At 38.1% G+C, this 118112-nt stretch overlaps 1 protein-coding gene across 2 annotated transcripts; it reads left to right on the top strand.

The window, feature by feature from the left end:
* Positions 1-52772: 52772 nt before the first annotated feature.
* On the top strand, positions 52773-117644 carry ASXL1 (ASXL transcriptional regulator 1). 2 transcript variants are annotated; one of them, XM_036750346.1, is made up of 12 exons: positions 52773-53146; positions 58124-58206; positions 69249-69357; positions 105595-105715; positions 105836-105891; positions 106475-106568; positions 107438-107590; positions 109523-109686; positions 109776-109872; positions 110640-110745; positions 111190-111823; positions 112444-117644. In XM_036750346.1, exons 1-12 carry the CDS (start codon positions 53090-53092, stop codon positions 115402-115404), a joined length of 4635 nt encoding a protein of 1544 aa, XP_036606241.1. In that variant the 5' UTR covers positions 52773-53089; the 3' UTR covers positions 115405-117644. The 2 variants fall into 2 exon arrangements, with proteins under 2 accessions (XP_036606241.1, XP_036606240.1); XM_036750345.1 differs by having other exon boundaries at positions 105794-105891; positions 112444-117643.
* The last annotated feature ends 468 nt before the right edge of the window (positions 117645-118112 follow it).

Raw genomic sequence — 118112 nt, 5'->3', positions numbered from 1 at the left:
CATTCTTCCACTCTTCAGTTCTTTCTTAGGCTGTCACCCTGAACTGGCTTCACACTCTCTACTTTTCCCTATTTTGACCCTTGGAGAACCAGTTCAACTCTATGCCATTCTCTACACTCAGGTCCCCTGCTCCTTTATCCCATCACCAGTCATGCCTTGCCCAATCCCAATTTTGGATTATTCCCATCATCTGTTGCTCTGCTGAATAGAGTTGGGGAAACTCATAAAACCATGCTGCCTGCATCCACTACAAATGATGTTACTCAAACTCAACTGGGCCTTCATTGTAGTAAGGCAATCCTTTTGTACCTCCCTAATAATTCACTATCCAATTCACCACCACTGCTTTTCCATACTTTTTTTTTTTACTACATTTTATCAAAAAATTTAGGTCGTTTATCAAGAACTGCCTCTTCTCTCTTCTTCCTCATCTCACATCACTAAGATGTCTTCTGACACTATCTCCTCATTTACCTCTGTCTCCAGGTAGTCCTGCTTGCCAAGACAAACCCTTCTACGTGCACCTTTGATCCCATTCCATCTCTTCTCTAGCAGATTTATCCTCTTCATTGTCTACTAGCTGCTTCCCTGTTACCTAAACACATGCACACACCCCATGTATCCCTCATCCTTAAAAACCTCTCACTTGATCCAACCATCCCATTAGCTATTATATCTCTTCCCTGAATAAAAGGATGTTTCAGACATTTTCAAACTCACATGCCCCAAACAAAGCTTATTATCTTTCGGCTCAAACCCTCCCCTCTTCTGAACTTCTATTTTTTTAATTTTTTTTTTATTTTTAGTTTTAGTTTACAACACACGGTTCTATGTAATTTTGAGATCCAGATTTTCTCCCCTCCCTCCCCAAGATGGCATGGAATCTCATATAACTACTATGTATAACTCTCTTCTGAACTTCTAATACTGTTAAGGGTACCACCATCCTCATCACCCAAGCTCAGAATGTAGGTGTCCTCCTTGACCCCATCCATCCCATATATCCAATCTTTTGCCAAATCTTAATATTGCAATAGCTTACTGGTTGGTCTCCCTGTCTTAAAGTCTTCCCCACTCTAGGCCATCCTCCAGCTGCCAAAATGATTTTCCCAAAGCACAGATCTCATCATGTAATTACCTTACTCAGTGGACTACATTGGCTCCCTAGTATCTCTAGGATCAAATACAAAACCTCTGTTTGGCTTTTAAAATCCTTCACAACCTGGTCCCCTCCTTTCTACTCTTATATTTTCCTCCCTGCTTTGGAGTCCTCAGTTCAGTGAAAATGGCGTTTATGCTGTTCCTTGTATATGACAGTCTGTCTTTTGATTCCATGAGTCTTCCCTGGCTGTCCTTGCCTGGAATGCTTTCCTTCCTTGCCTTTACCTCCTCCCTTCTCTGGCCTCCTTCAAGAAAAGACCAGCTCGAATCTTATCTTCTGCAAGAAGTCTTCTGCCCACCCCTTCCATCTTTCCCACCCAGTTCCTTCCCAATGAAGTTTTCTCCAATTTACACTGTAAATATCTTGTATGTACATAATTGTTTCTTGTTTCCCCTTTAGGATGTCAACTTCTTGTAGGCATGAGCTGTATTTTTTCCTTTCTTGGCTCCCCAGCCCTTACCACAATGCATGATACATCGTAAGCATATCATAAATGCTTGTTGACTAACTTTCAAAGTTATCTAGTCCAACATCCTCATTTTACATATGAGGAAACTGAGGCCCAGCAAGACTAGCCCAATTCAAAAAAAGTAGTAATTGCAGAGCCACGATTTGTACCCAGATCTCTTCCCTCCAAATTCCATCCTTTCCATTGGGCTGCCTCCCTGCTTATACTCATAATGAACCCAGGTTTTAGAATATAGAACTTAAAAATACTTTAGAATGTATAACTTAAAGATATTTTAAGTTCTAAGAGATCACTTAAGTCTAATTCTCTTGTTTTACAGATGAAGAAAGTGAGGCCCAGAAAGGTTCAGAGATATGCCCTCTGCTATGTTTGGTAAATAGTAGGGCCAGGATATGAACATATGAACCTGCATTCTGACATCAAGTTTAATGCTCTCCCCAGTGTACCAAGTACTGTACCTGTAGTTCCTTTACGGTACCCACCAACCCCCACTCTCCTCACCAAAACAAGCCAACCATAGAAACTACATGTGATTCATTTAAAGAAAATAGCTTAGGCTTCTGTATGTCACTAGAAATGATTACATTGTAGAATCGAGTTGGATCTAGGGAAGAATGTATTTTAGGGATGTCGTTTTAAAAAGTGCCTGCAGTCCTCTCCTCCCCTCACTAGAGGGAAGCAGGTGAAATTGTTAGTAGGAAGGGTTATAGTACAGATCAGTTACAATCAGGACAATGAATAGCAAAATAAAGAACAATTACTTCTATGTTTCAGAGGACTCATCGTAAAAAATTTCCCCTCTATGTTCCACCTCAGTACATGCTACAGTTTTAACTTTGTCTCTGATTTCAGAAAGGTCTCAGATACCTGCCCCGCTCCCCACAAAGGATATAAACAATAGGCTTCAGTTTAAATCACTACTAGTTTGGATTAGCTCAGAACTCATGTGTTTAAAATCAGGATTTGCATTTCAAAGTGTGAATCAAGGTGTCATATACAATTCTGAATGTCAAAAGTAATTAAACATCTAACCTAGGCAGTGCTAAGAATATAGAAGCAGCTTGGAAGAGAAAGTAACACAAAGATAAATTGGTGAAAGTAGAATCATGGAATCTTAATTTTTTTTTCAAATATTTCAGAGTCATGAAAGTTAGACCTAGAAGGAACCTTAGAGATCATCAAATCTAATCCTGTCACTTCTCAGTGGGAGAAACAGATTCAAAGAGGTAAACATGTCTACAAACACTTTTTTTTATTGTTCAGTTGTATCCAACTCTCTTTGACCCCATTTGGGGTTTTCTTGGTAAAAATACTGGAATGGTTTTGCCATTTCCTTCTCCAGCTCATTTGACAGCTGAGGAAACCGAGGCAAACAAGGTTAAACGACTTGCCCAGGGTCCTATAGCTAGTAAGTGTCTAAGGCTGGGTCTGATGTCAGGTCTTCCTTATTCCAGGCTGGTGCTCTATCCATCGCACTACCTAGCAGCCCCTACCTGCCTCCAGCTGCAGATACCTTAGATTCCCACCCCCATCCTGCCTTTTAACAATTGATTTTTATTGATCTCTTTTGTTTTTTCATGTTTCATGTTTTACAGTAGAAAATAGTATCCTTCTCCATATAACCTATCCCAGGGAGATATAAGAAAAAAGTTGAGCAAAACTAATCAACCTTTTATAAAAGTCTGATATTACATGCAGTATTCCACACCCATGCAGAGGTGAGAAGATGCACTCTCACTTTTTTCTCCCCCATTGCCGGGTATTCCTTCCTTCATCTCCATCTCCTGGCTTCCCTGGCTTTCTTCAAATACTGGCTAAAATCCCATCTTTTAGAAGAAGCCTTTCCTGATCCTCCTTAAGGCTAGTACCTTTCCTCAATTAGTTGTCCCTAATTTATCCTGTATATATGTTGTTTGTATATAGTTTGCATGTTGTTTCCTCCCTCCTCCCTATTAGACTGTGAGCTCCTTGAAATAGGGGACTTTTTTGCGGGGGCTAGGGGGAGCTTTTCTTTATATTTCTTATCTAGTTTTTAGCACGCTGCCTGGCGCTTAGGTGATTGTTGTTGACTTCTTTGTGGCCAAGTTTGATCATTATAATTTCACAACATTTCAGTATGGATTGCATTTTTCCATTTACTTTGTTGTAGTCATTGTATATATGTAATTTTGTTTGTTTTTGCTTCACTTTTCAACATCTTTCTATGCTTCTCTGGTTGCCTGGAGAAAATCATCGGTATTGTATGTCGGTTTCATCATGGCATGCTTGCACAGGTTCTCAATAATGGCCAGTTCTCTCACTCTTTCCCGGTCACCAATGGAATGAAGCAGAACTGTGTTGCTTGCTCTCATGCTGTTTAGTGTGATGTTTTCAGTGATGTTATCAGATATCTTCAACAAGAACAAAAACAGCATTGAGGTCAGCTACTACACTGATGATAAATTATTTAACTTGAAAAGGCTACAAGCCAAGACCCAAGCAGAGGGAGAATTGGTGTGTGAATTTTTGTTTGCAAATGATTGTGCACCCAATGAAGCCTCTGAGGCTAAGATGCAACAGAGTATGGCTCGATTCTCTGCCGCCTGTGATACTTTTGGCCTGACAACACCAAGAAAACAGAGGTTATCCACCAGCTAGCAATATACTATCCATATATGGAATCATTGGTTACAGCAAATGGAGAAACTTTGAATGCTGTGGATAATTCATTTACCTTGGTGCAGTATACTTTCCAGGGATGTACACATAGATGCTGAGATTGATGTATGCGTTGCCAGAGTTAGCTCAGTGTTTGGAATGCTCCAAAGGAAAGTATAGGAGAGAAGAGGTATTAGAGTACCTACTACAATTGAAGGTCTACAGAGCCATTGTGCCAACTGTGTTGTATGCCTGTGAAACCTAGACAGTATATCGGTACTGGCCTTGCTAGGAAGCTAAATTGCTTCCATTTGAATTGTCTTGGGAAGATTCTGAAGATCACCTGGCAGGATAAAGTACCGGACACTGAGGTCTTTTCTCAAGCTGAACTGCCAAACATTCAAACTCTACTGTAGAGAGGGCAATTTCTAATGGCTGGCCATGTTGTATGAATGCTAAATAAATGCTTGCCTAAAAGACTATTTTATGGAGAATTCCCACCAAGCAAGTGCTCACACAGAGGTCCGAAGAAACAATACAAGGACACTCTCAAAGTCTCTCTGAAGAACTTTGGGATCGATTGTGAGACATGGGAGGCACTGGCATAGGACTGCCCAACACAGCAATGCACACATCAAAGAAGACGTGGTGCTCTTTGAGCAAAGTACAATTGTAGTGGCTCAAAAGAAACATGAGATACATAAATTTAGAGACATCTCCATTCTAAATATTCATATGGATATTTGTGTCCAAACTATGGTAGAGCCTTTCAAACTCATATTGGTCTGATCAGCCACAGTTGGTCACCCTGTCCTTTGACCCCAACATAGTGATGTCATATTGGTCCTCTTCCGGAATGAAGGACAACAACCAACCAACCAACCAATATCTATCATATTGTAGTAATTTCTTTTAAAATAGCTTTTTATTGATATCTTCGGTTTTTACATCATCTAGATTTTCCCTATATTCTCTGCCTGCTTCCTTCCAGAAAGCCACGTCTTATAGAAAGAAAAAATTTTTAAATGTTATTTATCTTCAGTTTTCAACATTCACTTTTTTAAAATAAGATTTTGAATTCCAAATTTTCTCCCCTCCCCAAGATGGCATGCAATCTAATATAGGCTATGCATGTACAATCATATTAAACTATTTCCACATTAGTCATGTTGTGAAAGAAGAATCAGAACAAAAGGGAAAAATCATGAGAAAGAGAAAAAAAGAGAGAAAATAGTATGCTTTGATCTGCATTCAGATTCCATAGTTCTTTCTCTAGATGTGGATAGCAGTTTCCAACATGAGTCTTTTGGAATTGTCTTGCTGAGAAGAGCTAAGTCAATCAAAGTTGGACATTGCATTATGTTGCTGTTACTATGAACAGTGTTCTCCTGGTTCTGCTCACTTCACTCAGCCATCAGTTCATGTAAATCTTTCCAGGTTTTTCTGAAATCTGCCTGCTCATCATTTCTTATGGAACAATAGCATTCCATTACATTCATATACCACAACTTGTTCAGCCATTCCCCAGCTGATGGGCATCTCCTCAATTTCCAATTCTTGGCCACCACAGAAAGAGCTGTTACAAATATTTTTGTATGTGGGGTCCTTGAAATTTTTTTTTTTAAAAAGAAAAAGAGGAAGAGAAAAAACTCAGGAAAACCAATCAACACATTGGGAAAATCTGAAAAATATATGCAGTGTTTCATACCTGTGGATCTCTCTCTGATCTGCACCTCTGTAGAGAAGGCAGGGAGGAGGTGTCTTCTTATGTCTTTCCTTTGCAGTTAAGCTTGTTCTTTATTATTTCTCAATATGGTTTTGATTGCTTCATGGTATTTATTCTTTCCATTTGCATTGATGTAATTATTGTGCATATTATTTCCCTACCTCTGCTTACTTCACTTTAAATAATTTTGTCTTTCCATGTCTATTTGTATTCATTATGTTCATCATTTCTTATAACAGTAATATTCTATACATTTACATACTTCACAATTTGCTTAACCATTTCCCTAGTCAATGGCCATCTACTTTGCTTACAATTCTTTATTAGCACAGAAAGTGCTGTTGAAAACCTTTCTTTTTAGTCATTGACCTTTTAGGGGTATATGCTCAGAAGTGCAATCCTTGGGATCAAAAGTTATAACTATTTTAGTCACTACCTTGGCATAATTCCAAAAGGCTTTCCAGAATGGCTGGGCCAACTCACAGCTTCACCAGGAATTCATCAGTGTGTCTTTCTTTCTACAACCCCTCTAACATTGACTATTTCCATCTTTTGTAATTTTTCATAATTTATTGGGTGTGGGGTGAAGGCTCAGGACTATTTTGATTTGCATTTCCCTTAAAACTGTGATTTGAGGCATTTTTTCTTGTGCTTCTAATGAATTCTTGTGAAATGTTTGTTGGTGTCTCTTCTTTGATGGCTAAGTGGATGGAGCGCTGGCTTGGAGTAAGGAAGACCTGGGTTCATATTCAGTCTTAGAGACTTACTGTGTAACCTTGGGAAAATCTTTTAACCTCTCTTTGCCTAGGAGGCAGCTAGATGGCTCAATGAATAGAATGGTGGGCCTGGAGTCAGGAAAGCCTGAGTTCAAATCCAGTCTCAGACACTTACTAGCTGAGTGACCCTGGGCAAGTCACTTAACCTCTGTTTGCCTTAATCCAGTGGAGAAGGAAATGGCAAACAATTCCAGTATCTTTGCCCCATGAACAGTATGGTCCATGGACTCACAGGGAGTCAAACACAATTGCACAACTCCTTTGACCACTTATCTATTTCTATGTTGTCTTTTTTTTCCCCCGAATGTAAAGGAAATGCTCTGACAACATATTTTAAACCTCAGTCTATCCATTTTAAATTTGGGTATCAACTGTAAAATGAAGGAGTAGGAAGAGGTGATCACTTAAGGTCCCTTTCTACTCTAAATTCTAGCATGGTATATTGAAGACAGACTTGGAATTTGTAGTGGGAGGATCTTCTTTTGAACCCTAGATTTACTAACTGAATGACTTAGGGCAAATCACTTACCTACTCTGGACTTCTGATTCCTTATTTGTAAAATGGAAAAGTTGAACTAAACCAGAGGTGTCAAACTGAAATAAAAATGGGGTCCACTAAGCTGTTCATAAGGAAAACCACATGTTTATATTAATATATCAATACACTAACATCAGATAGGAACTACATTTTAATCTGGTTCAGCTGCCCTGTGGAGTGTTGTGGGCCATGTGTCTGACATTTCTTGACTAGAGGATCCTAAAGTTCTTTCCAACTCAAGATCTTCTGATACTATGACTTTGGCAGGTTTTCTTAAATTTCTAAAAAATATTATCTCCCATTTACATAGTACTTTGCAGTTATATATGATCTCATTTGGTTGTAACGTGCCTTGAGGTAGGCGAAGTATACTTTAGCACTTAACCTCTCAGCCTCAGACTTGTTATCTGTAAAATGGGGGTAAACACTTGCACTATCCACCTCATAGGGTAGTTGTGAGGAAAGTGTTTTATGAATCTAAAATTGTTATTTATGCAGACATAGGTGTGTGCTGGAGAGCCAACTGTTAAATTTTCAGTGTGAGCATTTACATCTCAGAAATTATAACATGCTGCAAACTAGGCTGTGAGTTATTTTGTCAATTGTCTAGACTTTAGGAAGTGATGGAGAAAATCTTAATGATGCAGATTAAACTTAAAAGTGTTTACATTTTTTTTTTACAGAGAACTGATTGTTAAACATTTATCAGGATATCCTATATAGATATGTTATTATTGTTCTTATGGCGTAACTTGCCCAAGGTTACACAGCTAATGAGTGGCAGAACCAACTCTCTAAAGAAAGGTCTTCTGACTCTAGTCTAGAATAAAAAGTCTACACACTTTACTGGGTGTCCAGAGGAACCCAGAAATAGCTGTTTCTATCACTCTTGTTTTAGGAATATAATCATACCAGATGGGTATACAACAAAAATATACCAAAATGGGCATTGAAAAAGGTTTCTCACCTATTGATTCTGCCCATGTTATAAAAAAGTTGCAACCCTATTTACACTCTAGCTTTTAAGCTAGACTTGCTTGTGACTGCCTCTGTACCAGATAAAAGAAAGCAATTTCAGTAGGTGCTAATTTCATCAGATTCTGTTCACACTCACACTTCCTGAGCTGCACTTGCAAATTCCATCATGCAATTTATGTCTGCCAAAGGCATTGCTAATGGTGACTGTATTTTAAAACCAAAAACAGGGATAAGAATACAGGCTTTGTAAAGGATTTTTCAGATTTGTGAATTTATTCCTATTAAAAGTATTATAAATATCAAAAATTATATTTTCATATTTATCGATTATAGATGAAAAAGATTTTGATGAAAAGATAATCACATGAAAGGAAATTCAAAGTTTGGCAAAAATATCAGTCATCATAGTATTTGTGTTGTAATTTTTGCCATTCATCTACCACTGAAACTTATTATATTATTCCAGCTTGTGGTAATTTGAAGAATTCAATTCAGCAAACATTTATTAAAAGCCTACTATGGGTTAGGCATTGTGCTAGGGAAACAAAGACAAAAAAAAAGTTCCCATCCTCGAGGAGCTTACACTCTATGGGACTAAAACACTAGAAAAAGGCAATACAAAAGTATATATAAAGTAAACTGGTCTTAAGGGGTGCGGTGGGAGGGAACACTGACAACTAGAGGTATTAAGAAATGACTCATGTAGGAGGCAGTGCTTGAGCTTCGTCATGATGACAGCTAGGGACTCCCAAGAGGCAGAGTGAGGAGGGAGAGCATTCTTAACATAGGAAACACCCTGTGCAAAGTAACAGAAGTGGGAGATGGAACATGTTTACAAGGAACAGCTAGCAAGCAAGCCAATTTGGTTGGAATGTAGTGTGAGCAGCAACAATGTGAAATCATTTTGGAAAGGTAGGTTGGGGCCAGATTGTTAAGAGCTTTAAATACCAGAGGAATTACTATTTTATCCTAGAGGCAATAGGGAAACATTGAAACTTCTTGAGCAGGGGAGTAAAGTAGTCAGGCTTGTGCTGTAGGAGTATTAACTTTGAAACTGGAGTATGATCTGGAGAGGGAAGAGACTGGAAGAAGGACCACTCAGGATGCTATTGCAATTCCTCAGACAAAAGATGAGGAGGGCCTGAACTTAACATGGTGGTCATATGAGTAGAGAGAAGGAGATAAATGGGAAATATGTTGTATAAAAAGAATCTACTAGACTTGGTGAATTTTTTTATATGTGGTCATAAGATTGCAGAAGACACTTCAGAGGCCATCTGGCCCAATCCAAGCATTTTACAAATGAGGAAATTCAGGCTCATGGCGGTTAAATGACTTTTCTAAGGTCATGCAAGTCGTGTCAGAAATAAGATTTGAAACCTGGCTCTCTGATGCCAGGGGCTAGCACTCTTTCTGTTGTGGTATTCCAACTGGATATGGGGTGGTTTTGGTGAGGGAGAGTGAGACGTCCAAAAAGAATTCAAGGTTCTGAACCTGGGTGGCTAGAAAATTGATGATCCCATCGACAAAAATTGGGAAGTCAGAAAAAGGGATTGGACTCAGAGGAAAGGTAATGACTTCCATTTTGGACAAGCTAGGTTTGAGTGCCTTGAGTCACAAAGGTGGAGCTGTGCAGGCAGTTTGCAACTAGAACTTAAGAGAGAGAAATGGGGATAAGATATGTAAATTTGGGGGTCATCTGCTTAGAGATAACTGAACCTAGGGGGAGTGGATTACAGCTCCTTATCTGTGATCCTATGATGAAATAAGAGAAAGTGTGTAGAGACAAAAGAAATGGGCTCAGGACTAAAGCCTTGGGGGGACCCCTATAGTTTGAGGGAAAGTTGGATGATGAACTAACAAAAGCAATTTAGGTATAGTCAGACAGATAGGAGGGGAACCAGGAAAGAACACTGTTAAGAAAACCCAGGGAACAGAAGACTATCCAGGGTGAGGGAATGATCAACAGTCTGATAGTGGCAAGTAATTTGAGGGTAAAAGCAATATAAAGTTAAACTTGTTAATTATAGGCTCAAAAAGATGAAAGATCTAGAACAGGGGTAGGGAATCTGCAACCTCAAGGCCACATATAGCCCTCTAGGTCCTCAAGTGCAGTCCTTTGATAGAATCCAAACTTCACAGAACAAGTCCTCTTAATAAAGGCATTTGTTCTGTAAAACTCAGTCAAAGGGCTATACCCAAGGACCTAGAAGGCCACAGGTTCCCCCACCCAAATAATGGGAATAAGAGAGGAATAGTAATTCTAGACCTCAAATTGTACTATACAGCAATAGACAGCCATCAAGACTGTTTGGTACTGGTTTAAAAAACAAAAAAAGTAGATCAGGCTAGATAAGAATCACAAACAAATGATCTAGATAACTTAGTTTTTAAACTAAAGAAAATAAATTACTTTGTGAAGAACTTATTTGACAAAAATTGCTAGGACAACTGGAGAGCAGTTTGGCAGAAATTAAGTTTAGACTAACATTTATACCATACACTACAATGAATTCAAAAGGGATATGTGATCTGAATATTAAAGGCCATACCATAAAAAAACAACAACAGGAGGTTCAGAATAGGCATATTTCATGGCTACTGTGTGAATTTTGAACTACGGGATATAGGCAAATCACAAAACATTTTAAGATTTTAAAGATCAATTTGATCATATAAACTTGAGATGATTTTTCACAAATAAAATTAGTGCAATTATAATAAGGGAAATAGTTCACTTCCCTTTGTATTAAATATGTTGCTAAGGGTATGATATCCAAGATATATAGAGAGCTAACACAAATATATAAAAACAAGAGCCATTCCCCAATACATAAGTGATCAAAGGACATAAAGAAACATTTTTTTAAAAAGAACTGCAAGCCATATGAAAGAATGTTCTGAATTATTAACAATAAGATAAATATAAATGAAAACTCCTCTGAGGTTTCACTTTATATCCAACAAATTAGTAAAGATGACAAAAGGTGGGGATAGTCAGTGTTGGAGGGGTTGTAGAAAGAAGGGCACACTAATGCATTGCTGGTAGAGCTGCAAATTAGCCCAATCATTCTGGAAATTTGTAATTAAGAAGGTGACTAAAATGTCCATAATCTTTGAACCCAATATTCTACTCTAGGCATATAACTCAAGGAGGTCAAAGACAGAAAGAATGGATCCACATACACCAAAATATTTATAGCAACATTTTTCATAGTAGAAAAATGGAAACAAGGTAAATGTCTATGCCTAGAAATGGTTAAATAAGTAATGGTATGTGAATGTAAAGGAATGTTACTACACTATAAGAAACAATGGATATAGATCATGGCAAGACTTATTTAATATGGACTGATAAAAAATTAAGTAAGCAGGCTCACCAGACTTCCATTTAAGATGGCAATGTGAAAGATCTTCAAATTGAGGAGCCCAGGTCTCCCACATAAACCTCAGGAGATATTTTTAAAGTGCCCCAAACAGAGCAACGATAATGAAAACCAAAGGGACCCAGGAGTAAGTGCCTCCAACTAGACTACAACTGCACAATATGATGGCCAGAAGCCAGCAGAATCCAGGAGAGGGCTTGAATCAAGAAAACCAATGCAAACTTTCGTAAACAATCTTGAAGCCAGATGGGAGATTTACAAGCCAGAGAAAGCTCTATAAATCAGGAGCACCTATAGCTAGATCCCTGCCCTAACCTGTTATGACAGAAGTGGGGAACAGAGCCAGCCTGTTATAGGTCCTGTCATAGGTCCCTTCACAGGGAGATGACCCAACCAAGTATTCCCTGGAGCACTGGGAGGCACAGCAGATGACAGGACCAATTCAGTGCTAGGGGATATCTGGAAGCCTTGTAGGATGTCTAACAGCAGTCTATTTCTGACATCCAACTGGGCCTTTCAGAGCCATGACAGGGGACAGAACTAACATCCTAGTGGGAACTGTGCAAGGAGGAGACAGAAACTGGCTGAAGCTAGAACTCATGATGGATCACCAAAAGATTAAGAAGCTAGAAATTGAGGTGGGGGAGAGGTGGTGTGGGCAGGTCTAGTACCAGCCACCCCATCCAGAATAGCAGGCTAGTAGCAACCAGAAACAGAGAGAACAGGACTAAAATGAGCCTATCCAAGAGTGTCAGAAGTGACTGACCTGAGCACAAAGTCCTAATTTAAAACTGGGAATGTGAGCAAACAGACAAAAACACCAAACACAATGAAGACTTACTGTGGGTTAAGAGAAGGCTAAGAAATAAGTCCATAAGAAGAGAGTAACTCCATAACAAGTAGAGCCTCACAGAAAAAAAAAATGGCTTGGCTATAAGGATTACAAGAGTGACTGCAAGAAATAAAGCTAGGGATTTAAAAAAAAATCAGTGAAATTTGAGTCCTAGAGCAAAAATTGAAAGAAAAATAAATAGCTTAGAGGAGGCAGAGCCAAGATGGAAGAGTAAAGGCAGGGATTCACCTAAACTCTCCCCCAAACCCTTCCAAATACCGTTTAAAATGACTAAATAAATTCTACAGCAGCAGAACCCACAAAAAGGCAGAGTGAAACAAATTCCCAGCCCAAGACAGTCAGGAAAAGTCTGTCACACCTGGGTGAGAGTGGAGTGCCATCCAGTGTAGGCAATCTCAGCACAGCCCTGGCCACAGCAAACCAGGAGCAGGCCTTAGGACTGACTGAATCAGCAGTGGCAATGGCTGGAGCTCTTAGCCCACAGATGGTAAGGGGATCAAACAACTGGTCAGAAGGAGATTACAGGGGTCTTTTTGCTAGCACTGAGATAGGACTGTTGCTTTACCTATATTTGGATCCAGGTCATAGTCCTATGTGGCAGTCCCAGGGCTAAGAGGAGCACTAGCATAGCAGAGCTTACAGAAGCAGTGGAGGGGGGACCCTCTTCACAGTTCCAGGGCAGAAAAGAGTGCTTGTGGTTACTCACAGACCAGAGTACAGATCAAGAGAGTAGCAAACATCTCTCCTTAGAGCATAACACCTTGGAAGAACTGAAAAGTTACAGGTCCCTAAAAATATATCTGAAAATAACTGCACAAAACCCCTGAAGCTTGGGATAGTGTACCCTTCACTCTGCAAGAAGAGCCCTACTTTAGCAAAGAGTTAAAAGTGAAGTAATAAGCTGGGAAAATTAGGAAACAATGAAAAAAAACCTGTGATTATGGAAACTTACTATGGTGACAAGGAAAATCAAAAACACATTCAGAAGAAGACAACAAAGTCAAAGTTCCTACATCCAAAGTCTCCAAGAAAAATAGAAATTGGTCTCAGGTGATGGAAAAACTCAAAGAGGATTTTGAAAATCAAGAGAGGTAGAGGAAAAATTGGGAAGAGAAGTGAGAATGATGCATGAAAATCATGAAAAAGGAGTCAACAGCTTGGTAAAGGAGACACAAAAAATACTAAAGAAAATAACACCTTAAAAAACAGACTAGGCCAAAAGATACAAAGAAGTCCAAAAAGCCACTGAAGAGAAGAATGCCTTAAAAAGCAAAACTGGCCAAATGGAAAAGGAGGTCCAAAAGCTCACTGAAGAAAATAATTCCTTAAAAATTAGAATAGAGCAAATGGAAGCTAATGACTTTATGAGAAATCAAGAAAAAACAAAAAAAACCAAAAGAATGAAACAATAGAAGACAATGTGAAATATCTCACTGGAAAAACTGGCCTGGAAAATAGATCCAGGAGAGAGAATTTAAAAATGATTGGACTACCTGAAAGCCATGATCAAAAAATAGCCATCTTTTAAGAAATTATCAAGGAAAACTGCCTTGATATTCTAGAATCAGAGGGTAAAATAGAAATTGAAAGAATCCACCAATCACCTCCTGAAAGAAATCCCAAAATGAAAACCGCCAGGAATATTATAGCCAAATTCCAGAGCTCCCAAGTCAAGGAGAAAATATTGCAAGCAGCCAGAAAGAAACAATTTAAGTATCATGGAGCCACAGTCAGAGTAACACAAGATTTAGCAGCTCCCACCTTAAAGAATCAGAGCTTGGAATATGATATTCTGGAGGGCAAAGGAACTAGAATTACAATCAAGAGTCTCCTACAGAGCGAAACTGAATATAATCCTTCAGAGGAAAAAATGGACATTCAATGAGATACAGGACTTTTGAACATTTTTTTTCAAGCATTCTTGATGAAAAGGTCAGAGCTGAAGAGAAAATTTGACTTTCGAATACAACACTCAAGAGAAGTATAAAAAGGTAAACAAGAAAGGGAAATCATAAGGGACTTAATGTTAAACTGTTTACATTTCTACATGGGAAGATGATATTTGTGACTCATAAAACCTTTCTCATTCTGAGGGTAGTTAGAAGGAGTATGTGTACACACACACACACACACACACACACACACACACACACACACACGAAAAAACGGCACAGGTATGAGTTGAATATAAAGGGATGATATCTAAAAAATAAAATTAAGAAATGAGAGAAGAATGTACTGGGAGAAAGAAGGGAGATGGGGTAAACTATCTCACATAAAAGAGGCAAGAAAAAGCTTTTACAGTGGAGAGAAAGAGGTGGGAGGTAAGCGGGGAGTGAGTGAACCTTACTTTCATCAGAACTGGCTCAAAGAAGGAATAACATACACACTCAATTGTGTATAGAAATCTATCTTACTCTACAGGAAAGTAAGAGGAGAAGGAGATATGAGAAGGGGTGGTGGTGATAGAAGGGGAGCCAGATTGGAAGAGGGGGTAGTCAGAAGCAAACACTCTTGAGGAGGGACAAGGTGAAAGGAAAGAATAGAATAAATGGGGGAGATAGGATGGAGGGAAATACAGTTAGAAATTGTAACTGTGAAAAAAAAATTTTGAAGCAAGTTTCTCTGATAAAGGCCTCATTTCTCAAACATATAGAGAGCTGAGTCAAATTTATATAAATAAGAGCCATTCCCCAACTGATAAATGATCAAAAGATATGATCAGTTTTCAGATGAAGTGATTAAGGCTATCTTTAGCCATATGAAAAATAGTCTAACTTACTGTTGATTAGAGAAATCCAAATTAAAACAATTTTGAGGTACTACCTCATACCTATTAGATTGGCTAATAGGACAGAAAATGCAAATAACAAATGTTAGGGGGGATGTGGGAAAAATGAGACATTAATGCATTCTTGGTGGAGTTGTGAACTGATTTAACCATTCCGTAGAGCAATTTGAAACTATAACCAAAGGGCTATAAAACCATACATATCCCAAAAGAGATAAAAAACAAAAAAAAAGGAAAAGGACCTATATGTACAATAATATTTATAACAGCTCTTTTCTGGGGGCAAAAATTAGAAGTTGAGGGGATGCTGGACAAGTTGTGGTAAGTAATCATGATGGAATATTACTGTACTATAAGAAATGATGGGCAACTGTGTACAAAGTAACAGCAGTATTGTAAGATGATAAGCTGTGAATGACTTGGCTATTCTCAGCAATACAATGATCCAAGACAACTCTGAAGGATGCAAGATGAAAACTTACATTTATCCCAGAGAAAGAACTGATGGTGTCTGAATACAGATAGAAGTATACTTTTTTAGCTTTATTTTTCTTGAGTTTTTTTTCCTATGTTTTCTTTCACAACATGAGTATTATGGATATGTTTTGCATGACCATAGATGTATAACCTTTATGAAATTTCTTGCCTTCTCAATGGGGGTAGAGGTGGGAAGGGAGGAAGGGAGAGAATTTGGAACTCAGTTTTAAAAATGAATGTTAAAATTGTTTTTACATGTAACTGGGGAAAAGATAAATACTAAATAAACAAAAAACAGATAGATAGATAGATGGATGGATATTTTAGAACCAGAAGGTAGAAAACCTTAGCCAAGTAGGAAAGTCACTGAAAAACAGAATGAACCAAACAATTCAGTGGTTTCATGAGAAAGCAAGAACTGTTAGAACATAGTCAAAAGATTGAAAAACAAAAGAAAATGGAAGGTACCTACTATTGAAAAAAACTGAACTGGAAAAAGATCACGAGAGAATTTAAGAATCATTACTCTCTGAAAACCATGACTCAAGACTATACAGCAACTATTACTAAGAAGAGAAAATCCTGGAATACAATATTCTAAAAGGCAAAAGATAAAGATAAAGGCTTATAACCAAGAATAACATTCTGCAAAATTTAGTATAATCCCACAGGGCAAAGCATGGCTTTTTAATACAACAAAGGACTTTCAAAGTATCCCTGATGAAACGACTGATGCTGATTACAAAATGAAATGCAAACACAAGTGTCAAGGGAAACGTAGGAGGGTAAATATATTTGAGCAACTGGAAGAGACTAATGATGATGAAGTGCCTCCATTCTAATGGGAAAAAAAGAGAAAAGTATCCTTTTAGAATACTAATCCTTAAGCGAAGCACAGGGTCTGAGTGTGGTTTTGTTGTTGTTATAAGAGAATAAAGAAAATGGAAGGCAAATGTGATAAGGAATATATGAGAAAAAAAAAGGGAAGAACTTACTATTTTGCATAAATGGAGTACGTGAGAAGAGTATATATAAACATGGAGGAAGGAATGGAAGGAGCAGGCATCTCATGAACCTTACTCTGAGCTGGACAGAGGACAGGGTTATATATAGTCTATAATTTAGAAATACAATAAACTCAAGAAGAATACAGGAAGGGAAACAGGAGACTAGGGTATAAGGGAGAGTAGAGTCAGGAAGGGAATAGTCACAAGCAAACAAACTTCAATTTTGGGGGGTAGATCATAAATTATTAAAGGAGAGAAAGAAAGTGTAAGAATCAGAGATTAGTGCCTGGGCTTAGTGAAGAGATATGTTCAATTATAGTAGCGATGAAATTCATTCTCATTTTCACCCCTTTCTTTGTAAAGGAGATGGAGTGGAGGAAAAAGAGAGAAGAAAGTATAAGAGGTTATGATGGAGGAAAATACACAATTCCCACTTATAATAGTGGATGGAAATGCGATTAATCTATACAATGGAGGAGGATATCCAAATGTATTAGAAACCAGAATCCAACAATATGTTGTTTACAAGAAAAATACTTGAAACATAGAGTGACACAGAGTTAAAATGAGATGGCTCTCAGGGATGAAGGCAAGAGATGTAGGGGATGTGAAAGAAAAAAGATATCAATAAAAATTTATTTACATATATGTGTAATTATATATACGTGTGTATGTTTATTTTATATATGTGTATACACACATTTTTATTTAGGTAAACATTTATTAAATAACTACAATGGGAAGAATATGGCACTAGGAAGGCACAAAAAATTTTATACATAGTTTACATAAAAAATGATTCCTGAATAGAGTTTTCAACCTAGCATACTTCCTAATCCTTCTTATTTTCTTGTTTTTATCTTATCTTTTTTTTTTTGGAGGGGGGAAGGCAGGGCAGTTGGGGTTAAGTGACTTGCCTAAGGTCACACAGCTAGTAAATATGTCAAGTATCTGAGGCTGGATTTGAACTCAGGTCCTCCTGACTCCAGGGCTGGTGCTCTACTCACTGTGCCACCTAGCTGCCCCTCTTATTTTCTTAACCATTTAAAAAAATAGCTTTTGCTTTTTATTTCAGTCATTTCTTGATATACCTTGTCATTAAACCCTTCCTTGCAGCAAAGAACACAAATAAAACCAATTGAAAATACAACCACTTCTCACAGAATATGCAACATTATATACCTGTAGTCTCAAGCCAATTTTTTGAAGTCTAATAATTAACCATTACCTCACCTGATTTTTTTATTTTAAAAATATCTATTTTAAACATTCTTTTATTTTTAAATTTTGAATTCCAAATTCTCTCTCCCTCCCACCCCTTCCCCACCCACTGAGAAGGCAGGCAAAATGATATTAATTAATTATACATGTGAAATCATGCAAAACATATTTCCATATTAGCCATATCACAAAAAAAGGCAAAAAAAAGTGAAAAAATTATACTTCAATTTGCACTCAGGAGTTCATCAGTTTTCTCTCTGGAAGTGGATAGCATTTTTTTTTTTATCATGAGTCTTCCTCATTTATCCTTTCTCCTTTCACCCTGTCCCTCATCAAAAGTGTTTTGCTTCTGACCACTGCCTCCCCAAATCTGCTTTCCCTTCTATCAATTCCCTTTTCTTAACCCTCTCCCTTCCTGCTTCCCCATGGGTAAGATAGATTCCTATACCCAACTGTTTGCATATATTATTCCCTCTTTGAGCCAATTCCAATGAAAGTAAGGTTGAAGAAATGCCCACCACACCCCCTCCCTGATCTTCTCCTCCATTGTAAAAGGTCTTTTGTGTCTCTGAGATAAATTATTCTATTCTACCTCTACCTTCCTTTGGCTCTCAGGGTAATCTTCTTTCTCAACCTTTCATTTTTTTTTTATACCATCCCATCAAAGTCACTTTATACCCACACCCTCTGTCTATGTAGACTTCTTTTAACTGCCCTACTAGCAATACAATTTTAAGACTTACAAATATCATCTTCCTGTGTAGGGATGTAAACAATTTAGCCTTACTGAATCCCTTATGTTTTCTCCTTCCTTTATACATTTTTATGCTTTTCTTGAGTCTTGCATCTGAAAATCAAGGTTTTTTTTGTTTTGTTTTGGTTTTTTTTTTGTTAAGTTCTGTTCTTTTCATCAGGAATGCTTAAAAGTCCTCTATTTTATTTAATAACTATTTTTCCCCCTGAAGGAATATCTCAGTTTCACTGTGTAGGTGATTCTTGGTTGTAATCCTAGCTCCTTTGCCTTCTGGAATATCATATTCCATATTCTCTGATCCTTTAATGTAGAAGGTGCTAAAACCTGTGAATTATTTCTTTATAGCTGCTTACAATAGTTTCCCTTAACCTGAGAGTTCTGGAATTTGGCTATAATGTTTCTTGGAGTTTTCATTTTGGGATCTCTTTCAGGAGGTGATTGGTGGATTCTTTCAATTTCTATTTCACACTCTGGCTCTAAGATATCAGGACAGTTTTTCTTGATTAATTTCTTGAACTATGATGTCCAGGTCCTTTTTTTGATCATGGCTTTCAGGAAGCCCAATAATTCTTAAATTATCATTTCTGGATTTACTTTCCAAGTCAGTTGTTTTTCTAATGAATTATTTTCTATCTATTTTTTCATTCTTTTGATTTTGTTTGATTCTTGATGTCTCATAGAGTCTTTAGCTTCCATTTGTCTAATTCTAACTTTTAAAGTGTTATTTTCTTTAGTTAGCTTTTTTTTTTTACCTCCTTTACCATTTGGCCAATCCTACTTTTAAAAAGTTTTCTTCAGTAAATTTTTGTACATATTTTTCCCATTTTTTGTGCTTCATCAAAAACTATTGTCTCTCTTTTGTGATTGTCTTACATCACTCTCATTTATTTTCCTAATTTTTCTTCTATCTCACTTATTTGATTTTTAAAAACCCTTTTTGTGTTCTTCCAGGAATTCTTTTTGGGCCTGAGACCAATTCACATTTATTTTTTGAGGCTTTGCCTATAGGAATTTTGACATTGTTGTCCTCTTCTAAGTTTGTGTTTTGATCCTCCCTGTCACCATAATAACTTTCTATGGTCTAGTTCTCTCTCTCTCTCTCTTTGGTTTTTGCTCATTTTTTCCAGCCTATTTTTGTTATTTTTAAAGTTAAGCTCTGCTCTTGGGAAAGAGGGGCCGCTGTCCTAAACTTCTCCTGCTAGTGGCTGCAGGCCCTGACTGCTTGTCTGGTGCTGTGCAGGTGCTGTAGGAGTCTGACCATTCTCCTGGAGCTGCACTGGGGCCTGAGGGGGGCCTAGCCATTTGCCTTGTGCTGTGCTGCGTGTGGTCTTTGGTGGGTTTGGTGTTGCATCAGGGCTGCAGGGTGTGTGTGACCTGACTGCTCACCTGGTACTGTGCTGGGGCCTACTGGGGGCCTGGTGATGCGGGCAGAGGGCCTGGGGTCTCTGGTTGCTCCCCTGCTGCTACATGGGGCTGTAGGTGCCTCAGTCACCAACCTGTACTGGGGCTCAGGGTCGCCTGCTGGGTTGTTGGGGCACAGCCTGTTGCTGGCTTGCCTGGACACTGCCTGCCCTGGACTGCCCTTCATGAGTCTTTGGAATTGTATGGATCATTGTCTTGATCAGAGTAGCTAAGTCTTTCACAGTTGATCATCATTACAATATTGTTGTTAATGTGGACAAAGATCTTTCAGTTCTTCTCACTTCACTTTGCATAACTTCATATAATTCTTGTCATATTTTTTTCCTGAAACCATCCCCCTCTTCATTTCTTATAGCACAATAGTACTCCATCACAATTATATGATGCAACTTGTTCATCCATTCCTCAATTGATGAGTATCCCCTTGATGTCTAATTCTTTACTACCTCAAAAAGAGCTTCTATAAATATTTTTATACATATAGGTTCTTTACATTTTCCTTTGATCTCTTTGGGGGTACAGACCTAGTAGTGGTATTGTTAGGTCAAGGGGCATGCACAATTTTATAGTTGGGCATAGTTCCAAATTGTTCTCCAGAATGTTTGGGCCAGTTCACAACTCCACCAACAATTTATTTTTGTCCCCTTATTCCCTCCAGCATTTATCATTTCTGATAGGTGTGAGGTGGTACCTCAAAGTAATTTCAATTTGCATTTTTCTAATCACTGGTGATTTTAGTGCATTTTTTCAAATGGCCATAAAGTTTTGATTTCTTCTTTTGAAAAATGCCTGGTCATCTCCTTTGACCGTCTATCAATTGGGGAATGGCTTTTATTTTTGAGAAATAAGCTCTTTATCAGAGAAACTTGGCCGTGAAAATTTTTGATACCTTTTAGTGAAATGTATTTTTCCTGATTCTTTCAGTTAGGTCTATTTTTGCTTTTCCTTTGTTTGAGATCATGATTACTACCCCTATCTATTTTTAATTCAACTGAAGCACAATAGATTCTGCTTTAGCCCTTTATTTTAACTGTGTCTTCGTTTCAAATGTGTCTCCTGTAAACAACATATTGTTGGATTCTGGTTTCTAATCTATTCTGCTATCCACTTCTGTTTTATGGGTGATTACTGTGTACTTTGCTACATTCTACTTTCCTCTATTTATCCTTCTCCACCTTTTGAAAAATTCTGTCCCTTCTGAAAAGTCTATTTTGCTTCTGGCCTCTGCCTCCCCTAATCTGCCTTCCCATTTCTCTTATCTCCTTCCCCTCTTATTGCCCTATTGCATTTAATGGATTTCTATACCTAAGTATGTATTTATATATACATATATGTGTGCACATATAAATATATGTGAATATACATGTGATATACATATATATACACACACATATGTATACATATACACACATATACACAAGCTGCTAAATCTGTCACCTTGACTGTCACTTCATGGTGATTTGATGGTTTCTCTCTGGAAGCTTTCAGTATTTTCTCTTTCATCTGGGAGAAATATGAGACCTTATGAAATTGCATCTCTTTTTCCATTTGGCCAATTCTACTATTTAAAATGTTATTTTCTTAAGTATTTTGTGCCTCTTTCACCAAGCTGTTAATTTTCTTTACGTAGTTTTCTTGAATTGCTCTCATTTCTTTTCCTGGTGTTCTCCTACTACTCCTATTTGATTTTTAAAATAATTTTTCTTGCTTTTGCTCTTCTAGGAATTCTTTCTGGGCTTATGTCCAATCTGCATTTTTCTTTGAGGCTTTGCTTATAGCTGTTTTCACATCGTTGACTTCGTCTAAATTTGTGTCTTGATCTTCCTTGTCACCATAGTAGCATTTAATAGGTTATTTTGTTGTTGTTTGCTCACTTTTCCAGCCTATTTCTTGAGTTTAACTTTATGTTAAAGTTGGGCTCTGTTCACTTAGGACACTGTCATCACTCGGGCATTGTCCCAAGCTTCAGGCTCTTTTAACCCTGCTATTTTTTAAAAAAATTAAGATTTTTTTTTTTAATATTTAGTTTACAACACTCAGTTCTGCATGTTTTTCAGTTCCAGATTTTCTTCCCCTCCCTCCCCTCCCCCTCCCCCCAAGACAGCATGGAATCTGATATATTCTAGATATACCTTCACATTAAACTTATTTACACAATAGTCAAGTTGTGAAGAAGAATTATGACCTATGGAATGAATCATGAGAAAGAAGAAACAAAACCAAAAACAGAGAAAAAAAGAGAGAGCAAATAGTTTGCCTCAATCTGCATTCAGACTCCATAGTTCTTTCTCTGGATCTAGATAGCTCTTTCCATCATGAGTCCTTTGGAGTTATCTTTGAACCTTGTATTGCTGAAAAGAGTCAAGTCTATCAAGGTTAGTCATCACAGAATCAATATATTTGTGGTTGTGTACAATGTTCTCCTGGTTCTCCTCCTCTCACTCAGCATCGTATCATGTAGGTCTTTCCAGGTTATTATGAAGTCTGTATCTTCCCCATTTCTTATAGCATAATAGTATTCCATTACAGTCATATACCACAACTTGTTTAGCCACTCCCCAATTGATGGGCATCCCCTTGATCTCCAATTCTTTGCTACCACAAAATGAGCTGCTATAAATATTTTTGTACATACAGGTCCCTTTCCCACTTGTGTGATCTCTTTGGGATACAGCCCTACAAGTGGTATTGCTGGGTCAAACGGTATGAACATTTTTATAGCCCTTTGGGCATAGCTCCAAATCGCTCTCCAGAATGGCTGGATCAGTTCACAACTCCACCAACAATGCAACAGTGTTCCAATTTTCCCACATCCTCTCCAGCATTTATCATTTTCCTGTTTTGTCATGTTAGCCAATCTGACAGGAGAGATGTGGTACCTAAGAGTTGTTTTGATTTGCATTTCTCTAATTAATAGTGATTTAGAGCATTTTTTCATATGCCTATAGATATCTTTAATTTCTTCCTCTGAAAACTGCCTGTTCATATCCTTTGACCATTTCTCAATTGGGGAATGATTTGTATTCCTATAAATTTGGCTCAATTCCCTGTATATTTTAGAGATGAGGCCTTCATCAGAGACATTGGTGGTAAAGATTTTATCCCAATTTTCTGTTCCCTCCTAGCATTGGCTTTTTAATTTAACATAACCAAAATTGTTCATTTTGTATTTTGTAATGCTCTCTATCTTTTGTTGTGTCATGAATTCTTTGCTTTCTCATAAATCTGATAGGTAAACTATTCCTTGCTCTCCCAAACTGCTTATAGTATCAGCCTTTATTTCTAAATCATGAACCCATTTTGACTTTATTTTGGTATGTGGTGTAAGATATTGGTCTACACCCAGTTTCTGTCCTACCATTTTCCAATTTTCCTAGCAGTTTTTGTAAAATAGTGAATTCTTAGCCCAGAAGCTGGATTCTTTGGGTTTATCAAAGAGTAGATTGCTATGGTCGTTGACTACTGCATCTTGTGTACCTAACCTATTCCACTCATCCAACACTCTGTTTCTTAGCCAGTACCATGTAGTTTTGATGACTGCTGCTTTATAGTACAGTTTAATATCTGGTATGGCTAGGCCACCTTCCCTAGCATTTCTTTCCATTAATTCCCTAGATATTCTGGACCTCTTATTCTTCCAGATGAATTTTGTTATTATCTTATCCAGCTCTGTAATTTTTTGGTAGTTCAATTGGTATGGCACTGAATAAGTAAATTAATTTGTCATTAAATTGTCATTTTATTATATTAGCTCAGTCTAACCACGAGCAACTGATGTTTTTCCATTTATTTAGATCTGACTTTGTGTGAAAAGTGTTTTGTAATTATGTTCACATAGGCCCTGGGTTTATCTTGGCAGGTAGACTCCCAAATATTTCATAGTGTCTACAGTAACTTTAAATGGAATTTCTTTTTCTATATCTTGCTGTTGGGCTTTGTTAGTAATATACAGGAATACCGAGAATTTATGTGAGTTTATTTCATATCCTGCAACTTTGCTAAAGTTGTTTATTATTTCAAGTAGTTTTTTACTTGATTCTTTCAGTAAATCATCATATTGCCTGCAAAAAAATGATAATTTAGTTTCTTCTTTGCCTAATTCCTTCAATTTCTTTTTTTTCTCTTATTGCTACAGCTAACATTTCTAGTACCAAATTGAATAGGGGTGATAATGGACAACTTTGTTTCACCCTTCGTCTTATTGGGAATGCATCTAGCTTGCTGTTGCTTTTAGGTAGATGCCATTTATAATTTTAAGGAAGGCTCCATTTATTCCTATGTTTTCTAGTGTTTTTAATAGGAATGGGTGTTGTATTTTGTCAAAGGCTTTTTCTGCATCTATTGAGATGATCATATGGTTTCTGCTAGTTTTGTTGTTGACACAATCAATTATGCTAATAGTTCTCCTAATATTGTATCAGACTTGCATTTCTGGAATAAACCCTATCTGGTTGTAGTATTATTCTCATGATAAGTTGCTGCAATCTTTTTGCTAATATTTTATTTAAAATTTTTGCATCAATATTCATTAGAGCACCCTGCTATTTTCTTTCTTTTTTTAAAGCAGTTTTAAATTTTATTTTACCAGAACACAAACACAAAATAGAGAAAAGAAACAAAAACATATCATAAACTTAAATATAAAGAAAGAAAAAAAAAGCATGTCATGTGCATAGCAGAACATAGGAGAGGATTCAAAATATGTAACAATAAATTTTCATTTCAAGAAAGCCTGTATAATAAATAATACACTTTGTGTTGAGAATTGTCCATCTTTTCTTTGCTTCCTTGTGTTTTCTTCTGTTCTCTGTTGTGCACTTTTTACCTTTTTCTTTTTTTTCCCTTCTCCCGCCCTCCCAGAAGGCTACAATATTTAGATATTTCTTGATATATACATACACATACAGATATATAATACACTTGTATATATACATGCATATATAGACATATACTTTCCCAAACATAATCTTCTCCTGATCTTTGTTTTTTATGTTTGTACATATCTTTTGTTTCCTATCCTTCCTGCCTTCTCTACTTTACTTCTACCCACTACGTCGCCTTCCTGTTATTTGCCTACCCCCCTCTTCCACCAACCACCCTGCCCTCCTATTACTTGCCTTCTCCCCTCTAAGGATCCCTCCCCTATCCCCCCATTAATATAAACTCCCTTTACCTATTCCCTCATTCTCCCCTCTAAAAATAACTCCCTTGTCCTAATCCCTCCCTTGTCCTCTCCCCCCTCACTATGCCCCTATCATTTTATTTCCTCTAAATTTAGAAGACTTTTATACTCTTCTAAATATATATGTATTGTTCCCTCTTAAACCCATTCCCAATGAAAGTAGGTTACCAGAACTACCAGCCCTCCAGCATCTAAATCCTCTGTATCCTTTCTTCTTCTTGCAACTCTTTTGCATAAAATAGTTACTGTTTTTAGTTGTTTCTAAATGATTTTACTTTTTAAATTCATATCATAGTCAGGTTTATCCCTGTCTTTCTTATGAGATCGACAACTATTAATGAGAATTTGAGACATACATTTTATGTTATATAAAAGGTAAGCAGTCTGTTCTTATGAATCCCTTATAGTCAGTCTTTGATGTGTATCTTATGTTTGTCTAGTTCTCGTATGTCGAATCTTCTATTAGGTTGAGGATTTTTTTTAACAAAGTCTTGAAAGTCTGAGGGTTTGTCAAATGTCCATTTTTTTTTCATTCAAGATAACACTAAAATTTGAAGGGTATGATATTTTCGGCCAGAGCCCCAGGTCTTTTGCTCTTCAATATATTGTGTTCCAAGACCTGTGGTCCTTTAATGTCTCTGCTGCTAGGTCTTGTGTAATTCTAATTGTGACACCATCATATTTAAATTGTTTTAATCTTGATGCTTTTAATATTTTATCCTTGAGCTGGGGGTTCCGGAATTTGACTGATATTCCTATGAGTTTTCCTCTTAGGATCTCTTTTAAGTGGTGTGTGATGGATTTTTTCTATTTCTACTTCCCTGCCTTGTTCTAATGCTTCAGGACAATTCTCTTTAATTATTTCTTGTATCAAGATTCTTTTTCTGATCATGACTTTCAGTTACTCCGATTATTTTTATATTTCCTCTTCTTGATCTATTCTCCAAATCTGTTGTTTTTCTTATAAGATGTTTTACTGTCTCTTCTACTTTTTCATTATTCATATTTTGTTTATTTCTTGATCTCTTAAATTTCACTGGTTTCACTTTGCCCAATTCTAATTTCAAGGTGTCATTTTCCCCCTTGAGATTCTGGATCTCCTTTTCTAATTGGTTGACTTTCCTTTCATAACCTTCTTGTTTTCCTTGGATTATTTTTATTTTTTTTTGTTTTTCCTCCATCTCTGCCATTTGATTTTTAAAGTCTTTTTTAAGATCTTCTATAAATTCTTTTTGGGCAAGTGACCATTTCACGTTGCTCTTTGGGGGTTTCTTTACTTCAATATCCTCCTTTGAAGATCAACCCCGGTCATCTCTATTCCTGTAATAGGTTTCCATGGTTGGATTCTTTCTCCTTTGCCTGCGTATTTTTTGTTTTGTAGTAATAACTTGATTTTTGTAATCACCTCTAGCCCTGTGGTATGGGAACTGGTGCCTCTTGCCCCAGATCTTTAGTTCTCTCCTCTAGCCTGGAACCAAAGCCAAAACTCCAACCTTCTGTAAGTGCCCACCGCTTAGAGGCTTTCTACCCCACTGCTTCTGCACTCACCTGGCGTGTGCTGGTTCCTCCTCGCCCCCACCACTCCTCGCAACACAGCTGAGTCTGGTGCTCCTTGTCAGCAGAGGTTCCTGCAGTACAACTCCCCTATCGGGTGAAAAGTTCCAGTGGCTGGGGGTGAGGCAGCCTCTCAGACCAACTAACCCCGGGGCTTGCCGCTAGTTGTTTAAGCAGCTTCCTGGCTTGTTGTTAAAATGGGACCTAGCCCAGAGGTGTTTAATCCTTGCGGGGACCAAACCTAGTCCTGGGGTTTTTCTTCAGATCTTCTCAAATTGTCTGAGGAAAACCCTGGTTGTACCCCTATTTTTCTTTGTCTCCACCCACACTTTGTTTGTCCTAACATGCTATTTTAACTCTTTTGTGGGGGAAAATCTTGAAAGCTTGGAATTTTCTATCCTATTCCACCATCTTCCCAGCATCCTCTCCCCCACCCTGCTATTTTCATGGCTAGTTCTGGGGGTTTGTCAGTTTTTGTTGCTTTCAAAGTGGTGTGATCTGGGGAGATGTGTGATTACTGCTCTTCTGGTGCTGTGGCCCTTACCCAGGAAGAGCCCCTGTTCCCTTATAGCTACAAGCACTAGCATTCTCTCCACTCTAGAACTGTGACCCAGAAATGCATACATGAAATGTAGTTGCCAAATGGCTTCTGGTCCTGTGTCCAGTGGTAGCACAGGGATCCTCTGTGATTTCTTTCTGATTCATTTCCCAATCCCCTTACCATTGCTGGTATGAAACAGACCATGACAAACTAATCCTGAAGCTGTTGCTGCTGCTATCACAGTCACCTCCAAGTTCCACAGCTGGTGCTGTTTCCATGTGTGCTCCAGGCCAACCCCAAGCCCAGTGCAACACAGATCTCTCCTTCTGACCTCCTAAGTTGTCTTCGGTTGGAGAGATGTCTAACACCAACTTTTTGTTGGCTGTGCTCCTCCAGAATTTGATTTGAGGCATTATTTTAAAGTTGTTTGAAAGGAAATGCTGGGAGAGATGGGATACAATGCTTCCTCTATTGTGCCACCTTGGCTCCCCATAATGACATTTCTAATCCCTCAAAGTTGTTAAATAACGAAAATTACTGATCTTTGCCATCACAATAATGCTCATACCACATACCGTATTTCCCCATGTATAAGACGCTCCCATGTATAACACACACCTTAATTTTGGGGCCTGAAATTTGAAAAAAAAATGTATTACATAAAGTTATTGAACTCAAGTTTTATTCATCTGCTCATAGCTTTCAGGCATCTTTTGGGCAAGTCCGGTGCGTGTATGCATTCTTAGTCCATTCTGTTTCATGAACCTGAAGCACCAATTGTGTCTTCCCCTGAAATCAGTAACTTCTTTTTCATCAGCAATTCTTCTTGCCTCATGCTGAACCATCTCTGTGGTAACAGGAATTCCAATTGCCCTTTGTTCTTCAATCCATATCTTCAATTCCCTCTCTAAATCAGGCCATTTTGCTGACTTGCCTCTCATGGCCTTCTTCTGCCATGGTGTTTTCGGTAGGGTTTCTTCTTCCCGTAGCCAGTCTTGGATTATTTTCTCAGTTGGAGGAGGACCAAACTTATGTTCAGCAGCATGATTTCCATTCACTCTTGCAAACTGGATCACTTTTAACTTGAATTCAGCACTGTACGAAAATCCTTTCTGAGCCACTGTATCAACAATCCAGCTAGCAGCTGCTGTGAGGGTGTACAGCCAACAACAACCAGCTTACAGAATGCTGCAAGCCCAGGTCCTTTTCATCTGCTTTACTAAGGAAAGCAACATTAAGGGGTTAACAATCTTACTTTAATCCAGCATACAAATATAATTTACTTAGTTCAGGGGAAAAAACCAGCACCCTGAATTACAGACCAAATGCAATTTGTAGTTATCAACATCTGGGTCTTCAGCCAGGGAGCTCATTACATCGGCTGGCCCAGAGTCACATGCCACTCCTGTTGTGGCTCAGAGCTCCCAGAGAGAATGCTAACCTCTGGGCTTATGTATCCTGTTCAGGGCCCCAAGGGCCCCAACCTCACCCAGGCTGGGTGTGGAGAAGTTCCCCACCCCCAATATCACATCAGATACAAATCAATGGCTCCCAATTGTCTCAGGGCTGAGAAATGCAAAAACATCCCACTTTATCTGCCACATTCAAACAAAGGCCAGAATCATTAAAGGTCAACAGCAAAAAGTCCCACCTTAATTACTATTACAACATTGTTGTTACATGGCCATATATTCCAAGAAGTTTGACAAAAAGAAGGATCTATTACACTAAAATATTTATAACAACACTTTTCATGGTTCCAAAGAATTGGAAATAAAATGGATGCTCATCAATTGGCAAGTGGCTAAACAAATTGCAGTAAATGAATATAATGGAATATTCCTTTGTTGTAAGAAAATGATCAATATGATGAATACAGAAAAAAAACAGGGAAAGATTTACATGAACTTAAGCAAGTTAAGTAAACAAGGGAAGGAAAATTATATAAACAATGACATCACTAAATTGAAAAGACCCATCACAAAAGAACTGAAACTGAATATTGTGAAATTGCAAAGAGCAAGCCCCAAAGAAGAGATATGAGATGACACCTCCATCCCACTCCTTTGTAGAGGTGAGGTTCCCTTGGATGAGGAACATTGCATATAACATCAGATTTTTTTTTATGTTGACTAGCTGCTAACTTATTTTTCTCTTTTCCCTCTTAAAAATTGTTATAAGGGATGGCTCTTTAGGAGGGAGTAAGGAGAAGGGCATAAGGGATAAATCTAGGTGATGTATAACTAAAAGAGCAATAAAAATCCATTATTAATAGAAGAACAGATCATGACTCCCTATGAAGCAACTGGAGGCTCAGGGGACAGAGCACTGGTTATGGAGTTGGGAAGACCTCAGTTTAAATCCAGCCTCAAATACTTCCTAGCTGTGCGACCCTGGGCAAGTCACTTAACCTCTGATTGCCTGACAGAATGGATCCACTGGAGAAGGAAATGTCTTTGCCAAGAAAACCCCAAATGGGTTCATGAAGGGTTGAACATGACTGAAATGACTGAATGAGAACAAAAAATAACCCTCATATTCTTTATTGCTAGAACAGTGATTCCTTCAGGTTAGATTTTGGTGAGGAATTCACTCTGCTGAGGCAGGTCAGCACCTACTCTTTCAACACTTTTAGTATAAGAGACGTAAGGGGATCCTGAGATTAAGTGACTTGCCCCAGGTCAGCCAGAATGTGTTAGAGGTGGGATTTGAACCTCAGTTTTTCTGACTCTGAGATTAGCTCTTTGTCCACTACATCAGGGCTATCCAACCTTAGGTTTTAATTGAAACAATAGACAACATATTTTAATCTGCCATTTTAGTGAGAGTTCTGTGGTAGCTAGGCTTAACTTACTAAAGCATTTATGTAAATTTCTATGCTTGTAGGCTAGCCGCATAAATTGCACTGCCACCTCGGGCTACATTTTGGACAGCCCTGTACTGTATCATGTTGCCTTTAAGCTTTCTGATATTCATATTCATTTTTTCACACAGGTAAGTTATATTCCATTATATTCATGTACTACAATTCAGAGAGCCATTCCCCAACTGAATGATATCTTGTTTCCAGTTGTTTTTTTCTTCCTACTATAAATACTTCAGTGTATGGGAACTTTTTATCTTTGACTTTTCTGGGTGACATACTTGGGATCTCTGGGTCAAAGGGTATGGATATTTTAGTTACTTTCTTAGCATAAATCCAAATTGTTTTTTCAGAGTGGCTGGAACAATTCATTGCTCTACCAACAGTTCATTCATGTGCCTATTTTTCCATGGCCTTTCCAAAATGCAAATAGTCAATCTTTTGTCATCTTTGCCAATTTTAGGGAAGTGAGATAATAGAGTTTTTTGATTTGCATTTCTTTCATTATTTGCATTAGTGATTCAGAACAATCTTTCATATAGTTTGCAATTCTTTTAAGAACTGTTTGTTCCCATCATCTGACCACATATCCATCAGGACATATTTCACCTGGATTTTAGCAAAGCACTTGACAAATTTTCTCATATTACAGTCATGGACAAAATGGAGTTATATTGTCTATATGATGGTACAATTAGGTGGAGCTACAACTGGTTGAATGGCTGTACCCAAAAGGTAATTATAAATAATCTGGTAACAATTCCAAAGGTCTTTAGTGGAGTGCCTAGGGAATCTGTGCTTGACTCTGTACTTCTGAACATTTTTGCCTGTAACTTGGATAAAGGCATCAAGAAAACACTCATCAAACTGTAGATGAAACAGTATTAGTGGGGTCAGCTGACATGTTGGATGATAGACCAGGGATAAAAAGCACTTCAGCCAATTAGAATGTTGGGCTGAATCCAATAGGATAAAGTGAAATAAGAATAAATACAAGGTTTTATACTTGCTCCAATATGCCAATGGCTCTGTGACATTATTAAGAGGGGCATTCCTTCCAGAGATGTAGCTCATATGCCATCTGTGACTTTCCATCCTTGGCAATTTTTGTCCATCTGCTCCTACATATCCACTACAGAAAGTCCCCCTAGTATGTGCAGGAATTTCCTTGAAATCCTTTCACATCAAAGGATATCACTGGAGTATGCTATGTTAAGGTCACCTCTCACTTTTGTTAAGCAACAGCATCACCTTTTGTTTACTAGTCAACTATCTCCCTGGTAATACCCTTTACGTTGCTTCTCTGATGTAATTTTCTTGTTTGTTATGTGTTGCAGTTTGCTTGTGCCCACTTATGCCTCTCTCTTGCTTTTTGGATAAAACTGTACTTCAATTCCTTGGAGATTCTGGTCTGTACAATAGATATTCTTGATTTTTTTTAAAAAATTATATTTTATTAATTTCATTAAATATTTCCCCATTACATGTAAAAAATTTAATTCATCTAAAAAATTTTTAAATACCAAATTCTCTCCCTTCCTCCTGCTCGAGAAAGCAAGCAATTTGCTATCAATTGTACATGTGAAGTCATGCAAAACATTTCCACATTTGCCATGTTGCAAAAGAAAACAGACCAATAAGACTCTAGGAAAAATAAAGTTTAAAAAAGTATACACCAATCTGAATTCAGAGCTCGTAAGTTCTTTCTTTGGATATGGATAGTATTTTTCATCATGGGGCCTTTGGAATTGTCTTGGATCACTGTCCTTGATCAGAGTAGATAAGCCACAGATGATCATCCTTACATATTGCTATTACTGTGTATAATGTTTTCCTAGTTCTACTCACTTCGCTTAGCATTGGTCTTTCTAGGTTTTTTTGAAAGCATTCTGCTCATCATTTCTTATAGCACAATAGTATTCTATTATAATCATATACCACAATTTGTTTAGCCATTCCCCAGTTGATGAATATCCCCTCAATTTACAATTCTTTGCCATCACAAAAAGAGCGGCTATAAATATTTTTGTACAAATACATCTTTTTTCCTTTTTCTCTCTCTCTTTGGAATAACAGACCTAGTAGTGGTATTGCTGGGTCAAAGGCAGTACAGACTACAGTTTTATAGCCTTTTGGGCATAGTGCCAAATTGCTCTCCAGGATGGTTGGATCAGTTTACAACCCCACAAATAGTGCATTAGTGTCTCTAGTTTTTCACATCCCCTCCAGCATTTGTCATTTTCCTATTGTGTCACTTTAGCCAGTCTGATAGGTATGAAGTGGCATCTCGGAGTTGTTTTAATTTGGATTTTGCTCCACGTGACTATTCATAACTTTGATTTCTTTTTCTGAAAACTGCCTCTTCATATTCTTTGACCATTTATCAACTGGGGTATAGCTCTTATTTTTATAAATTTGGCTCAGTTCACCATATATTTGAGAAATGAGGCCTTTATCAGAGAAACGTGCTGTGATAATGTATTCCCAGTTTCCTGTTTTCCTTCTAATTTTGGCTGCATTAATTTTGTTTGTGCAAAAGCTTTTTAATTTCATGTAATAAAAAGTATTCATTTTATTTCCCATGATCCCTTTTATCTCTTGTTTGGTTATAGACTCTTTCTTTATCCATAGATCTGACAGGTACATTTTCCCATGCTCCCTTAATTTACTTATATTATCCTTTATGTCTAAATCATTTATCCATTTTGACCTTATCTTGGTATATGGTGTGACATGTTGGTCTATGCCTAGTTTCTGCTAAACTGCTTTCCAATTTTCCCAGGCATTTTTTGTCAAATTGTGAGTTCTTACCCCAAAAGCTTGGATCTTTGGGTTTATCAAACAGTAGATTACTATGGTCATTCACTACTGCGGACCTAATCTATTCCACCGATCCACCACTCTATATCTTAGCCAGTATCAGATTATTTTGATGATCACCACTTCGTAATACAGTTCAAAATCTGGCAGTGCTAAGCCACCTTTATTCACCATTTTTTTCATTGATTCCCTTAATATTCTTGACCTTTTGTTCTTTTAGATGAATTTCAGTATTATTTTTTTCTAGTTCTATAAAATAATTCTTTGGATGTTTGAGAATAGATATTCCTTAAGTTTAAAGAAAGCTTGGTGACTGACCCAACTAAGCAAAGTCATCCCAAAGGCATTTAGGCATAAAACTAGAAAAAAGATAATAAAAACACTTCTACATGGGCTCTACTTTCCTAATAAGAAATTCTGACATTCTATCAGACCATAACTTCCTATTCCACATCTCCCTATCCCTCCCATACCTGTTCAGCTACCCTCATGGAGACTTCCATTCCCTCCATTTCTTATTATCTTCTAAGGCCATTATCCCTGCTCTGACCTTATTCTCCTCTCTAACCTCAACCCAACTGGTAGTGTCTTCAATTCTATACTCCTCTGCTCTTGAATCCCTTGGCCTATTACCACGCCTCTATTGCCAAACCTTAGCCCTAGATTACTTCCACCATTCACATTCTCTGACACTATTCTCAATTTGCTGAATGAAACTAAAGGAAATGCTATAACCATGCTGATTTCTAAATCATTCAAAATTAATGTTAATCCAGTCTCTCAATTGTATCATCACAAGGCAGTCCATTTATTCCTGATTTCCTATATCATTCCCCTTAGAAATTATTTCAAACTTCCTTTTCTCTCCTGAAGCCCCCCAAACCATCCTCTAAGCCGAGTTTGCCTCTTTACAGAAAAAATTGAAGCTATTTGATGGTAGCTCCTTCTCATTCCATTTTCTTCATCTCAAAACTCCTTGGCAATATTCCTCACTCATTCCTTTTCCCCAGTCTCTGGCCCTTTTTTGCCAAAGCCAATTCTTCTAATATGTGCCCTTGATCCTCCCCCTCCCGTCTTCTCCAGTAGATTTCACCTTCAATCACTGGCCCCTCTCTCACATCTTCAACCTCTATTAAATAGTTCCTTCCCTGTTGCCTTCAAACGTGCTCCAGACTCCCAACCTAAAAAACAATCCCACCCTACCACCTTTAATAGAGTATATCATCCCCTCAAGCTATTATACATCTCACCTCCTTTTTTCATCCAAATGCCTTGAAAAAACTTTCTATACTTGATGCCTCTTCTTCCTCTCCTCTCCCTCCTTAACTCTACAATCAGGCTTTTGACCTTATTATTCAAATGCAACTGCTCTAAGTTACTAATGATCTTTTAGTTGACAAATGTGTTTCATTCCTTCTGAACCTATCTGCTGTATTTCACACTGACCACTCTCCAGGATACTCTTTCCTCTCTGGGTTTTTGCGAAACTATACTCTCCTGGTTTACCTCCCTTTCTGAATACTCCTTCTCAGCCTCAGTGACTACTTCATTATCGACATCATGCCCACTGTGTTTCCCAAGCTTCTGTCCTGGGCTACTTCTTCCTTTACTCTCATACTCTCTTTTTTAACTTCATCAGCTCCATTAGATTTCGTCTATTATCTTTAAGCAGCTGACTCCCAGATCTATATATCTAGCCCCAAGTCTCTCCTATTAGCTTTTGTCTCATATTACCAATTGCCTACAGAATATTTCAAACTGGACGTCTCAGAGACATCTTCAATGTAACATATCTAAAACTGAACTCATTGTTCACACACCCCCTACCATCCCATTCTCTCCTCTTCTAAACTTCCCTATTTTTGTCAAAAATACTACCATCCTTTCAGGTTCTCTGGTTCATAATGTCTACATTAGCTTCAACTCCTAATTCTCCATCATTCTATATATCCAATTAATTGCCAAATCTTGCTTTTTCTACCTTCACATCTTGCATCTGACCTATTCTCTTAATTTATGCAGCTATCACCTTAGTTCAGGCCTTCCTTGCCTCTGTCCTTGATTGTTGCAACAGTCTCCTTATCGGTCTCCCCTGCTGGAATCTCTGCCCTTATCCAACCTGTTCTACACATTACTGAAAAAGTAATTTTCCATATTATAGATCTGATTGTGTGACTCTCCTATTCAATCAACCAGTGGCTTCCTATTACCTCCAGGATAAAATATAAACTCCTTTGTTTAACTTTTTAAGTCCTATACAACATAGCACCAACCTACCTTTCCAGTTTTATTGTATATTATCACTCCTCTTGTACTCTGCCAGATCTGTTTTCATTCTATTCCCCACTCATGATATTCCATCTCTTTTCACTGTGCCTTTTCCCTGTCCATCAGCCATGTCTTGGAATGCATTCCCTTCTTACCCTGCTTCATACAGTCCCTCTTTTCCTTTAAGATTCAGCTCAAGCACCATTTAAAAATTAAAAAAAAATTTTTTTCAGTTATCAAATCTTTCCATTCACTTCTCCCTCCCCCCAAAACAGAATCTTGTAACAAATATACATAGTCAAATAAAAATAATTCCTACATTGGGCATGTCCAATTGTCCAATATTATTTTTGTTTTATATGCGTGTATGGGTGTGTATACATACACACATATGAGACAAGGCCAATGTAGGAATTACATTTGTCCATGCATACATACATACGTGTGTGTATTTCAGTTTGCATACTGAATCCATCGGGAGTGGATAGCATGTTTCATCATCGGCCCTCTCAAATCATTCTTGGTCATTGTGTTGATCAGATTTCTTACGTCTTTCAAAGTTGTTTGTACAGTCATTGTTCTCATATAAATTGTTCTCCTTGCTTTGTTTGCTTCACTCTGTATCAGTTCGCACAAGTCTTCCCAGGTTTCCTTGAAACCATCCTTTTCATTATTTCTGACAGCATAATAGTATTTCATTACATTCATATATTTGTTCAGTTATTCCTTAATCGATGGGTATCTCCTTAGTTTCCGGTTCTTTGCCACTACAAAAAAAGCTGCTATCAATATTTTTGTGATTAACTCCTTTTCCTCTTTCTTTGATTTCTTTGAGGGTACAGGTCTAATAGTGGTATCAAGAGGTCAAATGATATATATGGCTTAGTAGCTTTTTGGGTATAGTTCCAAATTGCTTTCTGGAATGGCTGTCCCAATTTACAGCTCCACCAACAGAGTATAAGCCCTTTTACAATTTCCTTTTTTGTTAACTTTGCCAATCTGATGGGTGTGAAGTGGAACCTCAGAGATCCTTTGATTTGCAATTCTCTATCATTGATAGGGAACATTTTTTTCATATGGCTATTGATAGTTTAGATTTCATCCTCTGAAAGCTGCCTATTCATATACTTTGACCTTTTGGGTTACCATTCCCTTGTGATTCTCCTCTTACCTATCAGAAAACATCTCTTTTGCTGGATCCTCATATAGGTGTCTTCCAGGGATCTGTCCTGGACCTTCTTCTTCCCTCTATACTACTTCACTTGTGGATCTCCTCACCTCCCATGTTTTTAATTATCATCTCTATGCTACTGATTCTCAAATTTATCCTGCTCCAACCTTTCTGCTGACCTCCATCTCACATCTCTAAATGCCTTTCAGGCATTTTTCACTGGATGCTCAGTAGACATCTTAAATTCAACATGTCTAAAACTGAACTCATAATCTTTCCCCCAAGTGAAGCCCACTTCCTAGCTTCCCTCTTACTGTAGAGGGCACCACCAGCCTCTTAATCTTCTAGATTTTATTCTCAACTCCTCACTATCTTTCACCTCACCCCCCATCCAATCTCTTGTCAAGGCCTGTCAATTTCACCTTTGCAACATTCTCTCAAATATGATTCCTTTTCTCCTGATACTGTTGCCACCCTGGTGCAGGCCCTTATCACCTCATGCTTGGATAATTGTAATAGCCCTCTGTGGGTCTGATTGCCACAAGCCTCTCCCCACTCCAGATCATCCTCCATTTGGCCACCAAAGTGATTTTCCTTAAAACACCAGTCTGATCATTTTATCTCCATACTTCATAAACTCCAGTGGCTCTCCATTTTCTTCACGATAAAATATAAAACCCTCTGTTTTGCATTCCCACAGAGCCCTGCTTCATAACCCAGGGACAGATTTTCAAGAATCTGAAAGAGAGGATGGGGGAGACCAAAGTTGTGAGGGGAAAAAATCTTGGATCTTCATCATTGCCCCTCAAAAAAAGGTGATCAAGAAACTATCAAAACTACTGACTTATATACTTACTTTCCCATCTAAACATTTTTTTTTAAAATGAGAATAATCTACGTAAGTATCAAGGACTGTCTTTTCCTTTGTAAGATGATTAAGCTGACCTAGATTAGTGGTTCACAATGTTTTTTTGTTCTTTGCACCCCTTGCAACAATAAAATGTGTTATGAACATTCAGGGTAATTTAAAATACTACTCATAATATTCTTTCAGATTTATTCATTAAGTGTTTAAAATAGCTGCAATCTTTTTAAATCTTTAAAGTAACTTTTGCCAAAAAAGCTCCAAGTCAAATTAAAATTTACACTATATTATTATAAAATACAAAAATATATTACATGTCATATTTTATATGATGTAATATATCATATAATATTACGCACACTATGTCTGTAAAATATAATTTAAAATATTTTATATAAAAATATAAAACTTTTGTCAAAAAACCTCCAAAATAAAAATATACAGTATATAATTATATAAAATTTGATCTTATCAATAGTTAAAAACTCTAAATATAAAGTTATAAAATACTAATTATAAAATAATTATGACATTTTTATGGAAGACATTTCATAAGAATTAAAAGAAGCAACCCAACAATAATTCATGTTAATTATTTTCTGCAAGATGCGATATTACATTTATTTTTACAAATTCTGTTGAAGAAAATAACAGTTTAATGAAACAAGCTACAACATAGAAGATATTTAATATAATACAATAATCATAGATAAACTTGATTTTGACACTGGACTTTTTTTTTCACATGAACATAGGTTTGCAATGTTTGGCTCAATACCAGATAAACACAGTCTTAAATATGGCTCTGCATCAAATTTGTTTCTGTATTTTGACTTAAAACAAGAATAAAGTGAAAATACTTAATCACATAAATATGTGGTAGAAAATTGTAGCATAATTTTGTAAGATCTCTTGCTGAGAGATGGAAGTTCATTTTTTATATTTAGCCACTTAACCAATGTACAAAAGTGAATACCCAGTTACAGTATAAAATACTTATTCCATTCTTGGCTAATGACAAAACTGTATTAAGTTATATATGTATTTAGTTCAGCTGTACATATTGCTCTATTTTAAAATAATGTTTATATATAAATTAACATTTGTAAGGAAAGAAACTCTTCATTTGTGTTGAGATGACAAGTAAAATCATGGGAGCTGATGAGATCACCATAGACAGAGAAGGCCCAAGACAGAGCTTTGGGGGACCCCAATGGTTAGCGGGTGGGATGTGAATGAAGATATAGCAAGAATGGTCAGACAGGTAAGAGAAGAACCAGGAAAGAGCAACATCATTAAAATCTAGAGAGAAGCATATTAAGGAGAAGAGGGTGATCGACAGTATCAAAAGCTGCACGAGAAGTCAATAAGGATGAGGACTGAGAAAAGGACATTAGATTTGGCAATTAAATTATTAGTAACTTTTGGAGATAGCAGTCTTGATTGAATGACGAGGTTGGAAGCTAGACTGAAAAGAGTTAAGAGAGTGGCAGGAAAAGAAATGGAGGCATTTTTATAGTTGGCCTCCTCAAAGAGTTTAGCAATAAATGAGAAGAAAGGAAGCAGATGATCAATGGATCAAGTGAGGGTTTTCTGAGGATGGGAGAGAATAGGTTTGTAGGCAGTAGGGAAGTAGACGGTTAAGTGGGAGTGATTAAAGAACAATGAAGGTTCAAATGATAAGAGCTGGTGGTCTGCTGTAAAGACAGGATGTAATGGTACCACTAGTGTATGTAAAGTGGTTAGCCTTGGCAAGAAGAAAACTCATCTCTTCATGTGAAATAGTAGTAAAAGAGGAGACAGTGGTAGAAGGCATCTGAATAGTGTGAAATGAAGAATAGGGAAGAAGAGGGAGTTTTCAGTGAATGGCCTTTTTTCAGTTAAATATGAGGCAAGGTTCTCAGCTGAGGGGGCAAGAGAGGGGAAGTTATAGGTTTGAGGAGGGATAGAAAGATTTGGAAAAGCTTCGGTGGTTAAGTGAGACAGTAAATCAATTAGGGAGGTTTGAAAGGACTGCCTTTCAAAGAAGACCCAGCTAAGTTTATATAACTTAAGCGTATAGTAGACCCAGTGAGCAAGGTTTCATGGTTATCTCCAGTTTCATTCAGAAGCACATGAGTAAGAATGAAGGTAGTGAATGGTGGGAATAATCCAAAGCTGGGATTTGCAAGAGCACTATCTTTGGCAGCACAGGTGCAAGGGAATCAAGAGGATAGTACAGTTGAACTGGTTCACCAGGGGAAGAGAATGTAGCCAGTGCATGGGGTGATAGCTTGGGAAAGATCTGTGGGATGTAGGGATTAGAGGGCTTGGTAATGATGAACAGGATTTGAAGTTGCAAGGCAGAGGAAGAGGTGGAAATGACAACCAATTATGCTTAGATAAAGGAATTTCAGAGTTCCTGAACATGGATGTTGGAACATTTGTGGGTGATGGCAAGGTCAAGAGTACGACCATCTCTGCATATACTTGTGGTGGGGTGGAGGAGTAACTCATGGGAAACAAATAAATTGAAGAACTTGGATTCAGTCACGTCTGACTCTGTGACATTTGGGGTTTTCGTGACAAAGATACTGGAGTGGTTTGCTATTTCCTTCACCAGCTCATTTTACAGATGAGGAACCTGAAACAAACAAGGTTAAGTGACTTGCCAAAGATCACATAGCTAATAAGTGTCTGAGGCTGGATTTGAACTCAGGTCTTCCTGACTCCAGGTCCTGTGCTCTATGTACTGCACCACTTGGCTGCATATAGTATATGAAGGAATATCAATATGTATGTTGAAATCCTCTTGTATGAAATAAAGAGTAGTGAGGAAAGATAGCCCAGGAGCCAGACACTGAAATCATTGAAGATGGAAGGACAGCGTCCCAGAGATCTGTAGACAATAGCTACCGGAACTCTGAATGGGTAATAAATATGGATTGAATGAATCTCAAATGAGGAAAGATTACTGGGTAATGGCAGGAGAAGGAGAGTGTGGCAGTGGCAATGCAAAGGTGTTCCAACTCCCTAACCACAACCAGTATATTCCATGATATTTATATCCCAGTTTATCCAGCCAATCTCTAGTTTACCGGCACCTTCTTAGTTTTCAGCTTTTTGTTACCATAAAGAGAGCATGAAACAATAATACTTAAAAAGCACCTAATTATCAGGGCTCTTAAAAGGATTAAATGAGATAATGTATTAAAGTGCTATATGAATATAAATTATTATTAGTGTATATATAATGATTCTTCAATGTCATCTACAACAAACATTTATTTGGTATCTACTATGCATGTTAAGTAGAGGCGTTAGAAAGACGGATAAAACATTATCTGTGCCCTCAAGGAGCTTATATTTTAATTGGTAAGATAGGACATAGACATAAAAAGATAACTGTGTGCAAGGTATCCTATACTAAGGAACTTGCATTTACACAGCACTTTAAGGTTTGCAAAATACCTTGCAATTACCTCATTTGATCCTTATAACCCTGGGAGAAAGGTGGTATTATTATCCCTACTTTACAGACAAGAACTTAGGCAGACAGAAATTAAGTGACTTGCCCAGGGTCATAAAGCTAGTTAAGTGTCTAAGGCTGGATTTCAGTGAAGGCCTTCTTGGCTCCAGGTCCAGCACTCTATCCATTGTGTCACATAAATAAATGACTAAAGAAATCAGGTACAGCAAAGGAGGGGAAAGCTTCATGGAGAAAGTGGGATTTGTACTGGATCCTGAAGGGAAGAAATTTCAAGAGTTCTTAACCTGAGGTCTGTGAACTTAAAAATTAGTGTGATAACTGTACTTCAATATAATTGTTTTCCTTTTTAATTTTATGTATTTTATTTTATGCATTTAAAAATACTATTCTGAGTAGGGGTGCACAGGTTTTGCCAGCATGTCAATGGCATCCATGACACAAAAAAGGCTAAGGACCCCTGACTCTATCTACTGTGCCATCTAGCACCCCAGCCCCCCGCCCCCAGTCAAACTACCAAGGGATTATATTATGGAGCTAGAAAAAATAATGAAAGAATTTATCTGAAGGAACACAAGGTCAAGATTTCAAGAGGAATAATGAAAAAAAAGTGGAAAGGAAGGGAGCCTAAGGGTACAAGGAAAACTGTTTGGTGTTCATTAAAAAATAGAGAGGATAATTATTGGTACAGACTATGTGAACAACATAAAGATTCAAACATAATAACAGGTTTGAAAATTTTTTTAAAAAATTATTAGCTGTGTGACCTTGGGTAAGTCATTTAACCGTAATTGCCCTGCCTTCCGCCCTCCAAAAAATATTATTTTTTCCCAATTACATGTAAAGACAATTTTTAATATTTGTTTTTAAAATTTTGAGTTCCAAATTCTCTCCCTTTCTCCCCTGACCCTGCTCATTGAGAAGGCAAGCAATCTGATACAGGTTTTACATGTGTAGTCATGCAAAACATATTTCCATATTAATTATAGCATAGTTTTGTTTTTTTTTGGACATAACACAATTCCACAAATTCAACACAATTCCAAAGGGCTCATGATCAAAAATGCTATCCACCTCCAGAGGGAGAACTGATGAACTCTGAGTGCAGATTGAAGCATACTTTTTAACTTTACTTTTCTTGCCTTTTTAAAAAACACCTGACTAATATGGAAATATATTTTGCATGACTTCACATGTATTATGGGTATCATACCGGTTATCTTCTCAATGGGTATGGAAGGGGCTGGAGGGAGGGAGGGAATTTGAAACTTAAAATTTTTAAAAATGAATACTAACATTAATTTTTTTAAAAGAAAAATGAAATATATTTTATCAATAGGCATATGAAAAAATACTCCAAATATCTGATAACAAAAAATGCAAATCAAAATAACTCCAAGGTTTCATTTTGCACTTATCAGATTGGGAAAAATGACCAAAAAAAGGAAAACGAAAATTTTTGGAAAAGCTGTGGGAAAACAGGTACGTAAACACACTATTGAGCTATACTGAATTGGTCCAGCTATTCTGGAAAGCAATTTGAAACTATAGACCAAAAAAATCACTAAACTGTTCATTCCCTAAGCCTATACCCAAAGAGATCACAGAAAGAGGGAAAGGACATAAAAATATTTATAGTAGTTGGTTTTTTTTAGTGGCAAGGAACTGGAAACTTAAAAAGATATCCATCAATTGGAGAGTGGCTGAACAAATTATGATATGTGAATGTAATGGAATATTATAGTATTGTCAGAAATAACTAAGTAGACAGTTTCAGAGAAATGTGGGAAGACGTGAACTTATGCAAAGTGAAATGAGAATGATGAGAGACCAGTTTATACACCAATATTGCAAAGATAAACAACTTTGGAAGAATTCTGATTAATGACCAAATATGATTCCAAAGGACCAGTGACTGAAATGCTGTGCAACTTCTAATAAGAGAGATAAAGAACTCAAACTGCAGAAAGAAGCATACAGTTTTTAACATGGCCAGTTGAGGGGGGAGGGAATTTGTTTTGTATGACTATGAATATCTGATAAGGTTTTACTTTACTTCAATTTTGTACGTGTATGCAAAAATTCAGAAGAAAGGAAAGCAAAAGATGAGGTTACCAAAATAAAAACACAGGTCACTGAAGCATTTTTCAAATCTGTAGGAGAGAACAAAAAGGTCAGTAGGAACAACAGACAAACAGGACAGCTTTGAAAATAACACATTAAATTTATTATATACTTGAAGAGCAAGATGTTCATAATACAGATTCATATTTTCACATACGTTCCTCTTTTTCTGTTAGTAAAATTCAGAATAAAAAAAATACAGATACAATATGGAGAATTATTGTCTAGGCAGAATTAGAGGGGTAAAGAACCAGTAAGTAACAGCAGTTCACAATCTGAATATACTATTATTTAAAAATAAAATCATTGACATGATTTTGTGCTACAACATGAACTAGAGAAGAGCAGCAGAATAATCTTTCTAATAACCGCCCCCCCCAGCACTATGGCAGGCCTTTATTATTATGTCCAGTTTTTATCTAAATCCAATTAATACATACCATTTACCAACAAATGACTAACACTGTTATAGGCTCTGGATTTTATGACAGATATAGAGAAACTTGAGAGTGTAAGAAATGGGAGGAGGAGTTTTGTTTCCACGGAACTAAAGGTGTGCTTCCCTGCCCTCCCCCACCCCAGCTTTAGCAGAGACCAGGCCTCAAGGTCGGTCAGGTGAGAGGTCAGAGGCTTGTACCCATGTGCATACTTTTTGAGAAGGCAGTCTGGGGAATTAGAGAGGCCAAACCCACTTGAACCTGTTCTAGCTTATCTAGGGTCTGGTCTTGGTCAAGAATCCAGGCCTACTGATTTGCATCATTTGCATATGTTAAAGAGGGAAAGTAGGGGAAGTAAAAGAATATAGTTTAATACAAGGAAAATCTAATTAACTTCACTTTTGCTTCTGTATCCTTATTATCCTATTTATATAAACTATATAACCTAGGAAAACTATGTAAAAAAACAAAGATTGTAAACTAACCATGACTCTAGCAGGAGTGGAGGGAATGGTTACCCCTGCTCCTGCAGCTGTATCAGTGTGAGTACTACACCAGCTCTCCCGGGGAGCTTAATAAAATGCCTTCCTCTGCCCACTCTGGTCCTGAGTTCTTTGGGTGTGAACGGGCAAATCACATGGCTTTTCCTAAGGTCAAGTGAAGGGAAGCAACAGGCAGCGGAAGCTCACCAGGCTTACTCCTGGATCTTGTCTTGGGGTGTCCTGTGATCCCCACTGTGGGATTAAGAGGGCTACCACTCTGGATTCCCTTGGGGAACCCTGTGGTCTGCACGGCCTTCTTAAGGGGACATCACATGGGACTTCTGGCCCTGTCTCGGGAGCCTTGTGATCTTACTGTCATCCTAAGGGGCCATCACTTGGGTCTTCCTTAGGGTCTGACCCCTAGGAGGCCCTGTGATCCCCACAGATTAAGGGATGGCTACCACCTGGTCTTCCTCTGGGAGTCCTGTGGTCTGTACAGCCTTCCCTAGGGATTATCACAGGGTTCTTCTTCAGGACTTTGACCCTGCCTAGGAAGTCCAGTGATCCCCAAAACCACGTTTCTCACAAGAGGGTCCAAAAGTATACAACAAAAATGATTAAAGCGATGGAAAATTGGCCCAATGAAGAAAGGTTAAAGTCATAAAGATCACTTGGGGTAGAGGCCAAAATACAACTGAAAGACGTTTCTGTCTCTACTAAGTGGAAATTAATAAAAATTAGAGTGCAATTTAAGTTAGAGATGAGGAAAAGAGACCTAACTTTAAGTATGATTAAATACTGAAATAAACTACAATAAGGTCAAGAAATTTATCCTGTAGAATTTTAAGACAGATAGTCTTACTCTACTTTGATGTTTTAGGTGAAATTCTGACTGGATCATGACATCCTTCGCAGCTTTTGAATTCCTTAACAGCCTAGGCAAATCTCAAGCACTATTCTAAGGAATGGAGGCATTTTGGGATAGAAGGAATAGTGGAATAAGTGTCAGATTCACAGTTAAAGAATATTGACTTTTGTGACCATGGGCAAGTCACTTAACTCCCCTGGGCTTCTTTTCTCCTCTTCTATACAATAAGGGTGTTGAAATAAATAATCTTTAAGGTCCCTTCTAGCTCTAAATCTTATGATCCTAAAGATAAGTAATTAAAGGTTGTCTTAAGTTGTGTAATTCTAGAGTACTATGGTATTTTTTCCCTCTTTCTTTTTTTTAATTATTTTTAAAATTACATTTTATTTGTGCAATTATCAAGCATTTTTTTTTCTTCTTCCAAATTTCGCCTCCCTGAAAAAAAAAAAGAAAAAAGCAAGACCCTTGTAATAAATAAACATAGCCAAGTGAAATAAATTTCCATGTTGGTTATGTCCAAAAATGAGTGTCTCATTCTGTATATTGAGTTCTCCACCTTTATCAGGTGGTAGGTGGCATTTTTCATCATTGGTCCTCTGAAAACATGGTTGATTATTGTATTGATCAGGTTCTCAAGTCTTTCAGAATTGTTACTTTTTACTATATTAATGTTGTAATAGAAAATTTTCTCCTGGTTCTGCTCACTTCAGTCTGCATTAGTTTATAAAAATTTTCCCATGTTTCTCTGAAACTGTTTCATTTTTTACAGCATGATAGTATTCCATTATATTTACGAAACATAATTTGTTTAGCCAATCCCAACTAATGAGCACTCCCTTAGTTTCTAGTTCTTAGCCATTATTTAAAAAAGCTACTAAAAATATTTTTGTAAGTGTGTTGGCAACCAAAAATGGGCTCCTTAGCACTTAGTCAACAAGTGCCCTTGACTAGTTTGGCTTTTTCCCCTGAACTGAATGCTGTTTGTATGTTGGACTGGAGTAAGCTTGTCGGCCCCTTCACCTTGCTTCCCTTGCTTAAGCTGATGGAAAGAACCTGTGCTTTCCTGGTCAACCCCTTCACCTTGCTTAAGCAGATTGAAAGAACCTGTGCTTTCCCCGGCGTACCTTACACCCCCGCAGAAGCTGGATGGTTAAAAGCAGCTCCCGTTGGAGCCAGAAGCTGTTACAGCCGCAGCCACAGCCGCAGCCACAGCCACAGCCGCAGCCGCAGCCGCAGCCGCAGCCACAGCCACAGCCACAGCCACAGCCGCAGCCGCAGCCACAGCCACAGCCGAAGCAGGAGCTGCCAGTAGCAGAGCTGACCTACGGGAGGAAGCTGAACAAAGACTTCAGGCCAGTGGGTAATCTTTTTACCATAGAGGGGGAAGCATGATTTTGCTTTATGCAATCATGCTTCTCTGTAGCCTCCTGGTTACTCTTTCCAGGCGTACTTATTGGGCCTGGAAGCTTTTGATCAATATATCAAAATGGGGTTGCTGGTTCATGGGTTGGTTACTGTGGAGCCTAAATATATGTTTTGATTCTTCTGCCTTCTAATTTGAGAGTTTCTTATATCCGGCGGTTCCGAACCTTTCAGACATGTTTATGATCCTCTTTGAGATTATAAACTCTGCCCTCCTAATACATTTGGCGATGAGGATGGGATCGCTAGGTATAAGATCTCTATTTAGAAGCAGAACAATTTCAGAGGAAGAGATGAATATCCCAGGATGGGAGGATCCATTTTATTCCTCCCTAGCAAAAGAATTGGCTAAAAAAGCTGGACCCTGTGAAAACTGGGAACCAAGGCTACGGAGAGGAGATCCTAGGGATTTGGAAAAGTGTTTACAAGAAGTTGGGATTCAGTCAGGGGCATCACTATCTAGGCAAAGCTGGATAGTGTTATCAGCCTACCGGCTAGTATATGAAAGATTGAGATTAAGTGAAAGACATGGGGGCACTCCTACCCCACAGCAAGAAGGGGAATCTCAGATAGCAGGAGACCAAACTGACTCAAATGAGAACTTTTCTATTAATGTGGCTAGGAGCAACAGGAGACCAAATAAGCCAAAAGTGCATTCCAACCCAGCCCAGAAAGAGCCTGACTGCCTGCTTCATCCTAGCCATGGTGGCAGAGGAAGTGAGTGGGGGGAAAATGAGACAATGTTAGGGGCTGAGGCACAAAACACTACTGGGGTTCAGGATGTCCCTCACACAGAGAATAGGAGATGGTTAAATGATCAGACAAGGGCTCGACCCATACAAAGGAGGAAGACAGAAACCCGAGGTGAAGATTCAGTTACAAGGGAAATTCAGGAAGATTTCTCACCGCAAGAGGTCACAGATATTTTGAGTAGATTCAGCCAAAGAATAGGAGAACCATTAATATCTTGGATGGTAAGACTCAGTGATCAAGGGGCCAGTGGAATATCAGTAGATAGGACGGACTGTATGAGATTCATAGGTATCAGCCATGATCCTCTAGTTCAACAAGCTTTTAGGGAATATCATCAGCAAGGAGATGGTGATAGCAGGACTACTCTGTTGGCGTTAGCCGCTGTGGGATGCAATAAGAGATATGCTACTGATTCTATGTGGCCCACTGAGCACAGACCCTGGTATTCACTTAGAGATTGTATCATGAGACTAAAGGAGGAGGTGATGAAGACTGCCATTATGATAGGAACCACAGACAAATATTACAATGATCCAATGGGACTGCCTCATAGGAATTTAATAATTAGGACAGCTCCCCCTGCTTATAAACAACTAATTTTGAATTTATTACTTGGAGAAGTAGGGAGCCGTCTTACAACAGTGATAAATAAGATTTTACAGTTACATGACTTAGGTGACTGGGGAAGGGATAGATCTCCTCGAGAGAGAAGGGTGAATAACCAGCAAACTTGGCGCCAAAGGAGAGTAACAAGGAAAGAAATGTTTACTGCTCTATTGAGAGCAGGGGTAGGTTTTGAAATGATAGATGGCATTCCAACCAATGAATTATACAGAATGTATAGAGATAAAGGACTTGATAACAGGAGAGATAGGGAAATAAGAACTGCTCCTGCAAATGCTACAGATGTTGAACCTTCAAGCCCAAGTGAATCACATGAAAGGGAATACTAGGGAACAGGCCGAGCCCCAGTCCAAATTAAGGAAATACACAGACTGGATTGCAGACCTCACATTAACTTGACCATATATTGGAAAAATGGGTCAAGTACGGTAACTGAGGCATTAATAGATACTGGGGCCGAGGCCACCCTTATTTATGGAAATCCAGACAAGTTCAGCCATGGAACTCCTATTACCATTACAGGACTAGGAGGGACTGAAATATCAGCCAGGCAAGTTAAATTAATGATGAAAATTGGACAGTTGCCCAAGAAAGAATATAGTATGGTTATTGTGCCTATTCCCGAATACATCATTGGAATAGACATATTGAAGGGTATGACCTTAAATTTACCCGAAGGGAAATACCAATTTGCTGTGAGGAAAATGGGCATTAATGCAGTCTTAGTGGGGAAAATCAAGATGGATCCAATCACTTTGCCCGAACCTTCTAAAATAATTACTTTGAGGCAATATCGTGTGCCAGGTGGGCAAGATGAAATTGCCAACACAGTAAGCAAAAAAACTTTTCCTCTTTTTCGATCTCTTTGGTATACACAATGGCAGTTTAAGTATTTGTAAAGGGATTCCAAATCTATGCTTCAGAACATGAAGTTGGGTAGCACTTTGTAAAAATGTATGCCATTGATTTTGACTAGACATGCAGCCTTGGATCATTCAGATTCCAAAAGATTCTCTGCACAACATGGTTAGTCTGTGAGCATCTGGAATTCTGGAATTCCAGGATAGATGAAGCTATAAGAAACATACAATGGAAAGTAAATGATCTTTAGGACAGCTAGAGCCAAAAATGAGATACTGGATCTGAAGTACATGGTATCATTAGGCTCTAGAAATGCTTTCTGGGAAATTTTGCTTACCATTGTACTTTTTGTACTTCTGTAGCCATGTTTCATAGGGGGTTCAGGGTGGCTTGACTTTACCTTAAATTCCACTACGTACATCAAGTAGTACTGAGGTTCCACTGTGGTTCCTTTTCACTTTAAACTCCTATGATTCTCTAACACTCTTGAAAACTGAATTAACTTAAGGGTTTCATTTAGTTGAAAAACTAGTTTAGTCAGTCAGTAAACCAGCATTTATTAAGTGGCTACTATGTGCCAGGAACTATGCTAAGCACTGGGGGTATACAAAGAGAAATAAAAGACAGTAACTGCCCTCAAGGAGCGCATAGTCTAATGGGGAGACATACACAAACAACTATATACCAGTAAGACAGATCCAGGATAAACTGAGGGTCGTCTCAGTAGGAAGACACTAAGTTTGAGGAGGAAGACTGGGAAAGGCTTCTCGAAGAAGGTAGGACTTTAGCTGAGACTTAAACAAAGCCAGGGAATCCAGGAGGCAGGGATGAGGAGGGATAGCATTCCAAGACTGGGGAGCAATTAATGAAAACACTTGGGAGTTGGAAGATGGAGCATCTTATGCAAGGAAAAGCAAGGAGGCAAGTGTCACTGGATTGTAGTTTTATAAGGGAGTAAGGCTATGAAGACTGGCAAAGTAGGAAGCAGCTAAGTTATGAAGGGCTTTAAAAGCTAGAGAGGACTTTATATTTAATCTTGGAGGTGACAGGGAGCGACTGTAGTTTACTGAATGGGGATGTGTGTGATATAATCAGATCCTATACTTCAGGAAGATCAATTTAACAGCTAGGTTTAAGCATAATTCTTCATTCCTCTGGTGTCCAAATCATGCTGTGTTTGGGACTAGAGCTCTTGAAGTCTATGTCTGGAATACAACCTCTGGCAGGTTCTATGAAATCGTAAAGACTTCGAGTCTAGATAGTCAGATATCTGAGGTCATCGTGGCCCAAGCTGGAAGAGGTTCATCACTATGGGTGATGAATTTTTAGTTCACAGAATCTCAAATGGTAGGATGGTCATCTACATCTACTGTAACAGTGGTAATCCTCATGGATGGAAGGAGTACTGCCAATGACAAGGTTCACTGATTCCTGAAGTAGTGAAGTAAACTGTACCTGTTTCACCCTGTACTAGACTCTAAGCTCTATGGTCTTTGTTTAACCATTGTTGTATCCCCTATACATTTTGTAATGGCTTAGACTTTTATGCACCCCCCCCCCATCTCAGTGAAGAATGCTGACTCTTCATTCTTTAAACAAAAGAATCTATGCTAAGGCCAAGGGCTTTGTAGATAGAAAGAACTCGATAAACACCAGAGGAATGAATGTTTCCATACTTAAAAGATTTGGGATACTGGCACTGGATTAGACACAATGAACCTTCGTGAACCCTGATGATGACACTTACTTCCTGTATAAACGGGCAAGTTAAGTGACCTTTCTAGACAACCTCTAAGTTTTGTTTTAGCTCTGAATCTAAGGTCTTCAGCTTCTGTGATGAGGATCACACTCCCTTATATGAAATAGTAGTTTCATAAATTACTACTGGCAAAAATTTATCACTTTGTGCTCAACCTTTTGGTAAAGAATCTCACCAAGTGAATGGATATATTTTATATTTTTATTTTACATTTTTACACTTTTATATCTTTTATTTTTATATCATCTTTATTGCCCAACGTATCTATCCCCTATCCATCTCTCAGAACAAAGAATAAAAAAAAAAAGAAAAACAGCACTTCATAAACAGCCAACATACCAAAGAAGTTTGACAGTATATAGAATGTTTCATACATAGGAATCTCTAGCTATGCAAAGAAGGGAAGGAGATGCGTTTTCCCCTCTGTTATGTAGCATCCAGTTTGGTTTCTTTGTTCTTTCCATTTACATTGTTATCATTTTATGTATGCATGTATGTATACACACATATATACATACCTATGTAGATAGATAGTTTTCCTGGTTGTGCTTACTTCCCTCAACATTGGCCCATATAAGATGTTTCTCTGAATTCTTCATATTCATTGTTTCTTATGGTACAGTATATTATATTCCATTATATTTACACATCACAATTTGTTCAGCTATCCTCTAATCAATACTTTATATTTTAAGTACAATTTACCCTCTGTACCTAAAATGTGTTTCAAAGAAATGAAATGAATCATTCCTGTATGAAGTAGCAGGGGGGTAGCTGCTACTTAACCATTTTAAAGATTAACTGAAACAGAGTATCTAACTGATTTGTCTGAGTTTATAATCAGCAACATATTTTAAAACTTTATTTTACATTGTAACAACTAACCCAGTCAGAATTTCTCCTGTTCTTAGGGAGTGTGAAGGATACAAAGAAATACATTGTATTACATGTTGAATTTCCCATTTTATTACATGTAGAACTTTCCAGTTCAGTTGAGGGATTTTGTTTACTGAAAATTCAAATCTTCTGTTTACACCCCTAGTAGCTGAGTTGTAAGAAGCTGAAGGAGAATACTGTAACTTCAGTGTATGGGGCTCAGTGGCTGGTTTCCCCTAGGCAAAGACTCCCATGTTGCTAATACCAATGGACCCGACTATGTGGTTTCTCACTTAGTAAGGCCATTTTAAATGCAACTGTAAGTTTTTTTTGTTTCTTAAAGAACTGGCCTAGACTCAAGTCAAATGTATCTTCAGGGCCAGCTCCATGAAGGTTGCCTGTCAGTCACACAATAATTACTGCATCTGTATGATAATTTGATAATTTTTCCCCGTTACTGTGCAACTGTGAGTCAATTAGGGAGAGAGACTTTTGGGTTCAGAGGTAACACTCTATCTGAAAGGTTGTAGGAGGGTTGCACCCTGGCCACAGTGGGAGCCTGGTACTACTACTTCTGGAAGAGGGCACTGAACATAGGCCAAGCCCCCCAAAGCTGTCTGTGTTTATCCATAAATGCAAAGACTCATTGAAGGCCAGAGTTTTAAGTGTCTTTAGAAATTGATTATCAAAGCTGAGGCCTTAGATGCATCCAATCCTTCATTCTACATACAGGGAAACTGAGGCCTAAGGAGAGGACAGGGCATTATCAGCGCCCTTCACATTATCTGCCCATAAATGGTGCCTAACAACGTCTGGCGAATTGAAAACAAGTTTTCCAGTCCACTTTCCGACCTCCTGGGAAGGTGGTTGGGTTGGGGGCCTGGCACCAGGAAAGCTGTCTCTCTTATCCTAGCTCCTACAGCCCCTCTCCATGCTGGGGGCCTGGGCGGCCCTCCATTCAGGTGAAAGTTATGGAAGGCCCTGCAGCAGCTAGTTGGGGGAAGCGGGAGAGATGGCGCACCGAGGAGGAGGGCACTTCGGCGCCCCTTCCCAGCATTGCCCTCCCAGCATCCCTCAGACCCAACCCACCCCATAATCTAGCTCCCCAATCTCGCGAGACTCGGCTCAGCTTCTTCCCCAGGTTTACCAACCCGCCCCCAGCCCCATCCTTTACTACCGGGGTTAGACTGGGGCGGAAAGAGTCTGAGCCATCATGATTGCTGGGGAATGTAGTCCAAGCCACTTAAGATCCGCATGCCCTTCCGGAGCGGGAATGCCCGCTAAGCGGCCACGGACTACAACTCCCAGCGGCTCTTGAGGTTTGTTTTTGTTCAAAAAAAAAAAAACCCACCCACCCCCCAATTCCTTGCAGAGCCACACATATACATAACAGACACATAGACACACACATACATACACACGCATACACACACGCTCGCGCGCTCTCTCGCACGCACACCCACCCACCCACCCACCAGGCCGACGGGAAAGCCGTTTTCCCATTCCTCTCTCACTTTCCCTCACTTGCCCCCAACAGTGGCGGTTCTGCAAGGAGGCCCAAGGCCTTAGCTGGGGAAAGCGGTGCGCGGCGGCGGCGGCGGCGGCGGCGGGGCGGGGCGGACGCCAAAGCCGTGACCTCTGACCCCGTTGTTATGTGGGGCCGCCGCATTCCTTAGTGATCGCGGGGCCGCTGCCGCCGCTGTGGTAACGGGCGCATCCGGGGCGCGTGTAACGGCCGCCTCCGCCTCCTCTGCCACCACTACCTCCACCCGAACTCTTCCTTCATCCTCTCACGTCCCCTGCCCTAGGCTCGGGCCTCGCGCCGCCGCCACGCGCCCCCAGCCGCCGGCCTCAGTCCGGACGCCGCCTGGCCCCTCGTGCCCCGTGCCCACCCGGTCCGCGAGGAGGCCCCGCGTGCCACCGCCCCCGCCGAGGAAGAGGAGGAGGAGGAGGAGGATGAAGGACAAACAGAAGAGGAAGAAGGAGCGCACGTGGGCTGAGGCCGCCCGTTTGGTAAGGAGGGGGAAGGGAGGGGGCTCCCGATGGGTGTCGGGGTGAGGGGGGGCTGGTCTTGCTTTCCTGTCTACCCCACACATAGGAGGGCCGGGATGGGGGGGGGCTCCCACTGCGAGGAAGCGAAGGAGGAGGGGGAGGGGCGGGGCTGCCCCTCCCCCCCATAACGGAACGCGCCCCACCCCTCCCCCTTCTCGTTCTTGCTCGGCGCGGGGGGATGGGGGGGCGGCCTCTTTCGCTGACGGGAACTTCTCTCCCCTTCCCCCACCTTCGTGAGCGGACCCCTCCTCCTGCTAACAGACGAGGGTGGGGGGAAGCGGGAAGGTGGTGGGAAATGTTTAGGCGTACTCACCCCAGTTCCCCTCCCAAAATTTCTTAGTGTGAGTGAATTGTAAGGTTTCCTTCCCCTCCCCTTTTCGTCTTAGGCAGTGTTGGAATTAACAGATTTTCAAGGTTTCCCCACCACCACCACCCCCTTTGAGGGAGGGTGGTGGTTAGGGGAGCATAGTCTCCATTCCCGTGAAAAGACCAGCCCATGTGTAGTAAGCTTGGGTGGTGGGAAAGATCTTAGTTTTAAGAAGGCAGATGGAACTCAGCTGGTTATGGAAAAAGTCGTCCCCAGCTTAACCGGGTGGATGACGGCAAGATTTTAGTTATGAGACTCCCTCCTTGAAGCTTCCCTTGATTCTCACCCGAGCCCCTCCTACCGCCTTCCTCCCACTGAATGTAATCTCTCCCTCCTCAAATCTCTTTGCACTTTGTGCCTTTTCTATGCAGTTATGTTCCATTTTGTTTTGTAGTTATTTGTGTAAATGCTTTCTTCCTTGCTAGATTGTAAAAGTATTATTATTCTGCGTATTCTTCGATAGCTAGCTCTGTACTCTTCAAAAGGTATTTAACATACGTAAGTTTGTTTATTTGAATTGAAATAGTGTAATGAAACCAAGAGGTATTTGGGTAAAAAAAATATAGAACAGAGGTAGACACTTGGGAAAGTTTGGTGGCCAGTTTTATTCCGTATATATGTCCACTTCTGAATATCTTTATTCTTGTACTCAAGTGGCTTGACAGACCAAAGAAGTGTTTCCCTTCAAGAAATCATTTAATTTAGGATTTAGCAAAGTAGAAAGTTTTATTTCAGAATCCCGAATTTCCTATTGAATGTTGTAGGGTTTTTTTTTTGTTGTTGTTGTTCAGTGTTCAGTGCAAATTCAAGGTCTTCAGAGCAAAGCTAATGAAGTACATGGTGGAAAACTTGTAAGATTGTACTGGTTGCAGTAGTAACAGGTGGTTACTCTCAGAGAAATCTCTCATCACAGAGCTGTTTCAGAAGGCAAGTCAAAATTCATATGTCACACTTGTCTATTTCCACACTGTAGAGTGCTTATGAAGAGGTATAATTTACTTTTAATGATAAATGAATGAATCTCTCTACCTTTTAATCTTACATTTTATTATTAAGTGAGGTTTATGCCTCAGAGGTGTTGTATAAAAGGCAGGTAATTGATATGGGTGGAGCTGAGCTTTACGTATGGGTTTAGGAGACATTTTTCTTTCTTACTTTCCTGGGTTCTTCATTGGGCTCCTTGATTATTGATTTACAGGAAATTGAATATTTGGTCTGTAGAAATATTCACTAGCATTTCGAGGTCAATTCGTTAGGGGGCATTTGTCGGCTAAGGACTGGAGTGCCAATTGTTAGTAGCTTTATATTGCTGTTAGTTTTGTTTTGGTTTGGCATTGGAGTTTGAGATTGAGTATTTCTAAATGTGAGAAGTAGAAAGACCTTATATAGTCTAGTCCATCCACCCTTCATTTTATGCAAGAGAACTCTGAGCCCTACAGAAGTCGAGTGACTTTCCCAAGGCCATTCAGCTAGGTTAGTGTCAGAGACAGGAAACCTTGGTTTCCTGATTCCCTGTTTAGTGTTCTTTTTTCTTGAGACCACGCTTTGGCATCATGAAGTTTTTCTCTGATAAAAAATTGATATTTGTGCCTGTTTGTTAGGTCCTCCTGGATAATTCAGACTTTCTCTATGTTTTAAAATTTCTTCACTTGGGAAAAGGCTTGGATCTGAGAAAGGAGTGGGTAGGAGAGTTTACGATAAGCATTTCCAAAATCCCCCTCCTTGAAGTAGATAGAGTTTTAGGTTTTCACCTGAATACTTTTCTGATGTTCTTGTTATGCATTGCTACAGGTGTTTAAGACTTAAATCACTGTAGCCACCCTAGAGGGATTGATTTGCTTTTATATTTTAATATTAAAGCTTCCCTGAAACAGTGTTGATTGTATTTTAACCAAAATTCTAAAACCGGATTGTTGGTTTTCTTTGGTTCCCTTTGCTTCCTAATTGATTTTAGGACTTGAGGATTGACATTTTTAGGTTTTTTGGGGTACTTGAATTTGCTTTGATCTGATCTTTTAACTTCACTGTCGTTCTGTTTCTGGTTTGTCATTGGCTCAACCTCATGCCAGATTATCTACTTAAAGACCAAGTAGGCCTTTACTATAGTTTTTCTTCTAGAGCATTCCTTTCAGTCTGATCTTAAATCCAAGAAAAATCGACTCTTTTTTGGAAACCTCAAGTTGTCCATATACAGATGTGTTGTAGGGTATAATTTTGTGGTTTTTATGTGTCTTGTGTTTTTAAATTTTCCATCCCTTTTCGATTTTTTTGAGGGGGGAGGGAACATGGACAGAAGAATTACTTTACATAGAAGACAGATACTAAAGGACATTGCAGCTGCTGACCATTGAGGACTTGCTAAGAGCTTTTTTTTTTTGTTAATGTTATATTAAATGAATATATAGTCCTGAAGGAGGGATAAGACTAGTCTGACAAATTTGATTTGAAAGGAGATAGATTAATAAGGCACTGGATTAGTTTTCTTGATCGAAGTTCTAAGACCCTTTTAGCCTATCTTAAATTGAAATGTTTGACATCAAATTAGATGTTGTATCTAAGTCGTCCCACATTATCCCTAATCCTGCTCAGGTAAGTCCAGTATTGGTAATCCTGAAGAGAAAACATTTCTTTTTTGGTGGTGGAAGGAATAGATGGGAGCTGGGATTCGTGTAGTGTTGGCCATAGGTTATTGTATGCTTTTAGAGGAAAGACTGTTCTAGCACAGGTCTTTGGGTGTGTAAGCTCTAAAAGAAAGGAAGGATATTCCTGATTAACTCAGTTGTTGCTTATGCTTATGTTGCTGAGAAGTAAAAGTTTTTCATTCAAATATTGTATACCTTTTCTAGTTGTCAAAATTAGATGTGGCTAGGGAGTGAGGTAGGGGTACATGAAGTTGTTAGCTTTGGTGCTCTCTTTCTTTTTTTTTTTGAAAGGCAAATGCTTTCCAAATTAGTGAATCTTTACCTGGATTTGAGAAACTCTTCATTACATGTGCTTTCACTTTGATTCATGATTTGTACATGGACTCTACTTTCTTCTTGATGTAGAAGAGATAAATTTTGAATACTTAATTACTAAAATTAAAAGCACACCATAGAAAAGCAAGGTGAAACTAGAAACAGAAATAATACTGTAGAATTTATATATTTTTCATAAAAGTGTGTACTTTGTATTTTTTGAAGTAACTTCCTTTCCAAGTTTTCCTTTCCAGTGACTTTGGTTCCCAGGCTTACATTTTATGTAATCAGAAAGTAAATTTTTCAGAAGTCTTTTAGAAAGTCAGCTTATAAAATTTTCACTTAATTAGTTGGATAGTTCTAGTTCTATATTGTGGGGGGGGGGCAGCGTGGGGAAATGGGCCTGGGTTTAAGTCTTAGCTCTACCATTTACAAATTGTTCAGCCCAGGGCAAGTCATTTAATATTACTGTACCCCACTTTTCCCATTTGTAAAATAGGTAATGAATCCTTTTTTGAGGGGGGTGGTTCATTTTAATGGTTTAGGCTTTGAGAACCCAATATCACTTCTATGACATGATAAAGCATTGGGATAGAGATTGGAGAGGCTCATCATCAGGTTGGGTTCAGTTGGTTTTAAAGACCAACTTCTGTACTGTAAGTGGATTGTGATTTGTCTGTGTCAGCAGAAGCGATATCTGGACTGATGAAATTACAGTCCCTTGAAATACTTCTGTAATATTTTAATGTCTAATTTACTCAGCCTTTGATTCCTTTTCCTTACCTCTTCCTTTTCCCTCTCCTCCCAGTTTCTTAAAGTCTTGATCCTCTGCTAATGGAACTGTTTTGCATGCTGTTTGTGATTTTTGCCAAATGAATGAATATAGGGTGTTGTGGTTGTATCCCTCAAAAGGTCAAAGAGCTATAGGGGTTGTAAGTATCTGCCTTTGTCTTTTTTTTCCTTTAGGTGAGCAATATTGCTAATATTACTCAACCTCTTGAAGTGAGATAGCAGCTGTAGCTCACTAAGTGACTCAGTTATAGATGATTCTGACATAAAAGGGACATTCAGTTAGTTTTATCTTTTTTTTGGCACTATTCACACTGAATTGTAGCATCATATTGCTAAATTGTAAAAAAAAAAAAAAAAGCACTGTTACAGCTAAAATCAGAATTTCACAACACTGGCAAAAGGCACTGTTTAAAATGTGGGTCCTAACCAAACTTCCTGGGGAAAGAAAGCCCTACATTTTTCTGTCTTATAATTTAAGTAGTGTAACAGAATGTAATCTTACGGTTTAGCCACACTTAACATCTTCATTTTATACTAAATAGTAACCAGGGTTACAAAGGCCTTAATGTTGCATAAAAGGCATGTTAAGAAAGATGGTGGCATTCTCACTTAGGGTTGAGAGTCTGAAATTTAGCTAATTGCAGCTATTTCCAATACTAGATGTACATTTTTTGCCTGTAGTTTGCCCTACCTAACCTCATTTTGAATGTGGAAATATGTTGTGATTAGCAGTTCTGAGAGTTGAATCATAACTCACAATATAGATTCCTGGATGTAAGTGGAAATTGTACACTGAAATGTGGATATTTTGTATTTTTTTAGGTATTAGAAAACTACTCTGATGCTCCAATGACCCCAAAACAGATTCTGCAGGTCATCGAAGCTGAGGGACTAAAGGAAATGAGGTTTGTATTGACTTTATGCCCTAAACAAGGAACATACCTCTTTTTGTGGGGAGTTTTGAGTTTGATTGAAATGAGAGTGTGTGTGTGTGTGTATATATATATACATATACATAGACAGCTAGGTGGTACAGTAGATAGCCTGGAGTCAGGAAGAACTGGCCTCAGACATTAGCTTTGTGACCCTGTGTGAGTCACTTAACCCTATTTGTCTCATTTTTCTTATCCATAAAGTGAACTGCAGAAGGAAATGGCAAACCATTCCACTATCTTTGCTAAGAAATCCCCAAAAGGGATCACAGAGTTGGACACGACTGAAAATCACTAAATAACAAATACATATGTGTATATATTCATGTGTCTGGGTGGTGGAGTATGAAAGTATTTCCTTTTCTTTTTTAATTGGGAAAGGGAGTTTGAATATCACACTTCCATTAAGAGATGGCAGTGTTCTGGGGTTTTTGTTTTTGTTTTGTTTTTTTAAACCTGAATTTCAAGCAGCTATAGTTTGGGACTTGGACATTTATGTGGAGTCAGATTGCATCTTGTCTTATATTTCTGTTTGCCTCTTGTCATCAAACATGTTGTTTGGCTGTACTGTAGTACTCTGTAGTGTTTTGCTCTTTATACTTCTAAAGTTCTTTAGGGTGAAAGAAGAGTTCTTTTCAGTGCATATTACCTTTGGCATTTTTTATCTATTCTAGTAGTGACAGATAACATCTATAAACTGCTATATAGTTCTGATAGATATAGATAATAGTATCTCATTTGATTTTCATATTTTATCTTCAACAGTTATCCTTGATGGTATAGGCAAAGTAACTGTTATTTCCATTTTATAGATGAGGAAGTTGAGACTGAAGTGATGTGTCCCAGGCTAATATGTGGAAAAACAGGGACTCTATCATAGGTCTTCTGTCTACAAATCAATTGTTTTTTTAAATTTTTTTTTATTTTTTGCAGGTGGGGAGGATGGGCACTTGGGGTTAAGTAACTTGCCCAAGGTCACACAGTAAGTGTGTCAAGTGTCTGAGGCTGTATTTGAACTCAGGACCTCCTGACTCCAGGGCCAGTGCCCTACTCACTACGCCATCTAGCTGTCCCCATTGTTTTTTTTTTTTTTTTTTTACTAGACCATATTGCCAGTAGCAATTCACATACGATAACTATTTTAGGGTGCTTTTTGATCATTTACCCTATTTTTTTTTGTATTTTCCAAAAGAACTGAATTAGAAGCAAAAAGCATTGTGAGGATGGAAAAATCAGTGACTGTCCTTAATTCTCCTGTATTTTTTATCTTTTTTTTCTAAATGAAATATAGCCTTTTCATGAATCTTAGAATTAAAAACTTGGGATATATTTTGAAAAAGTTTCCAGCTATATTTCTGGCTGTCTTGGCTGAAGACATTGAGACCTTCTAGAGGTGGAAACATTAAGATATTGTTCTGTACATTGGCTGGATCTTATTTAGATGATTGCCATTTACTGTTTGGTGTTGTAATTATGCTTCATTCTTATTTTTATGACCTATTTCTCGTCATGCTGCTGTCTACATTCTCGTTGAACCACTATGCCTATAGCAGGCAAATTAATCCCTTTGGGAAAGATGAAATTCAGAATGTTAACTTGTTTCTGCTCCTTGTTCTTGTAGGAATTATGAAACAGTCATGATGGTTTGTGATTAGTGAGCAGCTTTGTAATTTATAGACAGAGGTATAGTGTGTAGGAGTCACATTGTTCAGAGAGGGACTTTGCCAGCATGCAGTGCTCCCTTGTAGCAGAACTGTTATAACACCCACTCATTACTCCAGATTCTGAACAAGGTTTCTTTTAGGGATTTAACTTGGCTAGAGATTCATAGCATCCAGTATAACCAAAGCAGAGTAAGTAATAGATTTAGTCACTTAGAGATTTTAAGAATCAAAGTTTATTTTGACATACTGATTAAGTCAGGCCCTTTTGCTCTGAAGGATGCTAAGTGGTTATGTTCCAGGTTTATTCTTGGGGTAGAGAAGGGTTAGGAAATACTTGAACTTAAAATCGTAGAATCTTAAAATTACAGAATTTTAGAGCTGCAAGAGACTTTAGAGATTACATAGTTCATGTGATCTCCACACATATTTTACAAAGTAAGAAACAGGTGAAATGATTTGCCAAAGATTGCATGATAGTAGGTCCAGGACTAGAGTTTTAGTATCTTGACTCAAAGGACAGTACTCTTTCCACTATACCATATTTCAGTGGGAAACTGCAAGGGTAAGGGTAAGTGGCAAACCTATAGTACACTTAGATTTAAGTATGCATCAGGCAGTGTTTTTGACAGTTGTCCGTTTTCAGTAAATAGAGATTTCTCCCATAGTGTTAACATTGTCGAGTGGCCTGCTGTGGACAAGAGAAATTGAACTGCTGGTGGTTTAACATTTGAACATTACCAGTGTGCTAAATTTATTTAACTACTTCCGTTTTTGACATTCTAGCTAAATTTACTTGTCCTAATTGCTTCCAGGTATATATAGATTAAAAAAAATACAAAATCATAATAGAGAAAAAAAATTGGGAGGAATTCTGACACTTTATACATATTAGAAAATGTTTCATTATTGTGTTAATTGAGAAAAGTAACATAATTTCCTCCTGGTAAATGCCCTCTTTTTTTTTTCCTTTCCCAAAGCACAGAGTCTTTTTTATTTTTTCAGTTCTCAATTCTTTCCCCCACTCATCCTGCCCTGTCCTTGATTCCCCACCTATCAAGAAGGCAAGAAAGGCAAAATCCATTACAAATAAGTATGGTCATGCAAAACAAATTTCCTCATTAGGCTTGTGGGGGAAAAAAGGCTAGGAAGAAGAAAATATGCTTCCGTTGCCCCCCAAGCCTGAATCCAAAGGTTCTTTAGAGATAGAGAACATGTTTCATCTTAAGTCCTTTGGAATTGTGGTGGGTCATTGTGTTGATCAGAATTATTGAGTTTCAGTGTTTATCATCCTTACAATATTGCTTTTACTGTGTAGATTGTTCTGGTTCTTCATTTTGCATCAATACATACAAATCTTCTGAGATTTTTCTGAAACCATCTCCATCATTTCTTAGAGCACAGTAGTGTTCTATTATATTCATATACATAACTTGGTTAGCTGTTCCCCTATTGATAGGCATCCCTCAGTTTCCAATTCTTTGCCACAACAAAAAGAGGTGCTATAAATATTTTTGTATATATGAGCCCTCTTCTTCTTTCTTGGATCTATTTGAAATGTAGACCTAGTAATGGAATTGCTGTATTAAAGGATATGTATGGATTAGAACCTTTTTGATAATAGTTTCAAATTGCTTTCTAGAATGATTGGACTAGTTCACAGCTTCACCAACAATGTATTAGAGAACCTGTTTTCCCAGGCCATTCTGGTTACACACCCCTACTGGCATTAGTAATTTTCTTTTGTTTTCATCTTAGACAATCTGGTGGGTGTGAGGTGTGGTATCTCAGAGTTGTTTAATTTGTATTTCTCTAATTAGTAGTGATTTAGAACATTTTTTCATATGGTTATTGATACCTTTGATTTCTTCCTCTGAAAACTGCCTGTTTATATCCTTTAACCACTTATCATTCATGGCTCTTATTCTTGGTAAATTTGACTCAGTTCTCTGTATATTTTAGAAATGAGACCTTTATCAGAGAAATTTGCTTCGAAGATTCTGCTTCTCCCCCCATTTCGTGTTTCTTTTCTAATTTTAGTTGCATTGGTTTTGTTTGTGCAAAAACTTGGTAAGTTTTGTGTAATCAAAATTATCTATTTTCCCTCTTGTAAACTTCTCTAGTTTGGTTGTTTGGTCACGAACATTTCTCCTTTCCATAATAGTTCTGACTGGTAATTTCTTCCCAGTGCTACTAATTTGCTTATGACATTATCCTTTATGTCTAAATCATATACCCATTTTGAACTTATTTTAGTATATGGGGTGATGGTATACAGAAATGCTAATGATTTGTGTGGATTTATTTTATATTCTGCAGCTTTTCTGAAGTTGTTAGTTGTTTCTGTTTTTTATTTGACTCTAGGGTTCTCTGAGTTTGCAGTTGTCATCTGCAAAGAGTGATAGAGTTTTGTTTCCTCATTGCCTGTGCTTATTCCATCCAGTGCCTTTTTTTGGGGGGGGGGGGTCTTATTGCAATAGCAAGGATTTATAGTACAATATTGAATAGTAATGGTGATAATGGACATCCTTGCTTCACCCCAATCTTATAAAGCTTCTAGCTTATCCCTTGGTTTTAAATAGATACTACTTACCATTTTAAGGGAAGTTCCATTTATTCCTGTGCTTCTAATGTTTTAAACAGGAATGGGTGTTGTATTTTGTCAAAAGCTTTTTGTGCATCTGTTGAAATAATCATTATTTTTGTTGCTTATAGATTAGCTAACATTGGACCAACCTTATATTCCTTTTATAAATTCATCCTTGTCATAGTGTATAATTTTGTGATATATTAGTGTAGCATCCTTGCTAGTATTTTATCTAAATTTTTTTGCATCAGTACTATTTAGGGAAATTTGTCTGTAGTTTTCTTTCTTTGTTTTGACTTTGCCTGGTTTAGTTATCAAGACTGTATTTGTGTCAGAAGGAATTTGGTTGGACTCCGTTTTCATCTGTTTTTTCAATTTATTTAATATTGGAATTAATTGTTTAAATGTTTGGTAGAATTTACTTGTAAATGCATCTGGTTCTGGAGTTTTTTCTTAGGGAGCTCATTTATGGCTTGCTCAATTTCTTTTCTGTGCTACGATTATTTAAATATTCTATTTCCTGTTCTGTTGATCTGGAAAATTAATGTTTTTGTTAATATTCATTTCATTTCAATGTCAGTTTTATTGGTATATAGTTGGATGAGAAAGCTAATGCTTTCCTCTTCGTTGGTTGTGAATTCATTTTTTTCATTTTTGATACAGGTAATTTGGTTTTCTTCTTTTTCTTAATCAGTTTAGCCAATGGTTTATCCATTTCATTGGGTTTTTTGTTTTCTTTTTCTTTTTTTTTTTTTTAAACAGCTTCTGGATTTATTGATTGGTTCAGTGGTTTTTTTACTTACAGTTTTGTTCATCTCTCCTTTGATTTTCAGGATTTCTATTTTGTTGTTTACTTGAAGGTTTTAATTTGTTTTTCTAGTTCATGTCCAATTTTTTTTTTTTGAGGGGGGAAGGCAGGGCAATTGGGATTAAGTGACTTGCCCAAGGTCACACAGCTAGTGTGTCAAGTGTCTGAGGCCGAATTTGAATTCAGGTCCTCCTGACTCCAGGGCCAGTGCTCTACTTGCTGCGCCACCTAGCTGTCGTGTCGTGCCCCTCCCCTGCCCCTGCCCAATTTCTTGATTTGTTCTTTCTCTTTTTTATTTGTGTGAACATTTAGAGATAAATGTTCCTCTAATTATTGCATTGGCTGCATCCCACAAATTTTGGCATGTTGTCTCATTGCTGTCATTATCTTTAATGAAATTACTGATTTTTCCTATGGTCTGTTCTTGGGGATTAAATTATTTGCTTTTCCAATTGATTTTTATTCTGTCCTTCAAAGGCCCTTTTTTAAATGTAATTTTAATTGCATTATTGTCAGAAAAAGATGAATTTCATTTTTTGCATTTGTTTGTGAGGTTTTTAATGCCCCAGTAATTTGTCACTTTTTATGAAGTGCCTACTCATGCACACTCATGAGTAGGTATACTCTTTTTTTCCTCCTATTCATTATTTTCCAGTCTATCCTATCCAACTTTTCTAAAATTCTATTTCTCTCCTTAATTTCTTTCTTGGTTTGATTTATCTAGGTCTGAGAGAGGTAAATCAAAGTCCCCCACTAATATTGCATCTCTAGTCTTGCATCTCCAGTTGCTATTAAAACATTTCAAACTGAGTGTCCAGTAGACATCTTAAACTCATTGTGTCTAAACATAACTCATTTTTCCCTATAAACCTTCATTCCCTGCCTCTTTAAGGGCAGGGACTGTCTTTTGCTTTTTTTTTTTTTTAATCCTTAGCACTTAGCGTAGTACGTGGTACATAGTATGTGCTTAATAAATGCTTATTGATTGAATATAGTTTTAATATCTTTCATCCTTTAACTCATTTAGATTTTTTTTTTTAAGAATTTGGATGCTATTCCATTTGCTGCATATATGTTTGGTATTGATATAATTCATTGTTTATTATACCTTTTGGTAAAATGTAGTTTTTTTTGTTTACTTCTTTTAATTAGGTCTATTTTTGCTTTTGTATTTTCTGAGATTATGATTGCTACCCCTGCTTTTTTTTTTTTTTAAACCTCATTTGAAGTATATACTAAATTCTATACCAATGCCTTATTTTACCTCTCTGTAACTTTCTGTTTCAAATATTTTCCTTATAAACAACATATTATTAGAGTCTGGTTTCTAGTCCATTCTGCTATCTTTTGTTTCATTGGTGAGTTCACCCCATTCACATTCACATTTATGATTGCTAACTGTGTATTCTCTTTCGTATATTTATATTTATATTCGTGTTCTCTTACATTTATTCTGTCTCATTTTTTTAAGCTTGTCCCCTCCTCAAGACTCTGTTTTGCTTATGACCCCTGCCTGCCTTAATTTACCCTCTCTCTTTTGTTGCCTCTTTCTCCCTCTCCCCCACTCCTTTTCTTTTAATCCCTTTCCCTCCTACTTCCCTGATGGGTAAGATGAATATCATTACTTAAATTTGTCTGTATGTTTATTCTTTCCTCCTTGCACCAACTCAAGTGTTGCCCACTCCCCCCACTCATCCATTCATTGTATAAAGTCTTCCTCGTGCACCCCATTTATATGAGGTAGTTTTCCCTAATCTTTGTCTCCCTTCTGTCCTCTTTCTGACCCTTCCATTCTTCTTTTGAGATCATTCAAACATAATAGAATCACACCTGACTAATTAGACTCTCTAAGAGCCCTACTGATAAAAAATTTTCAGTCCATTTTTTCACTCTGTAGGTGTATACTTAGTTTTGCTGGATAGGTTATACTTGGTTGTAATACTAGATTCTCTGCATTCCATAACACCATATTCCAAGTCTTCTGTTCCTTTTTAGTGGTGGCTGCTAAATCTTGTGTAATCCTAACTTTGGCTCTTTAATGCTTGAATTTTTCTTTTTGTCTGCTTGCAGTTTTTTGTTGGTTGTTTTTTTTCTTAGGAGCTGTGGATTTTGGCTACAGTATTCCTGAGAGTTTCATTTTGGGATTTCTTTCAGGAGGTGATTGGTGATATCTTTAAATTTCTACTCTACCCTTGGGTTCTAAGATAATATGGTCAATTCCTTTTTTTTTTTTTTTTTTGGTCAATTCCTTTTTAATTTCTTGAAACATAATGTCTAAGCTCTTCTTTTGATCAGTTAAGTGATTCTAAATTATCTCTCCTTGATCTGTTTTCTGGGTCATTTGAGATATTTCACATTTTTCTATTTTTTCAATCTTTTAACTTATTTTATTCTTGATGTCTGATAGCATCATTGGCTTCCCTTTGGGATTTTTAAGGAGTTTTTTTTCAGTAATGTTAATTCTTTTTTTCATTGCTTTCTTGCATAGTTCTTATTTCTTTTCCTATTTTATTCCTCTATTGCTTTTGATTTTTTTTTTTGCCTTTTTTATGACTTTATTTAGCTCTTCTAAGAATTTTAAGAGCTAGAGATTAGATTGCCAACATTTGCTGGATTATGGAGAAAGCAGGGGAGTTCCAGAAAAAAACATCTACTTCTGCTTCTTTGACTATACTCAAGCCTTTGTGTGGATCACAACAAAATGTGGCAAGTCCTCAAAGAAATGGGAATAACCGATTATCTTTCTTTTCTCCTGAGGAACCTGTATATGGGCCAAGAAGCAATAGTTAGAACCAAACATGGAACAGTTGATTGGTTTAAGATTGGTAGAGGAATATGATAAGGCTATATATCATCACTTTATTTAATCTTTATGCAGAGTACATCATGGGAAATGCCAGGCTGGATGAATCAAAAGCCAGAATTAAGGTTGCTGGGAGAAATATCAACAATCTCACATATGCCAGCAATACCACTCTGCTGACAGAAAGTTAAGAGGAATTAAGTTTCTTGCTGAGGATAAAAGAGGGTAAAAGCTGGCTTGAAGCTTAACATAAAAAACAACAACTAAGATCTTGTAACTAGTCCCATCATTTTCTGGCAAATAGAGGAAGAAGAAATGGAAGCAATGTCAGATTTTAATGTTCTTGGACTTAAAGATCACTGCAGATTGCGCCTGCACCCATGAAATTAAGACAGTTGCTTCTTGGAAGGAAAGGTATGGCACATCTGGACAACATACTAAAAAGCAGAGGCATCACATTTCTTATAAAGGTTTGTATAGTCAAATCTGTAGTTTTTCCAGTAGCTATGTATGGCTATGAGCGTTGGACTATAAGGAAAGCTGAGTACCACAGAATCGACACTTTCAAATTGTGGTGCTGGAGAAGACTTAAGAGTTCCTTGGACAATAAGGAGGTCAAATCAGTCAGTGCTTAGAGAAGTTAATTCAGACTATTCATTGGAAGGTTCGATACTGAAGCTGAAGCTTAAATATTTTGGCCACATAATGAAAAGATGGGACTACTCATTGGAAAAGACCCTGATGTTGGGAAAGACTGAAGGTAAAAGCAAAGAGGGATGGCAGAGGATGAGATGAATAGATAGTATCATGAAAACAACAAACATGAACTTGGATAGGCTTTGAGAGAGAGTGGAAGATAGAAGGGCCTGGTGTGCTATGGGGTTCACAAAGAGTTGGATACAACTGAACGACCAAACAAGAACAAGAATTCTCATTGGAATTGTGTCTAATTTGCATTTTTCTTTGAGGCTTTAATTGTAGATGTTTTCAAGTCATTGCCTTCTGTGTTTCTGTCTTGAGCTTCGCTGTTACCATTACTATGGTAACTCTTTATGGTTGTGCTCTTTTTTTGTTTGCTTATTTGAACTATATTTTAGTATTTTTTTTTCTCTCCTCATTTCTGGGAATGATGTCCGACTGAGCATTTTGTCTTTTATGTCCTGCTGTTTTCTTAGCTCAGTCAGTGGTATGATCCAGGGAGAGGTCTGTTTATTGCCTTCCTATTCTTCTCTCTATAAGTTCCTGACCCAGGTTTGGGTCTGTGGGCTTTTGTCTGGATGAGTTTCAGTATACTGTTGCTGGACTTCGCTATTAGCCCATTGGGAGGTTATGCAAGTTCAGAGGGACTGAACTACTGGCTCCCCTTTGGTTTTGATCTCCTGGCCTGATTATTCCACTGCAGTCTTATATGCAGGACTAAAGGAAAAACCGAATCCCTCCCTTGGCTCTTAGGTTCCAAACCACACAGCTAAATTTTTGGAGCTTGTTCTTTACTTTGTATGTGGCTCAGGCCCTTCTTGTTTGCGAATCTCTTCTCTGCCCTAGAGCTGCGACCTGGAACTGGGTAATAAGTGACAAAGCTACCAGCTGGCGCCTGTTCTTACTCCCAGCTTGGTTCAGTGGTTCTCTGGTGCTTCCTGCTTTGATGTTCAGTCTCAGTTTCCTGTGTGCTAGGCTGCTCCTCATCACTGTTGCCATAGCTGTGATCCGGGACAGCCCTCATGCCAATGTCTGAAGACTTTTCTATCTATCTTCTCAAGCTGCCTTGGGCGGGAAAATGATGCATGGTGACTTTTTCTTGGCTTTCTTGATCATAATTCAGTCTGGCGTGTTTTCTAGGTTGTTATGGAGGATGTATGCTGTGTGAGCTGGGTAAAAATGTTGACTTGGCTATCTTGACTGCTCTTATAAATGACTCTTTTGCCCAATTTGAAGTGAAAGTATGATAATTTTAGAAGATAGAGCTTAACCTATCTTGTGAGTTTCTAATTCAAATTTAAAAGCTTATTCTAAACTTGGTGATCCTCAACAAAAAGAAATAGAAAAAATGCACAAACAAAAATTTAAAAGATCATGCACAAAACTGAAAGCCCATTTTTAGAGCTTGTTTTTTAAAAAGTATGTTAACTTTAACGAAATTATAAGAAAAATGGCCTTTGAGCTTCCATGTATTTTTCTGTTTATATTTTTTAGATTTTGTTGCTTTAAAAAATGTTATTCCTCATATATATTCTCATTCTATTGTCTTCACCTTTAAATCAGATTATTTTAGAAATATTTTGAGAAAAACAAACTTTTCAAATGAAAGTTGATGCTTTAGGTAGCTCTTTTTAGAAAATTTTGTGGATTTTTAATTTGTGGACCAAAACAAAAGTAAACATTGTAAAATGGAAATTCATGTTTTCATATTGAATTCTCTTTTTAACGTTGTACTGTGTACATGGAAATGTTTTTTTTTTTTTTTTTTGGTGTCTTTTTGTATTCAAGTTCAAAGTGAATGAAAAAAAAAAAAGGAAGAAAAAATAAATTTGTGGAGCTGGTTTTTAGAATTACCTTAGTTTTTGATTGAACTTGAAATCGTTATGACTTTGTGGATACCCGATTTTTATTGTCTAATGGTAGTAAACATAAAAGAACTGGAAGGGATCTCATACCATCCATTCTAGTGCCTTCACTTGACAGCTGAGGAAACTTAGTCCTAGGGAGGTTAAGTGGCATGACCATTACCACACAGTTTTCAAATATGAGATTTGAATACAAGTCTTCTAATACCAGAGTGAGTACTCTTTTTTTTCTGTACTAAACAGCAATACTGAGTTCTAGCCTTAGCTCTTCTGCTTGCTACTCGTATGATCTCAAATGAATCACTTAACCTGTCAGACCTCAGTTTCCTTACATGTAAACCTATGATAGTTTTAATTGATTACATGGCATAAATGTTTCTCCAGGTAACATTTGTCAGTACATTCAGAAATACAATCCATTATACTGTCTTCATTTGATCCTGCTAAATTTTTCTGGCAGGGGAACAATTGTTGTGAGATTCTTCTATGTCTTGCTTTTGGCCTCTCTGACTTGATAATGTGTTAGAGAGACTTACCTTAGTGAATAAGATGTGTATGGATTATATTAGCTTTTCATTTTTGTCTGTTGCAGTGGGACATCTCCCTTGGCTTGCCTCAATGCTATGCTTCATTCCAATTCTCGAGGTGGTGAGGGACTCTTTTACAAACTTCCTGGACGAATAAGCCTTTTCACACTCAAGGTAAGTACTTAATTACCTCTGGTCCTTGTGAATAGGTTGTAGAATTTAATTATGTCACTCAGTGTAAGCAGACTGCTCCACAGACTTCTATGTAAAGCAATTTTTATATAATGCAAATTTAACCACCCACCTCATTTAGCCTATATAACAAAAGCATACACAAAATAATACCTTTATGCAAGTCATAAAATTTGCTAAAGTAGGCATTAAATATTGTACCATGATAATAGACAGAATTATGAAATGAAAGGTAAAATTAATGATGAAATAGGCACAGTACTGTACAGTAAAGTCAACATAGGTGTATAGTATGTTGCCCCTTCCCCACCTACTGTGCCTAGCCTTTGTCACTAGTGGTTGGCTGCATAACTTTTTTTATGAAATTGTTGAGAGAGCTTTTTCCCCCATATATCTGACAATAGCAGGTAATATTACACTCATCTAGCCTTTGAACTTTTAAAAATTTTGGAATATTTGGATCTATCTTTTCAGCACAAGAAAAAAATTCACTCAAGTGATGAAATGATGCCACCTGTTTTGTTGTGAATCTTTTTGGTTCAACCTCGCTTCCAAAGCTTCCCTTTCTTCTTCTTCAGTCTTTGCAGCTAGCAGCTCAATCAGATCCTCATTCAGAATCCTCATTTGGATTTCTTTCAGAATTCTTCATGAAAGTTAAATTTGCGTAATGAGAATTTTACATAAAGTATGAACTGCCTATACTATTTCCAATGCATTTATCTGTATTTATGGTTGCCTATAGAAATGTCAACTCGATAAGGGCTGAAGTAATGAAGAATAAATACTTCCATGAAGTAAAAGCCTTCATTGTGGAAAAGAATGATTAACACTAGCTCTTTCAAATATATGAAGCTTAAACATGGTTTTAGGAATTTGTAAGGAGTATACAAGTTTATGTACTTATTTACTGATCGATACTAGTAATCCAAATTAGCTTTGTGGTCTCATTTAAGTCACTTGATCTCTCTGGGTCTCCATTTACTCATTTGGAGGACTAGATGATTTCTTAGGTCCCATCCAAGTTGTACCAATTTGATTATGTATCAAAAACAGAACTTTGTTCATACACACAAATGGTTACACTTGATAAACATTGCAGATGGCCCCAGTTGATTAATATGATCATCATCTTTCTAAACTACTTCACTTTTGTGATATTTGAGCAGTTGGCATATAGATAGAGTTGAAGACAAAGAATAAGAAAAATCAAGTTTCGCATTCCACCTTAGGCACTTTGTAGCACATATGCCTCTGGACCGGTCACTTAATGTCTCAGCTTCTTTATCTGTAAAATGGGGATAATAGATAATATCAGCACCTACTTCAAAAGATTTTGGTCAGTATTCAAGGACATAGTGTGCAGAAAGCTTTTGCAAACCTTAAAGTATTGCGTGAATTTTAGTTATTATTATTATTATTTTTATTACACGAAAGATGAAAATATATAAATACTGTTGTTACTAGGCTTTCTCCCTGCCCAGGCCATACAAGCTACAGGCTCAGAGTGGAGGCCATGGGTGAACGCAGTGACCCTCTTCTGATCACGATTCCTATCATACCAGAAGATATATAATAAATATGACACTCTACCTTGACAGAAATCTGAAGTTTGCTTGTGGGAGTAGGTGTCAAAAGGATTTCAGCGTATGAGTTATTATGAAATGCTTCAATTTTTTTGAGTTCTCTAGCTTTTCTCATGAAGAAATCTTGCAGAAGTTGTGTGATGCTTAAAATGTTACCTGTTATGTCAATGATGTTGGAAAAAATTTGAGCTTTGTAACAGAACTGACTTTGCTTTGCATCAGTTCATGCAAGTGTTTCTAGGTTTTTCTATATCTGCTCCATTCATCATTTTTTATATCATAATAATACTCCATTACATTCTCATATCTTATCTTTAAAACTTATTTTTATGAATTAATAAACATGGACAGTTCTATATACAAAGAACAACAGAAAAGGATTGTACAGCATATAATATTGTGAATTCTGTTACATACCACTTACTTTTTAAAAGTATAAGATATTGTATGGCAGTTGTAATGCTGCCCTGCTTTATATCCCTTCTACTCTCTTCTTTCATTTATTCATTTTTCCTGTATAACTTGACTTTTTTTTATATTTATTAGTATTTTATTTTTTCCCAATTACATGTCAAGACAGTATTTAGCATTTACTTTTTACAAGCTTTACAATTCTAAATTTTTTTCCCTCCCTTCCCTCCTCTCTTCTGAAAATGGTAGGCAAATTAGATATGGGTTATACATACGCTATCATGTAAAACGTATTTCCGTATTAGTCACAGTTGTGAAAGAAGAAAAAGATCAAAAGGAAAAAACCACGAAAAAGAATAAAGTGAAAAAATATGCTTCAATCTGCATTCAGAATCCATCAGTTCTTTATCTGGATGTGGATAGAATTTTCTTTCATGAATCTTTTGTATTTGTCATGGATCATTGTATTGCTGAATAAAGCTGAGTCATTCATAGTTGATCGTCACACAGTGTTGTTGATACTGTGTACAACGTTTTTCTGGTTCTGTTTATTTCACTTTACATCAGTTCATACAAGTGTTTCCAAGTTTTTCCCGAAATCTGCCTGTTCATCATTTCTTACTGCACAGTAGTATTCCATTGCATTTGTATACCACAGTTTGTTCATTCATTCCCCAATTGATGGTCATCCCCTCAATTTCCAGTTTTTTTGCTGCTATAAATATTTTTACACATGTAGGTTCTTTCCCTTTTTTTGATTACCTCTTTGGGATACAGATCTGTGGTATTGCTGGATCAAAGAGTATGCACAGTTTGGTTACCCTTTAGGGATAGTTCCAAATTGCTCTCCATCTTCTCTTCGTTTTAAAACTAGATGTTCTCTTTTTTTTTTTTTTTTTTTGGAAGTGGGGGAAGGCAGGGCAATTGGGGTTTAATGACTTGCCCAAGGTCACACAGCTAGTAAGTGTGTCAAATATCTTGAGGTCAGATTTGAACTTGGGTCCTCTTGACTCCAGGACTCACTGCGCCACCTAGCTGCCCCTAGATGTTCTTTCCTTTCATTTTTAGCATTATTTTCACTACTCCCATACTTCTTTTCCTTCCCTGGAAAAAGCTCTCTTCTGTAAAAGATAAGAACAGCCAAGCAAAACAAATCCACACATTGGTTCTCAAAAAATGTGTGTCTCTGGTCTATAACCTCTATAAGGAATTGGGAAGCATGATTTGTTTTCAGCCCTCTAGAACCAATTACATTGATCACAATTCATAATTTAATTCTTTTACAGTTTTACATTTGGTAGTCATTTTATAAATTGTTTTTCTGGTTCTGTTCACCAGTTCATGTAAATCTTTCTAAGTTTCTCTGACTCTTATCAGGTTCTGGTCCTAGTCCCACCTACTTATTAGATGTGTGAATAATTATGGCAAAGTCACTCATAAGTTTCATTTGTAAAATTGAGGTGAACCCTACCCTACTTACCTTAAAAGGCTGTTATGAGGATTTTTCATCATTTTTTTGTGGTTCAGTAATATTCTATGACATTCGTATACCATAATTTGTCCAGCCATTTTCCTGTTGATGAGTATCCACTTTGTTTCTGATTCTTTGCTACAACAAACAATGTTGCTACAAATTTTTTGTACGTATGGATTGTATCCCTCTTCCTTTGGTGTCTTGGGGGATGATATATGCCTATTAGTGGTTTTTCTGGGTCAAAGAGTATATATATTTTTGTGATTTCTTGCGGATTGTTTTCCGGTATGGGTTAGACCCATTCACCCACCACCCCACGTATACATCATGTGTACTTGTCCTTCCACATTCCATGTAACAATTGTCATTTCCCTTTTTGGTCTTTGCCAACATAACGGAAATGAGATGGAACCTTAGAGTTTTAATTTGCATTTTTCTTATTAGTAATTTATAGCATTTCAACGTGGTTGTTAATAGCTTGGATTTCTTCATTTGAAGATTGCCTATTCAGGTCCTTTGACCCTTTATCTCTTGGTAATGGCTCTTGTTCTTATATAGTTCACTGAATCAGTAAACATTCAAGATCTTACTATGTGCCAAGCACTGTACTAAGTGCTGGGGATATAAAGAAAGGTAAAAGATAGTTCTCCCTCTTAACTACCTAACAGTCTAATGATCTAGTTGTAGATATAGTTGTGTCAGTTCCCTCCATGTCTTGAATTTTGGATTACTTTTATCAGAGAAATTTGCTGTAAAAAAATTTTCCTCAACCATTTCTTTTCTAATTCTAATCACATTAGTACAAACCTTTCTGAAATCAGTTTTGTCCATTTTATCTTAATGATAATTTCTTTCCCTAAGGTAGTCAAGAACCATAGTTCTGTGCATAATTGCGAAACATCCTCTATTAAATAAGACATTTTATCATAATTGATTCATTTAGATGTTATTGTAGTGTGAGATACTGGTTTAATTCTCATTTGTTCCAGATTGCTTTCCCAATTAATATTCTTCTGTCCTTTGGTTTTTAGTAGACCAGATCTGTGGTGTATTGGTTGAAGGACAACAACTACCTTTCATTAAGTACCTGTTGTGTGTAGAGTACTCAGATTAATGCTAAGGATATACAAAATGTTGCCTTTAAGGATTTTAGGCTTCAGTTTGGGAAGTGGGGTTAGGAATGGAATAAAACATCTAAAAAAAATAGCTACAGTACACAATAATAAATCTATTGGGGGGGTACAAATAATCTTTTTGAAGTCAGGAGAGGGGAAGTTTATAACCACTAATAGAAAGTAAGGATCAGGAAAAGCAAGGTGTTGTCAATGGTTACATTAATAATAACAATATTGTTTTTTCTGGCTACTTAGAACTTCACATTTTCAAAGTGTCTTCACATCTATTATCTCATTTAATCTTAATGCTAGTTTTTTTTTTTTCCAGGTAGGAAAAGTAGTGTTTATCTTAGTTTTGTGGTTCAAACTGCTAAGTGAAATGACTTTGCCAGTCACATCTATTAAGTGGTGGGGCTCAGTTTAGAATCCTGATCTTTTAGCTCTTAATATCTACTGCTCTACTACCCTACCTTCTAGTGTTGCATAATCTGTGGTCTTATTTTGACGTTTATTGGCTTATAGTTGGAATGACAATGTTTATGAGACAGCTGGGGAGCAGCTGACCAGGCCTGGAACCAGGAATACCTGAGTTCAAATACAGCTTCAGATACTTAATAACTGTGTTGGGATAATAATAATAATAATAATACCTCTCAGGGTTTTTGTTAGTATCAAATCAAATAATATTTGTAAAAGCACTTAGCACAGTGCCTGGCACATATGTTTAAGTTTTCTTGGTTACTTTGATGACAAGTAAATCTCCCTTCTTAAAAGTTAGTCCATTGTGAGGCCTCTGAGTAGTCTGATCTGTAACCTGACATGTAATTTTTATTATGAATATACAAAAAAATATAGATGTGGCTTATAAACAAGTGATCCCTGAGGGGAGTGGGCTGCCCATTCCCCATAAATCAAAAGGGGGAATTGAGGGAATTAGGATAGCAAGTGGTTAATTGTCGGAATTGAGTGAACTATACTGACTCCATCTTGTGACTCAATTCTGGAACTAGCTTAGTTCCCTTTTTAATTGTGGGAACTGGGGGAAAACCTTATTACATTGTTTGAACCTATTCCTGCATGACTGGGAAGCTGGACCACCTCTACTGCTGCTTAGAGACCCTTAACTAAAGACCTAGGTTATGATGCCCAGAAATCAGCTCAGATCCAAAGACTGATGCAAAGAGTTTTCTCACACTTGTACATCTCAAGCAGCCATAAGTCTTAGTCTGAAAACTGGCCCAGTAGGGATCAATCAGTTATTGTTTCCATGTTCCTTTGATTATTTACAGACCGTTGGGAGGAGTAGGACATCTCTTTTTCTGAATTCAGGGAATTGTACTTGTTTGCTTTCTTCTTCCTAACTTGGAAAGTCCCTAATCTTTCCTCCAATTAGAAATCAGATTACCAAATGTATCTTGGTTGTTTCCTTTTAATTAGTTGGTCTTAACTTGATTAATTGTTTTTAATGTATTAAAGTCTGTTTCCCGCTGTATTCAGGGTCCAGGCTTAGGCTAAGGAGGGCTGGTCCTGCTTTTTTGGGCATTTGGCATGCATTGCTTAATAAATTGATATACTCAGAAGATTGAACCTTTGTTTCTTCAGTCATTTCATCTTTTACCTGCCACAGTAGTATATAAATGCTTATTCCTTTCCCTAATCTAACATCACATCTACTTCTATCTCATAACTATGATTAAGATCAGTAGCTCTTTTCCGTTAAAAGTTGTGTCTTAATTCAGATTTGAATGGTACATTAAAACCTCACTGTCTCCTTAAACATACGCAATGATTTATTCTGTTATTGATGGGAGATGGATATGACAGAACACAGTTAACTTTGATGTAATTGGCCATGCCATCATGGTGTAACTTGTAGGGTCTTTGTAATTGGGCAACTAAGCCTGGCTAGTTTTTGTCAAAGTCCAGGCCAACTGATGATGTCAGATACTGTTCCAAAATTTGTCTGTAGAATAGAACATTAAATTTCACCTGTGTTGTAGTAAGATCAGATATGCTTTTACAAGTATAGCCTATCTGAATTAAATTCATTTGTTTTCAGACAAGTAGTCTGAAATAGTATGTCATATATCTTGACTGAAATCCTATAGTATTTGCCTTAGATTTCTCATCTTTTCACTGTGATATGGTAGTGGTAGCCTGTTTAAAATCCTGTGGCATTTTCACAGTGTTTCATGTGCTGAGGGAAAGTCTATACAGATGGCTTGGCAGTCCCTTACCTCCCTATTTGGAAATTTCTGTTGTGCTATTGAGTTCAGAGTTTTCTGCCTTCTTAGTACCTGATGGTCGCTTATTTCCAAGTTGGAATTGTCTAATTATGTCAGGTTCTGTAGACACTTAAGACTGTTGACAAATACAGACTTGTCAGAAATGCAGTGATATTGCTGAAGTTTTCAGTAAGCTCCCTGGGATTCATTCTGAATAATGGGGGTGGGGTTCTTGTGGTGGTATGCTGGTCATGTGTGATTCTGTGAAATCTTCACTCCCTCGTTTTATATCATCTTTCACAACCATAGATCATTGAACCTTAGGATCCATTATTTGGTTAGAGCATGTTACCTTATCTGTATACTGTGGTATCAGCTTCTTTCGTTGTTTCTGTTGTTTGTACTAGCAGTTGTTTTAAGGTCTGGACTGCATTTTATGCTTGTACACAAGAAATTTAAAAAAAAAATTATCAGAACTGCTTCCATAAAGCTAATCCTGATGATAGCAGCTAACTATGCCCAGTGTTAGCTGGAAGGCAGAAGGTATTATAGATGATTCATGTTGGTATTTATAAGTATGATTCCTGTAAGCTGTAATGGATTAGCATGGTATGGTATAAAGAGAATCAAATTAGGAGTTGGAAGTCCTGGGTTCTAGTCCACAATCTACTGCTTGCTATTTGCATGATTAGAGCAAGTATTTTCTAAAACTCACTGTCTTGCTAAAATGAGGAGATTGGACTGGAAGATCTCTAAGCTCTCATCTAGTTCTAAAATTCTATCTTTATCTTGGTGACTTTATTGGTATGTATTCTCTAGGAACTTGATATTGAACTGTAACAACTTTATCATAGATTGGCTATGTCACAAGCGAAAGTGTAAACTTTATTAGTTAATGTTATCTATCTAAAGTGGTGACATAACATTACCTCCAAGATTTTTTCAATTAATTAGACTTAGTTACTTTATAGAATAGAAAAACACAGTATAGAATAAAAATGAAATGTTAGAGTTGGAAGGGACCCTAGAATTCTGAATGTTAGAGCTGGAGGGTACATTAGAATTGATTTAGTCTAGCACTCTTATAGTACAGATAAGGTCCAGAGAGGAGAAATCTAGTTTTTTGTGACTTAGTTCTTTTGTCTATACCTCTCTTAATAATCTCACCAGAAGTACTGAAGACTACAACTGAAGTATACCTCCCTTAGCACCACAGTTTGCAAATAAATGTGAGAAATAAAACAGAAAAAGAGAGGGAGGAGATAATTACTATTGCCTTTCTAATCCCAATAATAATATTCATGGTGCATCTCCACACCTGCAGCACTTTCTAAGCTATTTATATTGCCACAAAATATTAAAATGGAAGAAGAGAAGGAGGAATGAAGTATAGAATTGCAACTAGTAAGATTGGAACCTACATCATATGAAAAGTCACTGTCAATTAAAGAAGGAATGTGGTAGAAAGAGGGTTGAGGCCTGGCTCTGCTATATACAGGCTTTGTAACAACTAGCATGTTAACTTCATCTTGCAGAGCACCTCAGTTTATTCATGTATGAAGTAGTGATGATATTTGTATTATCTTATAGGGGGGTTGGGTAGGTGGAACTGGACAAAGGAGATAGGATATAAGCTATTAGGTAAATAATTAAAAGTTATTTTATTATCTAAGGTAATACCAGAAGTCATGTGGATGTGTTTTTTTTTTTTCAAAGATCATTCAAATCTTAAATTTAGCTAATTTCCACCCTGTTCTTTTACATTAATTTTTTGTGGGGAGGGGCAGAGGAGAAATTGCATACTCTTTTTTTTCCTGTCCTCTTTCCCCTCCCTGTCATCTTAAAAAAAAACAACCTGAAAAACCTTTTCTCTTATTTGTAGTAATTTGCCATAAAACTGCTAACACTAGAAAAAACATCCTCTCACTCCTGCCTCCTAAACCCGTAATGTCCTTTCTCTTATTTACTAAAGCAAGAAGAACTAAGCCATTAGAAACTATTTTAAAATGTAAGGTTCTTTTTAGTTACTAACCAGTGTTTTCCCTCTGCTGAGAGAACTGAACATCGTGGTTGCTTTTCAGAATGGGAATTTCTATTTGGGTATAAAGTGGTAATATTGCACTTTAATCCAATATTTGACACAGTATATCTTTTATGGTCTGCTATAACAGCTAATAATTAGTCTAATTTTTTTATATGTAGTAGGAAGACCATCTTTTTCTGATTTATCTTTATTTTTTGTGCTATTATATCACAGTATTAACATTTTCCATTTCTGTAGTTCCTAAAGTGCTTTCCTCACAACACCCTGTCTGGGTGGAGGGTAATGTGACGTTTATAAAGTGCCGCAATATAGTGGGAAGTGTTAATTTTGGGTTTAAGAAAGACCTGGATTAGAATCCAACTTCTGACACTTATGTGACCTTACACAAGTCACTTAACCTCTGATCTCAGTTTGTTCATCTGTCTGGAGATAATAGTACTTGTGTTGCCACCAGAATTCTTGGCACTTTCAAATGGTTCAGCATCAGGAACTGATATCATTTTATCAGTGGAATTGATATTGAAGATGCATTTAACATCTACTTTGCTGCCCAAGGACCAGGGGACTTTTTCAAATTTTATTTGTAGCTAAAACCTTCATACATTGCTGTTTCTCTCATTGTAATGTGAGCTCCTTGACGGCAGGGACTGTCTTACTTTTCTGTTGGTATCCTCTTAATACATTGTTTTGCACATAGTAGGTACTTAATGCTTTTTTTAAAAACAAATTTTTATTAACTTTTGTTTTATATCACATTTCCTAGTGCATCTCGCTCCCTTTTCTGAGAGAGTTTATAACAAAAGATAAGAAAGGGGGGGGGAGAAAAAGCAGCTCAAAAAAATTATTTTTCAACACATTAAAAAGTCTGCAAAGAAGAGAGAGAAAGGTATCTTTTTATATTTCTTCTTTGGGGCCAAGTTTAGTCATTATGATTTTGTAGCATTTAATTCTAATTTTTTGTTGTTGTTGTTTCTGCCTACATTGTTGTAGTCATTATGTATATTCCTGGATCTGTGTTTACTTCACTTTGCATTTAGTTCATATGGCTTTCCATGCTTTTCTGTATTAATCACTAATCTATTTCTTATTTTTAAGTTTATTGATCTCTTGTGGTTTTGCACCACCTAAATTTCCTTGTATCTTTTTCCCTTTCTTCTCTAATTTTTTTTGAGGTGTGATACTGACTGTCCTTTAATACAGTAACCCCTCAGGGCTCCCAGTACTAATTGGCAAGGAAGCTTTAACCTGCTTCATTTTTCCAACCTAGGTCACTTCTCTCCTTAGCTAGCCAGGTGACTTTCTTCTTCAAGACTCATTATATTGTTGATAGACTGATCCGCTTTGACTGTACTGTAGCTTAGAACCTGCAAACTCAAGTGATCCACAAGCCACACTCTTGCCAGTATCAGGGATTACATTTGTGTGTTAACCATAAAAAATATTTTTTAGAAGAAACAAAAAGCAAAATTAATCATTAATCTGACTATATGCAGTGTTCCACATTCATGGACCCCTTGCTTCTGAGGCAGGATTTGGGTCTTCTCAGGTAATTTCCCTTGAGCTTATAATAATGATAATAGGATAATGGTCAGATGATGTGTTTGTCCTTTGTTCTGGAAAAGGACCATGACATCAGGGAACGATATGACTTGCAGACTTGATAAAATGGGTAAAAAGTTGCTACCTCTCTCTTTTTTTTTTTTTTTTTTTTTTTTGCAGTGGCAGTAGGAGAGTATAGTAAATGGCTATAGTTTTTCACACTCATGATCATTAGGTGATTTAAGCCCGGGGAGGGGAGAGGGGGGAGGCGGGGCAGGGTGATTTGCATCCCTTTCAGGAACTGTGCTTGCAGGAATTTGACATTTTAGTTAGGGTTAGCTATTGTGAAGAATTGGATTTGGCTTCTCTTCCTGAATGCCTGTATTTGGGAGACAGAGCTTTTGTGGTGACTTTTCTCTGAGAAAAATTGTCTCCAGTTGATTAAATCTTAGAGGCACTAACAAATGGAGATTTGTGATCTAAAGTTTGAAAGAGATTTTTGGGTAGTGAAATGTCTTAATTTCATGTTCAGCATTCTGAGAGTGGCATAAACTCTCCCCAGATCCTGGAGGAAAGGAATGAGAACTAAAAAAGTAGTATGTATTTTCTATCTAGTAGAATCCCACCTCTTAGGAGTTAACACACTTTGAAATGTGCACCTGGAATTAAGGAGTTCCAGCTAATACTTTTGTCTAAGTATTTATTCTGTTGGGAGACTACATAAATTCCTGCCAGTTTTTGTTAATTGTGTTAAGCTGTTTACAGTAGAAAAGGATGTAGAAAGGGAATTTGTTTTAACCCTCTATGGAAGCATTCTGATCAGTTTCACTTGCATGGGGCTATATTGGCTTAATGTAGTGTGAGGGAGTTGGTGGAACGATAAGGTAGAGAAAAACTCAGAAACCTCAAAGTTTTTAATATTACTTGATCGGCAAAAAGAAGTATTTAATAGTATAGTGAAACCTGATTGCTTTGAAGTTCAGTGAAAATGTGTGTTTGATTGAACTGGGGTAGCATTTTCTGGTAATTTTATTCAAGATGAATAGGATGATCAGTCAGCTGGAGGAATAGCTGTTGTGTTTGAATTTTGAAAAGAATATTATCTGCTTAATGAGGTTTAACTATATTCCTATTTATAAATATATATATATATATATAATATATATATATATAACATAAAGTGATAACAAAATAGTAATCCTTTTTCTCCTGGAAGTGCCAATGAAATGAGGGTGGGTGGGAGGAGTGGGAAATGAGGTTTGGGGCTAAGTGAATCAGTTTGTAAACATTTATTAAGTCCATAGAACATTGGGCCAGAAGTCAGGAAGACTCATCTTCTTGAGTTAAAATCTGGCTTGATTATTAAGTAATAGCTGTGTGACCCTGGGCAAGTCACTTAGCCCTGTTTGTCTCAGTTTCCTCATCTGTAAAATGAGCTGGAGAAGGAAATGGCAAAACCACTGCAGCGTCTTTGCCAAGAAAACTCTAGATGGGATCACAAAGAGTTGGACATGGCTAAAAACAACTGACATACAACAGAAATGTTCCAGGCACTGTGCTAAGTCCTAGAGATGAAAAGAAAGGCCAAGGATAGGTCAGAGGATGTGAACAAGCATTTTTCTTTCTTTTTTTTTTAATTTAAATTTATTTATTTAACATATTTGGTTTTCAGCATTGATTTTCACAACAGTTTGAATTACAAATTTTCTCCCCATTTCTACCCTCCCCCCCACTCCAAGATGGCTTATATTCTGGTTGCCCTGTTCCCCAGTCAGCCCTCCCCTCTATCACCCCCCTCCCCTCTCATCTCCTTTTCCCTTCCTTTCTTGTAGGGCAAGATAAATTTCTATGCCCCATTGCCTGTGTATCTTATTTTTTAGTTGCATGCAAAAACTTTTTTTTGTTTTTGAACATCTGATTTTAAAACTTTGAGTTCCAAATTCTCTCCCCTCTTCCCTTCCCACCCACCCTCCCTAAGAAGTCGAGCAATTCAACCTAGGCCACACATGTATCATTATGTATAACCCTTCCACAACACTCATGTTGTGAAAGGCTAACTACATTTTGCTCCTTCCCAACCCATCCCGCTTTATTGAATTTTCTCCCTTGACCCTGTCCCCTTTCCAAAGTGTTTGTTTTGATTACTTCCACCCCCATCTGCCCTCCCCTCCATCATCCCCCCCCCTTTTATTTTTTTTTATCTTCCTCCCTCTTCTTTCCTGTGGGGTAAGATACCCAACTGAGTATGTATGGTATTCCCCCTCAGGCTAAATCTGATGAGAGCCAGGTTCACTCATTCCCCCCTCACCTGCCCTCTCCCCTCCTCCCACAGAACTGCTTCCTCTTGTCACCTTTATGTGAGATAATCTACCCCATTCTATCTCTCCCTATCTCCCTCTCTCAGTATGTTGCTCTCTCATCCCTTAATTTCATTTTATTTCTTTTAGATATCTTCCCTTCATCTTCAACTCACCCTGTGTCTGCTCTCTCCCTTTTACATATATATATATATATATATACACATACATATATATATATAAACACACACACATATATATACACACATACATACACATACATACATATACACATAGACAAGCATTTTTCTGACAAAGAAATCAAAGCTATCCATAGTCATATGAAAAAATGCTCTAAATTACTATTGATTAGAGAAATGCAAATTAAAATAACTATTAGACTGTTATCAGATTGGCTAATATGACAAAAAAGGAAAATATGTTGGAAAAAATGTTGGAGATATGGGAAAACTGGGAAACTAATGTACTCTTGGTGGAGTTGTGAAGTGATCCAACCATTCTGGAGAACAGTTTGGAACTATGCCCAAAGGGCTATAAAACTGTGTATACCCCTTTGATTCAGCAATACCACTGCTAGGTCTATATCCCAAAGACATTTAAAAAGTGGGGGGCACCTATTTGTACAAGAATATTTATAGCAGCTCTTTTTGTGGTGGCTAAGAATTGTAAATTGGAGGGATGCTCATCAATTGGGGAATGGCTGAATAAGCTGTGGTAGATATATAATTGTGATGCAATATTATTGTGCTATGAGAAATGACAAGCAGGGTAATTTTGGAAAAACTTGGAAAGACTTACATGAACTGATGCAAAGTGAAATGAGCAGAACCAGCAGAACATGTAATTGGTGGTGGTGGGGGGGATAAAATATATTTTTTTAAAAGGCAGAAGATAGTCCTTGACTCTCAAGGAACTCGTATTCTAATAAGGAAAAGATAGCACTTAAAATAAAAAAGTGGGAGGGGTGGGCAAAGAAAGAGCAAACCAGTGCAAGGACCCTGAGTTGCCACTGGGAGAGAAATGAAGAGATGAGGGTCCTTCCTTAAATGGAGGTTACTGGAGAAGCTCTCCCCTGTCCACCCTTTGCCTCCTCCAGTGCTGAGTTAGATGAGTGTCAAGAGCTGATAGAAACTTGAAGGAAGATGGGTTTCTGGAAACAGTGATGAAATCCAGAAGAGCGGCCAGGTGGGAATAGCTTTCCTTTATATTGTGCTTAATGGTTTACAAAATGATGTTCTCGTAACCCTGGGGGAGAATAATTTGTGCAAGTATTTCAGTTTTTCCGATGAGGAAACAGTTTCAGAAAGGATGTTATTGACCCACAGTCGGAGAACTAGAAGGTGTCTAAGTCAAGAACCCGGGACTTCTGACTCTTTTGTAGTGGAGGGATTAAAAAAAAAAGTGTTTACTATCTAGCTAACATGTTGGTTATAAGAGTTATATGTCAATTACCTTCCTAAAAAGACAAGTTAGAGTAGTGATAGGATACAAGATCTCATTCAAGAGCTGGAGTCCAGTCCAGCTTCCATCACTTACTGTTTCTGTGATTATAAGCAATACACTCTCTCTGACCTCAGTTTGCTTTACTGTGAAATAGAGATGTGAATGTATATGTCCTAACTTACAGGGCTGGGAGGATAAAATGAGATGATGAAAAAGAACTTTGTGACTATGAAGTACTGAATATAAGCCATTGATTGTATGGTTGGTGTGATGTGTTTGATTGACAACTGTTTATCAAGTTTGGGTGGTGGGATCATTTAGGGCTGAAGTATCAGACCCCCTACCCTGCTGAGTGCTTAGGAAGCCAAATTAAAGTGTAATTGAAATATCTAACAAAGTAAAAATACAATAAGACATATATAATGTTAATATGTGTTTTTTTCCTAAGTCAATATGCAGCCAGCAGGGATCCTTACATATGTTTTAGTTTGAGTTTAACACTTTTCATTTTGAGTATATGCTCTGGCAGCTTCATAATGTACTTTCACATTCCCAGTATTTTTAGGAATAAGACTGTGGGTCTCCTAATAGGTTTTCCTACTAGATGTTATATTAACAAGGGATGAATATTAGAATGGTAGATCTGTTAGAAGAATTTCAGCAATACTAAGGCTTAGTTGAGCTGTTCTGACACAAGAATTTTAAGGACAGCATAGTATCAGAGGAAAAGGATAGATGGATGATTATGATGACAAAAAAAAAGTCAGAACTGTTTCATCTCTTCTGTTTTCTGTGCCAAGAACGCTCTTGTATTTGGCTTTTTTCTCACTTAAAGAAAAGTTATTGATAAACATAAAGACTGAAACCAAAAAGTACATGTACTCAAAACAAGTTAAGCCAGATGACACTAAATAAGAGTGTGGAATGATACAATTTTGTAGTTTACCAAATTGGAAAACTCTTTTCTCTAAGAAGACAGAACTTAAAATTTCCATGGTGTTGAATCTGAATGTTCTACAACATTTTCATTTGTGTGTATACTTTTGCACCTGCTTCTTCACTCTAAATCATTCAGGGTTTTCATGTTTCTTTGAATTATTTAAATTGTTCTTCCCAACAAGAATGGTTTTTGGACTGGAAAAGATGGGGGAAAAGATAGTGGGATTTGAATGCTCAGGGACGTGGTAAGAGCTTACAACTTCCTTTGAGTTCAGGCCACCTGGCATAGATGAACTTACTGAAGCTTACTAAAAAAAGTGGCAGATTGGATTGTTGACCTACTGTCAGTAATCTTGGAAAGATTGTGGACAACGGGGGAATGGCTATAGTAGTAAAGAAGGGCAAATATTCTAATTTTATTTTTTTTTTAAATTATTGGTATATTTTGTTTTGCTAGTACTTTGATTTCCGTTTATGTCTTTCTCCTGTCTCTCCCCCTACTAAGAGAGCAATTCCCTGTAACAAGAATAAAAAGAAGGAGGGTACGAAACAGCTTAGCTAAACTAATCAGCACATCCTCCTTGTTTGACAGTATGTGCATGGCTTTGCATCCATCTCTGCAGAAGTAGAGGTACATTTTCTCCTTTCTTCTTTGGTACTAAGCTTGGTCGTTAAAATTACTCAGTGCTCAGTTTTGTTGTTCTATTTACATCATTTTTGTCATTGTGTATATTGTTTTATTGGTTCTGCTTATTTTCTTTTGCATCATTTCATGTAAATTTCCCCATGCTTCTACCTGTATTTTCATTTGTCACTTACTATATAACTCAGTAATATTTTATTGCAGTCATGTACCAAAGTTTTTTTTAACCATTTCCATATTGATAGGCATCTACTTCTTTCCAGTTTGAGTGAATGAATGAGCAGTAGTATCTGCCAAGCACTGTGCTGAGCTCTGTGTGTATAGATAGAGAAAAATGAGACAATCTATTCTCAAGGCAGATGGAAAGGGCTGGACATCCAGTGGTTGGTGGTTCTACATCTCACCAGAAAGCTTGAAGCTGATGACTTCCAGCATATCCAAGTGGCAGAAACACAGTGAGTTGTTAGGGAAAGGAAATGTCTGCTGTCAGTCTTTCCTGTCCATCTTTAAGAGGGTGGGGGACTGTAAGAGCAACCAGACTGGCATATTCAGGATGACTGCTAACACAGGTTCTTAGATCTGCTTTACTAGGAAAGATAGCTGTTTCAGGGGTCAACAGTCTTCTTTAATTACATAAAATACAAACAGAGGAAGTACAGAGAAGAGAAATAAAGACCAACAGACAGGGCTCCACTGCCTGAATTAAAACAATATTGCCTTTATGTACTTTACATTCACCACTGGATTGAGAGAGCCTTTATCTCAGCAGTTGGGGAGCTCTGAACATATGGCTACTCAGAGTCTTGACCAGGGAATCAATCACAAGATCCTTCCTTGTAAGCAGCCCCCCAAAGCAAAAGCTCACCTCTCAGAATATATACTCTTTCAGCTAATAGGCTCAGACCCAGAAGGCATCACAACCCTCCTAACTCAGTGCCTAATTAGCAAAAAGTGTATGAGCCTTCCTACAAGGAAGTAAACTTCCCTTAATGGCCTCTACATGAGGCTTATCAATGGACGGGAAAGATCTTGTTCCCCATTAACCTTACAGGAACCTAGGGACAGGGTCATTTTGCTACTACAAAAAGTGCTACTATAAATAATTTTTTAAAAAGAAGACTGGGGTGGTGCAGTGAGTAGAGCACTGGCCCTGGAGTCATGAGGATCTGAGTTCAAATTTGGCCTCAGACACTTGACACACTTACTAGCTATGTGACCTTGGGCAAGTCATTTAACCCCAATTGCCCTGTGTTCCTCCCCCCCCCCTTGCAAAAGAAAAAAGTTAAAAAAAAAAAAAAGAAGAAGACTGTGGACTCAAAGTTATAATCAGTAAGGTTTTCAGTCTGGGTAAAAGTTCCAGGAGATAAGTTCTCTCAGTGCAGACCCAGTTCCTTTTTTGTATCCCCAGTACTTAGCCTGGTGCCTGGCACATAATAGGCAAGTAAATGCTTGTTGAATGAAAGAAAGAAAGAACGTCTAATTAGGTAAGGCAAATGGGGATCACAAAACCATTTCATCATGACTTCATTCCAGACAAATCTATTTTCCTTTTTTTTTTTTTTTTTTGGACAGGCTTATCATTAGACTGGCAGATAAGTGTCAATGTCAGTTTGGGCACAGCTCTCTAGTGTAGTCCCCTAGGGATCTGTGCTAGGCTCTGTTCTTTTTAACATGTTTATTAGTGTTTTGAATAAAGGAATAGACGGCTTGCCAAGTTTGTTGATAACACAAATCAAGCAGGGTAATGAACAACATGCTAGATGATAGTATAAAATTCCCAAAAGATCTGAATGGGCTTAAACATTGGACTGAATCAAATAAAATGACATCTAATAACATAGACATAAAGTTTTACCCTTGATTTAAAAAAAATCAACAGAAGTATAAGATAAAGGAGATGTTGGTATGATAATCGTTCGTATGAAAATTATCTGGGTGGTATGAGCATTGGATAGTGTAGTAGACTATCTGTATATTAGAATCAGGGCTGCTTTTTTTTTTTAATTCTTTTTTCTTTTCTTTCTCATGTTACATTCAGTTTTATTGCCAGTTCCAAATTCCATCCTTCCCCCTCTACCCAATGAGCAAGCAAGAAAAACAAAACCCATTACAAATAAGTATACATGTGCAAAATAGATTCCTCCATTAGTTGTGTACAAAAAAGAAACATCCAGGAGAGAAAGAGAAGGAAATCTGTTTCATTCTGCTTCTTGAGTTCATCCATTCTCTTCTTGGAGGTGGAGCGCTTATCTCATCATGAGTCCTTTGAAGTTGTGGCTGATCATTGTATTGATCAGTTGCTATATCTTTAAGTTGATTATTTTTACAATATTGGTGCTGCCATATAAAACTGTTCTCCTGCTTTTGTTCTCTCTGCTTTCTCTCAGTTCATACAGGTGGTCTCAAATTTTTATGAAACCATCCATTTCATTATTTCCTCCAACATAATAGTGTTCCATCACAATCATATACCAAAACTTGTTTAGCCATTCCCTAATTCATGAACATTCCCTTCACTTTCCAATTCTTTGCTACTGCAAAAAGAGCTACTATAAATATTTTTTGTACATATGGGTCCTTTTTCTCTTTCTTTGATCTCTTTGAGGGTATAGACTTAGTAGCAATATCACTGGGTCAAAGGATATGCATGATTTAAAAGCTTCTTGATGATAACTATAAATTGTTTTCTAGAATGGTTGTACCAGTTTACAGCTCTACTAACAGTACATTAGTGAACCTGTTTTCCCACACTCCCACTGATATTTGTCATTTTTCTTTTTTGTCATCTTAGCAAATTTGATGGGTATGAGGTGGTACCTCAGAGTTGTTTTCATTTGAATTTCTCTAATTATTAGTGCTTTAGAGCATTTTTTCATGTAGCTATTGATAACTTTTGATTTTTCTTCTGAAAACTGCCTGTTTATATGCTTGACACTCATCATTTGGGAAATGGCTCTTATTCTTGTAAATTTGACTCAGTTTTCTATATATTTTAGAAATGAGACTATCAGAGAAACTTGCTTCAAAGATCCCCCCCGCCCCCCAATTTCTTGCTTCTTTCCTAATTTTAGCTGCATTGGGGTTTTTGCGTGTGTGTAAAAACTTATCAAAAATACCTTAATTTATTTTTGACATTTATTTTAGAAAAAAATTTTGAGTTCTAAGTTCTTTCCCTCCCGCCTTTCCCCACCCATTGATAAGATAAGCAATGTGATGTAAATTATACGCATGAAATCATGTAAAACATATTTCCATATTAGCCATGTCGCAAAAAAAAGCAAGAAAAATAAAGTGAAAAAATTATGCTTCAATCTGCACTCAGATTTTTTTCAGTTTTCTCTGAGGAGGTAGATACATTTTTCATCAGGAGTCTTTTAAAATTGTCTTCCATTGTTGAACAGAGTAGCTAAGTCTTTCACAATTGTTCATTGTGTTGATATTACCATTATTGTGTACAGTTTTCTGGTTCTGCTCACTTTACCAGTTCATACAAGTCTTCAGATTTTTCTGAAACCATCCTTTTCGTTATTTCTTGTAGCACAGTAGTGTTTTGTCACAGTCATATACCCTAGGTTGTTCAGCCATTCCCCAGTTGATGAGCATCCCTTCATTTTCCTCTTTGCCATCCCCAAAAGAGCTGCTGTATTTTTGTACATATAGGTCCTATACCACAATAGAGAGGTAATTGCTTCCTTATTCCACTAATTTGATTACAATATATCACCCTTTATGTCTAAACTTGTCTTGGTATATGAGATGTTGGTCTATGTCTAGTTTTGGCCACACTACTTGCCCGTTTTCCCATCAGTTTTTTGCCAGATTGTCACTTATCCCAATAGTTGGGATTTTTGAGTTTATCCAACACTCTTTTATATATTGTGTACCTAGTCTATTCCAGTATCAGACTTTCCATTTCTTACCCAGTATCAGATGGTTTTGACGTTTAAAGCTGTGTTAGGATAGTTTGAGGTTTGGTACTGCCGAGTCCCTTCCCTTTCCATCCCCCCCCCCACCCCGCACTGATTGCCTTGATATTCTTGAACTCTTGCTTCTCCAGATGATTCTTGTTATGATTTTTTTTCTCTCTCTTTAAAGCAATTCTTTGGTAGTTTGATTGGTATGGCAGTGAATAAGTAAATTAATTTGTGTAGTATTATCATTTTTATTATTGTTTCAGCCTACCCATGAGCAATTTATCCATTTACTTACATCTGTTTTTATTTGTGTGATGAGTATTTTAAAATTGTGTTCGTATAGTTACTGTGTGTGTCTTGGCAGAGAGACTCCCAATAAATATTACCTGTAATTATTTTAATTGAGATTTCTCTGTTTTCCTACTGAATTTTGTTGGCATCATACAGAAATACTGTTGATTTGTGTGGGCTCATTTTATATTCTGCAACTTGCTGAAATGGTTGTTTCAGTTAGTTTTTAAATTTCTTTCTTGAGGGTTTTCTAAGTTGATCATCATGTCATCTGCAAAGAATGACAGTTTTGTTTGCCTCACTTAGCCTGTGCTTAGTCCTTCAGTGTCTTTTTATTGCTAGAGCAAGAATTTCTAGTACACTAATGGATAATAATGATGATGATGGACATCCTTTCTTCACCCCTGATCTTACTGAAAAAGCTTTTAGCTTATCCTCAATGCGAATAATGCTTGTTCTTGGTTTGAAATAGGTAATATTTATCATTCTAAGGAATGCTTCATTTATTCCTATGCTTTCTAATATTTTAAGTAGGAATAGATATATTTTGTCAAAAGCTTTTTCCGCATCTGTTGAAATAGTCATGATTTTTTTATGGATTTGTTATTAATATGGTCAGTTATTCTGATACTTTTCCTGGCATAAATCCATCCTGATCACAGTTCATGATCCTTGTGATATACTGCAGTAATGACCTGGCTATGTTTTATTTAAAATTTTTGCATTGATGCTGATTAGAGAAATTGATCTGTAGTTTTCTTTCTCTGTTTTGGCTCTTCCCTGGTTTAGGTATCAAGACTGTACTTGTGTTATAGAGGGCATTTGATAGGATCCCTTTTTTTTTAAACCTGTTTCTCCAACCAGTTCATGTAGTAATTGGAATTAATTGTTCTTTTAACTCTTGGTAGAATTTACTTGTAAATTCATTTGGTCGTGGGATTTTTTTTTTCTTTGGGAGATCATTTGTGTCTTGTTGAATTTCTTTTTCTAAGGTTTTTTTTTTTAAGATTATTCTATTTTCCTGTTTTGTTAAAATGAGTGATTTATATTGTTGTAAATATTTATCCATTTAGTTTAGATTGTCAGTTTTGTTGGCATATATGTGGGCAAAATAGGTCCCAAATAGTTGTTTTTCTTTCTACTTCCTTGACTGAATTCACGTTTTTCATTTTTGATATTGGCAATTTGGTTTTTTTTCTTTCTTTTTCATTATCAGATTAGATAATGGCTTATCTATTGTATTTTTTCCCTAAAAAAAAATAAAAAAGGACCCTGGCTGTAGTTTATTAATCCAACAATTTTTAATTTCAATTTTGTTAGCTTATCTTTTGATTTTTCAGGCTATCTATTTTGGTACTTAATTGGAGATCTTTCATTTGTTTTTCTAGCCTTATATAATTATTTAGTATTTTTCCCCAGTTACATGTAAAACAATTTTTAATACTTGTTTTTAAAACTTTGAGTTCTATATGCCCAAAGGGCTATAAAAATGTTCATACCCTTTGACCCAGCAATACCACTTCTAGGGTTGTAACCCAAAAAGATCACACAAGTGGGAAAAGGACCCATATGTACAAAAATATTTATAGCAGCTCTTTTTGTAGCTAAGAATTGGAAATCAAAGGGATGCCCATCAATTGGGGATTGGCTGAACAAGCTATGGTATATGAAGGTAATGGAATACTATTGTGCTATAAGAAATGGGGATGATACGGACTTCATAACAACCTGGAAAAACCTACACGACATAATGCTGAGTGAGCGGAGCAGAGCCAGGAAAACATTATACACAACCACAGATACATGGATTCTGTGAGGAGCAACCCTGACAGACTTTGCTCTTCTCAGCAACACAATGTGCAAAGACAACTCCGAAGGACTCACGATGGAGAATGCTATCTACATCCAGAGAAAGAATTATGAAGTATGAATGCAGGTTGAGGCACACTTCATGCTCACCTTTTTCTCCCCCTTTTTTTTCCTCTCTTTTATATGTTTTTGGGTTGTGTTTTTTTTTGGGGGGAGGGGGTTCTGTTTCTTCTTTCTCATGATTCATTCCATTGGTCATAATTCTTCTCCACAACTTGACTAGTGTGTAAATTAATTCAATGCGAAGTTATATGGGATTCCATGCTGTCTTGGGGAGGGAGGGAAGAAAATCTGGAACTCAAAATTGTGTAGAACTGTGTGTTGCAAACTAAAAAGAAAAAGAAAAAATAAAAAAATAAAAAAAAACTTTGAGTTCCAAATTCTCTCCCTTCTTCTCTCCCCATCCCCCCTCCCCTCATTGAGAAGGTAAGCAATTCAGTATAGGTTACACATGTGTAGTCATGCAAAACATTTCCATGATAGTCTTGTTGTGAAAGAAAACATAGAAAAAAATAAAAGAAAAATAAAGAAAGTAAAAAAAAAGTAGACTTTAATCTGGATTCAGACATCATTAATTCTTTGGGGATGGATATCACTTTTTGTCGTAAACCCTTCAGAGTTGTTTTGGACCATTGTATTGCTGAGAATAGCTAAGTTATTCACAGCTGATTCATCTTACAATATTACTGTTACTTTGTACACAATACATTTCACTTTGCTTATGTAAGTCTTAATTTTTCTGAGAGCTTCCTGCTCATCATTTCTTACAGTATAATAGTATTCCATCATAAGCACATACCACAACTTGTTCAGCCATTCCCCAGTTCATGGACATCCCCTCAATTTCCAATACTTTGCCACCAGAAAAGAGGTGCTATAAATATTTTTATACATATAGGTCCTTTCCTTTTCAGGATGCAGACCTAGTAGTGGTATTGCTTAGTCAAAGAGCATGCATGGTTTTATACCCTTTTGGGCATAGTTCCAAACTGCTCTACAGAATGGTTGAATAAGTTCACAGCTCCACCAACAGTACATTAATGTCTCATTTTTCCCATATCTCCTCCAACATTTGTCATTTTTCTTTTTTTGTCCTATTAGCCTGTCTAGTACGTATGAGGGTAACACCTCAGAATTGTTTTAATTTGGCTTTCTCCAGTCAATAGTGAGTGAGAATATTTTTTCATATGGGTATAGCTTTGATTACTTCATCTGAAAACTGATCATAACTTTTGATCATTTATCAATTGGGAAATGGCTCTTATTTTTATAAATTTGACTTAGTTCTCTCCGTTTGAGAAATAAGGCCTTTATCAGAGAAACTTGCTTGAAAATTTTTTCAGTTACTGTTGCTAATGTTATTTCCCTCCATCCTATTCCCCACCTCTGTTTATTTTATTCTCTCTCTTTCACCCTTTCCCTCAAAAGTGTTTTGTCTCTGACTACCCCCTCTCCCAATCTCCCCTCCCTTTCACCTCCTCCTCTTCTCTTTTCCCCTTCCCCTCCTACTTTCCTTTAGGGTAAGGTAACTTTCCTATACTCAGTTGAGTATTTATATTATTCCCTCTTTGAGCCAATTCTAATGAGAGTAAAGTTCACTCACTCCCCCTCACCTCTCCCCTCTTTCCTCCACTGTGAAAGCTTTTTCTTGCCCCTTATGTGAGATAGTTTACCCTTATTCTTCCTCCCAGTACATTCCTCTCACCCCTTAATTTTATTTTTCAGATATCATCTCTTCATAGTCCACTCATACCTGTGTCCTTTGTCTATATATGCTCCTTCCAACTACCCTCGTAATGAGAAAGGTCTTATGAATTACAACTATCATTTTCTCATGTAGGAATGTAAACAGTTCAGCCTTATTAAGTCCCTTATGATTTCCCTTTCCTATTTACCTTTTTATGCTTCTCTTGAGTCTTGTATTTTTTTTTCTTTTTTTTTTTAAGTCTTGTATTTGAAAGTCAAGTTTTCTATTCAGCTGTTGTCTTCTCGTCAAGAATGCTTGAAAGTCCTGTATTTCATTGAATTCCCATTTTTTCCATTAAAGGATTATAGTCAGTTTTGCTGGATAGGTGATTCTTGGTTGTAATCCTAGCTCCTTTGCCCTCCAGAACATCATATTCCAAGTCATCTGATCCTTTCAGGTGGGAGCTGCTAAATCTTGTTTCTTTCTGGCTGCTTACAGTATTTTCATCTTGACCTGGATGCTCTGGAATTTGGCTATAATTTTCCTGGCAGTTTTCCCTTTGGGATCTCTTTCAGGAGGTGATTGGTAGATTCTTTCAATGTCTATTTTACCCTCTGATTCTAGAATAGCAAGGGAGTTTTCTTTGATAACTTTTTTGAAAGACGATGTCTAGGCGCCTTTTTTGATCATGGCTTTCAGGTAGTCCAATCATTTTAAAATTATCTCCCCTGGATCTATTTTCTAGGTCAGTGGTTTTTCCAGTGAGGTATTCCACGTTGTCTTCTATTTTTTCCATTTATTTTGTTGTTGATTTCTCATGAAGTCATTAGCTTCCATTTGCTCCATTCTAATTTTTATGGAATTATTTTCTTCAACAAGCTTTTGGACCTCCTTTTCCATTTGGCCAACTCTGCTTTTTAAGGGATTCTCCTCATTGGCTTTTTGTACCTCTTTTATCATTTGGCCTAGTCTTTTTTAAGGTGTTATCTTCTTCAGTATTTTTTTGTGTCTCCTTTACCATGCTGTTGACTCCTTTTTCATGATTTTATGCATCGCTCTCATTTCTCTTCCCAATTTTTCCTCTGCCTCTCTTAACTTGATTTTCAAAATTCTTTTTGAGCTCTTTTGTGACTTGAGACCAATTCCTATTTTTCTTGGAGGCTTTGGATGTAGGAGCTTTGACTTTGTTGTCTTCTTCTGAGTGTGTGTTTTGATCTTCCTTGTTACCATAGTAACTTTCTCTTGTCAGCATTTTTTTTCCAGTTGTTTGCTCATTTTCCCAACCTGTTTCTTGACTTTTTACTCTTTGTTAAAGTAGAGCTTTGCTTCCAGAGTGGAGGGCACACTGTCCCAAGCCTCAGAAGTTTTGTGTAGCTGTCTTCAGAGATACTGCTATGGACCTGTAAGTTTTCAGTTCTTCCAAGGTGTTATAATCTAAGGAGAGATGTTTACTACTCTCCTGACCTGGGTTCTGGCCTGTGAGCAGTCACAAGTACTCTTTTTTTGCCTTGAAACTGTGAGGAGGGTTCCCCCTCCACTGTGGCCACAAGCTCTGGTGTGCTAGTACTCCTTCTTGCCCTGGGACTTCCACCCAGGACTGCGACCCAGATCTGAGTATGGGCAAAGCAACAGAATCATGCCACAGTGCTAGTAGAAAGACCCCTATAATCTCCTTCTGAGCAGTTCAGCTGCCTTACCATCTGCAGGCTGAGAGCTCCAGAAGCAGGTGCTGCTGTTGCTGATTCAGTCGCTCACAAGGCCCACTCCTGATTTGCTGTGGTGCCTGTGCTAGACTACACTCCGCTCTCACCCAGGTGTGACAGACCTTTCCTGCTGACCTTCTAAGTTGTCTTTGGTATCTGTGGGCTGAGAGGTCTGGAAACAGTCCCTACTGCCAGTAATTCAGTTGCCCTGAGGCCCGCTCTGGGTTTGCTGGGGCCAAGGCTGTGTTGGCACAGACTGCGCTCCTCCCTTACCCTGGTGCAACAGACTTTTCCTGCTGACCTTCCAAGTTTTCTTGGGCTGGAAATTTGTTTTACTCTTTTTGTGGGTTCTGCTCCTCTAGAATTTGTTTAGAGTCACTTTTTAAAGGTTTTTGGAGGGGTGTGGGGGAGAGCTCAGGCAAGTCACTGCCTTTACTCTTTACCCTACCATCTGCTCCACCACCTTTCTAGCCCTTTTTTTAATTGCGTGCCCAGTTTGATCTACTTTTTCTTTGATGAAAATTTTAGAGATATAAGTTTACCTTTAATTATTGCTTTGGTGGCTGTATCTCACAAATTTTGTTGTGTTGTCTCATTGCTGTCATCATTTTTAGTGAAATTATTTTTTCTGTAATATGTTCTTTGATGTGCCTGTTCTTTAGTTTTAAGTTAGTTCCCAATCAATTTTTTTATCTTTGCTTCAAAAGCCCTTTATGAAATGTAATTTTTATTGTATTATGGTCAGAAAAAATACCTTTACTGTTTCTGCATTCCTATAAAATTTTGCTTGGGAGGTTTCTTTGTGACTTTTTTTTTTTAAGCCCTAATACTTGGTCAGTTTTTGTGAACATGCCATGCACAGCTGAAACGAGGTATACTTCTTTCTTTTACCATTCAGTATTCTCCGGAAGTCTAGAATATCTGAATTTTCTTAAAAATTTGTTCAGGTTCTTAACTTCTTTTCTGCTTACTTTTTTTGTTCAGTTTTATCTTGGCTTCAGAAGAGGGGTAAATTGAGGTCCACTAATATTACAGTTTTACTGTCTATTTTTTCCCTATAGCTTATTTAACTTTTCCTTTAAAAGTTTTGATTTCATAACATTTGGAACATATATGTTTGGTATTGATGAATTCATTTTCTTTTTCTTTTTATTTTATTTTTTATTTTTTGTTTACAACACTTAGTTCCACAAGTTTCTGAGTTCCAAATTTTCCCCCCCTTCATCCCACCCCCAAGAAGGCATGTAATCCTGTATAGGTTCTACATATACCTTCACATTAAACTTATTTACACGATAGTCAAGTTGTAAAGAATTATAATCAATGAAATGAACCATGAGAAAGAAGAAACAAAACCAAAAAAGAGAGCAAATAGTTTGCCTCAATCTGCATCTGTAATTCTTTCTTTGGATGTGGATATGGATAGCTTTTTCCATCATGAGTCTTTGGAGCAGTCTATTGCTGAGAAGAGCCAAGTCTATCAAAGTTAGTCATCACAGATACTGTGTGTCTGTAATTGTGTATAGTGTTCTCCTGGTTCTGCTCCCCTCACTCAGCATCAGATCATGTAAGTGTTTCCAGGTTATTATGAAGTCCATTTCTTTTGGCACAATAGTATTCCATTACATTCATATGCCGCAACTTGTTTAGCCATTCCCCAGTTGATGGGCATCCCTTTTTTAGCTACCACAAAAAGAGCTGCTATAAATATTTTTGTACAAATGGGTCCTTTTCCCGCTTGTGTGATTTCTTTGGGATACAGCCCTAGAAGTGGTATTGTTGGGTCAAAGGGTATGAATATTTTTATAGCCCTTTGGGCATAGTTCCAAATTACTCTCCAAAATGGCTGGATCATCTTACAACTCCACCAGCATAAATGTGACAGGCAAAGTATTCCTTGCTCTTCCAAATTGCTTGTAGTATCAAACCTTTATATCTAAATCGTGAACGCATTTTGGTAAGCCCAGTTTCTGCTATACTATTTTCTAGTTTACCCAGCAGTTTTTAACCAGCTCTCAAATAGAGAGCTCTTATCCCAGAAGCTGGAGTCTTTGGGTTTATCAAACGGTAGATTACTATAGTCATTGACTACTGTGTCTTGTGTACCTAATCTATTCCACTGATTCACCATTCTGTTTCTTAGCCAGTACCAAGTAGTTTTGATGCTGCTTTATAATACAATTTAATATCTGGTATGGCTAGGGCACCTTCCCTAGCATTTCTTTTCATTAATTCTCTTGATATTCTGGACCTTTTGTTCTTCCAGATGAATTTTGTTATTATTTTATCTAGCTCTATAAAATAATTTTTTGGTAGTTTGGTGTGGCATTGAATAAGTAAATTAATTGAGGTAAAATTGTTATTTTTATTATATTAGCTCGGTCTAGCCACAAGCAACTGATGTTTTTCTCTTTATTTAGATCTGACTTTATTTCTGTGAAAAATGTTCTGTAATTGTGTTGAATTCATTTTCTATGGTATCTTTGAACAAAATGTAAATTCCCTTTCTATCTCTTTTAATTAGGTTTTATTTTCTGTTTGGGAAGATGTATTCCTCAACCCAGCTGTGTATGTATTCTCTCCTTTGAGCAGTTCACATCAGAGTGAGGTTCAAGTGTCATCTGCTTCCCCACACTGCCCTCTCCTTAAATGTATAAGTATAAACTTCACTTTGTGCACCCCATTTATGAGAGATAATTTTCCTCATTCTTCTCCTTTTCCCCCTTTTCCAATGCATTCTTCTTCTCCATCCATTCTATTATTTTGAGATCATCCAAACAAAATAGGAACATGCTTAGGCTCTTTCTCTAATTAGATTCCTTCTGTGACCCCTAGTGATGATAAAGTTCTGAAAGGGTACAGATATCATGTCCCTGTATAAGAATGTAAATGACTTACTTTATTTAATCCCTCATGCTTTCTCATTCATGTTTACCTTTTTTATAAAGCTTCTCTTGACTTCATTTTTTATGTCAGATTTTCTACTCAGCTCTGGTCTTTTCATTAGGAATGCTTGGAAGTTTTCTATTTTGCCAAAGGTTCTTTTTTTTTGAGGGGGGAAGGCAGGGCAATTGGAGTTAATCGACTTGCCCAAGGTCACACAGCTATTAAGTGTGTCAAGTGTCTGAGGCGGAATTTGGACTCAGGTCCTCCTGACTCCAAGGCCTGTGCTCTACTCACTGTGACACCTAGCTGCCCCCCAAAGGTTCATTTTACGCCCTGTAGGATTATACTCAGTTTTGTTGGGTAAGTTATTCTTAGTTGTAAGCCTAGATCTTTTCCTTCTCGTTTTCTAAGCTCTGTACTTCATTTTAGTGGTGACTGCTAAATCTTTTGCGATCCTGACTGTGGCTCCTCAGTACAGACAGTTCTTGATTTGCAAATTTGACTCCCTGACAGGTAGGTGGCAAGACCTCAAGCAACCAAGACTCCCTACAGGTGGTAGTGGTGGTGGAGCCTTCACGTCACGGGTCATTCACTCTAGGCACTAAAACCCCTCTGTTGAGGGGGTGGGGCCACACAATCTTTTAGGGGAGGAGGTAGAGGGTGGGGTCTACAGAAGAGTCCACTTAGATTAAATGAGAACTAGCTGTACTTGAATTTTTTCTTCTTGGCTGCTTATAGAATATTTTCCTTGATTTGGGAACTCAGGATCTTGGCTATAATATTCCTGGGAGTTTTTATTTTGGAGTTTCTTTCTGGAGCTGCTTGGTGGCTTCTTTCAGTTTCTGCTTTGCCCTCTGGTTCTAAGATGTCTGGACAATTTTATTCTTTGATTTCTTGAAATATGTTGTCTAGGATCTTTTTTTGTCAATGGCTTTCAGGTAGTCTAGTAATTCTTAAATAATCTTTCCTTGATCTGTTTTCCAAGTTGGTTGGTTTTCCTATGATATTTCACATTTTCTTCTATTTTTTCAATCTTTTGACTTTGTTTTATTTCTTGATGTCTTATGGAGTCATTGGGTTCCATTAGGAGAATCTTATATTCCCCACTAACATTTTGCACCTCTTTCAAACTGTTAATTCTCTTTTCATATCTTTCTTTCTGTTTTTCTTGTTTTTTTCTCTATTGCTCTCATTTAATTTTTAAAATAATTTTTTAGCTCCTTTAACTCTTCTAAAAATTCTTGTTGGACTTTTGTCCAAGTGTGCATTTATTTTTGAGGCTTTGCTTGTAGATTTTTTCAAGTCGTTCTTATCTTCGATCCTTGTATCTTGAGTAGTGTCCCTGTTGTCATAATAGCTCTTTATGATCAGGTTCTTTTTTGTTTGCTCGTTCTCCTAGCCTATTTCTTGACTTTGAATTTGAGGTTAGTTCTGGGCTTTGCAGACTTCTGGGGGGTGGAGGAGGGGTAGTGGTGGAATGTCTGGCCTCTTATGTCCTTCTTTCACAGCTAGGAGCCTGAAACCTTTCAGTGCTCCCAGAGTCTGTGTTCTGTCCATACAGAGAGGTTCTGAAAATGAACATGAATAAAAATCTTCCCCTTGCTAACCTCTTACTTTCAAAATTGTAAAAAATCTTAATTAAAATATACTCAAATGTCAGCAGTTTCACTTTATATGAAATATATACCTGCCTTGGTAAAATTTGGAAAGTAGAATTCTGATCCTTTGTTTTAATGAAAGACAACATGGCTTACTGGGATGCGTCTGGACTTGAGAGTGAGATGGTTTGGATGATAGTTGTAGTCACCTACTTAAAAAAGCTATGTGACCCTGTAAATATGCTCTCCTTCCTCTGAGCTTCACTTTGCTTACCTATAAAATGGACATAATACCATCTTTTTTACCAGTTTCACATAATTGTGGATACATTATAATTATCATTAACAACAGTAGTGATTATCTCATGTTCATTGATTCATCAAGTGTTTATTAAACGCTCTCAGATAGCAGGTACTCCAAGGCACTGGGGAATCCAGGACAGAAATCAAATAGTCCCTGCTCTCAAGGGGGTTTTTCACATGCTGTTGGAAGAGGAGTAGTAATATGTCCATAAAAAATTAAATACAAAGTATATAAGGTGGGCAGCTAGGTGGTGCAGTGGTTAGAGTGCTGGGTCTGGTGTCAGGCCTGGGTTCAAATTCAGCTTCACTTACCAGCTGTGTCACCCTGGGCAAGTCACTTATTCCTATTTGCCTCAGTTACCTCAAATGAACTGGAGAAGGAAATGGCAAACCACTTCATTATTTTTGCCCCCAAATGGGGTCATGAAGAGTCAAACACAAATGAAACAGCTGAACAGCAGCAATGGCATTTACTAAACAATTTCCAGTGGGAGTGTACTTACAACTGGGGAGAAGAGGATAGCTTCAAGGTATCAACTAGAGCTGGGCTTTGAAAAAAGGGAAAAATTCAACAAGGCCGAGATAAGGATGGATAGCATTCCAAGTATGATGGACCACTTTTGCAATGGCCCAAAGACTTAAGATAGACTGTTATATGTGGGAAACAATAGGCAGACCAGTTGGGCTAGAATATAGTGTTTGAAGAGTAATGTACAAAAAACTTGAAAGGGTAGCCTAGAGCTAGATTGTAAAGGGTTTTAAAAGCAGACAGAGGTTAGTGTTTTGTCCAGGAGACAGAAAGCCACTAATAAAGAGTGACTTTGTTAGACCTGTGCTTTAGGATTTTGACTTAGACAGCTATAAGGAGGATGGAGTACAGTAAAGAGAGACTGGAATCTGGAAGACCAATTAGAAAACTATTAGAATGGTCCAGGTAAGAGATAATGAGAACCTGAACTGGCGTGTTGGCTATGTAAGTGAGTAGCAGATGGATGAGATACATGTCACGGAGGGTGAATTGATAGGACTTGGTGATGGACTGGATTTCGAACTGAGGGAGAGGAAAGGTTAAGGATCATAACTGGAAGAATGGTGGGACCCTCAGCAGAATTAGAGAAGTTGGGAAGAGTAGAGTACTTTAAGACTTAAAAGTACTTTCCCAGAAAGAACCCTGTGTGAAGTATGTGTCATCTTATTGGTCCTTTACCCAAGAAGTACTGAAGGCTTCACAGTGTGATTAGAAGGATTATAGGAATCTCCTGGTAAAGTGTCACCCTGAGCAACGTTTCCCCAGTCATGTCATTAACACATTATGTGGCCAAGTGACAACCACTGTGTTGTCAACTAATTGTGAGGTGTCCCCATAAGGTTATTTATTTTTGCCCAGTGTTTTCTCAGAAACATGTCATAAGGTGTTATTATTTTGCTGCTTCAAGAATCCATTATTATATTTTATCTGTGTAGGTGGGTCAGTGGATTGCAGGTTGCAATCCCTTTATGATTTGATAAATGATCTTAGTGAACCACTGTGGCCAAAAATTTAATCAGTTTAGGGCCATGCTGGTGATAAGCCTGTCTTCCCAAATAGAGCTCAGCTTCTTAGGTAACAGACATGCAGTTTTCCAAATAGGTTTCTGCTCAAAAGATTTTCTTGGTTGGTAAGACCTACCAAGAGTTGGTCTTGCTTAGCTGGAACAGCTTTCAAGAACCTGCAGTCATCTTTATGCCACAAGGAAGTATCATAATTTGACTTTGATTAAATAAAATACGTCTGTATTATGTTTATGTCAAGGCTCCATAATCGCTAAGGAAAGAGTTATCCCCCATGTAATTTTTTCAGCAGACCAGATATGCCTTGGAGACTTCCTGACTTGTACTAAAATCCACAAAACAATGGTGCCACCAAGAGATGTTTGAGAAGACAGGTGTGACTTGAGATGGGTCGGAATTAGTGTTATTTATGTTAGTATTACTATAAAATATCAAGTTATGTTTTTCTTTTTTAAAATGTTGAAAAACATTTTGCTTTTCAAAATACATGAGTTAGTTTGTTAGTTGAGTAATCTTAAGGGAAAAAAAAAGAAAAGCAAACACATAATCATAGAACCTTACAGGAAGAAGGGACCTCAGAGGTGCCCTAGTCCAGCCAGCACATGAAAACAGATCCCCTCTAAAACACTTTGACAAGTGGCCATGCAGGCTTTGCTTGAAGAACTGTGAATGGGGCTCACTGCTTTCCAAGGCAGCCCATTTAATTTTTGGATAATTGTTAGAAAAGTATAGTTAGAAAAGTTACCAAGTGTAAATTTCCATTTCAGTGAACTCTTGCTCCTAGCTCTGTCCTTAGGGGCCAAGAAAAATAAGTAATACCTCTTCCACATGACTGTACTTGAGATACTTAAAGACAGGTATCATGTCTCTCATGGGTCATCTATTCTCCACATTGTCTTTAGTTCATTTAACTAAACCCCATATGGTGTGATCTCCAGGAGGCTCTGGGATATATCATTGCCCTTCCATGTGACACCAGAACAGAACACACTATTCAGTCTGATCAAGACAGAGTACAAGTGGGATTATCACCTCCCAGTTGTGAATATACTTTGATTCTCTTAATGTAAATGAAGATTATATTTAGATTTTTTTGGTTTTGTTCTGTTCTTTGGTTGCCATCATTTATATGTAGTTTACTATCCTGAGGTAGGTGGAGTCAAGGTGGTGGAGTGAGAGGAAACATTTTTCCCTAGCTCTCCTAGCACACCTCTTCCACAATAACCTAGAAAATGTGCCAAACCAAATTATTGGGAAAGCCAAGAAAATGTATAATAGAGGAGATAGTTGGGAGAGCAGGCAACATTTGAACCTCACTCATCTGAACTGTTTCAGTAGGGGAGGAAGAATATGTGTGCACATGTGCAGAAATTCATCTTAATAGAGAAGTGAGAGGGAGAGTGGCTAAGGAGGAGGGTGGATGAAGAGGGGAGAATAGATCAGAGGAGGTGGTGGTTAGAAACAAAACAGACTTTTAAGAATGGGATAGGGTTTAGAAAAAAGATAAATATAAGAGAATAGAATGGAGGGACATTGAAGGAATTAAGCATAGGCAATGAGGAAACATGCAGATAACATCATGGTCAACTTAGAGAACCCTAGAAAATCAAATAAAAAAGTAATCCAAACAACTAACAACTTCAGCAGAGTTGCAGGGTATAAAATAAGCCCATCCAAACAACAGTATTTCTGTATATTACCAGCAAAATTCAGTAGGAATAGACAGAGAAATTCCATTTAAAGTAATTACAGACAGTATCAAATGGCTAGAAATCTATCTGCCAAGACACAGGGACTATATGAACATAATTACAAAAGACTCCTTCACACAAAGACAGATCTAAATAATTGGAGAAATATTCATTGCTGGGTAGGCAATACCAGTGGGTAGGCTGAGCCAATGTAATAAAAATGACAGTATTACCTAAATTAACTTATTTACTCAGTGCCATGCCAGTCAGACCACCAAAGAATTACTTCACAAACCTAGAAAAAATTTATAGCAAATTCATCTGGAGAAACAAAAGGTCGAAAATATAAGCAGAATGGAGGTGGGGGGGGTGGGAAGGAAGGAAGCCTAGCAATATTAGATCTCATACTATACTACAGAGCTGTAATCATCAAAACAATTTGGTATTAGGTAAGAAAGAGAAGTTGATCAGTGGAACAGTTTAGGTACATGATATACAGAAGCAAATGAACAGGTCAACTTAGTGTTTCATAAACCCAGAGTTGTGTGATAATAAACCCACACCTGAATTACTGCAGTAGTCTCAAGGCACTTCGAACATTACTCCATTCTCTACTCAGCTGCCCAGCTGATTTTCCCAAAGTAGAGGTCACTGTCCTATTCAGTAAACTCCAATGACCCTCTTTTGTTTTCAAGATCAAATACAAAAGGTTTTGTTTGACATTTGAAACTTTTACAGCCTAGTTCCTTCCCACCTTTCTAATCTTACACTTTAGTCCCTTACACATACTCCATGATCAGCAGCACTATCCTTCTTGCTGTTCTTTGTGACATTTCACTTCCTGATTCTCCATCTTTTCATCCCCATACCTGAAATTCGCTTCTTCCTTACCTATGTCTTCTGGTTTCCCTGGCTTCTTTTCAAGATTTGGCTTAAATATTTTTCTTTGAAGAGGCTTCCCCCAGTCCTGCGGGCTGAGATTACCTTCCCTTTACATTTGTATATCTCTTACATGTACCTAATGTATCTAGTTGTTTGTTTTTTTTTTTTAGCATATTGTCTTTCCCCATTAGAATGTGAGCTCTTTGAGGACAGGGACCATGTTTTTGCTTTTCTTTATATCCTTAGTACTTAGCAAAATGCCCAGAACAAAGTAAATGCTTAATAAATTCTTGTTCACTGACAAGTCCTTTCTTACCAGTCAAGCCTTCTTTAACTGTGCCAATTCACAGAGATCTTCCCTTCCCTTGAATTCCTGTGTCATATACTTTATATGTCAGTTACTTAGCATATGCTTTCTTGTTCTGTTCCTTTTGTTTCATATGTCAATGTACTCTTCCTGGACTAGATTTGAAGTCTTTTCTATGTATTGATACCCCTCAATGCCTTGTACACAGTAGGTATTTCCTGATGCATGCAAATATTCTTGTGACTAATCAAACTTCTTGAAAGTAATATGTAAATATAAACCAGACTTGCAAATATATTAAAAAAAATTCTTGAGGCCCTTAAAATCTTTTATGAGTCTGGAAATCAAATAATACTAGACTGCCTGTCTAATATCTTACAGCTAATGAATCTGATAAGACTAATAATTTTTAATTTTAAGAAATGGAGTTTTCATTTAAAATTTGTCTCTTATTTTACCAGAGAAGATGTTAGTGATTTTAGAAACTTAGGTTAACCCTTTTGTAAACTATATAGAAGCAAATTTGTAAAGTGTTTTTATTAGTGTGATTTAAAAAAATCTATTCTGGAAATACCACTCTCTACTTTCCCAGCTGAACTCTCCTTCATAACAAGGAAAAACAGATAAGTAAAAATACTTAATATGATGACCATATTTGACATACAGCATTCTACCAGAGAGAAGGGAAGTATTCAGCATATCTTTATTAGGTCCTTATTCTGTTCAGATATCTATGTTCAATACCAGGTAAGATACAAAATTAAGGTAAAGACTAGGACCCTAAACTCATGAATCTGACAGTAAATGATGATTGTAGTAGAAGAGAAAGGTCATAACTGGCTGCGAAGGAATTAGGGAATTACTAGTCAAATTTTAGAAATGAGAAGAGAAGTTGGTCACTGAGTTGATCTAACAGAGAGGGAAATTTTGATTTCGTTATTGGGGATCAACATTTAAGTAAGGGGCAGATCATAGTTTGTTGATTATCTTTAAAGAGTGAGTTTTTTTTTTCCTCTGTGCTAAAGTCACATAGTGAAAAGTAGGTCCAACTTTAATTCATGATTTTGAAAAATAATAGAGATTCTGTAGGAACTTATATAATTGACATTTGTATAGCTCCCTTTTGGGGAAGGTAGTGTGTAAGAAAACTAGGGTTGAAGAAGTTAAGTGATTTGCCTTGAGCTAGGATCTGTATTCACATTTCCTGACTTTTCAGTAAGCCATATGCATACCTTACCCAATTCTACCCTGATAGTTTAAGTGGTGGCAAGAAAAAAGGATTCTGAGAGAACATAGGATATTCCCCATGATGTTTTCTTTTCCTTAATTTGCTTCTCATATTCTATTCTAAGTTGTTGTTCTATAATTATAGTAGGTTTTTCTGTGAGTTATATTCTCATATTAAATTATAAGTTCTGTGAAGGCAAAGACCTTAATTATTCCTGTAACTTACTGGGGCCCAGCACAGTACTTCAGGATGTAGCAGGTACTTAAATTGCATTTGAATGAATTATGAATTATAAACCTTCCATTGTGGATAAAAGGACAGGAAAAAGAAACAGAATTTTTAAAAATTTCCCCTCAAAAGTGTTAACATGCTGATATTTATAATGTTGTTTAAGCCTATAATATCAGAGGTGCATGTCTAAAGAACTTGGTGATGAGATCAGCTAGAAATGTATCACATCCTAACATACTAAATTCTCCCAGAAGCAATATGAAATTGGGAATTAGAATGTGTCTCTTGAACTTAAGGATTGCTAATTGACTTTGGTTGCATTGGTTGTGGTTTGATTTTTATAGAAAGATGCCCTACAGTGGTCTAGAAATCCATCTGTGCCTGAAGGAGAAGAGCTGGAGGATACAGCAGATGTAGAAAGCTGTGGATCCAATGAAGCCAGCACTGTGAGTGGTGATAATGATGGTAAGTACCTTGAGCAAAATTATTATAGAGGTATGAAGAGCCTCCTTAGAGGCTGAACTTCTACTCTTTCTTCTCCAGTATCTCTTGATGAAACCTCTTCCAATGCCTCCTGTTCTACAGAGTCTCAAGGTAGAACTATCTCTACTCCCAGGGAGACGTACAGAGCTGCTTCACAGGTATGAATGATTGGAGAACAGGGAAATAGGCAGTTGCAAGTCTGAGTTCCTAATGTATAGATTGAGAATTATGGAACTCTTTATAAAGTAAGCAGAATAAAGTTCTGTCTACTGATCTGTAAGTGTAAAAGTCAAAAGGTATGTTGGTGTAGTGAAAAGAGCACTGGACTTAGAAAATCTGGGCTCAGATTCTAATTTTGTCTTGTGTCGTGTGGCCTGGGGCAAGTCACTTAATTTCTTCAAGTCTCAGTTTCCTTATCTTTCAAAAAGATACTATTTAGACTACCTATGTCAGAAGCTGTTGGGAAGATCAAGGGAGAGAGTATATGGAAAGCACTTTGTACCAAGAAATTCTGTATAAATGTAAGTCATTATTGTGGGAGTATGTAGAGAAATGTGGCTAATAGCCAGAGAACAGATAGTTATATTCTTTCCTGGATAGATAATTTTAGTGTCCGGTTCCAATAAGTAATGATAATCTGATTGTTCTGATTGAAAAATCCCTTAGGATCTGTGGGAGAAAAAGAGGGGACCATATTTTGGGATATGTCTAAGTAGTTTTTCTCTATCTTTTGGAATATAGACAAGCAAACCGAAGAAAAAGACTGGGGTGATGCTACCTCGAGTTGTCCTGACCCCTCTGAAAGTAAATGGAGCACACATGGAATCTGCATCAGGTTTGTGCACATTTCTTGCTGGATGGAGTCTTTCTGAATGTCATAATGTTGTGGGGAGACTGCTGGATTTGTAGTCATTATGAGTTAGTGACATTGGACAAGTCACCTAACTGTTCTGGGTTTCATTTTCCTATCTGTAAAATGAGAGGTTGGTCTAGATGGCCTCCATTTGCCTCTAGTTTTAAATCTCTGATCCAGCAATCTATGGTCATTCCTGTCCTTGCCAAGCTTTAGGATGGGGAGGAAACTTGAACCCATGCCATGTAAAAATCATTTGAAGGACCTGGCAGTCTTCAGGCTGAAAAAAAGGCTTATTATTAACAGGGCATTGATTGCTGTCTTCAGATAGGTAAAGAGCTATAGTTAGGGATTAAATGTATTAGGCTTGTCCCCAGAGGGGAGAACTAGGACCAATAGGTTAGAGAGAGGAAGATTTTTAATCTCATTCTAAGGAAAAACTTTTTAATGACTAGAACTGTTTCAGACTATAATGGGCTACTTCAGGAGGTGGTGAGTTCCTCTTCTCTGGTGGCATTGAAGACAGGATGGATGTCTACTGGGTAGGATGTTGTAGGGGATTATCTATTTCAGGTACGATTGAGAGTAGATGACCTGGGTCTCTTACAGTTCTAAGAGTATTTGAAAACTCAGGCATCATGCAAAATCAGTCTGATTCTTAAGATTTTATTTAACTTCTACAAATTAGGATATACTCATTTTTTGGTATCTGCTCAGAAGCGAGAGCGCAGTAGTGTGGCCATCTTTGTCATGTTTTCCTAAGAAGTATTCAACAAGGCTCTCAGACAAGTCCATAGAACATTCTGGCTCCTGCTTCACACATTTGGGCCAGTGATCCGCTTTGCTCTTAGGTTTTTCTGGACGACATGCTGATGGAGAGAGCAGCAGCACATCTAGCAGCAGCAGTAGCTCCCTGGCCCTGTGCAGCACTGCCATGCGCAATCGGGTGGAAATTACCCGTGACCCTCCCCAGATCTTGCGAGGTATCAGGAAACCAGCAACAGGTAAGTTGTTAGAGATTGATTTATTTGCTTGAAAATATAGCCATTTAATGTGTAATTTTTCTTTAAGAGCTTACGAGTCCTGATTGTATACACATATAAGCCACGTATCCTTCACTACCGTTTTAATAGTCATGTCAGAGCTGGATAAAACCTTAGAGTTTATATAGTACAACTTTCTCATTTTTTATAGAAGAAACTGAGGCCCAGAGTTCAAACAGTGAATTTTTTTCAAAACTGAGATTAGAATGTGGATCTTCCAACTCCTCGTCCAGTGATCTTCCTGCCACATCATTCCGCCTTCAGTGAACAATTCTGACATTTTTTTCCTCGTCAATAACCACATGCCAAATTTTGTGAAGTTCTTATTCTTTGTTGACCTTGCTTATCTTCTTCTCGACCTAGTCAATAGAATAACACATACGGAAGTGCTGCATAAATGTGAGGTAGTGTTGGTATTACTGTTTTTCGGTGGTTACGCTGAGTAGAAAGCTTTGTGGTTTGCTGAGGTGTAATTTTGTTTCGTGCCATTAAACATGGTATATTTTTCCAACAAGGCTATTGGAATAGTAAGCTCGACTCTTTAATTTTAGGATATAAACCTCTCACATTTTGAAATGGGAATCCAGTTGTCTCCTTGCCACATGCTCGTCATCACTCAAAACAAGTCCCAGTACTAAAAAACTGAAATCCAAGTGCTGCTTTGCTGGCGGATTAAGTCAGCGTAGGGTTAGTTGAACTTGGTGCTGAGTTCTGGTTCTCCCATGTGCTAGTTATGATAAAATTACTTCCTTTTGTTACCTTAGCTTTCTCACATTATTATTCCCATAAAATGGGAATAATAATACTTGTGCCGCCCATCTCACTGAGTCACTCTTAGAATCACTTAGTCAACAAGTATTGTTTAAGCACTTGCCTCGGTTTCAGACGCTGAGCACAAAATTTTAAAATTCCTTGCTTTTATGGAGCTTCTATTCAAATGAATTCACTTAGAAGAAGCGGTCTCCAGCTTCAACCTTTCTTTACCACTGCGACAGTAATGGAGTCACAGTAGTTGGAGCAGGAGGCTTTCTTCATTAGAGATTCACCTGTATGTGCCCTGACCCCCTTACTGTTGTCACCTGTGACCCGCTCTCCCCCACCCACACCTCCATACCTTTCCATTTTTCCTGTGGAATTGTTTCCTAATCATCTGGGTTGCCTTGCACAAGTCCACCCCTGTGTACCTTACTTCTCACATCTATAAACTTGTTGGAGTTCAACTAAATTTTCTATGAGGTTCCTTCTAGTTCTAATATTCTGTTCTTTGATACATTCAGAGGTAGATCTTTGTCTAGGTATAGGTATGTCCATAGCATCTTGTCTTAATTCCAGCCTTTAAAAAACACCTTTCTTTTCTTCTAATAGAATACTAGACTTGGAGTCAGGACTTGGGTTTGAATTCCAGCTGTGCTGCTTGACCTTTCTGGGTCTGTTTCCTCCTCTGTAAAATGAGGAAAGATGAAATGTTCTAGGATTCTTTGCAGCTGTGATCCTACTGCAAGGTTTATTCCTAGACTTCTCTTTCAGTCCTCAAGTGCAGTCCATGTATTCTAATGACTATCACCTAATGACTGGCCGCTGGCTTAGTTTTCCAGTGGAATGGGGTTCTTTTTTGGTGTTGTTGACCTCAACACAATCTAGAGAATACACAGTTTTATTTTTTGTTATTAGTGTAGAGCCAACTCAAGTGTCCTGCCTAGAAGCAGCTTGGAAAGGAGGGTCTTGAATTGAATCTAGTGAGGCAGAAGATCATCTATAGTGTAGATAAGTTCTGGGCAGCTTACTCAGCCTGGGCCACATAAGTTCTCTGTTTTTCGGTTGGAATATGGTTTTCCTTTGAGAAAGTGAAACATACACTAGATCTTGTTTTCTTTCTTGCTTTGAACATTGCAGGGCAAATGAAGCGCAACAGAGGGGAGGAGATAGATTTTGAGACGCCTGGTTCTATCCTTGTCAACACAAACCTCCGTGCCCTGATAAATTCTCGAACCTTCAATGCCCTTCCTTCACATTTCCAGCAACAACTCCTCTTCCTCCTGCCTGAGGTCGACAGACAGGTAGAGATGAGTGACTCCTCCTTTGTCTCTCTGTATAAGGCTTTTTTCTTCTCTCTCATAAGTATCTCTTTCTGCATTGATCCCTCTAGGTTGGGACAGATGGCCTTATGCGACTCAGCAGCAGTGCTCTGAATAACGAGTTTTTCACCCATGCGGCTCAGAGTTGGCGGGAACGCTTGGCTGATGGTGGGTAGATACCACCATCTTGAGTAACTTGAGATGTGTTTGCTATAGGATCATGCATAGTGTTATAGTCTTTTAATTTAAAGCCCAGATATTAATTTCTCTCCATTCCAATATTTTCCAGTAGTCTTTACTCACAATACAAATGGATTGATGGGTATTCGTGTGTGCAAAGGATATAAAATTATGCTTAGCAATTCTTGGTTTAAAATTGTCTCTCATTTTATCTGGTATGTCATTATATAACTTTTGTGTACATCTCTCCTGTATCTCCTCATCCTTATTCTTTCTGGTTAGTAATCACCTTATTCCAATCATTGTTAAACATTAAACTTAAGTTATACAAAGTAGGTGGTGGTGTGTGGAAAATAACTCCTAGTTCTGACCCTTATGCCCTAGTATAATCCGGTTTCTTAAACTATTAAACATTCTGTGTGTGATCATTAGATCCTTTTCATTTATTGTTGTGGGGGGGGGAGAAAAATTTCTTGGTTTCATTTGGCAAAATATGCTGCTTGCTGTTGAATGGCTGATTTCTCTAGGGAGGAGTGAGTTTCTCTTGAAGCTATTTGTGAAGCTGAACCTCCTCTCTAGAGGAGACTGTGGAAGAACATGAAGAGGACAGAGGGGATGAAGAACAGGAGCTTCCCCCCCCCCCCCACCTGACTGAGGACATAGGCTTTGCAGGCTCAAGGCATTTGGGTACCAGGAGAGCAGCCAAGTGATGATGATGATAGCCCACTCAATAGGAGAGTTTTGTTCCTCTACAGGTGAATTCACTCATGAGATGCAAGTCAGAATACGACAGGAAATGGAGAAAGAAAAGAAGGTAGAACAGTGGAAAGAAAAATTCTTTGAAGATTACTATGGACAAAAGTAAGCCCTTGGAATTATTTACTTATAATTTTGTCTCAAAGGAAGGCAAATTGGATCTTAAAGTGGCATGCATATATAAACACATGCATACATGTATACATAGAAGTAATGTGAAACATCTGAGCAGGTTAGGCTAATTCACATCCCAGGTTTAACCTTAAGAAACCTTATAGTATGTGGGAACTACCTGGGTTTGGGGACCATATACTATGCAGTGTCCATGTGGTTTTTCTCTAATAGACACTATGCAGATTCCCCTTTTTATTTTGACAGCTTTTGTTATCTTGACACTTGAGATTTGCCTTTTGACTCTTCTGAGCTGGTAAAGATTTTTCATAATGTGAATATTTCAAAGATAGTTTAACCTGTCTATGCTCAGGAAAGTTATAAAATGGAAAAGATCTTTTTGGCCTATAACTTTCTTTACATGATTTTCATTTGCAGGTTGGGTTTGACCAGAGAAGAATCACAGCAGCAGAATTCTAGCCAAGAGGAAGCTGAACTCAAGGGTGGCTTATGCGTTCCAGGGGAAGCAATGCGACCACAGCGTAGTCCTGCTACACGTCAGCGGGATGGCCACTTCAAGAAACGCTCTAGGCCAGACCTTCGATGCAGAGCCAGGAGAAGTCTGTATAAGAAACACGAACCTGAACAAACAGAAGCCACTAAGGAGACAACACCTCTGGCGCCAGATTCCTCCCTTTATAAAGAAGAAAAGGCTGAAACAGACTTGACAGAAGGAAGCAGTTCGTGTCTGCCTGGTGTGTCCTCCACAGAATTAAAACCAGACGCTCCAGAGACTCCAGTTGTGACCATGACTGCCAGGATCCAAAACAGTCCAGAGGTCTTGGCCTTAGCTTCCACTTCTCTCAGCAGAATTCCCAGCTTGCCCCAGGAGAATACTGACCAAGAGGCAAAGGACCAGAAAAGGAAGTCCTTCGAGCAGGCATCTGCTTCCTCCTTTCCCGAAAAGAAGCCCCGGCTTGAAGATCGTCAGTCCTTTCGTAACACAATTGAAAGTGTTCACCCCGAAAAGCCGCAGCCTACTAAAGAGGAGCCCAAAGTCCCGCCCATCCGGGTAAGGAGTTATTTGGTAGCTGTTTAACATCTGAGTACTCCCAATCGGGTTGACTTTGATGGACATGAGATTTATAGAGTCTCATTTGCAGGAAATTAAGGGCTTGGATACTACATATTAGATAGAATGTAGTTTTGGGGCTGAGAGATTTTTTTAGGCTGTGTTCATTTTCTGCATTATAGCTAAAATCCTTGTTTCTGCAGTAGTCCTTCTAGCCATCTTCATATTTTGGAGCCCTTACTATTTTTAGTTAAGGGAATAAGGTTCATTCCCTTATCGGTTTGGACTATTCTATCCAAATTATCTCTAGAGTGAAGAATTCTTTATGTCTTATTGGTATTTCAGCATTTTTAATGTTAGGTTTGTGTCATGACTCATATAATCCTGCTAGAAATTAAATTTAGAAGTATGTCATGCTAGTTTAGGAGGAGGAAGTACCTGAAAAGAATCCTTTTGCGAAAGGAGTTGTGGGCAGTTGCCACAACCATTAGTATTTTTCTTTTTAAAAAAACAAACAAACAAACAAACTTACCTTCTAGGAATAGAAATTGTACCTAAGATGGGGGATAAATGTGGACCAGAATAAGGAATCAAATATTTTCTGGTTCTTTTCATTTCAGATTCAACTTTCACGTATCAAACCGCCCTGGGTGGTTAAAGGTCAGCCCGCTTACCAGATATGCCCCCGGATTGTCCCCAACACAGAGCACTCCAGCCGGGGCAGAACTGGTGCCAGAACCCTCGCAGACATTAAGGCCCACGCTCTGCAAGCCCGAGCCCAGAGAGAAGCTGCCACAGCCTCCATCGGAGGTGGGGGTGGGCCAGGGGGAGGCGGTGGAGGGAACAGTGACGAAGGAGGCGGTGGAGGTGAGGCTAGTGACCATCCCGAGCACAGGGGAGCCAAGAGGACTCACGGAAGGTGTGCGCCAAATCTACAACGAACACAACTATTGCCGTCTTGTCATATCATAGATGGGGAGCAAGCCCTGTTAGAGACAGGGACTCCTGAAGGAGACTGGCTGCTAGCTGGGAAAGATGATTTGTCCTCTCCTCCCATTGGAGAGGAAGGCTGTGTGTTTCACAAAGTTACTGACATCCTCACGAGTGAGTCAGAAGAGGCTTTATTGCCTCTCACTGTTGTTTCTCACAGCCAGCCAAATGATGCTGTGGTCCAGCTGTCTCCTGACACCCTAGTACATGATAGATTGAGTGAAAAGTCTGATTTGCCTACTGATGTAAGGACTGAACATGAGCCTTGTATGACTTCTCAGAAAGAAAAGAGTGAAGAACAGGGACAGATGGTTCTGTCAGAGAAAGATTCTGTTCAGTCTCAAGTAGGAGAAGTCTTAGAAAAAGTAGCTGACCAGGCCCTAAATTTGGACTCTTATTCCACTGTGAAGGACACTATACATTCATTGGTACCCAGTCTAATCCCTGAATTGTTATTGGATGAAAAGCAGCAAGATGGATCATTGAATGAAGTAGGACTTAATGACTCAAATCCACCCACTGGGGAAAGCAGTGCCAGCCAAGGGAATGTGAAAGATGACAGTGTAGCTCCTTGGTTATCTGGTCCATCAAATGGCCAGACAGTGCAGCAGCAAGAGCTGAACTGTAGGGAAAGCACCTCATGTACTGAACCCCACAATGTAAGTGACCCAGAGAAAAAGGTTTCTACTGAAACATCGAATTTACTTGGTTTCCACCCTGCTACCCAAGATAGCATTAATTCTGATAACCTTCCTCAGCTTTGGGAACTCTCCACACAAGGAGATATAGCTAGTGTCTCTAAACAGATTGAAGAAGTTCAAAGATTTAAAATTAATGGAGACTGTGAAGCACTGAGTACCCACAGTGAGTCAACAGACACAGCCTCTGACTTGGAAGCTGAGCTAACTGAAGACAGTGTAGAGACAGATCCAGACCCGGGCTTCCAACCCAACACTGAGGAAGCTGTAGGACAAGGATCTTCAGTTGGGAGCATGGCTGAGAAATGTGATTGGAATCAATCCGACTCCTTAAAAACTGATGGAGAGCCATGCGAGGTAGACTTGCCTTCAGTAACTGCAGTGGACAAGGGACTTGAGCTTCAAAGCTGGGTGTCTCATGTATCTGGCCCACTGAAGCCCACTGAATCTTTACCACAAGTCAGTTCTGAAAAACAGCTAGGGTCTCCATGCCTTACCCGTCCTGTGTCGTCAGTAGAGGCTAACAATCCACTGGTGATGCAGTTGCTTCAGGGCAACTTGACCCTGGAGAAGGTCCTACCAGCAGCACATGGTGCCACCAAACTGGAAGCTATGCCGCCATTACCTGAAAATATGGAGCAGAGTAGCAATGGCTCCTTTGGAGAATCCACTCTAGATCCTGAGACAAATAGAAATGTTGCTGGAAGAAATAGCTCTAGCTGTAGTTCCCCAAGGGCTTTAAGGGATGTGCTTCCTCAGGAGTGCCATAATCCTGGGGCAGTGCTTCCCAAGCCCAAGGGTATCCAGGCTCTCCCTGGCACTCCCCCAAAGAACTCCAAGGTTGTCCCAAATTCAGGCTCCCCACAGCCATCGGCAAATCTGGTAGGATCTTCTGGGAAATTGGAAGAAGTGGAGTCCAAAGAGAAATTCTCTTCCTGCAGTTTTGAAGAGCAAAAAGAGTTGACTATATCTCCCAACCTGCCACAACACAGTAATGTAGATTCAACCCTGGGTAGAAGTCCAGGGAAGCAGACTGCCTCGCGAATACCTCGGTTCTTGTCTCCAAATGTGATCTCCATTGGTCCCAATCAAATCTGTGGGGCCCCAGTGGATAAAAACTATGTTGGTGGACAAGGGAAAAAGCTTTTTGGCTCTGGATTCCTTGGGAGCACAGCTGTGGCCCAGCAGCATTCCAGGTCAGTGGAGCCACTGCCTCCCAACATTCCTACTGTGGAGCCAGTTTTTCCCAGTAGGAAGCCAGGACTAAGCAAAAGCACACTATCTGGAGGAGGAGGAGGAGGAGTCCAGACATCGAGAGCAGAATGGTCCCCAAAGCAGCCCCCCAACTCTTTTAGCAGCATCAAGAATGAGAACATGCTGGCCTGTGGGGGTGGCCCACCCAAGGGTAATGCAGAGAACAGGAAAGCCATTGGCCACAAACCTTTTGAACTGATGGAGCATTTTCAAGGGATGCCCCTTGTCATGGATCTGCCATTCTTCAAGCTCCCCAGAGAACCTGGAAAAGGGCTCAATCAGCCATTAGAGCCTTCTTCCATCCCCTCCCAGCTCAATATCAAGCAAGCATTTTATGGGAAGCTTTCTAAGCTGCAGTTGAATTCCACTGGTTTTAATTATTCATCTAGCACACCGGCTTTTCCCAGAAGCCTCGCCGGGAGTGTGATGCAGCTTAGCCACAAAGCAAACTTTGCTGCAAACCACAGTGCATCACTCTCTGTGCAAATGTTCACTGATAGCAGCAACATGGAAGAAATCTCACTAAAATGCTCCTGTAGCCTAAAAGCTATGATTATGTGTAAAGGATGTGGGGCATTTTGTCATGATGACTGTATAGGACCCTCAAAGCTTTGTGTATTGTGCCTTGTGGTGAGATAATAAATTATGGCCATGGAAAAAAATGTATATTTAGTGTGTGTATTTTGATAATGATCTGAAATCTGTACACAGGAAAATATTATTTGTTATAATAGAGACACTATTACACTGAGCAGGAACCAACCCTGCCTTGCCCCCAAATCTGCAACGCTCAAGCCTTCTGTTCAACAAGCTTCTCGGGTCTGCAGAGAATTTCATCTTACTGGAGGGGTTTTTCTAGCTCTACACCATTATGGAGACTTTGTTGTGCCTCCCATGAGAGGCAGCCTGCCCTCCAGTGGGCCCTGTGTAGAAGCCACTTGACCTTCAACAGAACTGGGAGGAGGAGCTAGAAGGCTGAGTTCTCTATGAGGGGCTGAGTTAGGTTAGGACCTGCTTTGCTTAAACAGAACAATTTCAGTCTTCCACTCGATTCTTCTTGCCACCTGTTTTCTGCTACTTTGCAACAAGTCAGCATTTTTCTCCCCTGTTGACTGCCCTCCCGCCCCTCCCCCGCTCTCCTAAGCAAAGGGAGAAATTGTGAGCTCCTCAGAGCTGAATGACATTGCAGTAACTCTCAGCCCTGCCAAGCCCGGGCTATTGACCCACGTTTAGGTGGTTACTTAGAGGGAGCCATTTTGGCCTTGGGGGATTTCAACATGAGTGGTTCCTGCCTTCCACTCCTGAGAAGCAAATTTGGAAGTTTTCTTGCCTTGACATCTCTCACTGGATTGAAGGAATCGTAGACCTGCCTGAATTATGGGCTCAGAACTGGGAGGGAAGGGGGCCAGCTTTCTTGTTAAAAGGCCACTGCTGCTGTCTCAAGACCCTGTAACTCAGGAGTTCAGTAGTGTGGCAAGTGACTTCCCACCTCAGAGACATCTCTCCAGGCCATTTTGGACTTGCTGTGAGTGGGCAGCTGTGAGAGCGCACCTGTGTATGTGAAAGTCATTTTACATTTTAAAGCAGTGTGTGTTTCTTATTTTTATATTTTTAACTCTTTATTCTTGGATGTATAAAGTGAAATATTTGGCTCTTGTAAGTATACTCTATGCATCTCTAATGTTTTATCATGTATTTATATGTTGTACACAGTACTGGCCAATTCTGTAAATGGACGTATTGTACATAGAACATAAAGGTCTGTTCCCTTATTTTCAGTCTTCAGCAGTATTGCATTCAAATGGTGTTAGTTACTAATTTACATCTGTAGTCAGAGCCACTGTATTCTGGTCTACCCGATGTGAGGGTGGGCTCAAGGAGGCGTATCCTGTCAGATCCGCCAGGCTCTCTCTCTCACATAGGTAACTGTGGGCAGACTTGGCTGCAGGTGCAATTTCAAGGTCAGCCTGCCCACACCTTACCGAACAAATACATTTTGCTCCTTTGCGCCTTCTTTTTAAAGGTATAAATTCTGCAGCCGTGGCTTTTTTGCTGCCACATATGGCAAATCTCCAGGAACATTTACAAGGAGGTGCCCCTTGTCATAGACAGTATTAATTGCTGTGGGGCTCCCTCATATGTTCCTGGGCAGCACAAGGAGTTGTCCTCACAGGTTCGAATTCAGTGTGGTGAACTCTAAGGGGGCCCAGTAAGCCTGATCATCTTTAGAAATGTGGCTGTGTGGGTTGGTCTGGCCTGACTTTGGATGGTGGAATTGGGAAGATAAAAGGGTATAATGTTGGTTTTCCTCCCCAGCCACTTTTTAGTGAATAGGCTCACCTGTTTGTCTTCATGCTCTGCCCCTCTTCCCCTCCCTTCTACCCCACCCCAACCCCAGTTCTTGTATCCTTCCTTGTTATATACTTGACTATCCTGTTTAATTTCAGTTTCCCCATGAGAGCGCTTCTGTAAGAAGTATAAAATTTGTATGGCAAAAGCGCATTTCATTGAGTTGAGTCAGGGTCATTTACCTATCCCTCCCCTTCTCCCCCCCGCACCCCCCCCCAGTCCCTTTTCTTCCCTTCAATCCATTGTGGCAACTTTGTGATATGAAGTATGAGAGAGAACAAAGTGGTGATTTGAAACGTGGTATTGGCAAGTCCAAGTTGACAATTTCAAAAGCCTGTTTACCAAAGATAGGGAGCAGAGAAGCCCAAGCAGTTTTGAGCCTCTTCTTCCTTCTTCGCTGTGTCCTTTGGGGCCACTATAGTGTACAGTTTGAAACTGGTATGGTCTGCAGAGCTGTCCAGAGAAAGCACTGCTCTGCTCTTGTATGTCCCTTGTGGTATTGGAAAAAATAAACTTTCTGTAAAATCTGCATTTGTGGTTTCAATTATCTTCCTAAGTAGTCTGTTATTTGGAGTGCACACATCTCACTGATTTGGGGGTAGTAGGAGCGAGAATACTTCATTTCCTTCTTTACATTGTCCATGAAAAACATCTTGTGATATTGGTCCAGATGTAATGACCCTCTGCTTCACTGAACTCATGAACTAGTGAAATTGGCTTAGGGTGTGTGTGCGCGTGTGCACGCATATATGTGTGAGAGATCGAGAGAGAGAGAAACTTTTAGAGTAAGGAAGAGGTAAGCTGTCTGCTGCTGTCTAATCTTTCCCTGCCCTAAGTCACAAATTGTAAAACCCTCCTCCTCCAAACAGTGATGAGGGAGATAGTAGACCCATCAGAATTGGGAAACTGTTGATAACATTTCAGATAATTCATGTGCACTAATTAAAGTATATTGAACAGAAAAATAGTGGAGGAGCCTAACTGTAAGATTTTTAGGT

Source organism: Trichosurus vulpecula, chromosome 3 (assembly GCF_011100635.1).
Source record: "Trichosurus vulpecula isolate mTriVul1 chromosome 3, mTriVul1.pri, whole genome shotgun sequence".
NCBI classification, from domain to species: Eukaryota; Metazoa; Chordata; class Mammalia; order Diprotodontia; family Phalangeridae; genus Trichosurus; species Trichosurus vulpecula.
The sequence above is the reverse complement of the archived record's forward strand: the minus strand, read 5'-3'. Positions and strand labels throughout refer to the sequence as shown.

What these genes read in the sequence shown, in the direction of transcription:
- ASXL1 (XM_036750345.1), top strand. Translation starts at nt 53,090, where the DNA reads ATGAAGGACAAACAGAAGAGGAAGAAGGAGCGCACGTGGGCTGAGGCC. An exon ending in GGGCTGAGGCCGCCCGTTTG is followed by an intron (nt 53,147 to 58,123) that starts GTAAGGAGGGGG and finishes GTATTTTTTTAG; the next exon opens with GTATTAGAAAACTACTCTGA. An exon ending in GAGGGACTAAAGGAAATGAG is followed by an intron (nt 58,207 to 69,248) that starts GTTTGTATTGAC and finishes TGTCTGTTGCAG; the next exon opens with TGGGACATCTCCCTTGGCTT.